At 39.3% G+C, this 144,179-nt stretch overlaps 6 protein-coding genes across 11 annotated transcripts; 5 read left to right on the top strand and 1 right to left on the bottom strand.

The window, feature by feature from the left end:
* Nucleotides 1-2,660: 2,660 nt before the first annotated feature.
* Nucleotides 2,661-17,436, bottom strand: mfsd14ba (major facilitator superfamily domain containing 14Ba). 2 transcript variants are annotated; one of them, XM_064307669.1, is made up of 12 exons: nucleotides 17,152-17,436; nucleotides 13,096-13,185; nucleotides 12,622-12,684; nucleotides 11,993-12,120; nucleotides 11,402-11,516; nucleotides 10,936-11,154; nucleotides 10,296-10,409; nucleotides 9,013-9,084; nucleotides 8,603-8,715; nucleotides 7,172-7,269; nucleotides 5,904-6,061; nucleotides 2,661-5,594 (listed from the first exon to the last, which is right to left on the bottom strand). In XM_064307669.1, exons 1-12 carry the CDS (start codon nucleotides 17,227-17,229, stop codon nucleotides 5,358-5,360), a joined length of 1,485 nt encoding a protein of 494 aa, XP_064163739.1. In that variant the 5' UTR covers nucleotides 17,230-17,436; the 3' UTR covers nucleotides 2,661-5,357. The 2 variants fall into 2 exon arrangements, with proteins under 2 accessions (XP_064163739.1, XP_064163738.1); XM_064307668.1 differs by having other exon boundaries at nucleotides 13,096-13,188; nucleotides 17,152-17,435.
* On the top strand, nucleotides 16,843-33,958 carry zmp:0000001301 (rab9 effector protein with kelch motifs). Of its 2 annotated transcripts, none has more exons than XM_064307666.1 (19): nucleotides 16,843-16,972; nucleotides 18,799-18,869; nucleotides 19,320-19,392; nucleotides 20,861-20,903; nucleotides 21,355-21,433; nucleotides 22,255-22,343; nucleotides 22,703-22,849; nucleotides 23,167-23,218; nucleotides 24,389-24,489; nucleotides 25,279-25,364; nucleotides 27,297-27,378; nucleotides 27,811-27,896; nucleotides 28,478-28,565; nucleotides 29,458-29,506; nucleotides 29,905-29,992; nucleotides 30,338-30,438; nucleotides 31,033-31,117; nucleotides 31,639-31,743; nucleotides 33,571-33,958. In XM_064307666.1, exons 2-19 carry the CDS (start codon nucleotides 18,808-18,810, stop codon nucleotides 33,673-33,675), a joined length of 1,521 nt encoding a protein of 506 aa, XP_064163736.1. In that variant the 5' UTR covers nucleotides 16,843-16,972; nucleotides 18,799-18,807; the 3' UTR covers nucleotides 33,676-33,958. The 2 variants fall into 2 exon arrangements, with proteins under 2 accessions (XP_064163736.1, XP_064163737.1); XM_064307667.1 differs by lacking the exon at nucleotides 16,843-16,972 and adding an exon at nucleotides 17,587-18,316.
* A 2,931-nt stretch (nucleotides 33,959-36,889) lies between these two features.
* Nucleotides 36,890-59,080, top strand: LOC135238981 (spindlin-Z). Its single transcript, XM_064307244.1, has 7 exons — nucleotides 36,890-37,059; nucleotides 47,800-48,026; nucleotides 49,954-50,005; nucleotides 51,853-52,106; nucleotides 54,286-54,519; nucleotides 55,713-55,912; nucleotides 56,022-59,080. The coding sequence occupies exons 2-6, from the start codon at nucleotides 47,975-47,977 to the stop codon at nucleotides 55,910-55,912; spliced, it is 792 nt and encodes a 263-aa protein (XP_064163314.1). The 5' UTR covers nucleotides 36,890-37,059; nucleotides 47,800-47,974; the 3' UTR covers nucleotides 56,022-59,080.
* A 2,898-nt stretch (nucleotides 59,081-61,978) lies between these two features.
* Nucleotides 61,979-65,624, top strand: nxnl2 (nucleoredoxin like 2). The gene is made up of 2 exons (XM_064308226.1): nucleotides 61,979-62,599; nucleotides 64,135-65,624. Exons 1-2 carry the CDS (start codon nucleotides 62,298-62,300, stop codon nucleotides 64,301-64,303), a joined length of 471 nt encoding a protein of 156 aa, XP_064164296.1. The 5' UTR covers nucleotides 61,979-62,297; the 3' UTR covers nucleotides 64,304-65,624.
* Nucleotides 65,625-73,399: 7,775 nt separating this feature from the next.
* Nucleotides 73,400-116,462, top strand: csgalnact1a (chondroitin sulfate N-acetylgalactosaminyltransferase 1a). Of its 2 annotated transcripts, none has more exons than XM_064307321.1 (8): nucleotides 73,400-73,734; nucleotides 85,520-87,504; nucleotides 91,524-91,740; nucleotides 97,140-97,241; nucleotides 110,530-110,708; nucleotides 111,239-111,333; nucleotides 111,461-111,542; nucleotides 113,070-116,462. In XM_064307321.1, the coding sequence occupies exons 2-8, from the start codon at nucleotides 86,862-86,864 to the stop codon at nucleotides 113,357-113,359; spliced, it is 1,608 nt and encodes a 535-aa protein (XP_064163391.1). In that variant the 5' UTR covers nucleotides 73,400-73,734; nucleotides 85,520-86,861; the 3' UTR covers nucleotides 113,360-116,462. The 2 variants fall into 2 exon arrangements, with proteins under 2 accessions (XP_064163391.1, XP_064163392.1); XM_064307322.1 differs by lacking the exon at nucleotides 73,400-73,734 and adding an exon at nucleotides 73,745-73,940.
* A 3,637-nt stretch (nucleotides 116,463-120,099) lies between these two features.
* Nucleotides 120,100-141,875, top strand: LOC135239820 (phospholipid phosphatase 1-like). 3 transcript variants are annotated; one of them, XM_064308794.1, is made up of 6 exons: nucleotides 120,100-120,577; nucleotides 131,895-132,046; nucleotides 134,088-134,371; nucleotides 136,707-136,764; nucleotides 140,806-140,982; nucleotides 141,370-141,875. In XM_064308794.1, the coding sequence occupies exons 1-6, from the start codon at nucleotides 120,520-120,522 to the stop codon at nucleotides 141,487-141,489; spliced, it is 849 nt and encodes a 282-aa protein (XP_064164864.1). In that variant the 5' UTR covers nucleotides 120,100-120,519; the 3' UTR covers nucleotides 141,490-141,875. The 3 variants fall into 3 exon arrangements, with proteins under 3 accessions (XP_064164864.1, XP_064164863.1, XP_064164865.1); XM_064308793.1 differs by lacking the exon at nucleotides 131,895-132,046 and adding an exon at nucleotides 125,715-125,869 and having other exon boundaries at nucleotides 120,113-120,577; XM_064308795.1 differs by lacking the exon at nucleotides 120,100-120,577 and adding an exon at nucleotides 125,730-125,869.
* Nucleotides 141,876-144,179: the final 2,304 nt, after the last annotated feature.

Genomic DNA, 144,179 nt, shown 5'->3' with positions numbered 1-144,179 from the left:
GAACATAACTGCGTATGATCATTTCAATTCTGGAAGCACCTCCAAGTCAGCATTTGGCAGCCAGATTTGAGAGGTGGGCTTGTACACTAGTTTTGTTACATGAATAAATTCTTATTTCCTTTAGCAAATCATGTTCACTGTGCCCACCGCATTCACCTCCTATAATTATTCGACAAATTTTCCCCTCAGTTCTCAAATAGACTGTGTAATAATTTAGCAAAAAATGTATCCAATTAGCTTTTGACAGGGGATTACAGCTGGTATGTGATGGTTTCCCATTTCACACTGCTCATTGAGCCAGTAATTGGAGGTTAAAGAAACTTCTTGACTAGTTGTGGCTACCTGCTTTTTGTATAACATCTAGCGGCTCAAACAAACATTATAGTCCAATTTCTAAAGGAAGGAATGAAACACACATCTACGTGTACACATGCACACACATGCACAAGTGCATAATGCAACTGTTTCAACCAAGAAAAACGAATCAGCTATTTAAAAATCCATCAGTATTATGGTAGGTAATCATTACCATCCCCAAATGCATTGCAAGGGTTTTAAAAACATCAGCTTCTCATTTTCTAATAGGATAACAGAAAGCAGTGCTTGTAAAAATGCCAGTGCCTGTAAAGATGTTTGTAATGCTTATGATAATGTGTTTTTGTGTGTGATGGTGCACACAAAAAAACATAAATACTCCAGTTGTTGTGAGAATAATAATGTACTGCTGATTAAATAAGCATAGCCACATAATACTTTTTTTGGTGTGATCATGTTCTTCGGTGTTTGCATAGTAGCAGTGTATTTGCTCATGTTGTTCTGAGCCAATGTTTGAAAAAAAAAAATCTAATTCTGGCAAAGGCATCAGAAACAATATCCTTTATAAGGCATTCAAGGTATTAAAACACTTTTGTGTTCACAGTCACAGGGAAACATTTATAATTAACTTGGGTCTATGCCCCATATGCAGATTAATTCATGTTTGATTAATGCCTGCAGCTCAATCCATTGTCTGCAGAAAGGTTAGCAAAAAGCCAAGGGATCTCTCTGAATACTTTGCTTCTTTCCCTGAATTACAGAAGGAAGTGCGCAGAGCTTTTGACACATGGCATTAATGCTGCCCACTCACAAATGTTAATCCGGCATCATTAATGTTAAGTGGTTCATATTTTAAAAATCCGAAACTTCCATTGACTTAACATCAGTCTCTAACTGGCATCAATACGTTAATGAGATGCTTTGGTCCAAAACATGAAAAAACATACTGAAGGGCATAGGAATACTTTGGCTGCCTTCTCCTGGCTGTCAAATGAAAGGATGCTTCCGCTTTACAATGGCAATATTTTTCCGTTTTCACTTAACAAATCTAGTACATGACTAGAAAACCTTGGCCGGATGTTCAAGAGTTAAGAGTAAACAATCTAATGTACGCTCCAAAGAAAACCAAATCTATTAATTGAAATAAATGCCTCTCTCACTCCCCACTTGAGCTCATACACAGTGAGCTTCCTGGTGCAAAATGGATCCTACGCATCACCCAGGTAGGTGCCGTACATTAGGGTAGGGAGAGGTGAGGCCGAGGTGAATGTCCCCCTTCATTGTAAAGCTCTCACGATCAGGAGATGAAAGGCTTCGTATAAATACAACCCATCCATCAAACAACCCCATTTTGAAGAAATACTCTCTTCAACTGCACCTAGTCTCTTCAAAATTTCTCACTGTTATAAATGACCGGTTTGCAATCTTGGCATCATAGGAGAAAATTGAATGTGCCATTTCCAAGTCAAGCTTGTCATTAACCAAGTGTCAGACATCACATCCGTCTTCACAGATCACATCACAAATGCGTAGCAGACTTGCGATTCCCAGTCATGAGAATCATAAGCACAAATCATAAGTGAGAGGAAACGCCTGATCAGATGCAGTTGCAAATCATTTATAACAACTTATCTAAAATTACACCAGGCCAGTGACATATGGTTTGTTATGAATTTTACCATGGGCCTGTAGAGTCAGTTAATTTTGGAACGCACTCTGGAGCACTGAAGATCAGTTGTGGCTTGGCGACAATTCAGCACAATTAAATGCCACTTGAAGCGTGAAGTGATTTCAAAGAATAGCCTCAAGCGGTCAAGGGGGATACTGAGTGAAATATACTCCAAGCCTTTTGCAGTAAACCTTCCCTGTATACCTAAAAATATTCAGTAATCTCCAACAAATTTATTGTTTCAGTGTTTCAAGAAGACAATCAGATAACCGTACAGGTTGAGAAGGCATAACAGATATTACTATTATTCTATTCTTTTTAGTCGTTTTCATGCCTATTTTATTCATATAAAAACTATCATTGGGAAAGCTATACAAATTGTAGAGGGTACAATGTGTGTTTACTGTCATGCACCACCACCTAGAGTGACAAAAAGGATTATGAAATGACCCTTTTCAGGACATTGTCCCTCTACATTTCTCTCCTCTACACTTTCCTGCTACATGATTAGAGAAAGTTTTCAGACATGTTATTTGTCAAAGAAAAAGTAAGAATCTAAGCTTTCCTGTTGTGTCTGTGACAATAAATAGGCAACGAAGTCATGTATTTAAAACAGTCTGGAAATTTTCAGAGCAATGTCATACTGCCACCCAGTGGACACAGGAACAAAACATCATTTTGAATTCTATTACATATATTTATTGTTATTGCAGCTATTTATGAGTAACCATCATAATTACAAATATTAAGGTCATGTACACATCATCTGCAGTGCTATATATGTATATTTAAAAAAATTATCACAACTGCTCAATGTACAATTCAAAATAATTTTTTTGCATTTAAAATGTTTACACTTTAGGCACATTTGAATTGAAATTCAAAAAGATGCAGTGTATATAGGAAGCAAATGCATCAAGTATCCTGCAAATGCAGAATAAACGATCAAATGCAAGACCCGATGCTCACAGGTCCTCAGAACAAATTTTTCACACTGATTTTATATCTGAAGATGAAGCTGAGCAAAGCATTAGCAGTCTTCAAATATGTAGTGTTTCATTAAAAGTTTCAAGACTTCATCTTACACAGGCAGGATTTTTTGTTCCAAAAATATAGCTTTCTGGAAACGAGTAACAAATTAAGTTTGCAATACTTCTTAAAAGATATACAGTACATTACAATCCAATACAGTCAGTGGAAAGAAAAAGCTTTTTTCTACCTATTTTTACAGGTTAGATACAATGTTATCATAAAAATATCAACTCTTACCTGGAACCAGCTTTATATCATCATCCTTGACATCAATTTTGGTGAATGCATAATCTTTGCATAAACTCTAAGCCACAAGAATGTAATAATACACAGCAGATTCTATGCTCACTGCAGTTATACGATGTGCTAATATCTACAGGCAAACAGTGCCCTTGGTGAACATGGAAATGGCTTGCTGAACAACAGGGTAAAGTACAGAATTTGAAACACAAGCACCAAACTTTACAATGCCTCAAGGCCAGTATTCAATATTCCTAACAGGTAGAGTTATTTAAAAAGCAGAACAGTACACCTGGACATACTGGTAGCCCTGTGACACTGGCACGCTACGCTTTAGAACTGGACACGCTTTTTTGGGATGCAAAAATACCACAACATCTGACATGTACCACAAATGGAAACTCAAGTATTTACCGAAAAGGGAGGGGATTCAAATGCCACACAGCTCCCAACGGTCAAGCTTTTTTTTTGCCATCCCGTGGCTACGGGATACACAGCATGAACGCATCACTTCTGACATTCCAGCCCATCCATTTTGGTAAGCAATCTGGGTCAAGCACATTATATCTGCACATAAAGGTGCAGGGGAGCAGCCTGCAATGAAAGCTAGCTGCAATAAAAACCATGTTTAATAAATTAAAAAGATTGTTACCAACAATCAAAATTATTTTTAAAAGTCCAACTGAAACGAGGAGACAGTGATACTTCTGCTTGTTTGCTTGTGTTTACACGTGCCTCTTACTTCCTGGGGTTGGCTGATTCCTGGAAGCAATCTCTTATATATGACTATATACTGTATGACATCTTGTGGGAAACCAATCTGTAGTATTTCTTGTCGGTGGAAAGTACAAAGCAAAACGCAGAACTGAAAACAAAAGCATTCAAAGCTGAGGTAGCTGGTAACATACTCGGTACGACTGGATCGCTACAAAACAGTAAAAAGTGAGGGCACCATTTAAATGGAGCCACTTCCACCTTAAAAATACTAACCATTAAAAGTAATTTAAATAAATCTCAAATAAATAAAAAAAATTAAATATAAGAAGCACATCACACAATATACACAAACATATACTGAGCCATGTACATATATATTACATACATATATATATTATATATATATATATATATATATATATATATATATATACATATATTTTTTGATAATATATATTTCCTATGATATATTATAAAATAATATAGAACAGAAAAAATAATAACACAGTAATTGCTGTGGGACACACGAGTACCAAAGATTGTGTTGAAAATATAGAATAATGCATAGAATTCAACATTTAGTAAACATCTATACCTTCAGCTCAAACTCTTAAATGCTACTCGCCTCCGGGTAACCATAGGTAAAAGCACACAAACCAGGAAATGAATGACTTTCTGTGATGTATGACAACACCAATAATGATGGAACTACATGCCACTAGCAGTAACTTGTAGTTATGTTTTAAGGTGTATTGCCCTTGAAGGTAAGCAATACTTCCAATATACCTTTAAAATAACTAAAAATATGTAAGATATCTGCTCACCGGAAATGCCTTGTTAGGCTTATTAATACAAACCATTAAAGGAGGACATCAATTTAACTCCTGAAAAAAGTTAAAAGCCATTAATTTTCAGCCTACTTATAATACAATCTACCTCTAAAAGTTTCATTAGATAAACAGGGTTAAACATCAGAGGTTCAAAGACAATAAAAAAATTGAAATCTCAAACATCTTATTTAGAACCTTCTCCTTTCCATATACACAGCTTGATTGTTACACAGTAGATGTTAACTGATTCACATTAACTTGCACAATGCTATTGAAAACAAACTAAACCCAAAACTCGCAACAACTGGGTCCCCTGCCTCTGGTCCATACAGGGAAAAGAATACCAATAATAGTCCACACTGATAATAATGCAATTAAAGCATTTCCACCCAGGCTGTGAAAATGAAGTAAAATACAGCTTTCACACACACTTGTTCCCAGAAAGGACTTGCTCATTCTCCGTGGAGACGGGAAGACTTGAAGACCGTGGGGGAATTCTCATGCCGTCTCATCTCTGTTGTGGGGGCGGGGCCGGGAGTCTCCGCCCCCCTCGTTCACAGGGTACTGTCCTGCAGCAGGGGCTCGATGTCCTCGTCGCTGCCCGGGAGGGGGGTGCTGCTCTGGCCCCCACCGCCGCTGCCGCCGCCACCGCCCACGCTGACGCTGTGCTTGCGGGCGTGGCACGTCTTCAGCGGCGCGCCGCGGTGTTCCGGGATGAATAAGGCCACGAGAAACGCGAGGAGCACGGCGCAGGCGCCGAACAGGAAGGGCGGGCCCGGGATTACCGGCTTCTGCAGGGGGAGGGAGGGAGAGACCTTACGGCTGTGGCACATCACTCAGAAAACATCAGCACTTCTGTTAAAAACCAGTAATGGATGGTATACGGAGTTCCATAAACCTGCCGTGACCACATCCTTAATATGGCCTGCTATTGTTCACCAGATTTCCTTTCTCATTAGATGCATTTAGATCTACTCTCGTGTAAACACTGGGCAGAGTGAAAGGCTCAAACTACCCAGCTTCTACATTACCACAGGGTTTGTTAGATTTTTGGAAGTGTACATTCAAGGACCTTTTCTAAAGCGGAGCTTTCAGCATACCTCCTCATTTGGGTCGAGCAAAGGGGCCGTCTTATCCCCCTGGACGGGGTCGATGGCCTTCAGCTCCACGTTGAAGAGGAAGAAGATGAACCCGTACAGAGCTGGGCCCAGTCCGTTGCACAAACCCCGTATTCCCGTTACCATTCCCTGAACGACTCCTGGATGGGGGACGAAACGCAGGAAAAAGAAAAACTGAAAAAGAATGATGCTAAACTGCTGCACATATTTCAAAATGAGGAACAAAGCGCTGGGCTGAAATTCAGGTTCCGCTTTTAATGGTAGCCACAAGATGGCAATACCGTCAAAGATGAGGTTCATTCTATTATTCTTTAAAGAAAGGGCAGGATAAAGTACACCTTTATCAACACAAGCAGACCTCCTGTGATAACAGTGTGAAAAATGTATCGCCATACACTAACTCTCCGAGGTTTCTGTACACGATAACCCTTAATGTAGGTCCACATAATAAAGGCTGTGGTTCATGCAGCAAATACAAAATGTCTGCCTAATAGGAGTCACACAGGTGTTGTGACCTCAGTAAGCAAAACACTCCAGCTGACCGAAGGTCGACTGGGACGATCACTGTATTTAAGTGAGTGCATTAGCTCAGATTACCACTCCACTGGCACCGTGACCTCACAGATAAATAAGGTTACAGCCCGAGATTTCAGCCCCAGGAGGAGCACTACAGTCACACCCTTAAGCAGGGTACTATATTTGATCTGCTTCATTAAGTATGCTGTGGCATCAATGGAATATCCGTTTAAAAACAATCATCGTCATGATGACAACAAGATGAACAGAAAGTAACAGCTTTGACAGGTATAGCAGAGCATTATCTTTACATTAACTCCGCTGGATAAAACTATTGCATAACTTGTAGAAATGCCTACAATATAAAGTCAGTAATGAAGGATTCTGACTTGTACAGCTGGGACCAACAGTACACAATCACTCATGATATTATCTTGAACAAGTGAGTTTCATTTTTCACAGCAGAAAGAGACTCATTTCTTTCTTGGGAAGAGAAATGACAGCAGGTCAAGACAGCCTCTGCCCAGCCAAAAAACGGGAACAAAACTTTGTCTCGGAGGAAAACAAGCTACCTGGGCGGCAGAAGTGACGGAGACGTAAGCTTCTTTCTAAGTGACCGCACTGGGCTCCAAACACCCCAGGCTTTTCCACTTAACCTTGCACGGGGGAATCCGGGATTAAGGCTAACTGGGGCCTGTGGCGTCGGCTGTTCCCCGGGAGGGGCGGAGTCTTACCCTGCTGGTCGGGCTCCGCGCTGCGGGACACCAGGGCGCTCACCGCCGGGAAGGTGATGCTGGACATGGCTGCCACCGCGCCCGCCGCCCACATCATCCTGAAAGACACAGCCACGCCCATTACCCCTGCCCTCCGCTGCTTAGGCTGCTCATAGGCTGCTGTACGCATGTCAGTCAGAACCTTTATTTAAATTCTCGGAGGTACAATTGAGGGCCAGGCCCTCAATTTCAATGTTTACATGTGACGCAAAGTCCACGGACAGGTTCAGCAGAAGGTGAAAACGGGTACGCTAGCCAGTATGCGTACCCACACTGAATATCACAACATTGCGCACTAAAAGAAATGGCAGATTTAAATGGTCATAAGACGTGCTTTACAGCGGGGTACTACAAGAGATATTCATGAGTATATACTGTAATCGTGGTTTTTACAGTCAAGATCATAGTCCCTCCATTTTGGTATTCAGTTCATAATTTACAGATGGGTTTCGAAGCATCGGATGTATGCTGAAAGCCTGACTTGGAGACATAAGTGCAAAGACCACACCGGAGATAGCCACTGGCATTTTGACAAACAACTGTGACCTTTACATTCGCAGAGCCTGTCAGTGCTGTCTAAGTAGCCCCTCCCTGATACAGCAGCCAGAACAGCATTGTGCTGCCAGGCACACAAGGACTCTCAATCTTTCCTATGTGTATTTCGGCTTAATGAAATCCCCCACCTCCCCTCAAACCTTAATGAACAACAGAAGAGAATAAATGACTCTGTAATATAGCACAATCCTATTTTCCATTAAGTTTTTTTTTCTATTAATCAAAAAAAGATTAATTAATCCAATTGGAGTGATAAAATGGCAAATCTACTAGCTCCTAACAGAATATTCATATTTTCTCCAACTAATAATGTGATTAAATGAGAAAATAAGAGAAAACATGCTTTTTTTGTCCCTGACTGTAAGAGCAGTTCTCTAATGAGGGTTTTTTTTAATCATCCTTGTGCTGCCCGCAGCTTCCATTTGCACATATGTCATGTGACTCCTTTCCATTCCCTCCCAAAACAACTGAACTTAAGACCTCTGCATTTTGAGGTGTCACAAAAGACATGTGAACTAAGGTACCAAGACTGCCCCCCCTCCCTTAAAAAAGGGAAGAGAAATTAAAAGAAAACTAATGAATCGCCTTGAGGCATTATCTATAGTGCAAATATGTAAATGCATAAATATGCAGCTGCATATCATTACATTCAGGAACAAATTCCTCTTTGACAATACCACACAAGCATTAAGAACCATTCCACTGTCTTCTAACAAGCCAATAACTTTCCGCAATGCATTCTGGGTGCCCGGTTTTGGGTTTTCACTGCTGACTCAGCTGCTCAGGCCCTGGGCTGCAGACGTGCCGTGGAGAGGAGACTCCAAGGTGAGCACTTACCATGGTTCTGATCCAAAGCCATACCAGGCCAGCTGGAGCATCTGAAAGCCGAGCCCGAGCAGCACTGTGTTCTTATTCCCGATCGACCTCATTAAAACGCTGAGGAACACCGTCTGCCAGGAGAGGAAAGAGCAGCCCTCAGTGCCATCTCACGCAAAGCCGGAAAAGCTGCCCGTGCCAAGCAAAGCGCACGGTCTCCGGTCACCCTTCGCTTTCCATCTGACCAACAGGTGCATCACCAGAGCCACACATTAGACTAAAGCAAGGACACCAGTGAAAATCAGCAAAGTTTTACAAAACCGATGAATACAAGCAACAGAAAATTGCAGTGAACTGCAAAGGCCTGAGCTGCTCTGATTACAAAGTGAAGAGGACGACAACAAGGGCAGTGTGTTAATACGGATAAATACCTGTGCTAGAATAGAAAGGATCCCCACCACTGCTATATATGCAGCGATTGCCGTGGATGAGAAGTTAATGACCTGAAACAGAAAGACATCAGAGCGCATTACTTGCACTGGGTGGATTCTGCCACGCCTCGTATCTAAGCAGCCGGGCTGAGTGAAGGCCTGTGAGCAGGACGACTGAGGAGCTGAAGGCACAAAGCACACAGAGCGCTTCAGAACAGCACACTGTAAAGGTACTTTCAAACACCCACACCAGCTGGCTGCCACGCAAACAAATCTGCTCTTAACAATTCCGCACACTGTGACGTTATTCAACACACTTCTGAAGCAATGCACAGACATTACGACTGTGTTATGTATTAGATTGACTACTGAACACGGACATCACTTGGCTGAGATGGCCTTTGGCTGGATTGTGCCTAATTTGACTGAACCAGATGTAGGGCTGCTGAAACAGATGTGGGTTTATAAACTAAAACTGGTTGAACACTATGTATGAAGGTATCAGCTAATGCAATAAAAACATTTAAAACTGAAGTTGCAAAGGACACGTTAACTTCACTTTGAATCCAACAAAGGGCTCAATTGATCACTCTTCCCTGGAGGGACAGATAACCCAGAGAAGTCTTTGGATGCGCATGGAGCTTCCATGTAGCCACGTGTTTACAGACTGTACCATCTACCCAAATCAGAAAATAGCATGATACAAGCAACAGTACATATTTCAGTTGCACCCGTTTTATCATACTGGTCGATTATTGTAAGCTCTGCAGTGCTGGAAGTGTTTGGTCCCTGCCTCAAGATCAATAACATTAATGAAGGATGACAGAGCGCTTGGGACTACTGTACAGGAGCAGAAGGCAGAGCAGCGTAGCAACATGCTCACAGATAATTTCCCCTGGTTCATCACGTTAGACATACCATTTTTTTAACTGTGCATTTGACAATTTCAGTGCTGGACAATATCAGTTTTGTAAATGGCTGAGCTGACGAATTTTCACATTCTCTAAATTAAACTTTGGAACCTTCGCTTAAACTGAACATAGACCAGATAACATTAAATATAAAACCAAGTTTACATTGTTGCAGGTGAACGGTTGCACTTACATGCTAAACTTTACAGCATACTAGGAAAGTAGGAACCACACATACAGCATTGCAGCATTTCTATCACGGAAAGAACAGTGCTACATCTTTAACATGGAGGGTGATGGACTAGTCCCAAACATCAAAACTGTAATGAATGGGAGAAATGACTTCCGAGATCACTGATAAAGAAAGATTACCTGTCGCAGATAGAGGAAAAAGCTTGAGTATTGGCCAGCCTCCGGCAAATAGGAGAGGAACACGGTGATACAGATGAGAAGCACCGTGCTGTCCTTCCCCACTTTCCTCAAGGACTAATGGAGCAGAGAGTACAATTCAGGCATATTCTTACTGTAGAGAATTAACAACCAAATCTCCATTGACAGCTCCTACAATATTGTACAAAAATGCTACCTTAATAGAAATGTCTGTTGGCTTTCCTAGCATATCCCTGTATCTGGCAGCCTGTGAAGCAGGTTTTCATTCTTATTAACTGCTGGGAACATAGCCCAGAATTCCACCCAGAACCAATATTTAGCTTGAGCTTTAAAAATATATCAATCTCTGTGATATGAGAATTTGCTCTGTGCAGTGTGTGTGTCTGACCACATGTGTGAAGATGCCGTGTGAAGGTACAGCTGAAGTTTTCAAGGCAAAGGCTTCAACGGCTCAGTGGGTAAGGCCACTAGCCTTTAATGCAGGCTGAGCCAGAAAGCCTGGACTATGCCGTTAGCCAGGTTTGATTGGGACTCTGCAGTGGCGCGACATAAGTGGCTAATAAACAAACAAAACTCTCCTTTTCTCTATTTTAACAACCGTGACTGTATGAAAGGTACTCACGGTGAAGGGGTCGGCTTGCTCCCATGAAATGGGCACACCCCACGATGTTAGCCTCATCTTCTCAGGAAGCGATTCGGGCACAGCCAGCAGGATGAAGCAGATGTCTATCAGGGCGATGATGGTGGCCAGCAGCACCACCACGTTGTCTCCGTAGTTAGTAGAGAGGTAGGCGCCAATAGCCGGGCTTGTTACCAAGCTTGCGGCGAACGTTGCAGAAACCTGAAACCGACGTGCAAGAGTTTCATCTACTGCTGCAGACCAGCCAGCCAAGCACAGGGCAGGCTGTAAGCGTTAGTGTTTACACACCTAACATGCAGATTACTATATTACTGAATGTCTTTGAAATCTTGGCACACAAGCTTGCTTGCATTTCCATGTCCTGTAACTCACGAAGAACTGCAGGCTAAAATTTGCAAATTCATGAATACTTGGCCGGGAGAAAGGTTCCCAAAATGAAGGCACTTACCAACCCATATGCTGTGCTTCTCTCGTGTTCCTCGGTTACATCAGCTACATATGCAAATATTACTGAGAATGTAACAGAGAATATTCCAGATACGGATATCATAGCAAAATACCACCTAGAGAGATGAGTAAAAAAACTGTTTCAGAATACATTCAAAAAGCTAAAGTCACATTAGCACAATATGCCAGACATAATTTACTGAAGGGCCTTGACTAGCACAAATCCATTTGAAAAAAAATCAACTCATATAAAGTTCACTGAGCAGGAACATTATTACTTTATGAAGAGATTATGAAGAGATAAAATAAGCTTTAAAGGGCACAAATCTCCAAGCGGTTTCAAATCATATTTTCTCTAGCTATTGTGAATTAGTTGGCAGTATTATAATCAAGAAACTGCCAAGGCTTGATCAGTCCATAAAAAAATAAAAAAAATAAAAAAATTGAATGCCATCACATCTAAAATTAAATCACAAATAAAATGCCCACATCTATCTTTCTGTCACAGTGAGGTTAATAGCCCGAAGTGAAACCCTTCACGGATGCTACATGAAGGACAAAAAAACATTAGAGTGGTGCTAGCACCTCTTACCAGGGACTCAGCCTCATTAGGGGAATGGGAGCGCAGGTGAAGAACACGGTGACTAGCAGGAAGGACTTCCTGCCCCACACGTCTGACAGAGCTCCAATTAGAGGGGCACTCATGAAAGACAGCAGGCCCTGTCAGAGGACACACATAATTGACACCTCCAGTGATGATGTATCACTGCTATTTATAAACAAGAAGACTAACATAAGGGGCATAATGAAAGGCGGTTAATGCACTGAATTCTGAATGAGGGCTCAAGCAACACGACTTTTCTTCCCACACACATCTGGAAATAAAGCATGTATTTCAAGGTTACTTTACATTCATACTTGCATATATCGTATGCAAGCCTCATTGATTTCGCAGAAAAATATCAGATTTTTTAAGAGCTGGTTGACTTAAACTGACTTTCACCCACATTTTTATGTTTCCAGGCATCAAAGTTGTTCCTGAAAATGCAAAAAACCCTTTATACGATCAAATACATTAACTAAATCATTAACTGTGCAATTAATGAACAAAGGGAAGAAAAGCTCATGAAAGAGTTTATAAAACAGCACAGAAAGCCTGTCGATGAAAAAATGCCAATCATGCTGATTTAGTGGTTAGTTGCAGCCAGCAGAATCTCTTACCTTTACACCCTGAATGAGACCATTCATTAAAAACGTATGTTGTGGAAACGTTTCATGTAGAACCTAAACGGAAAGAAGCAAATATGGCATTTTATAAACCTGTGCAAGTATAGCAGTTTACAGAATTCTTTGCTTTATCTTCACAAATAACTATTTAAAAACTTTAATTTTCTGTCCTATACATTATCGGTTGATTGGAGAAATGACAGTGTTCTGCCTCAGCAATCCAAAACAACAGTCTCTCTGCTCTGAACTTTTATCACTGAGCTACATATTCACAGGTCTTTCCAACAAACCTCAAAGGGTTCTGGCAACAAATGCTAATCCACACACTACTGCTTATGTGCAATATTACCCATATGAGTCCTAAAAGATACACATGACACAATGGTATTAGATAAAAGCTTCAGCAGTTGCTTCACTGTAAATGGGATGTGCATAGCAGCCATAAAGGGTTTCACTGATGGGACTTACGGTCAGCATTGGAGTTGTCAGCAAACCCCAGGCGAAGAATTCCAAAAAAATGACCACCACAGCATGGATCACACGGGCACTGCCAATACCCTGCTGCAAGTAAAAAATGGAAAAGAAGGAGGCTAAATTACTGCTCGAGTTACTGAACCGACCATGTTACTACTTTGAAGTTTTGCAAACCCGGTGTTTCTTGTATGTTACTGTAGCTAGTTAAGTGCCAACCACTACTCAACACAATGTCATGACCACAAAGTTCTTGGAAATAAAATTATTTCACAGCGGTTTGTGACATTTCCAAGATGGAAAGACGCATTCTTAAAGTTAAAAACATGTTTATAAACTGTAGTAGTCTGTGCAAGGTGTTATCCATTACAGGCAATCAGAATATAGCTAATAGCCTACATAATGAAAGTACACACTAGACTTCAAACGTGTATGCTTTGAAGAACAGCTTCTCATTTTGGTGAAAGGCAGCAAAATCATTTCCATACTGCTGCATGACTGCAGCTCAATGGAAAAGCACAAACCACAAATGCTATGAGAAAAAATTAAGTCGAAAGGAAAAGAACGCTCCGACAGTTTACATTCTGTGTTTAAAGTCAATTAGTCAACATAATTCATTGTTGATAGTTTGACCTGTTCTCACAGATTTTGATTCTGAGAACTAGTCAAACAGACAATAATGTGTAGCCTACATGATGTGGGAAGGAAAATGTGCCCAAGTTAATTGGAATTTTAAAAACATCCATGGGCTTTGTATCACATGCCCTGTCCCAACATACCAGGTCCTGTCATTATTTGATTAGGCTAAATGTTTTCTGCCTTGTTGCTTGTTTGCCCTGTATACATAGGCCTGCATCTAACCTAATGTGCATTAGATATAGGCTATAAGTTACAGTTTTAGTTTTTTCATGCCAGTTTCTAAGATGTCAACTCAATTAGACCATCTGGAAATAGCTGGGATTATTGTCCTCTCACTGGTAATGTTTTTCAGGAGTAATAATGTGGTTTCTGGAGCAATCCAAAACCCACACTGTTGGGGGACAAAACCTCCAGCTTTTCCATTTTGTTTTGATGTACAGCCTAATACAGGGCCACACTGCAGGCCATCAAATTAGCAGACTTAAAAAAGGCAACAAAGGCAGCAGCAGCATGCGGCTATAAGCTAAGGAAAAAATATAAAAATAAAATGAAAATGCAGAAAACCCTTTATACGATGGATACTTTCAACTCTCTCTTTTAGTTGATAAGAATAACTTTCCATAAACAAAATGCAATTTATGATAGAGGGGGACAAAGAAAGCCATTTGTGGTCTATGAAACCTCTCACAGCATAGAATTCAGACGCCAAACGGAAGGATGATGTTTTTCCTAGGCGTGGACACAGACCAATACACATTTCATTTAACTACTTATAAAGATTTCACAGATTTTTAAAGTTATTTAGAAAAAAGGTTCAGTTTATTTATTTACCTCCTGTTTAGGGCTTCTGCTTTATTCTGACTTGGTTATGTTTACACAGGTCATTTAATGTGACCCAAATCCGTTTGGTTTACATATGAAAAACTGCATGGCCAACAGGTCAATAAATTGGATATAGGGACTACCGGATGGCTCATCCTGTCATAGCACTGTACTGTAGTGTATGAATGGGCTCCCCAAGCTGGTAAATCCAGATTGGTAACCGTGGTCAGGACACCCACAGGGTAACGCACAACTTGCTCTTACATCACCTAAGTACAAGAGGGATTCAGTCAACTGGGATGACAGCGCCTCATCGCCCACCAGCGACCCCAGCTATTTGATCAGGCACTTGCAAATCCACCTGTTAAGCTGCACATGAAGTCCTCCGACTCAGGTATATGCAAAGCCCAACTTGTGAACTGCGGTGTGACTGGAAGTGGCAGTTGACATAACATGTTTTGGAGGAGAGCACAGGCTTGTCCGTACTGTCAATATTCAATACTGGAGGTTTCAGCAATGAAAATTGATAAATATAACTGGACATTTGAAAGTGGGGAGGAAAAAGGGGGGGGGGGGGGGATATGTAAAAATTCAACAGATCAAAACTGAACCTTTAAGATATGGATTCCAACTTCAGAGTAAATGTACTGTAGCATGTGATGTCCTAGAGCAGACTGGCTCTACGAAGGCAGTAGTGTCAAACACTGCCACAGATTCAAAAGGGCCACTTAAGTCCTAAAAGAGAAGTTTGAGCTATGCCTGTAACTCAGAAGCCTAAACTTAAAACAGCCAGCTGAAGATGCACTACCCAAGTCCAGGGTGTGAAATTAACACCAGCCAATAGCCAAATTCTGGTAAATTTTATGTGTGGTTGGTAAGTTTGTTTACTCTACCAGCCACTTTAGCAGGTAACCGCCCACCACTCGAAGGTCCTGATCTATTCTAAATATCTATGTGCCTGGTAAAACAATGAAATTGGCTGGTGAATTTTAGGATGAACCAGCCACTGCGGCCTGTGGACAGTAAAGTTAGTTTTCTGCCCTGCCCAAGTCTATATACTACTGGAGGTCTAAAATATGAATAGATGCAGAATCCATCTGTTATGAACTGAACATTATGGGTAACCACGAGAAATAATGGACCCCTATAAGGACAGCTTGTTGTCACTGCAAATTTTGCATTGACTGTACATGCTATGCTGTGGCAAACATCAGAAAGAGCTAGAACAGCAAAATATTGATAACCCCACAAGATTTCCCTGAAAAAAACCTTTGTCATGTTGCCACCCTGGACACACTTTTTAAACTGGAGTGGTGCTTGGGTGAAGAGGTTAAAAGCATCAGGGAGCCCTAGGGCTCTCTGTCTCATAATGTATGTTGATGGAACAAATCATCCCCAGCAAAGAAACACATACTTTCCCCCATAAGTGCTAGTCCACACCCACCCCATAAAGCATTAACAGTTCTGATGGTGAGCCTTTTGGAAATTTCTGTCTGATCACATGAAGCAACACCAAGTTTTACTTTCTCTACCCATACTGCCAGCAAATTATGCATGTACAAACACAAGAAAGAATTGTTTAACAGCCATTAGTATTCTGTGCAAAAATACACTTTAATGGGATGTAAAATATGAGAATCCTGTAAGGTTCCGTATCCTGGAGCGTTAACCATGTACATGCAGTAATATTCCTTGTAGCTGCATATTCCCGTTAATTGAGGCCCCCTGTAAACAGACAGCAATGACTGATGCTTGACGAGTGCAAAATTCTTGCAAACAAGCAAGAAGACTCGGAATAAAACAACATTTTAATGGGCATTAACCAAACTGTTAACCCTAATCCAGGGTTTAAAATAACTGAACAAATTTAATTCAACAAGATGCTTATCTACATAGCTAATAACAAAGAAAATGAGCACAAAGTTACCAAAATAACTCTAACTAGCTCACTGGCTAATTGTTTTTACAAAAATGTTATGGGTTAGTCTAACTGGTGTTACTTATGAGTTAACCATAGGTAGCTAGCTCACCAGTGCTACCTCACTAATCAACTGGATTACGTTAGACTGTAGCTACCGTGTACAACGCCTGGCTAGCTAACGATGTACCCTAGACAGCAAAAAATACGTCAGCTTCACAAAAAATGGCTAACGTACTTAGTCTAGCTAAATCCTTCGACACCTGTCAGTATTTGTCGTTTCCTGTTGCTTTATTAGACTATTTATACTGAAGATGTTTGCACTTAAGAAACGTTAAAGTAGATCACGCATTTGCTTGGCATACAGAAAAGCAAAACGTAATGACGCACCAATCAGAAATGTGTATTCGCTAGCCATCTGGCTATTTACACCTGTGATGTCTACGTTACGGCAGCGCATACAGCAAACTAGCTATCACTTTCTCGGTTAGCCAGGTAAACGGACTACTCACGATAATCTGCCTAGCCACCATAGTAACGTTAGCTAACGTTGGCATTTGCTCAGCGATTTCTCTCTCGCCATCCCTCTGGCTATGCTGTATCGCCAACACAGCTACCAACCTTTCCAGATATCCCAGCATGTATATAGGAAAAACAGCTCAGTGTTCACTCACAGTGCTCCCATCTTTCATTATTATTTTTCTGACCAACATAATGCTGTTGGTCTCTTTATTTTTTTTCTCCTGGGTCATCTCCTCACATCTTGCCGGAATTATATAAAATCCATGCTGCGTGGATATCTTGGGTGCACCCGCTTCTTCCAGGTTGCCTTTTGGTTTTGTCTTTATTATACCTCGCTTATCTAGCAAGCTAGATATTTTATCTTGATTGAGTACGCTGACAATATTGCTAGCTACTTCCGTGCTGTATGGATTCCAGTCACTTCACGGATGAACGTAGGAGCGCTGGGGATGAAGAGAAGGTACCACAAGGATTGACTTAGGATCAGTTTCTGTTTTCGTATGAGAATGGCTGTGTGCACATATAGGTTGTCGTAACTGATCTTGAATCAGCATGTGTGAAAGCTTCATTCGCAGGCCCTCTTCCTGGGTCATGTCTCGAAGGGATCCGACTTTTTCTCTGCTCTCGCGCCTCGCGAGAATTTCGGCGTACCGTTCCCTCGCCTCTACAACCGTGTTACCGGTGTTCAATTTGGCTATACGTTTACACAGCCTGGTTGAGAGACCCAATTCCGATTTTTTGCTTACATGTGGCACAGATATGTATTATGAATGTCTAAACAGGAAAAAAGCACTTGGAATCGGATATTTATTGTATGTGGGGCGATGCGATATTGAACACATCCATCCATCCATCCATTATCTGTACCCACTTATCCTGGGCAGGGTTGTAGATGGTGCTGGAGCTGAACACATACAGGATTTTTAAAATCCGATTTGAGTGATACCAACAGTTGCCCCCACTCCTCCTCTCATACAATTTAGGACAATTAGAGCCCTTCACCTCCAAACCTGACCACTGAAGAGTCAGTCTGAGAGAGTATGCTCTTTATTACTCTCACTCAATACACTCATACTCACTCACACAGTGTGACATCCTTGATTATATGGCAGTGTGAAGCTTGCAAGGAAAACAAATAAACAATTAAATCAACGTGCCATTTAGGTGCACAACACTTGTGTCCATGGCTGAAAATATGTATTGCACTAAAACTGTTATTAAATCATGCAATAAGTTTTTTTTTTTTTTTTTTTCTACGTTGGTCAAAACGGGTCTAATGCATTGGACCTGAGTTTCAATTAATCAAGCCTATTTCAGGTACACAAATTTATACTATTTATTTCAAATAGTCTATTGTGATTTCCTGGTGTCCATATGTGAAGAGATGCATTTGATACTGGTAGTGTAACACTACCCAACCTTTTCTGGGGTTACTGTGGCTTTCTGTGGGAACTGCTCACCTTGTTTTATTGGCTGTTTCAAGGTGTCTGTTTATCATCGTAGCTAGGCAACGAGTAGCATGGTGCAGGTTGTCTCCAGCTTACAAGCTGCTGAGCGCTGATGTGTGAGGTTACATCTTCTTCTATGAGACTTTGTAATCTGCAAAATTCACGCTAGGTAGTTCATTTGCTACATTTTAAATGTTCCTGCTTTGTTCGTAGATGTAACAAAAATAATTTGTTAAAACTAATCGATCAGTGTTGTAAGATAGTGATGACACAGGTAAGGCACGTTGACACTTGATACACTGAAAAATTTGTGAAAAGTTTTTTGAATTTTTATTTGTACTTTCTCCATAGATATGTGAAATGGCTTTAGCCAGTGGCCATTGGATTGACAAGGAAATCAAAGGAGGACCACCAAACCCCAGGTAAATTTGTAAATGTTTTCAAAATTGTATTAGTTATCAATTTATTTTTTCCATAGCAATTCAGTTAGTTGCTTGAAGCATAGTACTAAAGGCAACAATTAACAACAATGCCTGAAGCATAGTAATGGTGTAGTCTACAGCTTAACACATTTAGAAAATCCTTTTATAATTTTTTTTATTATTATTTTTATTTGATTTTATTTTTATGCTTTATTTTTGTTGCAGTGCTGTGGTTCAAAACATTTTGGGAACTTCTAAAAGTTCAGTTACAATGATTAATCAATTAACTCACTTCATCAGTGGGATACCTAAATAAGTTAGGGGGGGATATGAGACTTGTGACATTTAACAAAGAAAAGCATGTTTAACCATACACAATTTACCAATAATATAATTAAATGAAACATATTTCAATAGTCACCCATTGTCTTTCTCAAAATATTTTCCTAGATATGGCCATGCTATTGCTGTAGCAAGGAATGTAGTATTCTTGTTTGGAGGTGTTTCAACAATGAACTCCCTGGTAAGATGATATATTTTTTTAGCAATATGATGTTATGATTCAATATTGGCCTATGTAATTGTGAGCTGAAGATTTAACTAACCAAGGTATTTTCAGTCACTCCAGAAAGACCCAAACGAAAAGGTATATTTCACATGAAAAAATATATGTAGTTACAGGTGCTACTGTAGTTAAACTCCAGGTGGACAATCCAATTACAGATGTCAGCTAGCAGGGGTTGACTGAAATAGATTAATAACCTGTTCTTATATTTTACAAAAATGTATTTTAACAGCATTGCTCACTAGTATAACACTGGCGTAGTCTTAGCTCTTTTGTCTGACAGCTATTGCTAACATTAGCTATTTCCCTTGTAGAAATGATACATGTGCTTGTACTTGCTGTATTTGCATACAGTAGTACATGATGATGATTTAAAGCAAATTATGGAGCCTCACAATGCTCTTTTTGATAAAATGGAAGACAGCTTAAAGTAAACAGAAAAAAAGCATTCTATGGCAGCAATAAATAAGTAAAAATGGTAACTGCTCTCCCTGAGCACACAGCATTACTGTGGCCTCACTCTGAAAGCTGGCTGTAATATTTATCTAAATTGATTCTCTATGGAAACCATAACTCCTTTACCCAAAAAACAATAATGTCACAGATATACTGGTATGGATTTTTGAGACAAAAAATCTGTCTCAGGCATCCATATTTTTTGCTTTGTACAACAGGCTTTCCCAACCTGTTGTACAAAAAGCATGGTTTTATTATATGTATGCATGCCAAAGCAAACAAAAACTGCTAAGAATGTTCCCCCGTGGATCCCGCTTGCAATTATACAACTATCCCCATATGGTAATTATAGGATGTATCAATATATCTAATTCTGAGCCTGCTGTAATAGAGTCAGAAAGGCAATACTATGTAATGACGCACTTATGTTATCCTTCACTTCAAATTTTACTATATCACAGATTAATATAAGAGTGAATCTTTACTCAGAGTTTAAACAAGTTTTCTTTTTGTTGTTTATTTTATTTTATTTTTTTGTTAGCTATTGGTAGGTAGTAGACTAAGGCTTTTTGTAAATATTTGCTTTTTCTGTTAAGGATTCTGATACACCCATAATATAATGATGGCTCTAGTTCCACATATGTGATAAACATTTCAAAGATCAACACGGTTTTGTTTATCTGCTGTTGTAATTTTGTCGTTTCAGAAATACAACAACTATGGAGCAGTATAGTCTGTAGTTTTTGTGTATGTGTTCTGGGGGGGGGGTGCAGTACATAAGTTTGCTTTGCAACTTCTAGATTGTGAAATGGTAATAAATTGTAACAGACTGTGTCAAGACGTGTTGGACATTTACAGATGTACTGTGAACAATGATGTATTACTGTAAATAGCATACACTGTGGTCTGGGAAATATGTTTATCACACGTGCATTACACAAAAGTTAATCTTCTTCTTCTTCTTCTTCAGGAAGATAAGCCAGTGTATTTGAATGATTTATACATGATCACCGGTAAGCAACATTTCACAGAAATGCTTAAAATAACTGGAAATAGTTTGGTTCATGTTAATAATTCTAGCAAAAGTGATAGTGGCCTTTTGCAGTATTAAGACTTTGGCATTCATTTTCAAAGTCAAGGTATCTAGATTTCTAACTTTTCAGACTAAGCTTATGTTATTCATAGTTAAAAACTAAATGCACAATTTCTAGGTAGACTAGAAAACATACTTGTAACAAAAACATTTGCTGCCCAGTATCTAAAGGATACTAGATCTGTATGTCTCCTGCTGAGAACATTGTAACAAGCATGCGAAGAATAACCTCTCCACTATTGTTTATTGATGTTTTTAAATTAGGGGCAATATTGTAGATAACGAAAGATCACATTCACCTGATTACTTCACTGCTTCTTTTCACCCATGACCATTTTTCATTCAGACACAATTCTTTTTCATATTTTTAGTTACACCAACTAGCATCGTCTGGGACGTGATGACTCAGAATGGACAAATACCAGCTGCTAGAGAAGGACACAGTCTTTGGTAAGTGAAGCAGGACTTGCTGCTGTATTCCGAAAAGAATAGTGTAGTATAGTATCATATGTGACTCACATATAATACCAACTTATTTTCACCTGAATTTTGAGATGATTGAGATTTAATATAATGGCTATTTAAGCAGTTATGCATAAACAATGCTGATCCTTAGAAGAGGGTCTGGGGCACCGCCAGGGATTTTGGGCCCCATGAGGAGATCTCACATTGGACCCCACCACCCCAGAAAATCCTGTTTTAAAATCTTTTTTCGAAGAGGATTATTGTGTAATGCTCTGGGAGACAAAGGCCACCTGTGTGTTGCTTGTTCAAGTTCTTCTGACTGACTGGCAGTCACACAGGGTGAAACAGAATTGGCCATGGCAGCACCCAAAGCAATGTTTCTTAAGGCAGAAAGGTGAATAATTGCAGGTAGGTTTGCAATCAAAGTAAGAACATTGACTAAATGGAGACTAAATGTCTGTGAATTCTGTATATTTTATGCTCAATAATGTAGCACAACTTTTTTTTGCAGATTTGGACTTACTGAATGTTTTACTTTACTGTGCCTCATAGCAATGCTTTCTTTAGATGTAATCAGCTGGCCACTTGTGGTCAGAGTGAAATTAATTAAGATAACTGCAGTTAACTGACTAACAGGCTATATAATGTCTGTTAGAACTACAACATAGGAGTTACTGTTAACAATTAAATGTAAATTGAAGGAACAAATACTTGCAGATTCAGATATTACAGCATATGCATGTAGATGAGTGGTGGTATATAACCAAGCCAATATTAACCAATGTACTCCCATGTTTGTGTTACAGTATGGTTAAAGGGAAGCTCTACCTATTTGGTGGCTCATCAGTTCCACAAGCCAGAGAATGTCTCCCAGGAGTCTATTGCTTTGACATTGGTAAGGCAATGCAAGGTTGTATGCAAATACCTGTCAAAGGAATCGAGAGGATTTTAAAGGCCTCAAGAGTGGATCTACTAGAAAATAAAACCTAGATAAATTTTATAACTCCTGGCTAACTGTATAACAAAGCCCATATGTCTTTTATAACAAATTATAGTAAAAGGGATGCTTAATAAAATGGGGTATGGGATAGGTCGGGCTTGCTAGCAGAGTGTTCTTACCTCACTAAGAGCCCAACCACTTAACAATACAACAATGTCACAGCACTGTGGACTGGGGGACCAGGAAACTTCTACCTCTGGAAAGTACATTCTCCTCAAATTCTCCTCACTAATTACAGTCCTGTATATGTCCAGAGCTTCTTACATGGGACGACTTGAAGGCAGGCGGAGTTCCTATGAGAACCTTGAAGCACAGCTCGGCCACTGTGGGTGACAACATATATGTCTTTGGAGGGATTCTGGATGGCGTTGCCAGAGATGATCTTCTGATGTTCAATACAGGTCAGGGAAGCAAAAGAGTATTATAAGAGTAAGCAATGGTGAATAAATAATGCAAAAGCTTTCGAAATAGGGCTAGACTTTAAATATTTAAAGGCCAATATATATATTTTCACAATCACGTACATTGAGTTTAGCTGAACTGAATTGACTTTTTTTTGTAAAACATTTGAACAAACAATACTATTAGTTAATGTTCTAGCCAAATTGGTCATAACCAAAATATGATTAGATCTCATATTATGAAAGTAAAGCACTAGTTTCCAGTGATGAGATGATATTAGCGTAAGTCCTAATGGCCGCTGTGTCCTCTTCTGAAGTGTCAAAGACCTGGACTCCAATCAAGACCACAGGGGATGTGCCACCTGCAAGGTATTTTTTTCCTCAAATGACTAAACAGTTATTTCCAAAGTACTTCACATTTGAAAAAAAAAAAGTTTTTTTTTTCTCTAGATAATACAACAGAGTTACATGCAGATAATTCCATCGTAATTATTATCCTACTGCAATGGTTTTGCAAGGGAACCCACAAGTATTGCAAGGGAATGCAAAAATCTCAAAATTTTTGCAAAAGTATTGCGAGGGAAGTATTTTTTTTTTCTCACCCATGTCCCCTTAGAGTCTTCATAGAATCCAGACCATAGATTTTTATTTGTCTTTTTTATTTTGTTTTGTTTTGTTTTTGTTTTTTTTGTTTTTTTTTCTTCCTAGAATGAATATTAACCTGTTTTTTAGTTTTACATTAAAGTGTAAATCACCTGAGTGGGTTTGAATTATGTATACTAGTTTAAAACAATTAAATGTTGAGCTTTAAGAGAAGTGCATTGTAATGATTTACACATGGGTAAAATCAGACCCTTAGCTTTTAATCTTATGTGCTATATCATCCTTAGGCACATTGTAATATGTATTGACAATGACAAACTGTATCGTGTGTGTACGTGTAAAGGCTATATACTATAAAAGCTGCAATATATCATCTGCATGGGCTTTTCTATGAGGGTTAGCTACTGTCATGGTATTTTTGTTGTACAACATAAGCAGTGTGTTGCCATGGTGCAGAAGCTCCAGCAAGCATTGGTGCGATGGTCCAGTGAAAATTAATCTGACGGCCATCTGTCTCTTATTGTGATGCTCACTCCACTTGGCATACTACTGTATAACAAACCTGGGAGGAAACCATAGAGATGTATCCATTTTAGTTTTTGTTTTATTTGGAAAAAGTGTACATTCACCCTGCATTCAAAAGGGACTGCCCAAACCCTTTTGTCTATACTGATAGAAATGCTAACTCTGACATTTGAATACATTATATTGCAATACATCTTAACTGACATTTGTAACCATTTCTATTAAAGACAAACAGCAAAACAATCAAATACTTCAAATTCAGTGGCTTACAGGTATGATACATTTACTGTGGACAGAATCCAGCATTCCCTAGCAGAACAACTTAACGGTTTCAGCACTATACATTACATGTGCCCAGGTTGTAATAACTCAGTTTGCTTCTAAGTTATTATCGTTAACCTTTCTCCTCAGATTTAATCACAATTTTGCAGTAGTCAATGAGCAGATCTACTTGGTTGGAGGTTGCTCAGTGGATGACCGCTTGTTCAAAGATGTTCACATTCTGAATACGGGTAAGTTTTGGAATGCTGTTATTTATGGGTCATAAATATCTCAGAAAATGTTAGTAAAAATATGTACAGTATTTAACAGGTACAGTAATTATACTTATTAAGTTATGTTTATGAGCAGGAACCTAGATGGCTTACCATACCTAGTACTTGTATTGGGAGTATTACAATGGAATATATTATTTGCATAATAAGTTAACTAGATATCCTGAAAGTAACAAAAACTGATTTGTTTAATTTAGCTACAAAGAGCTGAAACATAAAATGTGATTTCAAGTCAAGTATGTTTACCACCTACTGTCCAAACAAGTAGGTGGTAAACATGTTGTCCCCCATCAATGATGCAATGTCATCACCTCCAAGTTAATTTGGGTGGGGGACAATTACTTGATGCCTACCATTGGTGGTATGAATACAGTAAGGTCTGGCAATTATTATCTGAATTATTTGTGGATATGTTGTTTTTGTACTGAACTGGATGGGTCAATGAGATGAGCGCACAGCCTGCACCCAGTGCTCATGGGAGTTCTAGTATCATGTAGCATCACCTCAAATTGACTTAATTATTTCAGATGCCTTTTGTTAACTACAATTATTTTTATTTGATAGAAAATGCTACCGAGATGTCACCTGCCAAAGTAGCTGGTATGAGTGACGGGGCTACATGCCACTGCTGAAATTCAACCCACACTCGGCAGGTGGCACGTGTTAATGTCAAGACCTGGTTGGTGGGCATTAAAAACCAACAACTGTGTAATGACAAGTGAATGAAATAACTGATATCTGCTCTAGGTACCCTCGTGTGGCAGAAATGTGACGTGAAAGGAGAGTTCTCTCCTGCCTGCAGAGGTCAAACTCTCACAGCCCATCATGACAAGGTAGAGGCATTGTAAAATGCATGCTCTCCTGCTGTGGTCACAAAGATTCAATTTGCACGGCTGGATTCACTGCATATACCTCTCAAACAGGGCACTTAAAAAGCAAAGTGACTGATAAGTTGTCTTTGAGAATGTACTCTAATTCTTTTATTAGATATATTTCATGATAGCTAAAATTGATACCGCACGTCACAGCATTCATTTCCATTTGTAATGAAATGAGAACATTAACACCCATATGGCCCGAAAACAATGTAGTCATCTGTAGTGTAGTCATTCGTGGAGTCACTGAAATAGTCACCTATATTTGGATACCCAGAACCGGTTAAGTCTAATAATTACTTCAACTATAAAAATAAAAGATAATTAATCATTGCTGAAAGAGGTCCAATATGACCTTAAATTTATATTATATTACCAGCTAAAACAAGAAATTACAAAATATATTTATATATATATATATATACACACTCACTGGCCACTTCATTAGGTGACAGGAGTGGCACCCGGTGTGGTCTTCTGCTGCTGCTGTAGCCCATTTGCTTCAGGGTTCGACATGTTGTGCGTTCAGTGATGCTCTTCTGCATACCTCGGTTGTAATGAGTGGTTATTTGAGTTACTGTTGCCTTTCTATCAGCTCGAACCATCTGGCCATTCTTCTCTGACCTCTGCCATCAACAAGGCATTTCGCCCAGAGAACTGCTGCCCACTGGATATTTTCTATTTTTCGGCCCATTCTCCGTAAACCCTAGAGATGGTTGTGTATGAAAATCCCAGTAGATCAGCAGTTTCTGAAATACTCAAACCAGCCCATCTGGCACCAACAACCATGCCACGTTCAAAGTCACTGAAAGCACCTTTCTTCCCCATTCTGATGCTAGGTTTGAACTTCAGCAGATCGTCTTGACCATGCATTTAGTTGCTGCCACGTGATTGGCTGATTAGATATTTGTGTTAACGAGCAGTTGACCAGGTGTACCTAATGAAGTGGCCGGTGAGTGTATATTACAATAATTTAATTTAATATGTGACCCCAGAAAACAGCTGCCATAGTCTGATGTTCAGTGTGGATTCTGGTCTCAGCTGATAAATGTGCTGCTCAAGAATACGGCATGCAGTAGTAATTAATGTATTTGTAATGGAAGTTTGAATTTCTCCATAAGTTCTATATATTACTTCTCCAAATCTTCATCCCAGGGATTTATCCAGTATGCTAATGTAATTTTAAGGATTTTATGCCTCATTTTTTGCCCCTGCAAATAATGTTCCACATTCCACTATTCTGTGACTGACCATACTACATTCTCTTCTGTATTGCACTGGCATTAAGATGTAACACGATGGAATCATTTCTGGACTGACTGATTATGGTGGACTGAGATAACATTAAAAGTATAATTGTGCAATCCAGTAAATTGAAACGTTGCCATGGACACTGGGCTGTTGAATCACTAGAAAAAAATGGAAGTAAATCCAAACTTTCTTTGCTGAAACATTTTGGGAGTCTAAAACAAAAAGAAAAATCAGGAAATACAGTCGACTGCATAATAATTTATAAACATAGTTTATAAAGGTTTTGGCTTGTAGCAAACAGAATGTCATCTATGATCCAAATTAAATGTACAGAAAAAAAAATGCACGGTAGTAATCTTATCAGATAGTACATCATCATAATGTTCCAAAGTCTTAGTGATAATAGATGTATTGCCTTAATGAATTTGTAAACATAAAAATGTAATTGAATAGAACTCTTTGAGCTTAAGCAAGGAATCAATTGATATAGGACAGAAAAGATGCTAGACCTAACTACGTATTATAATTTTTATTTTATTTTAATTATTACACATAGACTATTTTCTGGTCTAACTGAGGTTCAAAGTTTGTGATTATTTTGTAATATTCTGTGTTTATTTTTGATCTCGCACAATGCAGGACATTTACTTGTTTGGGGGAATTTGCCTCAGTGAAAATGGAGTTGTAACTTCAACAAATGAAATACACAAGTTAAGCATTGGTAAGTCAAGTGAGATCACTGAGAAATAATTTTCAGGTTCCCTGAATTGAGGTAAATTTATGTGGAGGGCTCCACCTTATGGCAAGATATGTCTGTATTACGCAGTTGGGGGCTACGCCTTCCTGACGTCTTAATGTGTCAACCTGCTTTAAAAAGGTGCTTGTTTCTCACTTTATATAAGTTTTTTTTTATTTTTTTTTTATGGCATAATATATAAAATACAATGATGTAAGAAATTCTATGGTAGTGATGGTACTGAACCTGCATACTATAATTTTCATGCAGCTGTGGAATTCACGTTTCAATATATCCCAAAAAAAGGCTCATGTGTTGAAATGTTAATAATAAACAACCGACTAATGTGTAACTATATATATTAAGGTTTGTCTCTCTTTCCCTCTCTCTCTCTTTCTGTTTCTCTTTCTCTCTCAGCAAAAATGAAATGGAAGGTTCCGCTCTATGTAGGGATTCCTCCGGCCAGTCGCTACGGCCACACAGCGTTCATCATCCACAGCCATGTGTGTGTCAGAGGTGGAGGGGGGATGGGGGAATGGGATCATATTGGATGTATTCTTGCCCCTCTCAATGATTAGAGCTAATACTCTGATGTAAGGCCTCAGTAGCACTCAATGATGAAGGCAGTGTGCTTGAACTGAGATGCGCAGACCTAACATCCTGTAAGAAAATAGCCTTGTCTGCAATATTTTAGGCAATATGCATCCGCGTGCACTGACATGGATTCCATGTTTTGATTCTTAGAGCTTAAGTGTCTTATTGAAAAATACCGTTCTTAATCTGGTTCTTCCTGTCCTTTAGAGGACCCCCTGACATAAACTGTGCAGTATACATTACTCAATGGAAGCTTCTATCTGTCAAGAGTATATAGCTATAATGTTTTTTCTGTTTAATTTTTGTGCTGTACATACACTTTCATAATGTGTATTCTATTGTATTTATTAAGCACAAAAGAATACTAAAACATAGTGATAGTGAGGATTGCCTAAAACTACCCCAGGAGGCATGTTTATCCACAATATCTATAACGGTCCCTTTAAATATAATAATTGATATACGTATTGCTTTTTCTTTTGTTTTTCAGCTTTATGTGTTTGGAGGCAAAAATGAAGTTACAGAATTCAATGACATAAAGATTATGAAATTAATCAACCCCTCGGAAAGACAGCCAGGTAAATATGTATTTTGAATTCCTTAGGTCTGAGTTGTGACAGAAAGCATCCACTAGGTGCTCTCACAAATGCTCATTTGTAATGTTATTTTGCACTGCTTGTTGTTTCTGTGAATAGGTTGTGCATGACAACAGTGCAGTGTATTTGTCACATATATAGTTCTGAGGTAGAAAGGAGGAGTGATCCAAACCTTAAACTCCCACCAAGTTCACTTTAGACACTGTATTCTTGTCCCTTCTTGTCACTATTCTTGTGAATTGGGTGGAAGTAACTGTGTGTGTGTGTGTGTGTTGAGTGCTTGCATGTGTGTTGTAAGAATTATTTTCACAGTTTATATCAATAAAACATATTTGCATGTTTTACATGTCTCACTTTACCTTGTTTGCATGTTTTACACTATATAGTACCTCATTTACTGGATCTGTGAACTTCAAAAGATGCATTTGAAAAAAGGGCCTGCTTAATCCTCTAAACTATGCAGATGCAGTAAGTGCAATAATAAAGGAACCATGGGCTTCTTATTCAAGGACAGACATTCTGTCTTATCCATTTTATTGTAGTTTTTGAAGCGGACTTTTTGGACTCAAGGACAATGTTTCAGCATTGTCTTGTCTACTGTGCAGTGGGAGTAGAAGTACTGCTTTGGTACCAAAGATAATGAAACTGCTCGCTGTAAATCTTTTATTATATTTTTTTGTTTGTTTTCAGACCTGAGAACTGTTGCACAATTTCAACTGTGCTGCACATTTCTCAATCTCTTCTGACCAATATAAAGAACCAAGGAAAAACAATGACAAATAATGAATGCCTCAAAGTTCAGATCAAGCAATATGTACAAAATAATCTTAGATTTTCATTTATGTTGGTCTGTTTTTCCTCCCTATTCTCAAAGTAATGAAAGAGATCCTGTCTGAATTTGGAATCCAAGGTGTTAGTAACGGGTGAGTATCTTTATCTGTTTTACTTTTATACCCTTGCAAATAAGATCTAATTTGTTTTTGTTTCTTTTTTTAATATATAAAAAGCTGGTGGATTGGGTAGGTGATTTTGGAAGTTGACTCATAACTCACAATTGAGTGGAAGGGAATTAAGTGAAAGGGTTTTGGAAAAGTCAGCCTTTATATTAAATGTGTAATAGATTAAAATACTTATATTAAGGGTAATAAAAAGAAAACAATAATTTAATGACAATTTAATACCTATAGCATATACCCGTGTTAAATATTGCTTTGTTATTTTGTAAGCTGAATGTTTTGTTATTATTTTTGAACAGTCTTTTATGAATGGAAAAGTCTTGCTGCATGAAGAAATTAAGATTTTCTTTTGTAAATTTTCAAAGATTTGCACCTACAAGAATTCCCAATGTCAAGTACGAGCTGAGTGATTCTACTTTTCCTGCAAGAATGGAACCCTTGCCTCATGTTCAAGTAAGTTCAAAGGCCAGAACAGGCATACTTGCATTTCCTTTTTTGCCAACAGTGATACATTTCCGTAAACATCTCTAATTAGTACAGTAAGCCAAGTGGAAAACTTGATTCAAGCAAAAGTAGTCATTTTTTCAGAAGAGAACAGCAGGAAAACAGTATAACATTACATTACATCACAGGCATTTAGCAAACGCTCTTATCCAGAGCGACTTACAGAACTTTTTACATAGCATAGCACAGGCCTTATACCCTGCTATTGTCATTTTAAGCATCCATTTCTCTGGATGCCCTTGTTTGACTAGCTGAGTGTCATGTATGTAATACAAATGTCTTTTTCATTTCCAGACTACAGACCACAGAGATTTCAGCATTGCACGTAATGAGGCCTTGAACATGATCCGTAAGGCATTCTCCATGCTAGACGAGGAGTTTCAAAAGCTGGACTGGTACAGTACATCTGTTTTTAAACCAAAACCTTTTCTGGTCTCAAGTAGCTAAACGCATACTGACACATTTGAGAACAACCTAATCTTATGCCATAAGCAAAGGGTGAAAGCTCTAAAGGCTGTCTATATGCATTGAGGTTGTGCCTATTTATGTGCAAAATATGTGCGCTTGGTGAACCAAAGTAATGAGTTTATGTTTGAAGACACCTATGTATTTGAATTTCTGGTTACAAAAGCTGCATGTGTCAGAACTTCTCAAAACTCAGTAAGAACAATAATTCTTATGTTACAAGAATTGTCTATTTGTTCAACTTGGTAGTTCATTCTTGCCTATGTAAATAATTTGATCAATAACTGCTTTTTATTCTAAGCTTTTGAATGATAAGGGTATGCCTTAACCATTTTATTCTTGTTGACTCCTGAATGTGAAAGACAATCAATAAGCCATATCACCCATGAAAAACATAAGCAAGTTATGTTAGTTGACATCCATAGGGTTACTTGAAGATAATTTCCCATTACATATAACAATGTGTAAATGTCAGTCTAATTGATGTGATTGCGTGTTGAACTGTTTACTCCATCTGCATCTAGTGAAAAGTCAAAGCTTGGTCAAGCTGCAGTTGCTCTGCAGTATGAGAGAGAAGCTTTCAATGCTCATCATCAAAAACAGCAGCAGGCGAGTACTGTGTGGAACTCCTCCATATTCCTACGGTCCCAATGCGAGTGTATTATTATATCACCCATTATATATCTCTCTTGTCTTCCTTTTACTCTTAGACCAAACTGCGTTCCATCCAGAGCCACTGCAAACACACATATCACAAAGCCAACCTTGTAATAATACATGTAATGTATACTTATAATACATAATTATACATCAGCCCTAGGCAAGCACGTGTTACACAAACCAAATGGGAAATATGAATTAACAATAGTCATCCATTTTTCAATTATCATCAATTATCAAGATCTGTGGAGTTATTTTTTTAATTAAAAGACTTTTGGAAATTATGGATATGTTCCTGATAAACATCAACATTTTTGTGCTTCCCAAATTGTAATAATTTCATATTTTATTGCCCAGCACGCTTTTACCAGAATCAGTGCTGGCTTTACATCCTTGTGCCTATTGTGCTGTTTGCATCCTTCACAATGATGCAGAGGAAGCTGCTACAGTTGTGGGTTCTCTGTGTGCAGGAACTTCAGGAAATGCTGGAGAGACACAAGGCCCAGAATGAAGCCTGGCTACGAGCGCGGGCAGAAGAGAACGACAGGGAGAGAAGGGAACTGTGCAGACTGAGGGTGCGCACCAATATGCACGCTGCCAGCAGCACTGCTGTTATGCAGACCGAACGTGCTGTTGTGGCTGAATCTGAATGTCAAACTGTCAACTGCACGTTTCTGCAAATGTGGGGTATTTTCAGATTTTCGAAAATTCTATTTTAGGAATAGAAAACTGCTATCCCAAGTTTTAAACTGGTGTATACAGTGATCCCCCCCCCAGAGGGATAAACCTGTTATGTGCAGTAGACTGGCTTAATGTCTTATACTCTGAATAAATTAAATAAACAAATAATTTCATTTAAAAACTGGATGCAAGATTTCCAAGGCAGAACCCATTTGTACATTTGCAGGCAGTCAGCTGACTGCCTCTTTCCACTCTGCAGTCACAGCTGAGCTGCTTCAGCTTTCATGCTGGGGGGCTGCATAGCTGCCAGACCAGGCACAGGAACCTGATAAACCAGAGCAGTCTGTAGCAATGAATGGTTACCCTGCCAAATAACTCTCCTTGGGCAAAATGATGTGTTTCCCTACAGGGTTCCTGGGCATAGCCAATGGATTGTCCATATCAAATATGATCCATTAAAAGAAAAAAAAAAGGAGTTGCACTAGTTGTACCTATGCAGCTTTTTCTCACAAGGTACACCTGACATCCAACATCTCATCCAGTTTTGGCCATTAATATGGAGTTGGTCCACCTTTTGCTGTTATAACAACCTCCACTCTTTTGGGAAGGCTGTATACTAGAGGCTGGAGCATTGCTGCAGTGATTTGCTCCTTTCAGCCACAAGAGCATTAGTGAAGTTTGGCACTGATGTTGAACGTAAGGCCTGGCTCGCAGTCGGCATTCCAATTCATCTCAAAGGTGTTTGATGGGATAGAGGTCAGGAGTCTGCGCAGGCCAGTCAAGTTTTTCCCCACCAAACTCAGCAAACCATTTCTTTATGGACCTTGCTTTGTGCATGGGGGTACTGTCATGCTGAAAAAGGAAAGGGCCTTCCCCAAACTGATGCCACAAAGTTGGAAGTGGACAATACTCTAGAATTGCTTTGTATGCTGTAGCATTAAGATTTTCCTTCACTGAAACTAAGGGACCAAACTATGAAAAACAGCCCCAGACCATTATTCCTCCGCTACCAAACCTTACAGTTGGCACTATTCAGGCCAGCAAAGTTGGCACTATGCATTCCACCCAACCCAGATTAATTCTTCAGACTGCCAGATAGTGAAGTGTGATGCATCACTCCAGAGAACACGTTTTCACTGCTCCAGAGTCCAATGGCGGTGTGCTTTACATTACTCCAGCCGACGTTTGGCAACTTAGGCTTGTGTACAGCTTCTCCGGCATGGAAACCCATTTCATGAAGCTCTTGACTAACAGTTCTTGTGCTGACATTGTTTCCAGAGATAGTTTAGAACTCTGTAGTGAGTGTTGCAACCAAGGAGTGATGCTTGCATGCTTCAGCACTCAGCGGACTCAGTACAAGCTCACTCGTTCTATAAGCTTGTGTGGCCTTCCGCTTCACGGCTAAGCTGTTGTTGCTCCTATACGTTTCCACTTCACAATCACAGTACTTGTAGTTGACAAACTGACTTGTTGGTCAGGTGGCATCTTATGACAGTGTCACGTTGAAATTCACCAGGCTCTTCAGCATGACCAATGTTTGTCAATGGAGGGTGCATGGCTGTATGCTTGATTTTATGCACCTGTTAACAATTGGTGTGGGTGAAATAGCCAAAACTACTCATTAGAAGGGATGTCTACATACTTCTGGAAATGTAGTGTACATGCATACATATATACCACAAAGAAATTGTTTTACAACTGATATTATGTTTTGTCCATAGGAGGATGTGCTGCTGGAGCAGGATAAACTGAAAGAAGAGCAGAAGAACATTCAGAAACGAAGTGAACAGCTTCTCTCTATCATGCAACAGTTCAAAGGCATGTAAAGGCAATGTCTTAGCCACATCGTCACTGTTAGCACCCAGATTTGCTTAAATGGTTTGCTTGATCACTGCAGGGTTGATAATGCACATCTTTTATAAAACAGACTTGTGTTTTTGTCTGTTTGTATTTAAATTTTTGAAATAGCTGTGATTAACTGTCTGTGTCCATTCAGAGTACTTTTTAAAAACGGTCATCGTATTCTTGAAGCAACACGATCACAAGTTGACACAGACAAACAAATTAATAAAAAAAATAGTTGAGATTTGTTTTTGGAAAACTGACTTGATTGATTTCAATATGGATTCAATATCCAAAAAATATCATAACTATACAATAAATGCTAATGATACAGGAAGATACCTAAAATAAATACTTTTTTTTTTTTTTTTTAATCTGCTTCATCTGTTCTCGGCTGATTTTCAATATGACAGGCTTCAGAAGGTGGCATTACTACTTGTTAACACATAATGTCTAAACAAGTTTAACCAGCTGTGTAAATGGACAACAAAAGTTACTCATGGATGCAAAGCACTGTCTATAGGTTATTAATTAAAACTTGGAAAATATTGGCCTGCCACTAACCCCTTCTGTATCCCACACTTTTTTAAACACAAGCCTGAAAATGACATACCAAAAATAATATGCTTACTATTCTGGAATCCTTTTGACTACAGGCATAATCCTGGTCTCATCTGAAAGGCCCTTGGGTGTTTGTTTTCCAAGAGTCCAGAATTACTCTAAATGTTTCTGAAAGGAAGTAACAGAAGCTCAAACACAGAGAAAGTGGGAGTTTTTTCTCACATAAAATAGTTTTTTTTTTAATAAAAGGACAAATTAATACAGAGGCTTGTGAGTGTGCCTGGTAGGCATAGAAACACAATGGAGCCACAGCACTGGACAAATCCTGGTTCAGATTTGGTGACAATACCACCAAAAATGAGCATTCTACATAGTTTTTTTCTAAGCTATGTCTATGTGGGTTTGCAAAAAGGTCATTTGGAGACTCCAAAAGAACACTTGGTGACCAAATAATATTACAGACGTTTGGAGTTGTAAAATACTATATATGGTATATCACATGCTAGTTGATGAGATTTGCGGAAATCATCTCTCTTTCCCCCTGCCTGTTACCCTCCCCCGCCATAATGCTGTCAACGATCTGTGTTGATACCCCTTGATGGAGAACAGGTTGATGTTAGTGTTGGGGCTGATCAATTCTGTTTTCTCTCTTTTGAGGCAGATTGTATCTATTAATGTATTTATGTGTACATTCATTTATTTGTATATTTTTCTTGCATTTATATTTATTTATTTTATTTTATTTTGTCATTTTAGTCCTCCATAGCCAGCTGTATGAATGAAACAAAGTGGTTATGTACCTAGTAGTCATGTAGCTATCATGAAATGATATTAAGTGGGGTTTGCATGTTAAATGATTGAGAATGCATTTAAATTAAATATAAATTAGCTTCCCATAAAGATTATTCAGCTGTAAAAGCAACATTTTTATTATTTGTTGGCAATTATTAGTTAGCAATCAGACGAGCACAAAGTTTTGCTTGTTTATCCAAGTGTTCTGCAATTGACTACTTTGATCAGATGTTGTTATTGGCAGATGCAGATAAATGTCAAATGGGGAGAAGTAATGCCTGTGGGACTTTAATGATTTAATCAGTAGGACAAAGAAGAAGAAGGAGAAAATGCAAAATAACCCAAGTTTGGGGTTTTGTTGTGTGTATGTGTTAAGTTGCTTGTGAATCATGTCTGTTTGCATGAGCTCAGAAGGTACAGAATTAATGTTCTTGAGGGCTGAGAGTCTGTGGTCATTGTGGTTATTTCTATATGAAACCCTGAAAAGTGCCCATCTCTGTGCTGCATAGGTATGTGGCATGGCGGCATGGCAGGGTGGCATACCCGCCCTTCCAATGTAAAATGTGCTTCCCTGGAACAGGGTCTATGCGAAGAATGTCATGGATTTCATGTACGTACGTGACAGGCACAACAACGTTATCTTATATACTCAACAATGGACATGCTTCATTAGCGTCCACCTTCATGTCTTTAATTCCATAATCTAAACTTCTGCCACAGATCATGTCGTTTTATGAATGGTTGTGCAAAACTGTGTGTGTATGTGTGTGTGTGTGTGTTTGCGAATGCATGCATGTGAGATTGTGTTCATTATCACAACACCATTCATGCCTTTTAGTTCACAACCTTGGTGATAATCAAATGCATTTTATGTATAAAGGTACTACATGTTATACATGCAATTCTGTCACATCACTTTTGTGGACAAATATCACACCTGTTTGACAACACGAGTGTGCTCTTTGCTAATTATAATGAAAATGGATAACAGCAAATTCAGTAGGCTAATGTAAAGCCTCTTTTTCAAATATTTGAAATTTAAGCCAACATATTTAAACTATTCTGACCTCCTCCAATTCCAAAGCTATCAAACCAATTGACATGTTTTATTTTCCAGATCTTTATTTGATCCCCTGGCAATCCCCTCTCCTTATGTTTTATAATCTTTTTCACAAATAAAGACCTTTTCAAAGTGTGTTCTTTGCATATACTGTTTGTGGCAAGGGCACAAGTTTAGTTAAAATGTTGGTGGGTCGAAGTCCATAGACCCCAAGAACTGCAACCCACTAGCAGGGTCCAGGGGCATAATCTGTGAAAAGATCACTTCTGGTGAATTCTAAGGGGAAAATACACAACTACTGGTCAGTATATCCCAATCACAACATGTAATCCCCATCATTATCATATTATATTATGTTTCTCATCATCGTGCTATATTATTGAGGGGTTTACTTGGGTACTTTTTTTTAAATATATATTAGGGGGATAAATTATGCCCTTGGTTAGTGGGGTAAGACCACAGTCTACGGTGACTGCGTTAAGTTAAACAGTGTTTTCTTACTTGTTCATACATTATGAGTAATAGATTTGCCATATATTTTACAACACGAAAGTCAGAATAGATATGCATATTAAATCGCAATAACATTAAAAGTTTGCACTGTGTGTGCGAACAGTAACATTCCAGCAGCCTCTATCTATTTCATAGCAGCAGCGCCCCTAGCGCATTCAAGACGCCCCTATCCCTGTCGCAGTCAAGTGTACGCATGTGCACAATGGTCGGTTCCCGTCTGTGTTGGAGGGAGGGGGGTGGCTCACTATTAAGCAGGAAGGTAGAATTCGCTTCATCTTATTCAAGTGCCCAGATCATTATTTGGCAAAAAAAAGAAGGGGAGGAGAAGGCTCGGCAGTAGAATTTGGGTTGCCTGCGCCCTGTAAACGGAGGCTGGCTGAGAGAGGGGAGAGCGGGAGATGAAATTAGCAACATTGGTTGCAAAAACTTAATAATACAGCGGGTAAGCTACTCAAAACACTGTAAACATGACAGACGTTCTACCATAGGTAGACACAGAGACGTGAATTTAGATGTGAGTATGGATGGTCTACAAAGGAGGCAGACGAGTTTGTTTTGTTCATTTTGTTTTCATTTGAAAGTGTGTTTCTTGTCAGACAGAGTACAGTCCTTCCTTTGTTCGATTGCGCCGTTTTGCTAGTCTCTCTGCCAGGTTTGTAAATAATAGTGGAGCAACATGGCTGACATTGACACTGCTGACTATGTAGCTAGCCAGACAGATTGCTAGCTTGTACTGTATTGGTTTCCGTTGCAGGCGGGAGTAGCATTAGCCAGTCTGCTAGCGCTACCATTCTAGCATTGGACCAAATCCCGACAGTATTTTTCTGCACCATTTTGTAGCAGCATAAGAACATGTTTTTCTTGCTCATTAGGTAGTCATCTATTTAACATCATAGGTTAACTTTCGGGAGCGTCTATTTGCCGATGCAATAACTAGCTAACCGTCAGCTAAGTTGGCAAGCTCGCAAGATACAAAAAGAAAACAGCCAGCTCCTAGGTAGCAACTGTATTTTTCACCCGATATAGCTAGGTAGGCAGCACCCCTGTAATGTATTAATGCAGCAAAACATCGGTGCACAGATGAAAGTTTTGCATGGACAAAGTGCTCTACCTAACTAATCAGCTACAAAGGTTTTCTATATTCTGTGAAATTGTTCTAATGATGCGGGATTTTTCCCTCCATCATTTTAAGGTTAGCTGGAATGCTAGACAGAAAGAAAATCTTGCAAACGACTTGTGGTGCATTGTTGAATGTCCTTGCCAAATTTAATTATAGGGGAGAGGTTTCATTCGTTGGATTGGTACACTGTGACACATTTCAGAAGTAAAGTGAAATAACTACACTAGCTGCTTGTTCTTAAGAGAAACACTGATTTAAGATTCTGGCCATAACGTGAGACGGGGAATGTAGAGGGGGCGGGGATGCCGCTTATTTATTTATTTATTTTCATTCATGGCAGTCTTTAAGAAGCACCTCTGCAGTGTACATGGTCAAATTACAGTGCAGTATGTTGGAGACATTAGCTTTTGTAGTTGTGTCGTCTAGTTACCTTCGCGTTTGTGCTGCAGCGTCAACGATTTCACAGTTTACTATTCCAAACTAATTGGTACCTAATACTGTAGCTACTCGAGTAAAGGCTTTTCTTGAGGTTTTAATTGGACAGCAAGCTAGTTTAATCGCTGTAGGCTGCAAACTATTTGCCAACACGTTCACCAGTTTTAAGATTGTACTACAATCGTGGCATGACGAAGATCATTTTCTCTCAATAAAATGTTTAGCCGCATGTAAGCACATTTGATTACATTAAGCATACCTCTTCACGATGTCGTGGCGTGAACCACTCACCTCCTCACAACCTTCTTTAATTACTGTTCTTACAAATGGCTGTGACACATTTCCATATTAATGACAGCGTCAAGGTTAGGAGTCACAAGACCACGTTCGCTCACAAGGAGGCAAATGGTTTTATAATGGATTGCGTGAGGTGTCTTGTCAGTTCTGTCCTCCCTAATTATGTGTAATTAACTTGAGTAACAGTCGTAGGATCTCAGTTTGTCTTCGTACTAAATTATGTAAAAGCTTTTCCATTTACATGGAGGAAGATGCATTTGTGATATCATCCACCATCCTCATCTGGGTGTTGCATGATTGTTTCTTTTCATGTTACTGTATTTGTGCATGAACACATACTGTGTAGTACATCGAGAGAAAATGAATATCTGTGGGGGGAAACCCAGGGGGCCAACAATCTAGCACTCTCATTTTAAATAAACCCATGCTACTTCAGCAACAAATGTTGTGATCACATACAGAACCTGACAGGAATGTGAATTAAATGGGACTGTGTATTAAACTTGAGATTCCTCTCCCAAATGCTGTGGCATGTGCGAACGTCTAAATAATTTGTTGAAGAAGGGACCTGATAGTGTGCTCATGGGCCACCTTGCCTAACATGGACATACCTCAGCAACTTCTGTTTTCAACCAAATAGATTTAGGCCTAAGCTGCGGTGCAGTTTCTTTATAAAGCTGTTTTCAGGCCCCAGTTCTACTATTTAGACTATTTTCTTTGTTGAGAATAAGTTTTTTTTGTCCCTCCTTCCACATTATTTAGATCATTGTTCTGGCTAATTTCCTCCCTTGCCCTTTGTGGTTACTTTTAAATGGCTGTGTTGTAATCCAAGGACAATTCCTCTGTACAGTAATCAGCCATCAATAATTAAAATGATTCAAGTGAGAATTTATGTAGATTAGTCTTGATGGGTTGTTTTTTTGATATGGATTCTTTGCACAAGATATTAAGATTATATTATTTCTGCACCAGATGGGTTCAAATTTGGGGGGAAATGGCCTGATAAAATGAATTCAAGTTCTGACACGTGTGGTTTAAAACTAGCACTTATTGTTTTAAGGAGGTGTGAGCAGTCTGAATTCCAGTTGTCACATGTACTGGAACTTTGGTACGTATGTTTATGCATAGCTATTTACCAGATTGTAAACTGATTATATGTTTGTAATGTTGGAGACCACCCCTTGTGGAAAAAATTACAGTTTCTCAGTGCTGTTGGTGGGATAGACGGCTATTACACCTGGCATCAGAAGTGATGAAAAGCAGTGGCCTACAAAGTAGCTGTATTGACCCATAAACTATTCAGTGGTGGAAAGTGAATGTAGTTTAGCTGGCAAGTCTAGTAATTATCTAGCTAATGTTCTTCATAATGCTTAAGCTGTGTTCCTTTCAGTCTTTTTGCAGTGCTGTTGGATGCCTTGTTTTCATGTTATGACACAGGAGAGAGGGACAGTGTCAGGACTCCACATTTTTGTTCAGGAGCTCATGTGCCCCTAAGTTTAAAATAATAATAATAATAATAATAATAATAATACATTAGGGAAACAGTCAAAGTATTAGTTTAATACTGAACACAAACACACACACACACAAATTGCGCTGTCACACATATTCAAACAACAGATATCAGCTAGTCAATGCTGACCATTTCAGTGCCCCAACCTGGTCGCTGGTCTTGAACGTTTGAAAAATAGCGATGTTGAAATGAACAATAAGCAAACCTGGTAAGTACACAGTCACAAAGATTGACGATTGATAAAGTGGGGGTTTTTTTTATTACTTTGTAGTCGTGACAGAAGGGGTCTTTTGTGACCAAAGTTGCTGCAGAACCTGTTATTGGAAGGTGTGTCTTACAGGGGCCTTGAGTCTCAGCCAGTCCTCTTGAACCTCTCCTATCTGACATCCAGATCTGTAAGGGTGCACAGCTAACATTTCCTTTTCTGACAAAGAAACTGCTAGAAATAGTAGCACAATGTAATGTTAGTCAGTCACCTTCTGAGAACCCAAAAGACCTCAGGTGGACATCCATTTTCTCAGTGCTGTTGTCCAGTAACTCATCTTCAGCTTCTGGGCATGCCTTGTGATTAAATATCTTGAAGCACTCAAGTGCAATGCAGACTGGATCATGGCTCTCGCTCCCTTCACCCAGCTGGCTACCAAAGTGGGCCTGAAAGGCATTGGCAGCAATGGTGATGGCAGCACTGATGTTCTGCTTCAAGTTGTAATGATCAAGGCCAAGTTCACTCGATCAAGGCCAAGTTCACTCAGTCAAGATGTATCTATAGTCATTAAAATTCCCTCAGAAGGAAAGATACAGGGCAATCCTAAATATAATGTGGATTGTTGTCCCAGTCTCTTGTCTGAGATAGAACATGGCTAAAAATGCACTCGCATCTAAGTAAATAATTTAGCTTAGCGCTGTCACCATAGGGGAATACAATAGCAGCTCTATAGTATTTCTCTGCTTAAGTTGGGAAAGTTGTTTTGCCGCTAACTTTAAAAAAAAAAAAAAAACCTGAAATGTGACCTCATTATGTTGAAGACAGGTTAGGAAGTTGGATAGCATGCTACCTCTCTTAGGCCTAGCTTGTATGGCCTCGAATGCTGCCACAGTCTTCCTTGTGGGAGGATTAGGTTGTTCCTCTGTAGGTTGCAGCTCAGGGAGGTCTGCTCATGAAATGTGTCAGCTGGAAGGTGGCTGAATTCACAGAACCTCAGAGGTTCCATCCCTTTTTATCTAATGCGGGGCAAGAATATTTTACATTTTAAAAATCTTGACTTAATCTGTTTAATAGAGTATCCACCTTCAAATATTTTTTCACATTCCTAGAATGTTATTTTTCTTGGTTCTATGTGAATAGTTAGTATTATTATTTATATTTATGTTATTACTCTTCTGAAAGAACACCGGAACGCAAAACTATTTTGTTTGTAAGGGCCAAAATATTTAGACTTGAATGCCTTGAGCTTTCTATTGAACTTGTCAATTGAATATATTAATTCTCACATAAGAAATGGTTATTGAGGCTTGCAAGTGTTGAATAAACATTTTTTCAGGTTGCAGCAAATTAAAGAGGTTAGTTTCTCACAAACCTTGCCAGAGAGCAGTGGTATTATTTGCCTTAGATAGGAGATTTCAGTACCAGATATTTTTAGCAATATTTCAGTGCCAGGTGGACAGATACTTTCCAACATCACCTCTATTGTCGAAGGCAGGAATAGGCTACATATCACATTTTTTGTCAGAGGTATTCAATAGCTGAGAGGAATTTCCTCATAACATATTTGTGTTTGGTGTCCTTTTGAAATGGAGGATTAAACAGACCATTTTGATAATAATATTATGGTGCTTAGCTCTGTTTTTAGATAATATAGAGCTACATTTATTTATTTATTTTAAAAACTAATTTAATCAAATCTTAGATTAGCCGATCCGATTTCATCCCCTATCTCAGCATCACTCAATCTGGGTTTCATCTTCAATCACTGCTGGGTGAAGTATTTCTATGACTGGTCAAAGGCAGGTTAGAGTTCAGTTTGGTTGCAGATATTAAATGTGATATGTCACTTAATGTGTGAATTATTTAAAAATGTAAATAAGGGAAATAAATATTTTTGCAGATAATATCCAGTCAGTTTAGAAATTATAAAAAAGGTTTTATCCGCTCAGCGCTACAGCGTTTGTCTGCATGTTTTCAGCGATGGCAGTGGAATAAATAAAATGTTGAAATGGTGGAATTGAAGACCTCAGCGTACATGTTAAAAATAGAAGAAAGTTTTAGCTGTGTCCAGGGAAGCAGAGGTATTTTTTTGTGTCTGAAAATTCTGGAGTACACACCTGTGGCCATAGCTGATCACATAGGACCATTGGACAATTGAAGGACAATTTTCTGGACTGTAAAATTAGCTTCCGCATGCAGAAAAGGTTTTTGTGGAAATGTTGCCACCACATTGTAGTTACATCTCTTGCTTTTTAAAGTGAATGATAAAACTATGTATTAGTGGGGTTTTATTTAGGCATTTCATCCTTTCCCTGCCTTCCACCTTTGTACCTCTGGCAACCTTGAGCAACCAGACTCTAACCTGGCAAAGTATGTTAAAAGCCTTTCAGACTCTCTCATCACAGTCTCTCTAATATATTGCAGAAGTTATACTTGAAGCAATTACAGGACTGATTTGTACTTGGCTGTCTGCTCAGTGCCTGACACTGTGAAATCTTTCCTTTTTTCACCCAAGTGAAAGCTATATTCCATTCATGGGGCATTTGTTTCTGACTCTGTCCATTTTCCTGACTAAAGTCTATCTATATTGCTAGCTAGCTATATCAAAAGCTATCTATAATCTATATCTAGCTAGCTATTTCAATATCTGTCCATAAAACCGCCTGCTGTAGTAAATATCAACATAGCTAGCTATTTACCATCTTTGGCAGCTCAGTTGGTGTAAATTGCAGTACAGTATAGTGTTTCCATGGAATCATTATAACAAGACCAGTGGACTGGTCACCCTAGGTGTCAATGGAATGAACTTGCTTTAAAACATTTCTTTTTCTCAGACTGAGAAGGATGATAAAACTAGGAAGTGACACAGAGAATTCAGTCACCTTCCTTTGCCTTAACCAAAGTCAGCAGATTACCTAATTTAAATTTTTGGGTTTGCCTCAACAAAGTGGTGTAAAGCCCTGTACTGCCACACTCAAGCTGTCAAATTTTGGGCTCTAGCCTTGTCTCATTACTCTGTCTAAGCGAGCCAGTGGTGTCACTTCACTTGTAAGATATTGGTAGTAATTCGACCCAACATTGTTTGCACTGTATCTGTTAAAATGGGATGTTCGTAAACAGTAGCACAATACACCAATACAGGTTAAATCAAGAGCAGCCGAGATGCAGAGCTAACATGTCCAGAGGTGTGGCCTCAGGAGATGACAACAGGCACAGAAATAAGCGACTGCTTTTGGTAGTTCCAGGTAGTAGTGACCTACGGGAGCAGAAGAACAGAACCTGCTCACATAAGCACAAACAGATAATAGAGTTTGGAGACTGTGATCTCCCGGGATGAGACTGGGGAAGTAATGGGTTGTGGAGGACGAAGAGCCTAATGGCTAGCACAGGAAGAGCGAGCGAGTGCTTTCAAGGCAGAGTGACTTCAATGACTGAGTAGTGTATCTGCGACAAGTGGAAGAAAGATGAGCAGAAATATGTTCTATATAGGGGAAGGCAAGCAAAGAGAGCACTGCAGGTAATCAAGATGAGAACTGACCGAGGTCTGGACAATGAGGAAGACAGCGTCTTCTTTCAGTGTTGAATAAGACGAAAAGGAGAAAGCGAACTAAATAAGAAATATATTGAGAACAGAATGGTTCAGATTAAGCCCCAGGATTTTAGCTGGTGGCAAAGACCAGGCTGAAAAGGGAGGAGTCACTCAGGACGCTCAGGAGGAGGAGATTAAAGAGTTGCATAGATTTATTTATTTATTTATTTTTATTTGCTAACATTACATTTGAGATGATGGATAGGCATCCAGAAGATAAATCCAAGAGGAAACAGGATGCAGCATGAAATTAGTGGAATTATGTCACCTGCCCAATTGGGAAGGATTAAAATTTAAAATTAGTCTGGAGTGAAAACTCAATCAGACCAGAAACAGTGTTGTGGAATTTTCCCTGAAAATAATCCAGGGTTGTATCAACACATTCGCTAGTTATCCATCCTTCAAATCCTATGTCAATCATGCCAGAAACGCACTGATTAATAAAACTGATTATTGAGGGACTGTTAAAATAATTCTTAGTAGTTTAAATTTTAAGCATTATATTTGGGTTTCTACTTTTTTTTCTCTACACTTTCTACACTCACATCGACATGATTGGTTTTTTTTTATGTTCTTGGGATTATGGCACCAGTGGATGTGTTGGCAAGCCGTCTCCTACCTGTCTTCTATCAATGTACATGATGCATGATGCATATTTCCCTGTTTTTTCCTGTTGCTGTTGACCATTCAGAATGTTTTCTTTGTTACTGGAATGTGTACACATTCATCTCTCAACTTCGGATTCTTTTCATGCGGTATGGTTAGTTATGTAGAACTTCACAATGGTTTCTCTGACGGTAGGCTACATTACACATTTATGCTGTGCAGTGGATATATTTAAACCCAGATGCAGCAAATGTGGAATTTTGCAGAGGGAACCTGAATGTTACCAGAAGGTTGCAAACTGTAATCCCACTGTTGTTGTAACCTCAAGCCTAACCTGAATTGCCTCAGGAAACATCCAACTGTTTAAGCATATATGATACCTCAAATGTGAGCTGTGTAAGCCATCATAAGAATGGGAATCTGCCACACAAATAAATAATATAATGAATGCACGAATCAGTTTTTTTTTTTTTTTAGATGAGAATTTGTTCCCTCTCTTCGCAGTGAAGGCCAGGCCTCCACTTCTATTGTTCTCAGGCTGAATAGTGGTGTTATGTGTCTGGGCTGTTACGTAACCGCCTTTACTTAGCTGACTAAATAATGTAAGGCTCATAGCCGGGCCTGTGACCTAATTCCTCCGAGTTCCCAGCGATGCTCAGGCTGCAGAGGGCCCTCTCGGGGGCAGCCCAATTCACTCCTTTTTTGTGTCCTTTAAGACGTGGAAAAGGCTCGTTGACGTGCATTGGCAGTTGTAGTGGAGAAGCTTTGCCATGCATAACCCACGCTTGTTAGGTGCGAACCTGTCTTGAGACTCAAACCTTCAATAAAAGTCAATTATGTACATACTGTGAACTGTGAGGGCACAACTTAAATAGCGTTTAGTCTGTGGCGTTTTGTGCTGATTATCTGGAAATGCTGCCTGCCGTCAACAGAATGGATCGTTTGTCACCTCTCACACAATGTAGTCTTGCTGTATCAAATAAATATTTAACACTGTCACTGAGTCCGTGTAGCTTTCACTGTCTGAGGTCGACGTGCTGCATGATAATCATAAACTAGACTTTAAAATGGCCGGGTACAGTCTGCTACTGCGATAATACTCCTGGCTCGAGACTCCTGAGATGTTAAATGAAGCTTCTCTGATGTAAATATTCATAACACGGTGGTGTTTCGGGATATCTGAAGGAGCAGTGTGTGTTATTTCAGCTTTTAAAGTATAGAAATGGATCTGATGAAATTGTTTGCATTAGCGGTTATAGGGAATGAAGAAATATCAGAGATGCAATGTCCAACTCACAAATGATTTTACAAAAGCTTTTTGCAGTTAAATAGAGCTTGCAGAAAGAATGGCAAAAATGCCTTTTTCTCATTGTACTCTTGAGTATTCAAGAAAAGTAGAGGTCTCTGGCTTGGAGATAGTCAAAGAAACCCAGGATTAGGTATAGATCTCTTCCTGCTTTGCAAAGTTGCAGTTCAAAAGATCCATTTTCAGACATATGCACTTTGTTCTGAAGCAGGGCACTCTTTCAATGTTCCATTTACCTGCATGGCTCAAAAGATCTTGGTTACTAGACCATCCTTGATTGGTACCACTGCTGGTGCTAGGCTGGATTGTTTTCCATAAGGAAGAAGGAATTAAAGACAATACAAAATATATATGTGAATTCTATAGAGAATATACAGTACAGTCTGTAACTATTTGGACAGTAACACAATTTGTATTGCTTTGGCTCTGCTCCAGCACATTGGAGTTGAAATGAAACGATAAATATTAGGTAGAAATGCAGACTGTCAGCTTTAATTTGAGCTTAAATAAAGTTGTTTAATTTAGTGCTTGCTTGCTAGTCATTTGCATTAAGTTACTGTCTGGACTCTGCGACCCAAAGACATCACCAGATGCTGGGTGTCTTTCTTGGTGATGCACTGCCAGGCCTGTACTGCAGTACATCTTCTGTTCAGTGTCAAGTCCAAATTACATCCACTTGTATGGGCTGGTTGATCCTGCTACCATAGTTCTTGGTTTTGCACATTTAGATATTTAAAATGTACCTCTGAGCATCATTCTCTGTTTTCATCTATTTTTTCATCTATCTATTTTTATTCCTGTATTAGTATAACAGATAACATAAGATCAGATAATAAAACTAGGAAAGGTATCAAAAGATGCTTTGTATAACATTTTAATCATTTTAGAATGTTAAGGTAATGACTGACGCTTTCCCAGCATTGTGAGAATGTAAAGAACACTTTAGTGGCATCAGGTGACGGTGCAGATTATTGAGGCAGTCATCCTGTTTGTGTGCTGCTGTGCGGTCTAACGATGGATGGAGGCGCATGGCGCTGCGTGTTTCACCAAAGCCGCAATTTCCTGATGTCACCATCGCCTTGCCCTGTCTCCAGTCAGCAGCACTTTTTTTAAACTTATCGGTTGGCGTGAGATTGAGCAAAGAGTGTCCTTTTGTGGCGAAATTGACCCTTGTCAAACCCCACTCTTGTTTAATCACCGTTGTAACTAAAGCCTCTTTTCCACTGTAGGGCCGAACGGTTCTGAGCACGGAGAGGAGCGGTTCCAATGGTGTTTCTTCCTGGAAACGGTTTTGGCGCGGAACGCTTACAAACTGTGCCCAGCACGATCTTCTCGGCACGGCTAGACAACCGTGCTCAGTGCAGCAGAACCATTTGGGTGGGTGGGTGGGCGGGCTTAATGACGTAGGTATTCACTGATTGGATTCACACTTACGTCAGTTTTGTGACTGGGCACTGATCCACCGCTAGTTTTTCTTAGATACTTCCTAGTCCTGGTTTTAGCAGCCCGGCAGATGGAAACAGAAACGGTAGCCGTTTCCACGAGTCCTGAGCAGCGCGGAACGGCACGGAGCGGCCCTGGTAACCGTTCGGCCCTATGGTGGAAAAGAGGCTTAATTCTCAGCTCACACAAATTATACAAGCTGTGTTCCAAAGCAATGCTACCCAATGGTTCCTAAATTGTCTCAAGTAACTTGGCCCTGTGTTTTTTAATCTTGCCATCTGAAGACATTGTCGTCATTCAAACTTCGTGTCACCTCAAAGTGTCTGATTACAAAAATTGCCTCATGCAAGACATTTAAATGAATGTATGAAACTGCTGGTCAATACCTAAAGAAAGGATATTCCTCCAGAAAGGATATATTTATACTTTGTTGGCAAGTTCATTTTACAAAATGTACAACGCTTGCAACTTAAAATAAATACTGTTTGTATTCTGGTTTTATGAAAATGAACATTGATAAGTTCCTGATTTATTAATGTATTTAAAATAAAAACCAGAAACAATGAGCCTTACTCATAATGCCCGATTCCACTCTAGGTCTCTTCGTACGACACATTTGTGTCTCGGTGAGCAGAGTAAATGACTGCGCTACATTTGCATTTTTCCAGGACTGTGGCGTACCACCTACACGCAGTGGTGTGAACGGCCCTGCATGTGCGGCAGCCTGCACGGTGGAGTGAGGAGGCCAGTCTTTCTCCGGCTGTTGTCTGCTCACTGGATTGGGTAACATAGATTTTTTTCACCCTAGTCAGGCAGCTTGGCTGCTCACCTAAATACAGATGAATGAAGACCCCATTCGGGAAGACAGCGGGCCAGAGATCCAGAGCTGATGCAGGTGAGGTTGTACCTGTGTGTGTGTCTGTGTCTGTCTGTGCGTGCGTGCATGTACATACATGGATTTATTGATAGAATTGGTACTACAGCATTGTAGTTGGAGCCTTGCCTAGCTCTTGCCATAAACAGGTTAGCATACTGATACCATCAAGCAGCAGCTTCCTTGAGCACATATCTGCATCTTATAAAATTATATTGGTTTGTGCGTTTGTTGCGACTGCATATTTTCGCCTGTTTTCATAATTTTATATATCTGACGGCTTTTACGTGCTCCAAGTTCTGCTTTAGAAATGAAATTTAAAGGTGGCCACGGGCTATCAATCGGCACAGCTGCATTGTCAGAACTAAATCCGTTAAAGAAATTGACCCTCACTCCTTTCAAGGAAGGAAAGGCCTCTGTATCATGCCTGCTGTGGCTGTGGATTCAGTCTATTATGCTCTAAATAGGACACAGCTATATGATTGTGAGCACAGCCCTAATAAAAGTAGATCTAGCTAATCGATTAAGAAATTCGTTGCCAGCAAATTATTATTGTCGATTTTGTCAACATCATCGATTAGTTGTTTCAGCCCTAATACAGTGAAGGATTTTTCGGAAAATATAAGTTCATTTCTAATGGTCTAAGAATATGAAATTCCTCTAACACAATAATGAAACACCTGCCAACACTGAGGTATCTTTCAGCTATCTGAAAGAAATTTTGACTGGTTAACAGTAGAAGGTGAGTTCTGAGTAGATAATGCAATGTAATGCTATGCTTTGTTATGCTAATGGTACTGGAAAGATGGCTCTGTAAAAATAGAGAATTAAATACCATATAATATCCACACCAGGTTTTTAGTACTTGACACATCCACTTACTTTGAGCAGCCCTACTTAGGATTCATCTAGAATTTCCTCTTTTGAAAAATAACCTTTTCTTATCAGAGTAGTTACTCATACAAAAAGACACGAATGGAGGTTTGTCAAGGACAGTTTTTTCAGCCTGTGTTTCGACAGACCTTTTGGCACAAGCAATTATACACTGAATTCTGTGGGAAAATGAGTGGTAGCGGAACATGAGGAACTGTAGCTTCTCTTAGAACTCACTTTGTCCTCCAAAGAGTCTTCTTATAAAATATACCGCACATAAGAGTGTTGAATTAAGCTTGTTCCTTTATTCCTTTCCTTAATTTTAAATAAAACTACTAGTAAATCCTATTTAGCTTCAATTATTAATTTGCTTTAGGTTTGCATGTGAATGGATACCTTTACTTTTATCTTTTTGTCAGTACAGGCACCCTTTCAGCTACACATCCTTCATAAAGCACTACCAGCTAATACCCATTAAGTGATGACAGCCTTAGAGCGCAATATGAAACAACCCTGATCGATCCAAAAACTCTGCTTAAATGAAAGCTAGAAGAAAGTCATTATGAAGGTCAAGATAATGGAATAATGATTGATTACAATGCCAGAAAGTGTTATTTATTCAATAAAATGTTTTTGTATGGATTTACCTTGGATATACATTTGTATAAATAATTTATTTGAAATCCGTCTTTCAAGAAATGCAGCATTGACACTGTGCATTTCTATTTTCTGTTTTAGTATAGCAGCTTGACTCAGAAATTGTTTAGAATGAATGTTTATTGTAACTTTTGGTCATTCTAAGAGGTTATTTTCAATTGACCCTGTTAAAATTGTTTTAGGTTTGATTAAGGTCCTAAACAATGCTTTTGAAAACAAATATGTACTTCAAAGAGTTTAAATTCTCACCATCTGATTTTTATTTAATTCACAAATTGCCTCTTCAGTGACAGTGAATTCACATGATTAAAAAAAGGAGGCAGGAGGAGAAGGAATATTTACTTAACATTTAACTTTCCTGGGTGCATGAATCAATTCCAGATATGATGCGAGTTATGCTTCTTTTATTTAATTCTAGGGCACGCAGGTGTTTCTGCAGGTATGATGAAGAAGACAAAAAATTCCCACAAGTAAGTTTGGATTCTTTTGTTTATTTCCCTTTGTGGGACTTCCCGCTTAAGGATGAGTAACTATGTTTTTTCTGTTTTATAAAAACATTTTGTCTATGTTTGAAACTTTATTTGGCCTACCGCTTCACGCCTGAGCTTCATAGAAATGTGAACGTGTTACTGCACTGAGTTGTAATGAGACACCATGCCATGTGTAATGTTGCAAAGTCTGCTTCACTAAATGAGGTTTGTTTTAATCAATTTACTTTTGAATTCATGTGAAGCAGAAATGGTGTGAAATACCAGCTTAGCATACATAGTTGCCTGTTCTTGTTTTATATGTATTGCTGCATGCAACATCCAAATTATATATGAAGCAAGTCATTATGTAAAATAGCTACAGATCCAGTTGCTTGCTGGGTCTGGCAGGCTGTCCTAATGTGTATGCAGTGGGCCTTTGCTAACAAACAAATGGCAGATTGCAGATGGAGGAGAAAAGGGAAATCTAGGTAACTCAATGGGGAAGTGTAAATTTAAAAGTTTATTTTAAAAATTCACAGCTTCTGTGTAAACAGCCTTCAACTCAAACACAACCTTGCGTAATGAATATGCATCTCATATTATCGCTTGTGTGAACCAATTAAAAAGACAGAATGGTAAAATACCATCTGGGACCTATTGCCAGTGCATAGCAAAATGAACACTGGCCTCCTTTGTGACTATGATTTGCCTGTTGAGTGGAAGGAGGATTGCCATGGTTACTGTGAAATTCATTCCATTCTTAATGAATTTGATGATTCATTGACAATTAATGATTCATTCATATCCCTTCATGAATTGAAACTGTTCTGGCAGACTCCTTTGCACTTGTTTCAACACCTTACCAGTAGCTTTTCTGAGATGTTGGGTTGTGCGCTGGTCTGCATCAAAATAAGAATTAAGCCAAATTTCACGATGAACATGTTGAAGTCTTGTCAACATGTTCTTTTTCCACCCCTTTTGAATAGAAGTAAATGAGGTAAATTGGTCTATTAACACTTGAAGGATTCATGCTGTTCTACTCCTGGTCCTCCTGCAATGACACTTATTATTTTGTAAGAGTGTACATACGATGAGGGTGCTTAATAGCATGGTATTGATTAGAAATGGAAGGAATTGTAATTGCTTTCTCTAAACAACTGACTTTTTAATTATAGGCTGTTACCTATAGTATTTACATTGCGTATATAACATTTCCCATTGAAGGAGCTTGATCCTTGCATTGTAATTTAAGACCAGCACTGGGTGACAGGTAAGTGAATCCCTTCAGGTGAAACGCATGCTCAGCAACACACAGAAGGGAATGAGATCTACCCTGACAGAATGATACCTTAGAATATACAGTACACTGTGCAGAATTCTGTTACAATATAGCTGCCCCTTAGGGTTTCAGGCTTTCTTTCACTGCAGTAGGAAATGAACAGTGCTGGTGCTGTGTGAGTATCCACAGGAACTTTATGTGTCAAGGGGAGACTTCTGCAGGACAAATGCATTGATTACAGCAATCCCAACTGTTTTTTTCACAGTGCAGTTTTTACATCACTGATAATTTATTTTCTCAGTAGAGGCCCTTGCCTTATATTGCCTGCGTACAATAGCCCAAGTTTGACATTTATTTACACAGCTGGATATATTTACTGGGGCTGTTTGGGCTGAACGCCTAGCTCAAGGACCAGCAACAGTTCCTTGCCAGGGACCCAGAATGGCAGTTTTCTGATTTTAATTCAGGCTCTCCAGCCACTGTGTCAAAGTGCTGCCGGTGCCTCCCCGCTATTTGTCGAGGCTCTGTTTGGCACAGCCCCTCTCATTGGTCCTCCGTGCCCTTACAGGAAGCACAAGACCAACGTGGGGCCCAGCAAGCCTGTGTCGCAGCCCAGGCGGAACATCGTGGGCTGCAGGATACAGCACAACTGGAAGGAGGGCGGCGGCCCCGCCACGCAGTGGAAAGGCACGGTCCTGGACCAGGTCCCCGTCAACCCCTCGCTCTACCTGATCAAGTACGACGGCTTCGACTGCGTCTACGGCCTGGAGCTCCACAAGGACGACCGGGTGCAAGGCCTCGAGGTCTTACCGGACCGAATCGGTGAGTCCTCGTTCACCCGCAGAGGTCACCGGAGAGCGATTTCGGGTGGAGGAGCAGGCCGAGCTTCAGTAAGGAGAGATGACGTGTATGTGATGAGTGCAGCATGTCTTCTTTCTGACTCCGCTTGAGCTGTACAACCAATCCCAAGACCTAAATATCAAGGGAAGAATGTAATGGCCAACCTTCAGGATGGGCTTCTTAAAAGCAGTCAACCCAGTTTCATTGAATGTGGGTGCCATCCCACAAAGGAGAATAGCAGCCCGGAAGTCTATTGACTGGGCCTTCCCAGGTCATACACTCAGAGAGCATCTGCAATAAGCCTTATAATCAGATATTCAATGTAAAGCAACCATAAGGAATAAAATAAATGTAAAATGTCTGGTTGGCTGGTTGACAAAACAGCACCAGTAGGTATTTTTGTAAGTGGACGTGGTGTCATGGCAAACAAATAGGTTTATGCTTTAGGTTATGTATAAACCATGTATAAATTTAAAATGATGGAAACCAGATGAAGGGAAATATTTTTGGCTGCGGTGATGCTAACTACTCCTGTTCTGTGAAATAATACTATTTTTCACAGAATTAGATTAGTGTTCCTTTTGTGTAGCAGGAATGGGCTTCTTTGGCTGCTTTGTTTCCATCCATTTTGCCTTTTTCTGCATTTCAGTCTCTTTAAGGAAAGAGTAATTGGCAGATAGCACACCCGCTCAAAAACCCCATCCCCAGTGCGAGAATGATGGATTACCTGCCTACTCGTGTTCGATGGCAAAATAGGAACAGCCATAAAGGAATAGGAATATGAGCCCAAAGAGGAAATGTTAAAAGACAGAACATTACTTTCTCATTTAATAAATAAGTTTTATTTTGATATAAATTTCCCTCCATGAACCATATTAATACTACAGGACCTATCTGGCATATGTCTTTCCATAATATAAAACATAATGATTAGAATGGTATGTTTGGTTTCTTGAGTGAGGAGCCCTCCTGGTGACTTCTTCTAATACGGCACGCTATGGCAGTGTGTCTAATTGAGCACTGTGAGCATCAGTGTCTTGCTGATGAGTCCTGTTTCTTAACAGTAAAATACCCCACACTACTGTAGACACTACTGTCCCTCTGGCAAAATCCTTCACTTGGAGAACCCAGATTATTTGTTCACCATTAGGGCTATAGTTTTGCCCCTTTTTCCTTTGTGTTTCTGCCTTTTTTATAACCGGATTAAGGAAAATGGTGGAAGAGAGATTATGATTGAAAGTTTAGCACTGGTTTTTATTTTTAGATTTTCCAGCCTGGCCCTTAAATTTTATTCATTTGACATCTTTTGTTTTGGCAATGGTGACAACGCCAGGGCTGCATACAATATGTGGCTAGTTTGAACATTGTTTAGACAAATTCCGGATATTTATGCATCTTGTTCTAATGTGCGTCCTTTGTGGTCTGAATCGTTCTGTTGTCAGGGTTGTTTTTGCCCTGTGGTCAGACTCATTTCACCCATATTCATTTCTAGTGTTTCAGACAATATCAGCAAGCGTGGTGGCAGGAAAGGACACCAATTTGTTTCAAATTAAGGAAATGTTCCTTCACTAGGGGCATATGGGCCTTTGTGTTAACATGACAGTGGTATTGTGTTACATGTGTATGAAATACTGCAACAGTGATAATACTTACAGTGATACATTAGGCTAAGTCTTCCTGATGATCCCTGGCTTGTTCAAACCTCACTGTCACTGATTGTATTCACCATTGGCGAAATGTTATGTGGATTTAAAAGGGATTTTAAATATTCAGTATTAAGGATGGCCTCTATTTTATTCATTTGTTGTCTCTTGGGAAACCATTAGTTGCAATTAAGTGCTCTAGAAATTTGGATAATTAGTGGTAAATGGTCCAGCAGTCTTTTGAAATATGTTGTTTATCCTCTTTTCTTTTTTTTATGTTATTATTTGGTAATGATGTGGAATAAATGACTGCGTATAATCTGCTCTTGCAACAGCAAATGGCTCGAATATTGTAATAGTCAATTTGCTATTACATTAGCAGCCGTAATGTTCCCATATTAATCGGCATACACCGACCTATGTGACTGTCGCTCTTACGACAGTGTGTACGCGCGTGGATGGTGGTCCTCCGGCAGTAATTGAGTGATTTATAATGAAAACCCATCCCTGTGCCGCAGCCTCCTCTAGGATCAGCGACGCCCACCTGGCGGACACCATGATAGGCAAGGCCGTGGAGCACATGTTCGAGACGGAGGACGGGTCCAAGGACGAGTGGCGGGGCATGGTGCTGGCGCGGGCTCCCATTATGAACACGTGGTTTTATATCACCTACGAGAAGGACCCCGTTTTATACATGTACCAGCTCCTAGACGACTACAAAGAGGGCGACCTTCGAATAATGCCCGATTCGAGTGAGTGTTCCGTGCGATGACTATGGTCAGCGCCGCGTGCGTCTGTCCTGTTGCGCTGTCGTGTTTTATCAGGTCTTTGCGTTTATTTATTCAGGACTTGACCTTGTGAATCATTCAGTCATGCGTTGATTTCTGTTGCTTAGAATGTCTGGTTGGCAGAACAGCGCCAGTAGTTATTTTTGTAAGCGAACGTGGTGTCATGGCAAACAAATGGGTTTATGCTGTACGTTAGGTTTACTGTTGTATTGTTCGTAGTCAGCGATGCGGCAGCCACCCAAATGTGAACGCCTGTTAATGTCAGATGCATCACAATTCAGTACATATTCCAATCCATATGTGGATGTGACTGAAAATAATAGTAATAATAGTAATATAATAATAATTTTTAAATTGTATATCATTCAAAAAACGAAATTGTTTATTGTGAACCATAGAAGTAACCTAAAAAAATGTATAATGCCAGCCAAGAACTAAAAATACACAAATGCCTTTGCAGTTCAACGTGCTCTCACAAAATACGTAATGTACAACAGGAAATTCTTTAACCTTTTTCAGTTTAAACATTTTCACTTAAAAAAGCACCTCATTGATTATGCATATGCTCAAAGTTTATGGAAATGACTTCAGCAACTATAAATGTATCAGTGCAGCACTGGCTGTACCTGTGGATTGTCCACCCATGGAAGTTAGGACATGTTGCCATATCAGTGTTTTGACCCCTACCAAACAGTAGCAGTTATCCCCAGTAAGAGCTCGGTGCCAGCTCTCTTTGCAGTGTCGTGTGGCCTGAAGGGTGGTGAGTACATGAATGCAGATGGCACTGCAGTGTTCCCATGAGTTTATTTTGGGATTACAAACAACATTTTTATCACTGCATTTCCATGAATCCACAAGCATATTCCTGGAAATAATGAAATGTGGTTTGTCTTTCTTCCTTTGCTCGGCACCTCCCTCAGAGTTTACCATGAGCGCAGTTAATTATATTAAAGGTCTGACCTGGGCCTGTCATAGATAGTGATAAAGACACTGGGACACTATGACTTCAGGGCCCAGCTGGAACAAGGTAAACCTTCAGGGCTGAGCTCTACAACGGCCCATTAATTACAGTGCTGTGAGTGTCATCACCTTAGCCAGGGAAACAAATTCCCACAGCCAGCTTCTGTGTAGCAGTAACGGAAATCCTGTGCTTTCAGATGATTCGCCCCCTGCGGAACGCGAGCCAGGGGAGGTGGTGGACAGCCTGGTGGGCAAACAGGTGGAGTATGCCAAAGAAGATGGCTCCAAAAGAACTGGCATGGTCATCCATCAGGTCGAGGCCAAACCATCCGTGTATTTCATCAAGTTTGACGACGACTTCCATATCTACGTCTACGATTTGGTAAAAACATCCTAGGTGTGTTGAGAGAGGGGGGAAAAAAATCTACTATAGACTTATTAAAGCCAAATCTTCTGAACGTTGTTGCTCTGAACAACTTGAGACAAGATGGATATTTGCTTTGCAGGCTCTGAACTGAAGCCCATGGTTTCCTGGAGCCCTAGGACACCACTAGCACAGGGTGCGTGTTCATTATTTCCAGAAGAAGGGAGAGCTCTGCACAACTTAATAGTACACACATTTTGCAAGAAAATTGACCCAGAGGATGCAATTCTAAAGATTGTGACCCCCCAAGCAAAGTGAAACTTTAAGGATTTATCACATCTTCCACCGGAAAATGAAATTGATTTTTAAAGTATTTTAAGACAAAGGCTTATGCACATTGCAAAGTAGTCCCATGCATCATTTTGGGCATGCAAAGCCTTTGGAGAACACATATGTTTTTGGAAAATTGAAAATGCAAATAATTCACACTTGATTTGGAAAAACATTTTGAAAAACTTTAATGTGTTGTCTTTATTTTTGTAGAGGGAGAAGCAATTTTGTTGTCATGAAAAAAAATCTTCTTTGTTTACTTACATGCGGAAACGACTGACAAAATTCATTGTAGATGCTTCTTTAAGGCAGTGGGATCTTTAGCACTAATTTTCAGTTGAGGTCATGAGATTTTTTGTTTTTGTTTTCATTTGGAGATATTAATATTGTTTTAATGTATTTCAGTATGATATACAAAACAAAACTCCAGCACTGTCTAAAATGATACTTTGTTTTTTATATGATTGAATCCTGTGGCATTTGTTCAATAACTATCATAAAATCCATCTACCAATTTGAGCTGCTTATTATTATTATTATTATTATTATTATTCACATTTTTATCCGAAACATGAAAAGAATGAACTTTCAGTAAACACTTCTATATTAACGTCATAAGGCTTCTGTTTAATATCTGTATAACCTCCTAAGGTATTTACTCTTTAAATTTCTGTTGGTTCTCCGTGTTCTCAGCTGAGGTCAGCATCTTTAGCAAATTGTCACTGTATGCTCTTGGTTACTTGGCTGCATAACTGAAAGAGCATCTTCTTTTATTTAAGCAGCACTGTAAAGTGCAGACAGTCTTCAGAATGATAAACAACAGAAACTTGCCGTGTTTTTTTTTTTTTGTTCTTTGTCCCAGTGTGACCAGAGTATGCAGTGGGGCAAACTAGGCCCATTTGTTTTTAAGGAAATCTGACAAGCCTCTGGACAGTTCCTTGCCTTTTTTCAGTTCTGCCTTTTTGTCTTTGAATCTGAGCCTAAGAGCTTGTGCCTCATTACACTATTGGATGGTATTCAATATTAGATGACAGCAATACATTTTCTGTGCATTCCCCTTGCAACTAAATTCTCTTCAGCCAAAATGGGTGACCGGAGGCTTCTTTGGAATGTTACAGTTGCTTATGGTGTATCATAAAACAAATACAATTGTGTATTCGTGATTGTAACTGACAGTGTTCCTGTGAATTCAGCTTCCACACGCCTCTTTTTTTTTCTTTTCCTCAGTGATGCAAAAATAAAGTGTTTCTGTGCAAATCTGCATCCTGAGCCTCATAAGATGGTGGACACTACCCAACAGTTTCACAGTAGTCCGTATCAGTAACAGCTAGTGTCAAGTTTGAGAGTGTTATATATTATAGTACCTAGCATTTTATTTTCTGTCTGGAGCAGAAGGGGGTCCTTATATTCTCCAACTGAGCCCAACCCCCATTTTTGGCAGTGTGTATTAAAAAGGATGTTCCTGTTAAAATAATATTGCAAGCCACTCCTGTTCTTCAAAGGAGGGTTATTGCGCAATGCAGTTTTGACTCCGTGTAATTGGGTGTCTGGAATACTCTGTATTATTGGCAGTTTGAAGCTGGTCACATTTAAGTTCCATTGACTTCTGTCGTGCATACTCCTTCCTGTTTAGCAGATGCCACAATTATCCCAAGCACATGCAATTATCAAGTTTTGGTGGCAGAACTTGCGTATTTATTCCATGCACAGAAAGCTGGGACCTACCTATCTTTTTGAGGTTCATGATTCAGAACTATAATAAATGCACTCATCTCACCCTTGTAACTGAATGCAAGTGCCCCATTACACAGGGTCTTATGCTCAACCTTGGAGGCTTGCTGTCATGCATGACACCTCCAGAAAAGACATGTGTAAAAGTTATTGGCCTTTCACATTTACCTACTGTGGTGTTGTACTGTGTTTGATGTTGGTTCCATGTTGGACGTTTTATAAAACAGCAGACCGTTCCTTTTGCATGCATAGTAAAGGTAGAGCAGTTAATGTAAGTTAGTGTGAGCTGCATGTGAATCTGTCTTTTGTTTTATTTTGGGGGATTTTTTTTTCCTAAAAGAAGAAAAAACTGCTTCTTGTGTATGCTAATTGTCAAGTTACTTTTTTTTGTCTGCCTTTCTTAAAATAAAAAAAAAAACTTTTTTATTTTATTTTTATATTATGCTCGATAGGATCAAACACACTGGTTTTGCAAGTGGAGTGCCAACTAAAGGGCAGGTTACCAGTGTTAAACAGCATTTGAGGGATCATATCTTTTGCAAAGAATACTGCTGTTCTTTGAAAAGACGTAATATTTTCTACATATATATCTTTTGAGTGCCACAGCTGACAGTATATACATACACCTATGGATAACGGCCTTATGTGACTGGGGGGAAATATATCTGTGTATTGGAGGTATGTATTTGTGTGTGCGTGCGTGCTTGTGCGCGCGCTTGTGTGTTGTAGTTACTAGTTCCATATCAGAATAGATAATGTACATTTAAGTAGGAAAAAAAAGATATTCTTTTTTTATTCCTCAAATTTACATAATGAATTGAAGAGAATTTTAAAATGGAAAATATGGTCCCTTTAAGATGCTGTTGCTCTTTTTTATTTTGTATAATGCCGTGCAATTTGATGGTTACAGATTCATGTATAGTTAAAACGTCTTCATGTTCTCTTTTGCGTCTAGGTAAATTGCTTCAATTGGACCGCTTGTTCATTGTTTTGGAACAATGTAGATAGTTCATGTTATTTGCATTTAGAAGTATAAACACACTTTAAACCTGTTACTTAATTCTGTAAGTAATTTTTATAATTATTATGTAAGCCTATCCTTATAACATTTAAAAAATAAAAAAACTTAATGTGAACTTATTTACTGTTGTACCGGTGAGATTGTCTCCTTTTATTTATTCAAGCTGGTCATAATATAGTCCTTTTTTATTTAATATTAATGGTTTCACTCTAGAGGTCTGTTATCAGTGTTAAGTCATGTCAAACTGTGGCAATTAGAATTTTCAGTTATTAGTGGTATGTTTTGATTGCCATGACTTACTTTACTATAAAGATCAGATGCTTTAGGAAGATTGCATTACTAGTCATTTATGTTTTTTTTTTAAGATGACAATGATACTGGTGCTTCTAAAAGCACTTTAACCTACAAATTGTATTAGGAATCCCATTTCAATGGTATGTTTCTGTAAAATAGCTCACATCTGAGTTTTCAATCATTTTTTTATTTTTATTCCATGTATGTGTACATGACATTGATTACCCTATATCTGCATCGTCTGACCTTGTGATCATGAAACTTTCAAAAAGTACTGTATATTTAGAATCTGCTCAGTCTCATACAAACTCATTAAGTGCCTTCCATTTTACAAAGAATCAGACCATGAAAGACTGTTTGTTATGGCAAGCCTAAACCAGTTCTGGTCTCTAGAATTATTGTTATGGTTTCTGCTTGTGTGTGTTATCATAGTGGTTTAACTTGACTATCGTGTGAACACAACTGTCTGTCTTTAAGCCACCTCACTTAAATCTTGAATTTGAACTAACAACTCGCTATCACATAACAAACTAACCAAAGATCAAGTAGCTTGTGACAGAAGGGGGTAGGGAAGTACAAAGACCGTTCAGGAGAAAATACAACATTTCCAGTCTCCCTTGGAGTGCAGTACGACATTGCTGCTTATCTATGCATTATGCTGATCGGGCTGGTAAATCTAGCAGGTGTGGCTGATGGAGAAAATTCCTGCTTAAAAACTATCATGGAATTTGTGACCGCGCATGCAAATATAACTGCAGTCATGGGGCCATGAGGGCTTTGTGGCCAGTGCAACATATACTTTTTGGAAGAACTCCGAACCATGACAGGCACACCTAACACACCACATCTCCAGATCGATCGCAGCCCAGCTGATGCTGGAGATGGAAGCTTGTGTTACGGTAATGCTTCTCATGGACGGGGCTTGAGGAGCATGTCTGTAATGAGGAGAAAAGGTGAGGAAGAGTCAAATCAATTTCAAAAATATAAAATAGATACATAATTAACCAGTTAATGAGTTAACTGCTTTATTTTGAGGGTATCTTATAAATAACGCTAACCGTCTACACTTCAACCTCATATTCATTGTTTTATTTCAAATCCAATGTGCTAAGAGTACAGAGTCAAAAAATTGTGTCACTGCCCCAATGTATTTAACGATATATATATATACACACAAATGATACAATTAACGATATATATACACAAACACACACACACATGCATAACATTGCACGTTTATCCACTATTACAATGGTATGGATTAGCATCATCTAGTGGTATTTTCTGGAATCATACTGCATTCTGTGCTGCATACTGTGCTTACATTGTAAATTCTACAGCAATGATTCTCTGAAACACATGATTGATGCTCTGGGTTTAATTGCTTTTCATTCTGTCAAGTCGGGTAATAAAATAAATACTCAATGACATTTTCATTTAAAATATATGCTTTAAAATAATGCTTTATGAGGATTGTGTGCCTGCATGTGGGCACGTGAATCTGGTGCATCGAGCGCATGTACCCTCTGATGTAAGTGGAGTCAGTCTGTGGATATAACTTGCCGGGATCCGAACAACATTCTTTTTTTTTTTCGATCTGACCTCTACCCTGACATTGCTTGAATCAGTTATTGGAGGGAGTGGTGCAATGTCTGACCAGCAGCAGAATCTCACTGCAACTGCAATCAATTAGAACAGCTACTTCTACACTACAAGTGTGAAATGAGGTCAAGACTTATTGATTGATTGTAGTCAGAATTATACTTGTTAAAATAGCCTTCAAAGCATCCAGAGAAATCATCCAGGAAGTATTTTACAAGCAGCTTTGAATACAAGAAGCTACTGACTGGAACATGTCAAAGGTTGAAGTTAAAATAACAAGGCTCATTAGAACAAAATACTTATGCAACAAAGGCAAGCGTTTAACGTTTTTAAATTTTAGTCAGATTTTCTCTTGAAGGATATTACAGTTAATTAATCCCAGCCAGCTAATCCTCACATTTTAATTATGTAGTAATTCTAGTGTCAGAATAGAAATTTGATGTTACCCATTTTCATTTTATAGTACAGTACAAAGATTTAACGGCTTGCTAAAGTGTTTGTTGAGTAGTTCTTGTCATTTGAGCTCTAAGAATAATAGTTTAAATTGTTTATTTTATTTAGGGTTTATTTTATATTAGTTTATTTTTAATTACCATGACCATATTTGGTTATTATATATTACCATTTCCAAGCAGAATTAAATGTTGGAGTTGTACCAGGGTTTAAAGTGTTAAGATAATTAGAACACATTTATAAGATTTTTTTTTTAAGTTTTCAAAAATCAGAAACGAACCTAGAAAAATCATATTATATCAATTTATCAGATGCTGTTATACAAATTAAAGAGTAAGTGATCAAAAGCATCAACCTGCAAGATTATCCAGAACAGGAGCAAACGTGCATTGGTTATAATAATTAACGAAATTGCATTAGCCTGGATTCTATAAATATCAGAAATATATAAATACTTATGTCCCCCCAAGAGTCAGAACTTGCAGGACAATTGAAATCAACAATGCAGTAGATGCTTCGAATTGGTTTTCGAACAATTCTTTAGGGAAGTATGCACCCGAAGCAGCTAACCATTTTGGCCCAATCCCAAGAGAAAATTCAGCTTCAACCTGTTTTAAATAAAAGAAACTGGATTGGTCTAGTCCATGGCCAATCAAACACTTTGGACATGCTGTAGTTAGGCGTTGCTAACTAGCAACTTGGGAGTTGATTAGGTTGGTGCTATAGTCACGCAACATCTGGTGATAGATAATCAGCTAACAGTAATAGCAAAGACAACAAAGGGAGTACACTAAGATCAAATGAAGTGCTAGATAGATAGCTTGCTTTCCTACTTCCGGAATTACTTATTTGATGTTAGCAACAACCTAGCCAGCCGAACAGCTTGAGTCGGCGCCCCATACTCCGGTCTCCAGATACTGATTCTTAAACAGTTTCGGCGTTATATTTCCTGCACTAAACGACAGAAGTTGTAGCCCACGCTCGAAAATGGTGGAAGTGTTTTCTGGACGAACTCTTTTGAATAAAGAAAGCGTAGTCGTTGACCCAGAGGAGGCTCTCAGAAACAAAGTAGTTGGTTTGTATTTCTCTGCGGGTTGGTGCCCACCTTGCCGCGATTTCACTCCCATCCTGTGTGAGTTTTACACGGATCTGGTAGAGGAGAACGACCCGCCTGCTCAATTCGAAATAGTCTTCATTTCGTCCGACAAGTCTTCTGAGGATATGATCGAGTATTATCACGACATGCACGGAGATTGGTTGGTCTTACCCTGGCATGATCAATATAAACAGTGAGTAACAGTACAGCTAATAAATAGATTCGCATGTTTTAGTCAGTTTATTGATACTTTGTTGCTGGCTAGTGTGTTTTGTTCAATTAAAGCTAAATCACATTTAGAAATAGATTTGAAGGAACCCGCTTTGACAAAACGTAGCACACTGAACGACAGGCTAATGTTTCTTTCGGATAATCTTAGGTAGGCTAGTAATCCGGCAACAACATCTTGCCTGGACAGTGCACCCTCTTTATTCTAGTTCACGTTAGTGCTTATCGTCGTCGTTTTAAGGCAGTCCCTCGTGCCCTAAGCACGTGAATTGAAGTGTTTCACTTTAGATTTTTATTTTAAAAATGCACATAACCACCATGGCACATAGCGTGCAATAATGACCTGACACTGATTGTAAACTTCTACATATGGGTCAGTAGTCGGTGTAGTGTCACAGGCGCTAAGAGGTTTAAGGGTCACCCCTCGGAGATTATGTTCAAGAATAGCAGTCTTCCTGAAACTATTGTACAGTCAGCTGAGTAGCGTGTATGGTTTTCTCGTACAAAATACATGCATTTTGCTTTGGTTTTTTTTTTTTCAATTTTATTTTAGTTTCTTTTTTTAAGTTGCCTCTGCAGGTGTTGATTCTATTTTTTATTAGTTTGTAGTTAGGTGCACCTGATTATTACGTCAATAGAATCGCCTTTGTCAGGTTGCATGCATGTTCTTGCAAGGGTCTTGGTCAAAAGAGTGACTGAGATATCTTTACATTTTATGAAACAGTTGTGTTTATGTGCAGTTTCATCAGACAGTAGAAGTCATTAAATCAAGTGACTATATGTGTGTGACGCTAAAAGTGACAGTAAATGATATCTGTTCTGTCTGAGATGGGAGTCAGCATCTATGCATCAGTGACATGTTTATCTCTACACAAAGCCAGTCTGTATGGGTTAGAGGAACCTCAAATCTGTTGTCAAGTTTGGTGACAACATGAGAAAGTCATACTGCTCATGTGACGCAAGTCTTTCTCTTCAGAAGAAGTAAAAATTTAAAATGTGGGGTCTAAATGCATAGCTGAAGTATCTGTTGGAAAATATAGGCACCTATTCTGGGAAACTTGCAGTAGTAGTGTAATTGTTGTCAAATATGCTTCCATCAGTTGCTGATTTCAGTGGCTGAAAAATCACATTTTGATTTAAACCTTTGCAGTTTTTCTGCCATTCAACCTAACTTTCATTCTAATCACAAAATGAAATCTATGTGAATTTGAAGAAATCTAATGAATTTGAATTTTGAACACTGCAAACACTTTCAAAAGCATTCTTTCATTAGCCTTATTTGTTTCAGGACCTAAAAGATACATTTAAAATGAACATACAGGACATTATGATGAATGTAATGTAAATAACTTTACAACTAACTTTTTTTGTAATGAGAATAACTTGAAACCAGGCACCTTTCTTAGGTGTGACTGTAGCTTTCCACTTAACCAGATAGCATGTTGTATATTTGCAGTTAGTACACTGCAGTAATTGTGTGTGTGTTATTTTTTCTCACAGCGACTTGAAAAAGAAGTACAATATCACGGCTGTACCAAAGCTAGTGATTGTGAAGGAAAGCGGAGAGGTTATCACAGACAAAGGAAGAAAACAAATCCGAGACCGAGGGCTTGCATGCTTCAGGAACTGGTTGGAGGCGGCAGAAATCTTCCAAAACTTTAGGGGCTAGGAACAGTTAGGATTTCAGTAGAGTTGCAGGGTTTTCTATGCACAGTAGTTTGCCGTTGAAGTGTGTTGAATATATAATATAGATATATTTTGAAACATTTTACTAATTTTCTAATTTGTTTTATTTAATATGTACGGAAGATATACTTTATTTAGTGGGCTTATTTTATACGCTAAGACCAATAAAAAAAAATATGACATGAAACCTAATGCAAATGACATTATGACATAAAACGTAAGGCAAATTAGTTTTTAACACTTTTAGGAAGGATGTAAGCCACTTAACAATAGAGGAAGGGGTGAAAATAGGATTCCTTTGTAGAAACAGGCTCAAAAAAACACAGGACTTTGTGCCTGGCTAGTTCTCACGTTCTTCATGTATCCATATTGTAGAATCATGTGAGCTTTGTTAATGCACACATTTGCATTGGTTAACACCCACTGCAGAAACCCATTTAGATGCTGCCTTCCCCAGCTAGGGTGTTTTAAATTGCTTCCGATCAGATTTAATTGTAATAATAAGAACTGTGAAAACCCAGTAAAATGATGCATTTGTGCAGACAATGTCAAGACAGCACACCTCTTCATGGAGCAAAGAAATGGAGAGATTAAAAGATGCAACATTAGGGTCCAGGTCCACCCCTCAGTCAATGAGTCAAATGCAACTCACCTGTGAAGGTGATACATCAGATGGGCAAATAGCACTGCATAGGGTGAGTGTTTAAAAATGTGCAAATGTATTTACTTACTTCAGTGGATTGAATCACCTTTGTACTGTCTGCCTGTATATGGAATGTTGCAAATACTTCTGAGGAATTCAGGTCTGCAGTTATCAAATTCATTAAGTTGGTTCCTTCTACACTTTTAAGACATTGCTCATTGACATTGTTTCATTTATTCCTGCTCTTATGTAATGTATCAAATCCATGCATTTCAGCTGTTTTGTCTGTTTTGACTTACCCTAGGCTGTTCCAAAGAAATATTACCTGACTGCACAGAACAGATTATATTTTATAAATGTTTGTATATATGGTTTATTAACTGTTTTGTATTGTATTGACTTTATCCGGAAAACTGCGGGAATGCATTTGGAGAAAGGGAAATAATCTACAAAAAAATGTAAATCCAAAACGAACAAAGAATGTCCACTGAGATAGATTAAATGTATGGCAATGGACATTCATTATTAATAAATGTAATATTTATTTATATATTTTTATTTTCAGTACAGTTTTAGTCTGTAGAATTCTATGCAAATCTGCCTCTTGAGCAATAGTGTGAGAAAATTAAATTCAACAAATAAACACTGAATTTGCACAGCAGGAATGTGTGGTTTCTTCAAAATATGTAGGTATTTATATATGGGAATTCTGTGATGTATTATAGGTTTTCCTCTTGATGTTCTGCTCTTTTAATCTGAGAAAATTATCTTCATATCAATTAACAGCCAGTGATTTAACTTCTTTGCGTAGATGCCAAATCTGGGCAATCCTTACCCATTTAGGGGTTGTTCTGTTTAAGGCTTTTTAACTCCAGATGTGAGCATCACAGAGACTTGGAAAATGGCTTTAATGAAGCAGGACATTTGTACCATTTACAATACTAATTAGACTAACATTAGATTAGATTCATAATTTAGGTAAAAATGAAGTGTCACAAATACAATTAAGTTTTTCTCCTTTGAAATTAAATACTAAGAGATCATGTGTATATAACAGGTAAAACTATGCATGTCCTAGATCATAAACTCCTTGACCTCAAGTGTGCAAAATCTGTGTGCTATGCGGAACTGTTTTGACTCATGAAACTCACTTTTGCATAATCAAGTGGAAATTATCTTTTCATCAGTATAGGATTCTCAGATCCAACAAAAACCTATCCAAAATGAATATCTCCTATCTCCAAATATGAATAAAATGCTTTTTGTCCATTATAAAGCATATAAATTTGCTCTTTATGATGGTTTAAGATGAAACATTGATATCACATAAATAATGTGAAAATATTGTGACACATGATGGTATACATGCCTAAATATGTAAATCACTTTTTCGGTACTCTACAGTATGTAATCTTTTGTTGCATGGGTATGGGACGACGTTTTACTAATGGTATTATTTATGATCCCTCTAAGAGAAATTTTACATTTTTTACAATTTTACATCTAGCACATAACAGCACACAGTAAATTTGAATGAGTATTTCTCATGCCGAAAGTGACAAACATTGAGATACTAATACCCCCTCATTATGTGTAATAAGATTACAATAAAATAATATTCCACCATCAGAAAAATATTGCCGATGTTCTAGTTTCGTGGTAAATTGGTGAATTGTTGGGTCTATCTTAATTCGGAGTACAAATTTTTGGTGGTAAAAGAATATTTTTATGAACTCCCAGATAGACTGTTGTCCAGTGTGTCATGCTTTGGGGGTGTAGTTGCACATGAGACTGCAGGGGAGGGGTACTTGTTAAATGTAAGACCAACATAACAATTATGGCACAAACTCTGTATTTTGCATAGTTGTCGTGTATCATCTACTAATGAAGCTAGAACACTGAAGTTTGTTGTTTTCACTCTTAGTCAGGTTGCAGGAGCACTGAATGTCTGAGTTGAGCAATCTCAGGATGCTGGCATCCAGAGGGCTTGCGCTAAGGGTTTATTAAGACTCTCTTCTTTCATTTGTGAGGTGCTAAATGCACCATTTCAAAAGGAATTGTAGAATGAAGTATAGGTGTAGCTCCCCAAAAAGATACATCTCAAAATAAAGTCTGAAATAACTGTAAAGCAAATTTTCAATATTAACGGTGTGATATCACATCTGAAACTAGGGGAACAGGGCAGTCTGTGTGTAGTTTTGTTTTGGAACAACATTCATTTCAGTTCTCCAGTGTACAGTTAACACATGACATGGAGTCCCAAATGAATCGATGTCCTTCCTGAAATTGCATTGGCTTTTCAGAGTTCCATAGACATGTTATGTGAAGAGTGGAGAAACTACCCTAAAAGGTTATTCTGCATTGACCTACTACTTCATGTAAGTACCGCATAAAGTGTCAGACGTATGGTAGGAATGAAAATGGCTAATGGCCAGATAATTGCAATAACCCAGCTCAACATTAGCCTCACATGTAGACAACATCTTAAAACATCATCTTCCATTCTAGCAAATGCTTGCTGGTAAATTAAGTGTTTTTGCTGACAATTATTTCATACTTCTTACTGTAAACACACCGAAGACTCAAGAGAGTAGACTGCTTGGGAGAGCTCCTCATAGCTTAATTATTCCAATTGAGACTTGGCATATTACACAATGAGAGCACAAACCATGAGAAGGATCTCCTCTGAGGCCGACACCACAGTTGAGTTTCTTGGCCTGCAAGCTTGCAGTATGGTGGGGTAATCAGTGGATAAGCTTTGTACATTGTGTCTGCTAATTACTTTTCCTGTGGGGTACTGAAGCTAAAACGTCAGTATATTCCTGCTGCTTTTATTTATCATTATTGGGACTAGTCAGTGATTGTCCAAACATCCAATTGAAATGGCGCAGCCCAATTGCAAATCCTTTCCACTCCCACCCCCCAAAATCCCAGAAGCGGCATAAACATTTTTTTTTTGTACTGTCCTTCAGGGAGCATCACAGATTTCTGCCAACAGCATGGTTGAGTTAAACATGAACTTGCCATTGAATTAACTAAACATAATAGTGCAATGATATAATAAATATAATATTTTAAATGTACAATAACCCTAAATATGTTAGGCAGACAGTGTTGTGTATGACTTATTATTTCTAAAAAGAAATGGCATGAGCTATGACAGCAGGTACTATCAAAATATTTAGTAAGTACATGACACCGGAAACTGAATTTCTAATATTTTAGTATAATAAATTTGTTTAGCTGACCCTTCTGGAAGATGTTATTTTTATTTTTTTAACAGACTTGATAAGCCTATGGTAAAGTCATTTAATTATGATACACAATGCAAGAGATGGTGGACTACATTTAACCACATCCAATACCTCATTCATGTTTATGCATAGTCCTCCCATTTCAGGGCACCATAATGTTTGGAACAAATGGCTCCACGTGTTTCTGAGAAGGCAGGTCTGTTCAATTGCTTCCTTAGTGCAGGTATAAGAGTTTTCAGTATCTAGTCATGTTTCTAGGCTTTTGAGTCTGTTATTAGCATATGTCAACATGAAGACCTGAGTTGTGCTATGGACGTAAAGGAAGTCATAATAAGGCTGTGAAATAAGAACAGTCAAGAGACATAGGCCATAAGCTTAGGCTTACCAAAATCAACTGTCTGAAACATAATTAGAGGTCCAGGCAACTGGATTCAAATTGTGGTTATATGCCCAGAAGTGACAATTGATTGTCGTCTTAATATTTCTTTCAAGTTTTTGACCCAATTATAACCATTAAATTGCAATAAACACTATTTGATTATTGTGACCTGTTCTACACAGTGTGGGTGTGTATCCTGCGCTCATTAACATTCATATCCATAAGACACGTCATATGTAAACCATTCCTCATTGCTAGCTAGGTTAGAGCCAGTTTGAGCAGTAACCTTACACTATTAGACAAAACAAAAGAAAACAACATAAACTAGGCTTTACCATTGTGTAGTTAAACCTGACGATCATTCAATGTGTAATAATGTTGCAACAGGTCAGCTGCATGTGTACACAAAAATAACAATAAAATGTACAATTAGTAAAATGCATGCACACCTCCTTGACAATATGGTTTAGTGGAGTGGCAATGTGAAAGGCGTATTTATATGTTGTGTTAAAACATTTAAATATATACTTATGGGGTTGTTAATATGAATTTTCGATTCTGACGTATGAAGGATATTTAATCAAAATAGGTGCCTTTCATCAGTTTCCATTCCAATTTTTTCTTTTCCAAAAAAGTTCTACAATTCATTCCTAATCATGAATGTGGCTCTTCAGTCTGAATAAAGTAGTTTCCCTTGCACCTGCATTTTAGTTTATTCTTAAATGCTCTTGCATCTCTGCTGGTGCTGTAGGCTCTCAGCTCTTTTCTCGTTTCCTTTCTTGTAAATCTCTTAAAACCTTCCCCAGCCAGAGTCTGGAACCTTCCCACAGTATCCCAGCAACAGGCAGACTTTTACCATGTGTATAATTCTTCTGAATTAGAAGACCAAAGAGATAGCTTGCTTGAGGGCTAGAAGGGAAGATTTTGTTTGTTGTCGGAATTCGAGGCTTGCTCTGGCTGTCACGTTCATTCTGCTACTTTAACACTTAGAGGTAGAGGTGAAAAAACTCAGTTCCGTAAGTGTCATTATGTAAGCTGGTTTTGTTTATCTTAGTGGTTGTGATGGTAGTAATATAGGGTTCAATATGCACTCTTCAGTTTTAATTTATTGTTTAATATAAATGTCGAACTGGAAAAAGGATTACGCTAATTGAGAAATTCAGCAAACAAGTTGGATCCAGAACTGCCACACAAATGATCGAATGACACATCCTGTTAAAGCTTTGGTTTGCCATGTAGTGACATGCTCTGCTCTCTGGTATAGAATCCTGACCACACCAGTGTTGCCATTCCAGGAATGGAGGGTTTCAAATCACAGATTTTCCCTCTCACCAGACATTAGTTACTTATCTTGTTGATCCTGAGCCTGCAAGCTAAATATAAATGACAGCATGATCCAGAGGGTGGCAGCACTTCAGAGGAAAACACATGCTTGCTGGGCTCCCTCTAGTTCACAGAGGATATTACAATGATGAGATGCGTCTACAATTATGAGTAGGTATTCTGAATTAGGAATAAAGGATGTGATAACTAAAATAACAAATTTAAAGTTAAAGTTAAAAATAACAAATATGCTAAATATTTTGCTTCAAGCAATATGACTTAGTGCGGTGTTAACGTCCCTTTGTGTGTACCACATTACCCTGGTTGGAACTCCGCAGGCTAACAATTACACTGAGCACACAAGGGATTCTTCTACGCTAGCACTACAGAGTAGAGGTCTGTCAGAATAGAAATTGTGGAAATTTAAATGCATTTTTTGCTGCGGTGTTGTGTGAAGCCTATGATCAATTTATTCCATTAGCTCGGGAGGACAAATCCAGCCCCCGTGCACATCTTCTGAGCCGGCAAAACAGCACCATAGTACACTCACTCTCAATCTCAACTCTGTCATGTCTACTTTCTGTCTATCTGAAGAATGGCCCTATCTCGGTGCCAAAGCTTAGAGCAGCCAACTGAAGAGCAGCTTTGAGGGGTCCTGGGCCTCCCGCTTTCCCCTCCCATCAATCACAAAACCTTGAACATGAACAGCTCTGCCTTACTCTTTTCATATTTCCTGCACAGGTCTGAATACTCAGCCACAGTGAATTCACCTAGATATGGCTGTCTGTCTGGGTTTGAGAATGTGTCCCAAGTGTGTTATGCTGACTTGGAACACTAGGGGTTCCTTAAGTCGCCGTCTGGCATGTAATTGTCCCGTTGAATCTCACAGTGAAGTATTCATTCCCTATAATGTCATTTATTGAGTGAATGGAATAATGGCTTTTTGTATGTGTAGGGAGCACAGTAGCTAGCTTGCTTCTTCCACAATTCTCCACAAAGCAGTTTTGATGTGAAAGACTGATGTAAAATTATTTGGTTGCAGTTGTTGGTGCAAGCACTTATCAAGGGGGCAATTACTTTTCCACATGGGTGTTTGATAACTTTCTTCATTAAATAAATGAAATTATAAAAAATGTGTTTTGTGTTTACTTCAGGTTTGTTTGTTTAATATTATATTTTGTTCAAAGATTCTAAACTATTCAGTGTGACAAATGCACAATAACAGAGGAAATACTTTTTCACAGCGCTGTACCTCTAGAGGTACACTTTTGGTCAGTATCAGACTGAGGTAAAGTGGGAACACCTGTGCTTGTTATGCAGGCTGAGAAGCAGTTGCAAATATACTAAGGGGAGATGACACTTTCCTACCTGAACAGTTTATAACTTAAATTTCTATGATGAAAAGGTTTCCATGTAAGAGATCCATATTTCTCCACTGGGGAGGAATTTGGTTCGGTGATCATGGTCATGGTTGCAGGGTCAATCGTTTACAGTTGTTTAGAGAATTACAGGGAACCTGGATGCTCAGACAGAACTGGGTCATTTGTAAAAATCTGGATTCAATTTTGTCCTGACTCACAGTGAGAATAAAGTGTTCATTTCTTATTCATAAACTCCTTGTTAATTTTGGTGTTTTTTTAACTCAACACGCACTGTATCAAATTCTGCGGTTTTTAATTTTGAATCAAGCTGTGAGTTGATTGTATCCAAACCTGTATCTCTGTAAATTCAGTTTAAACCTTCTGATAGCGTAGATGAAAGCTCAGAATAAACATCATCAGCTTGGTGTTGGAAAACTGAAAGCCTGTACGCCATTTGGCATGTTGGTTCTGCAGCATCGAGTCTGGGTCTCAGTTTACATTCAAATCTGAGGAGGGGTAACATGGATGGAACCTTTTGCTTTTCAAAAATGGGAAGGTGTAGCACGGATTAGCCGCTCAACCTCCCTTCCTCTAGTGACCCTGCTTCTGATAGCCAGCACTGAGGATGTTTGTCCAGCAGAGGGACCCTCACAGCACGGACCACTGAGGGGAAACAGCTACTCTGAGAGAGAGGAAAAAATAATGGTAAGCCTATTTACATCTTCAAAATAAATAAACCAATATTGTGCAATGGTTCCAAAATGTAAAAACAAGACAAAACAGGTCATATTTGCTTAATTTCTCCAGTCATGCTGTGTTTGAGTGTGCACATCTATATAAAATATTCATTTGTAAAAATTACACCAAATTATATTTTAACCTAGCTGGTTTCATATCTAGTTTGGCTAACCACATGTAACCAATTTCCTTACTTATTGAAAGATTCAAATAAATCTTCTGGACAGTCCATTGAGACGAGAAGCTAACACCCGAGTTGTAGCCTCTCTAAGAATGTCTCAGTTTCTGTGAGAATTGTTCACTTGGATGTCCAGAGTTGGATAGCTGATAAGAAGTCTTGGCAAGCCTCCTCTCTTGTAATTCTGCTTAAGAAATGACAGCAGGGGTGAACTAGTGGAGCGCAGGGACAGAATGGGCCACTGTGGAGAACTGTGGCTCACATTCCTTCCTTCAAAATGGGCAACCAGCAGAACAAGCGTTCTTCAGTTCCGCAATGATTTCCACTGCCTGTAAAATACTGCCAGCAGAATTGAGGCTTTCACATGGTGCAGGTGGCAGCAGAGCGCCTGCGTGAGAAATTCTCCTCTGTGGACTGGCCTTGAAGCTCCAGTTTCAGTTTGAAACCTTATTCACAAGACAGCACAGAAACAAACAAACAGCCCAAGCAGCTCTTAGCATCCTCGGAGGATGTACATACGGCTGTGAAAAAAAGCCCAGTCAAACAAACTCTTCTAAAAGTAATACTATGGTTTTTGGGTCAGATGTTGTAGCTACAGTACTACTGGTTGTTCAGTAGATTATTAAACTAACTGAATGAGTTGTGTTAAGATTGAGGCTTGTATACAATATAACTAAAATGAGCTGAGTTAAGGCTGAGGATGTTAAATTGACTGAAATTGAATTTGTCTGATTGCTCTATTCTGACCCCAGATGTAATTACAGAGAGCACAGTGCAGCCTGACCTGCAATGCAGGGGCATTTGTACATCAGTGTTTCTCCCTGAAGACTGCAACCATGTTCATTCCTCATGTACCTGATGTTTACATCAGTCAGGTGGGGCTGTTTCCCATTCTGGTGACAGATTTTTTAACTAAATCTGTAAAAAAAAAAAAAAAGGGATTTTTATCCCTAAATTACACATAATTCAATCTATTCTAAACCAGATGGTACCAATCTCTGGGATGTTTCACCTTGAATAATTTTTTTTTTTTTTTTAAATCAAGAGCCAATATGAGGAATAAATGCTGGGAACTAGGTAAAAGCTTCCCAGTATGTCTTGTGTAAACAGAGAGGCTAACAGAAGGTTGCTTCAGGTAACAACTTGGCCTTTATAGTAGCAGAGGGGGAGGAGCCTTGCGCTTGCAAGCTGGAACAGAAGATACAGTTACACTGTGCAGTGCGCTGAAGGAGCCTGAGCCACTCTCTCGTGTTCTCTCTCTCCCCTTCCCTCTCTCTCTCTCTCTCTCTCTCTTCTCTCTGTCACACTTTCCCCCACTCGCTCACTCCGGAAAACTCATGACAGCCCCCGATGACGAGGAAAAAGTGTAGAGCCTGCTCTGCTGTGGGCATGGGAACACTCCGCTGGGCTCCGCTGCAGAGGACTTAGTGCTGGGAGGGAGGAAGAGGACAGCGGCCGCAGAGAGGAAGCCAGACCATGTCAGAGCTCACCCCCCCCCCCATCTTATCAGAGGAGCGCGCGGGAGCAGATAGCTGCAGGTAGGCAGAGAGTGTGAAGTAGCATGTGCTCGGGTGAGAAGTGGAGTGGGACTGTGGGGTTGCTCTGCCTGAGTCCCTCATGCATGGAAGCAGTGTTCTCATGCCAGTGGCTTGGTATAAATGCACTGTTTGTTCGGTGTCTGGAACTTTTCTCCTGAAAAGGCAGTATAGTGTTTTCTGGGTTTCCCAAGTTTAATTTCCAGGAGGTAAGTTTTTCTTTTAAAAATGATTATTGTAAAATTGTGGATATGGGCTTACACGCAGGAAGAACAGCCATTGTTTAGAATATTATAACATAAATGCTTTTTGGTAAGGATAAAATAATGGTTTAAGGACAACTTGACCAACTACATGATGACATAGCAGGCTTTTGTTTCATTATAAATAAAGTGTCAGGCATATGCCTCAGGATTATGTTTTGACTGTTTTGAATTACATGTGCTACTTTCTGAACATTATTGGTGGATGTGGGAAAAAAATATTATATATTTCATGTGAGGAACCAGGAAACAAAGCTATTTAGAATTGCTTCTGGGTGTGACAAAATGCCTTGGACACCTGTAATTGTGCTGCAATTTTTGTCTGTTTGTTTTTGGATCTTTGAGTGGGCAGTTGGCTGAATTCCAAAAGCCTCAAAATGTTGTTTTCAGTATTATTTTCAATTTCTTTAGTGAAACCAGTCTACACAATATTTTCACAATGTTCAAATAGTTCATAGTTCAGACATTTCAAACAATTATGCGATATGTGATTTGCTGTTTTGGTAAAACTCATGATGTGAATACAAAACCCATGATATGTCAGTTGGTGCTATAATAATTCAAATGATCAGATTCCAGTTCCTGTTCAAAGCACATGGTGTAGCAATGAGAATTGTAAGCAGAAAGGTGCGCTGAGGTCTGAATCCTATAAATGTAATTGCTCTAACGGTGCTGGAGAAAGGCGTCTAATAGTTGTCTTGAGGAGAAACAGGGATCACACTCCACCCAGAGGAACTGTAATTGCTTGGCAATGAGGGTAGATCTGGTAGACAGACTGGAGTTGCTTGGAGAACAAGCTTACTCATAGAGCCTGTTAGAGGTACACTTAAACACTCTGCAACACTGTGCAACAAACCCTCCCTTTCTGAGTTTCACATACTTAACACATTTACAGTCACGCACCCCTCCCCTTTCTCCCAGCCAGTCACACACACACACTTTCCCTCTCACATAAACACACAGGGAGGCATATGCAGACTGTTTGCTAAGTGCAAATGAGAATTGAAGAGATTAATCGTCAATGCGGAAAGGAGCGAATGTGTACAAATATTCTTGAAGGGCCCTTGGCATTTTTCAGAGGTTGCAATAACTCAGATTTGCTTTACAGTCACAGCTCAGCTCTTAGGATAAGCAAATATAGTAATGATTCAACTTGCACTTTGAATTGGCTACTTTCATCAGAATACAGCCGTAAACTGTTCTCATAATACGCACTCCCCAATTTCTCCACAGGGTGAGTGCAGTGTGGCCTGTTACTTTCCCGTACTCGGGGGTCATGTAGCCTAATTAGCCATGGCCCTGAGCCGTGGGCGGCTGGACGGCTGTCATAGCCGCGGTCAGTCTGCTCCGTGAGCTCTCCTGTGTAAAAATATTCCACATCCTCCTGCAGTGGCTCTGACAGGCAGGGCTCAGCACTCAGGTTACAGGCTCCCTCCCGTGCCGCGCAGCCAGACAAGCCCACAGCGGCATCATTAGCCGCGCTCTTCTCTCTGCACGCTCACCGCCAGCACGCTCGAAACCTGACCCCGCACGCGGACCGCCTCTAGCCCTCTTACCTGGGCTCCAGGAGTTTCTGGGTCACCGCATGCAGACGCAGGGCGCGATCTCCTGCAGCCTCGTGTGTCTGTGGCCTGCCCAGACTCCCTGAAACCCAGGTGTTCTCTGGTCTGACGAGTGAAGCAGGTCATTATCACCTGGATTCTTCCTGTGAACAGGGTGCCTACATCTGCTGGGCCTAAATAATTATTGTTTTCAGACATATTTTCCTCTGTTTTTCTTAATCACTGGAGTATTTTATTCTTGAGGGGAAATAGGTCACATATTTTTGTTCTACATCTGAGCTGCTTATATAGTCAACAGATATACTTGCTTATGACCCTGATTGAGCTAGTTTGTTTTTAGAGCACATTTGGCTGTGTTTATTAACATAGATAAAGATAGTATCATCTCATATCTGGAAAATGTCAGAACTATTCTTTCCTTTTGTTAAATTTGTGGAATGGAACAGCAAAGCACCAGCTCTAATATCGTTAAACATGATACATCTGTGTTGTGAAAGGTGGGGTTTAGTGAAACAGGGCACCACTTTTTAATTAATTTAACCAAAGTTATTTTCATCGTGGAGAAAACAGGAAAAAAGTATTCTTTTGAACAGGACATTGAATTAGGTTCATGGCTGCCCTGAAGCCTCATAAATGCCTGTAAAAATACATCTTCACATTCACCGTGATGAAGGGCACATTAGTAATATTTGAAGAGCAAGCGGTGGTGGAACATAAACCGCAGGCCCACTGGAACAGAACATCACAGCACGTCAGAAAATAATCTACTTTCTCTGTGGTAACACGATTACGACAAGAACAGAGCAGAGAAAATGGGAAAAACCTGAAACCGTGGTGTACAATAAAGCACACAGTGAACCACCTCTTATCGATATCTATTTTTGCTCAACTTGTACGATGGCATGTTCTATAAAGGTTGGGGTGCGCATCAAACATTGAGTCAGCTGTTTTAAGCAAGGGTGGAGAGGGTTATACAGTGGGTTCAAACAAATGTTCTGGTTGTCCCCATGGGACTGGTACTTTAGCTGTCTTTACTGAGAACAGTTATGAAAAACCACGTTCAAGTGAAGATGGATAGTCTACTCCTATTCGTGTTATAGTTTATTATTTGCCTGCGGCTATTATTGCCAGGCTCGTGAAAGGCAGTTCTGATGCAACTGAGGCAGATTCACAGCCCCTTTCAAACAAGAGAAATGGAACCTTTTTTGTATTCACAAACCAATGAAGCAAAATTCACAAGTGCAGCATTGATTCTTGCGTCGCTTTTTCTGTTACTGTTTCTTCTTGCTGTTGCCTCTCAAGGGAAGTATTTGCTCCCTCATACCATATGCCCATTAAACCTTGAAACATTGTGTATGTCTAGTGAATCAGCAGACATCTGTAATGCACGTTCAGGCCTCCAGTGATGCGAGCTCCTCAACTTCGTCACCTGCAGCCAATGTGGTAGGACCGTTTTCCATAGACACATGGTTCCCCTTTGCCAAGGTATGAGTCAGGAACTGGACCCAGACATAAGGGCAGCCTGCCTGCTGGATCTTGCTGTGTGCTGTGGAGCTGTCCAGATTCTTGCACCACTTCCTGGACAGGGCCTCTGCCTTTTTTTGCTGGTATTCTGTGCCAGAAGAACACAAGTTGCTGCAGGGTGCTCTGAGGATAGGGGGTAATCGCATAACAAAGAGAGGCGTGGACTCTGATAGCCCTCTGCGCAGATGTGACCTAACATGTGGTGGATGTGCGCTGGTGTGAGCTACAGTAAGGACGCTGTCTGTGAACTGGCTTCAGCACCTATGTGTTTTCATGATAATTTCCACAGGCATAATATAGCACTAAGCACCCCTTAGGGATGCAAGAGGTAGTAATGGCGGTGGCTATTAAAAATTAAAAGAAAGCATTGATTGTTTTGATTGTTATTTTCTAACATCAAATGTATCTGCAATAATTATATGAACATGTTCTAATTGTAAAAAGAAACAATGGAATAATCGAGGATCCAATCTAAGAGATTTTACTGACTTAGAGTTTGTGTTGTTGCCTTGTTGGGAGAAATTAGGTCTTTGACAGACTCAGCTTGGCTAGGTCCCATTGTCCCTTCACACAAAGATGTTGTTTATATAAGGCTTTTAATTATATACTGAATGAGATGCAGTGCATAATACATTGTTGTTTTTTGTGAGTGTTGTAACTCACATTAATTACTTCGCCACCCCTTCTAAAACAGGATGAAGAATACAAGTACCCTTTGGGAATTGTATTACATTCTCAGTACAAACACAATTTGTATGACCAAGAAGGAATAGTTGTGGTGTGTCTCTGTATGTTTTGTTTGTAAAACACAGACGCTTTTTTTGGGTGCTACATGAGTAAACAAATAAACACACAGCGGGTAAACGGAAATGTAAGGAAATAAGAGTAGTCAGTAGCTGTTTTTTTATTATAATGCAACACAGATGCTGGCTTCTACAGGCTCCGATATACAGCATGGAGTCCTGACCTAATTAGTGTTTAAGTGAAAATTAGCCCAGGGTCAATGGAACATCAAAGCGGGCTCTCTCGCTCTCTCCTCTCTCCTTCCACAATCAGGCCGTGGAAACACCTGGGATTGGTTTGATGTCGTCCACTCGCTCAGACAAAGGGCCCGTCCGTGCTCGGCCGGACGCCCTTCCCCTGCTCGGGTGTCAGCATGGACAGCTCTTTCAAAAGCCCCTTTCCTCCTCCTCCTCCTCCTCCTTCACGGAGGAGCCACCGGTCTCACCACAGGAGATGTTTTCTCACTTTGTTGACCTTCAGAAAAACATCAGAAGCAGAAGACACTCAACACAAGTAAAAAAAAAAAACAAAACAAAAAAACCCACAAACCTAGAGACATCAGTAGAGGGTCATGGAACATATCTGTGGGATTAATGTTGTGTTTTTAATTTGGGTCGGCAGACCCTAGCTTATTTGGTGAGCTAACAGTATGTTCAATTTGTTAAAGCCAGAAGCGAGGTTAAAAGGTGACTGCCTCTCCTCTCACCCCCCTCTTTTTTTTGGCCTTGAGCAGTCTGGTCTCTTGATAATAGGACCTGCTTCTCTCTATGAATCCATATTACTGAATCCCCAGAGAACTAACTCTTTCTACAAGACCCAGGATTTTTCGACATACAAAGCAATTCTTGTAGGTCTTATTTGCTTCCTACCGAAGTCAGTTCATAAAAAATACATGAGTTTCTACACACATTTGCGTCACAATCTGTGAACCGAATGCTTATGAGCCCAATTTCGCGAGGATTAAAAAAGGAGTAATTTTAAAATCGAAATAGTCATGCTTTTTGCTTCATGGTAAAGCCCTCTCCCTCAGAAGTGGAAACTACTGCTTTTTTGCTCAGTATACCACGATGCCATGATCCTCCACTTCACGCACCATTGCCTGAAACATGCTTAAAGAAAAGCTGTAGAGATGAGGCTAAAGCTTGGTTCACAGCACATGTCTGCTGACGAATGAGACTGGTGTCTTCTCCCAAAGAGGTCCTTATGGCAAGAAACTGCAAGTAGGATCTAACTCGCATGTAATCAAAGACTGTGGAAAAATACTGGATGTCAGCAGTTTGCACAGTCTCCCTCGTCATTGAGATTGCTTTAGATGCATGAGGATGAGCTGAATTAGGTTCCCGTCTCTTCAGGTTTCTTAAGTATATTCTTTTTCTTCTGAATAACACATTTCAACTGAATATGGTCAATAAACAGGCTGTATTAAGATACCGCCTCACAGATGGAACACAAAACCAAAGCCTTGAACAGTCAAGGGAAGTAATGCCCTAATTAAGCAAGGCTAAATAACTTGACTGGAGTCACTGTTTTCTTAATGCCTCCCTCCCACCACACCTATTGCAAAGAGCTTCAGAATTTCAGCAGAACATCCCACATGAATGGACTTGTGAGCCGCAGCCATGCTGTGCAATGGACAGGGGAATGTGCATGCTGCATCACTTTCTGTGTCCATGTTTTTGTATTCAAATTTCTACCAAAATTATTCTTAGTGCTGTTAAAAAGTTCTTGCCATTTCAAATTCATGTTATTCTTCAAATGGTTACATCTAATACCTTGGGGGCATTTCCTGTCTGATTCAATAGAGAAAGATATTCTACATCACACTCAATGGTTTGTCTAGAAGTGCTACCTGTGTATCCAGTCAGACATGAGTCAGCTTTGGTCTTTCTCATGATTATGCGAACACCAGTGTGGGAATGGAACCACTGTGAAATTTGAGGCTGCCATTATACACTTTGCCATTAAGACCAAGACTAAGCTGGAGCCTGAGAAAGCCAGAAGAACACTGATTGCTGTACTTGTTTTTTCATTTAAGTGAACACTTAAATGCAAAAACAAGTACAGCAATAATTAAATACAGTCATCTGGGAGACAGTTAGGACACTGTTTTGGTGTTATATATATATATATATATATATATATATATATATATATATATATATATATATATATATAGATGGGTGACAAATCAGAGGAAAAACCAACATAAAGTGTCTTAGTAAGGCGTTCGGTGGGCCACCACAAACAGCTTCAATACGCCTTGGTATTGATTTTACAAGTCTCTGGAGCTCTACTGAAAGGATGGAACACCATTCTTCTAAAACATATTCCCTCATTTGGTGTTTTGATGATGTTTGTGGAGAGCTGTCTGACACGTCTGTCCGTAACCTCCGATAGGTGTTGAACTGGAATGAGGTCTGGCACCTGCGAAGGCCATAGCATGTATACTGTGTAGGGCATTTTCCTGGCATGCTTTGGTCCATTTGTCCCCTTAGAGGGAAATGGAAATCAATAGAAAGTTATTCTGAGTGATCACCTCTATCCTACGATGAAACATTTTGATCCTGATGGGAGTGGTCTCTTCCAGGATGACAATTCCCCGCACCACCGATGTGAATCATATGCCAATGGCCTTGTGTGAATTTATATAGTATATAGACATAAAAATATGCTTATTGCTTATTGTAACTTTCGTACACTTAGTTTTCCTACTAAAATGTATGACTGTGCCTCATTTATGATAATGCTTCAGTTCTACATATTTTAGTCTATTGGAATGTTTTGTGCTTCTTTGAGTTCACCTGTCTCTAATAGGGAATGGCTGAGTATCCTAGCAATTAAGCAAGGAGGGAATGGAACGTCTGTGAATTTAACCTTGTTTCTGATGTTTCCCAAAGCAGTCTCTAAAATTCTACCAGAAAGAAAAATTACAGGAAATTGAAGAGCTGACTAATTTCCGAATAGCAGTTTAATCTCTCACTGTTTAAATCAGGGTTATTTTGTGAAGAATGAGCAGTCCAGTGCATATAGTCTTGTTCAAACATCTTGCGAGTTTGAATTCATAAAAATTTAAAGGACAAAAGTAATTGGCATGGCGTGTGTTCACCATACGCTGTCAAATTCTGACATGTAAATCAGCAGTGGTGAAGATTACCAATGAAGCTTGCTGGATTATGGTGTGACGAAAGAATGGTATGTTAGTATTAATGGTCATATCCTCTGCTGTCAAAGATAGGAACTGGAGTCTCTGCCTTTTATGATATTATATTTTATATGAAAATATTTATGTTCAAAAACTGAGATTAAATGTTACATTATTAACAATGGACAGCGCATACAGCTGTTCATCATCAATATCATACCAGCTGTATTTATTTTATTTACTATTTATTTTGCAAATACAGCGAACAGCACACAGACGACTTCTTGCACAGAAGTCAAATCATGAGATTTTGAGTATCCCTCCTCTCCATGTATAAAATTCATACAGTATGTTTTAATATGGAGTGCAATTGCGACTCCCTGTATTAGTTCCATTTTTTTTTTTTCATTTTAAGTTAAATATGGATACATATGAAAGGCCGTGTCATTCAGATTCACTTGATTATTTTAAAATAGCCTTGCTATTCAGTATCATGCCACGTCTTTATTTTGGATTCATCCTTGTCGACATTTTTACATCTAACACAAGGGCACTGTAAGCAGACCTTTAAACAAACACCTATTTGTTCTGTATGTTTTACAAGCAACTCAAACCACTGAAATGAGAACTTTTGTTTTTCTGAACACACTGCTGAACCTTAGCCATAGCAACATGTCAATCACAATAATTAGGCAGCAACAGGACCCCCATATACCCATATATATAGGATCAATAAAGAGCCTGTCATGCTCAGCCATTTTGTTTTCAGAGACTCTTTTGTAACACAGTCAGATACAGACGGCTGTCTCTTGCAGCCATTCCATTTAGCTCGGTCTTCCCCTGGGACCAGACATTCATTACCCTTGTTTCTGTCACTGGATCGACAGTATGAGATCAGCGACCAGTCCTGAAAAACAGAATATGCCAAAAATGAGAAAAGGAGAAAACCTCATTCCTTAGCTGCAGTCCAGGACTATAAACTTGTGTTGCTGCTGTTCTTTCTTTCTTTATTTATTTATTTGTTTATTTATGCAGTTGAAATAAAAATGTAGGATGAGCAACCTCCAGGTCCCTATTGAACAGGAAAGTTCTTGATGCTCGAAATGGAACAACATGTACACTACTGATCTATCAGCTTGCAGGAGGACTTGTGTAATGCTTTATCAATATCACAGAAAAGCAGATATATTTGTAAGACACAGTCCTTTCACTTTTATTCCTACTTGAGTAGGTTGAGAGCTACCGAAAAACCACTGAATGTTATCTATGTGTGTTCAAAGCACTCCAAACAGACAAATACAAATAAATACAAATTAGGCCTGTAGAAAAATCTTAGATAGGTTGTTCCCAGTTGTACTGAGCAAATCTAGTTACAACAAGTGGTTTGGAATTTGTCTGAGCCTCAAAACACATTATGACATATTTCCCCTGATTTCTGCCAGACATTGAAACACAGTGCTCTTGCCACTCAAAATAAACACAGTCTGTGGTTTGAACAATGCACTGAGTAAGAGCACATAAAAGTATATGCTGCCCCTTCAGAAGAGTCCTTTGCCATAAAGGCAAAGGACTGGGTGATAGTGCAATATAATGGTTAGTGATCTGAGCTTATAACTCAGTGGTTGTTGTTTCAGTTCCTAGCTGCAGCCCTGCCATAGTACCCTTGAGCAAGGTAATTCACCCAAATTGCTTCAATAAATACTCAGCTGAACTAATGGTATGTAAAACTGTAATCTGTGCATGGGATGGGGGGGGGGGGGGGACAGGCCGAGTAACCGCCGCCCCTCCCCCCCTGCCCCCCCCCCCCCCCCAATAACATAGCATGATGATCAGAAAAAGAATGTCATATAATAAATATGGGGATTTTATGATATGATATACTGGTAAGGCTGGGGGCTCATCACTTATTTTATCCGTCCTTGTCTCTTCGGTCCTCGACTGACAAGGGGCTCATTCCAATCGCTTACATTATCAATGTTCATCTTCTCGGTCTTCACCTGACCCAGAAATTGATCAACGTCTGCCATCTTAAAGGACATTGCAACCCCTTAAATGTGCCTTGGAGCTAGGAGTGCGGAGCTTGGAGGCCCCCAAAGGATGCTTAAGCAAGGAAATACAAGTGCATCCTATTTGGAATTTTGTATTCCAATTTGTATTTATCTCTCCCCATCTGCCATGTATGTTCATTGACGTGGCTTTAAACTGATGGCTGACTGAACAAAGATCCATGTGCCCAATACACATTTCCTCAATTCCTCCATCCTCACGTCATTTCCTCATGTCCTTTCTTTGTGATTCAGCGTGCTCTATTTCTAACGTTCTGTAAAAGGCAAAAAAAGGATGGTGTCCATTGATTTTTTTTAAACTTAAAGCACTTTTGCTATAGTTCACTGTTGCTACAGTTGTGCATTTCAATTGTTTCCCACAACTGTGCATGAGATCTATTTATTAATTTAATAACTGACCATCTTAAAAAAACTTTTTTCAGTTTTCCGTGATTCCGTGAGCTTTGACGCGACTGCTCCAATTTTTTATCAAAATAATGACACTTACATGATTTTCAGATTTTCAAAATGGTAAATAGTTGTTGAATCCCGATTGAATAGGCAGCCTTTTTAGTGTTCAGTTTTACCCTGCCATTAAGATATAGAGTTCAGCATTGACTGCGAACATAAGTAATCCTTTCATTAAAACCAGCCTCCAGGCCAATAAAAGGGCTAATTGTGCTGTAAGTCAACAGGGGCACACACACTGTCTCTCTGACTCTCTAAGCTGCAGTGGAGGCCTTGCTTCTTGACTGTGTATTTGGCCAGACAGCTGGCAGGCAATTCCTCCTCACTGAGAGATGCTGGCGTCTCTCCACAAGGCCAAATTTAGCGTGTTCTCGCTACTTTCACACAACTGCTACAACATTGTTCCTTACTCATGTTAGAAAAGGACTTCAACATACAGCTATCAGAGCCAGCTATCAAGCTATCTGAGCCTATCCTTTGCTTTGTTCACTTTATACTGTGTGTAAAAAACTAAAAGTAAATAAATGTGTGTGAGTGTGTATATATATATATATATATATATATATATATATTTTTTTTTTTAATATATATATATACATACACATACCCCACACACACTGTATGTATGTACAGGTATTTGGCTTTTCACCAAAATACTGACACCATTGTCAGCTTCTGATTACTTGGAGTTTTGAATACATTGGTAGATCAGTTACAAATGTTGCCTAGTAACAGTGGGACCCTAGAGAGAAAAGTACTGTTTTGCCTGAAAAAATTGCACCACACAGTATTTATCAAAAGGAAGAATAGAAATACTGCCACTCCTTTTCAGTTCCTTTTTTCTAGTCCTGAAAGAAGTTCCAGTCATTATTTAAGTGTGTTCTGTCTGTTAATTAATCATCTGAACATTGAATGAAACAGAAATCTACATTCAACATTGAAACAGAAGTGTATCTCTTATGTTTTTAGGTAGCATTTCTGTACTGTCTATAAATGTTAACTTGTTTGCTTTGCAGCATTTGTGGCAATTGTTTATTTATCTGCAAAGTTCTGAACTGGGGCTATGGGAATTCTTCGGGCTATAAGCAGATGAGGTCATGCAAGAGCAAAGGAAGTGTGCACATGTTCTGGAATAAAAGGCAAGGTCTGACTGTCAGGCAGGACATCTGGACAGCCTACAGTCATCAGTTAATAGACTGTAGCTGGGGAACATTACAGCAGCCAGTTCTCCTGCCTTTTCTAGGAAAAAGAAGGACAGCATTCTTATAGATCTGACTAACACTGAAAAATGCATTGGCATTATACTGTATGTAGGGTGTCCTATAATGTCAAAAGTGCTACTGCATGGTGTATGCTAATATGTAAGCATATTAGCTACATATAGTTGCACTACAAAAAGCAATGGCCAACGTACTGAACTGAATCACATTATATATTGTTTTTGCTTTGCAGCTATTACTCAAAAGCTAGCCAAGCTTATTTAACAGTGGCTGTGAATTCATCCATTACAATGTGTCGCAGTCTGTTATGCTGAGTTACCTTGATTCATCCCACATCCACCTCTACGAGAGAGGTCTGGCAGTCAGCATGTAGCAGTGATATATTTCAGCTGTGTGTAATGTTCTTTTTTTATGGAAAACTTGTCTGTTGTATTTCAAAGTCACTCAAATTACATTCATCAATTCTGTTAACAAATATGTAATTTGCTTTCATCCAGACTGTATTGAATAACTTTTCATATATAAAAAAATTAATCGTTAGCTGCCTTTTTTCTTGTGCGCATCATTGCACCCCAATGATTGTGCAATGATGAATTTCTATTGGCTATATTGCATATGCAGCAGATTCAAGCAGAAGCTCATGACCTTATGACACTTACCAATTAATCTGTTAAACCAGTCCTTTGTTGCGCTCAAACAACCCAAGACAAATTTGTGTCCCCTGAAAGCATTCCTTTGAGGACTCCCTTGCATACTAATTTAAGTATTTCTCTCATTCCAGATCTCCCAAGACTCACAAGAGGATGCCATAATTGAGGAGCTATTTTTTTCCCATCGCCATGGAGAGACTTCATAATACATTGAAAGAAAAGCCACACAATGCTCTATTTGCTGTAGCTTGCCTTAGCATTGTCTTTATGGAATTTACCGTAAAATTATTCTTATGAACCATTGAAAACCTTTTACTTGATGAAGCACATTCTGCCCCAGAACGCATAGCTGGTGTTATCTAAATAGTTGCAAACTACATATGGGAAATTGAACAACATAATTAATAGCTTTGGGATATTCTGCACATTGCGTTGACATAAGATGGTTGACAGAACTTGTTAATTAAAACTATTCAGTGCGCACAAACACTTTGTTCCAGATTTGGGCAGACAATGGGGAGCAAACGGCAAATTTAGGTCACAATGTGCAAAGTGTACCATTAAGGATGCCTCTCCTTTGTCACATGACATGGGCAGACAGTAATTTCTTTGTGTGGGCCAGTAAGCTAGTGAGGTTGTGATGGGATGCGGGCAGCAGAAAAGACTGTGCTAGACATTTCTTGGCGCGTCACACAACATTGACCTGGAATGAAAATATTGACCAGATAAACAGATTAGAGCCACGTTCGATAGACACAGCTTGTCAGCATTCTTGAACGTCAGAGCAGCTTTTTTTTGCATGGGAAAAGGCACAGATGAGTGATGGCTGATAGTGTTTGCTGAACTGAAAGAAGATGGGTTCAGCAGTATATATTGAGTAGATTGGCCCTGGGGAAGGAGATGTATGCCTGGCTTCATAAAGGACAATTGAGTTGGCACGACACGTTGTAGCAGACTCATTAAGGACATCGCAAACTGTTATATTATCCCCTACCCATCCCCTACTTCTGTACAGCATGGGGACATTAAACTGGCACACAGTGATTCAAGCGGTCTGATAGCACACGCAAATTCATCTCACAAGATCCACAGGAGACAGCCAGTCATCTGGGCAAACAAATTGCTTGGGCCTTTTTATATGAAGGTGGCATAACTCACAGGATGCAGCACAGCAGCTTTTTTTGGTCTACTGAAATTTGACTGTGGGTAATGGTGAGCACAATATTACAAAACCCATCATATTTAATACCTGAGCCAAGTTTGCATTTAGGATACAGTTAGAGCTTGTTTTTCTGTCATCAGACACCTCCTTGGAGATCCACGTCAGTGGCTTGATTTCTGAAAGCCTCGTTCATGGTGGGCTGCCGGGCTTGAGTTTGAGGAGGTCTAGCTTTTGGGACCGTACCGCTCCACCTGCAATGAGCAGCCCTGGCTGCACAGGGCAGGACCCCTGATGTAGCTGTGGGTGGTGCTATGTTGCGCAGGGGACTTGTGGCCTGGGCGTCCCGAGTTGGGGTGGTGCTGGTGGTGGCCTGCTGCTGCCTCTCCCTCCTGTACGTGCTGGCCTGCAGCCCGCACTCGGACGAGAGCCGGGCCCCCCTGCCCCGGGCCAACTCCCCCACGGGGAAGGAGGGCTACCAGGCCCTCCTGCAGGAGCGCGAGGAGCAGCACCGCCACTACATCAGCAGCCTGAAGAAGCAGATCTCCCAGCTGAAGGAGGCCCTGCAGGAGCGCAGCGAGCAGCTCAAGAGCGTCCAGGACTCGCTCGAGAGGGCTGCCGGGGCGCCCCCCGTGGGCCTGCTGGACGGGGCGGCTGAGAGGAACCACGCCGACCTGCAGGAGTTCCTACGGTCCCAGCTGGGCCGGGCCGAGGTCCACTCCGGCGTCAAGCTGCCCAGCGAGTACGCCGTGGTGCCCTTCGAGAGCTTCACCCTGCAGAAGGTCTACCAGCTGGAGATGGGCCTCACCCGGCACCCCGAGGAGAAGCCCGTCCGCAAGGACCGCCGAGACGAGTTGAGCGAGACGCTGGAGACCGCAGTGCAGGCCCTCAACACACCCCGGGACGGGGACAACCCCCAGCAGCAGAAAGCGTACTCACACGCCGACTTCATCGAAGGTGAGTCATTCATAAATCCACAGGCTTCTCTGTGTTCATCGATACTGTCTGAATTACTGAGAAATCGATTGAAGAATGAACACACATACAGATACACTGGAGTCATGCGGCTGTGAGTGATGAATATGTCATTACACAAAAGTAAATGGACTGAATTACAAAAGTGAATAATTTGTCAATGTTATCATTTCTTTTTGCACTAGTGTCAAAAAAGGCTGCCTCTTGTGAAAGGCTGCCTCTATGAAATCATTGTCTGATACTAAAATATATCATTTTAAGTTATTACATTACATTATTTTATTATGTCACATTATTTATATGAAATTATTTGAATGTTGTAAATAACATTTGAAATATTTGATATTAAGTATTCTTGGAACACATTATACAGAAATTCTCAAGGAATCCATCTACAGAAAATACTTGCTGCGTATACTCAATGTATATATTTAACTAATAAACTGATAAATTGGATTCAGTGGAATAAAGACTCAGATAATTTGTTTTGAAGGGGAACTTCCTACAGAAGTTTGAGACATTTGTCCTTTACTCTAAACATAACCAAATCTAATTGAATTCAACATGTTCCTTTAAAAACATTTTTGTGTTATGTCTGTGTTGTCAGATTAGAATTCCACTCCAAACAGATCAGTGGAAGTTTTCTGATAGACCATTGCAAGCTGCCATGACCTTGTCCAAAGACATGTTTAGATTCAGTTCCAACCTTGTTGTGTGAAGTACAATTGTTTCAGTTATGTCTTGGAGTATCTGACATTTTGTAAACTATCTGGCATTGACAGCCAGTGAAGTACTGTAGACTGTAAAAGCCTCAAAATCTCATGGTCAGCAAAAATGCCAAACATTTTTTTTTTCATCATATACAAGCAGACCTGATTTGTTTTGTTGTTTGTGTATGCTTTTACACAAGAGTGCAGTAGTATCAACTGCCGCAGAATGAGAGAATGGTGGCAAAAATACAGCTTCTCGTGACTCATGCCAGGATATCCTGTTAGTCTGTGTGTGATGATCCAGGGTAGGAAATGAACACAGCTGTGTTTGGTTCTGGCCTGATCCATATCCATGTTTCTTCAGCCTGATGGAGACTGTAAGCTTCCTCTTAAAGGTCAGGCCTTGTACAGAGGCTGAGTTATTACTGAATCAGCTCTCCGCCAATAAGAGGACACGCCACAGGACACAATAGATCATGTACTAACAAGTCCAGTAGCCTGATATGCACAATAAACAGATTTTATATCGGGCCTGGAATTGCAATTGAAGGAAAAGTTCTCTAAGATGGCTGTCGTATGATCATCCACCCAGGAAGCCAAACCCAAACCCACACCTTACGTATTACATATCTATATTCAGTACAAAGATATTGGTCCTCATTATGCTTTACATTATGCATTTTGACATAATAAAGTATTTAATTGCATTAATTTAAACATGAAAGCACATCTTTTAAACATTGCCAAGTATACAGCTTTGGAGTATAAACTCCTTTTTATATGTTATAAACATATTTTATCTGAAACATTTCACCAGATTTTTTACAGATTATCCACAGGTAGCTGAAGAAATGGCCACATCTGTGTTTTTAATGGTTTCAATCAAATACAGACACTGGCTTTTCAACACTCACCTATAATATTTAGTGTTTCCAAGGCACATTATACCCATGCCTCAGATAACTTTACAATGCCTGCAAATGATGTCTGTATTACACATCCTCTGACAAACATGTTTGTGCTTGAAACACACTCAATCATTTCTTTGATGAGTGTGCCAACATCACAGGAAATGAGCCTGAGAATTAAAATAATTGTATGAAACAGCTGTACAGTATATGTGTGTCTGTGCGTGTACATATGCTGTGTTGTGACATCATTAGAGATAGCTCATCGAGTTTAATTTGGATGAGGGTTATGTTATTTTTTTTTCTTGGTGGAGTAAACCACACAGCAAATCACACCCAGATAATTTATCCAACATTTTATGAAATTTATTTTATGAATTGCCTCATATGAACCGCAGCATGATGATGTATCAACATTCTCGGCGTTCCAGGAGTTCTAAAGATTTTATTGTCTCGAGTGTCTTTTTGTCGACACACTCACCGCCTATATATAATGGGCTTCCTTTCAACATCAACGTCTTTATTTTACATATTTGCCATTAATGTCTCCTCAGTAGCCTTGACTTATTTTTAGCTTTGCAATGAGGGAATAAACTGCACGCCTGGTGCAAGTTTTAAAATGCTCATATGACGTACGGGTTTGCATTTCCTCACATTTCTTCATAACAGTATATCTGAATGTTAATATGGTCATTTTGTAAACTTAGTATTTATGAATTCAACCTTTATTTTTGTCCTTGGTCTCTTAATTAGCGTCCCACCTTTTGGTTTACTGCTGTAGCTTTGTATTGCCTGAAGGGAAGACATACAGGTACAAGGAACTGGGTCTCTCTGGTGGCTTTTGTCCAGCTAACCCACTAGTCCTTAGAGCAGTGATGCACCTGAGATCCAGAATGAAAAACTGACCATATCAGTGCTGTATGTGGCTTGGGGAGACATGGGGAAATGCATGCTGGGAAATGCATGCCATGCTGTAGCATCGAGAAGAAGGGCTTCATTCCGCAGGGTTTCCACTGCCTCATCCTCTAGATCATAATTAGTGCAACAACTGGCGGCTCAGCTTGTGATCTGCAGAGTGAAAAGAGTCGGCAGCTGGCAACATGACCCTAGAAGACCCTCATCCTGGTCTGCAGTCTCCTTTATGGACTTTATGGAGAACACTGCAGCAATGGGACAGGACTGCAAATATAATTAATTGTTCTAAATTACAGTAAAATAAAAATGTGGGTAATACAATTGGCTAAAAACCAAAAATGAACATTTGAAGGTAATCATATGTAATAATTGATACATTAAAGTGTGCTTTCTCACACTTTTTGTGTCTAGCCAAGTTGGGCTGCTGCGGTTTAATGTTCAGAGAGCAACGGGAATGGTTTGAGGCTGTAAATTTTCAAATGTTGGCATTGCAGACGTCTGTTCCTTTTTATTCTTCTCCATCTGACATCCAAAATCATGAAAACCAGTCAAAAGAAAATACCTTCCTGGTCCTCAAAAGAAAAATCTCCTTTATTGATTAATGGAGCTTTCAGGATTTTTTACGATGGTCGTATATTGACTGAAATTTCACTGAAATGTATTTTAAGTAGAGTATGAAAATGCCTCACCTGCATATGCACTGATTGTATTGTACCAAGCTCTGCTCTGGATTTCCAAAATAAGAGTTTTGATTAATGTCCTGAAGCTGGCAGGGCTTTAAAATTGTGAAAGGGAAAGTTGATTGCCGTTAGTTTTTCCAAATCTCCAATGCCGTGAAATGGTTCAATAAGTAAAGCTAGTTTTAAGGCAACCTGGGGTGTACAGCCAGCCACACTTGGCATTATTGCTTGGCGCCCTGAAGCAGCTGTATCTTGTCTGGGAATACAGCCGATGCTACAGTCTCTGCCAGGTCCTTAAATGCTCTTGTTCCCACCGAATTGTCGTGGGAATGTGATTGAGTCATTACAGTGAATTACATTGGCCCTCCCTCCCCAAGAACCAAGACCAAGTCATTTCCCAGCCAGACTTTCATGTGGTGTGAAATCTCCATTTGATTATTAACAGTTTACACAATGCTTGGTCTTCCCAGAATGTAATTCCGTATTACTCTGTGAGTTATTTCATTGAGTTTCTGTCCTGCCAGGAGAAGATTGCCGTTTCAGTTTTCAGCCAAAGAATGCTAATAAACAAATTAATTAAAACAAAATCCTTTTCTCTTGGCATTGTAGGTTTAGACTGGGGAAATCACATCGATGCTGAATATGCAGTTTGTCCAAAGACGATTATTTAGATATCTATAAGTGCTTCTTCTACTCTTTGCATGTTTAAATATTTTAGGTGGAACCATTTTGAACCAAATGTGTTTCACTGTGTCCACTGTGCCTTACTGCGTATTTATCATTGGCAGGGATTTCTCGTACAGAGAAGGACAAGGGTACTTTATATGAGCTGACCTTCAGGGGCGACCGCAGCCACGAGTTCAGGAAGCTGGTGTTCTTCCGCCCGTTCGGCCCGCTGATGAAGGTGAAGAACGAGAGGGTGGACACGGCCAGCATGCTCATCAACATCGTCGTGCCGCTGGCCAGGCGGGCGGACAAATTCAGGAACTTCATGCACAACTTCAGGTTAGGATTCAAACTCTCTGACTCTCGGCAGCGTTTCAAAATGTTGGATAGCAAAAAAGCACGACATGCCAAATGATCTTCGGATTAGTTATTATATCACGGTGCTGACTCACTGCACATCCCACAAATATCCCACGGAACTTGTCATTGGCGGCACAGCGTTTACCGCAGAGCAGCCGGCTTACACTGCAGTTTGCCTTTCTCTCTTTAATCTCTCTCTCTCTTTTTCTCTCATTTACCTGCTTTCATAGTTGGCCTTAAGATCACCTCGGTTTAATCCACCAACCCACCACTGCTTCGCTCAACAACATCCCTCGTTCTCATTCATGCAGCCGCCGATGTGACACCACATTTACCTGCTGTTACTTGTCCAGAGCCGTTGGAACGTCGACTGTGATGTGCCTCTTTGTGAGACCGCAGGAATAAAGAGCGGAAGCTACAGTGAAAGGACTGGCACTCAAACTGCTGCTGAATTCTATTGCAGTTCTTCCTGGCAACATGCTGCAGATAGTGGCTCCCTGACAGATATATGCAGGGCCGAACACTGTCATTACTTGATACACCTCTCCTTTACTTCAGTCTCTAATGATGTCACAATATGTCACATTGCACATATAGTCCACCTGGTGTGCTTTGTCCCAGTGGCCTTCAAATAAAGCACAAAGCACAAGGATAAAGTGAGGCTCCATATCATAAGATTGTGTTTTTGAGTTTTTTGACGTGCTATGATGAGTAACCTATAAATATCCAGCCATGTTAGCCAACCACTCTTATCGCAGGTAGGTTTAGGCAGGCGGGAGGAAGGCTATCGCAGAGAGTTAGGTGCACATTTCTCTTCTTTAATGCAGCATCTTACATTTCCTTTTAATTACATAACATGCTGCACGGAACAGGATCAATTCATTGATTAAGCATTGAGGCATAAATATCTGAGGCAGAATGGTTGCATTTCTGCATTAGTTGATTAGCCACTCAGCAATGCTATTTGTTTGCTGTTTGTTAAACATGGGTGGCCGCGGTTTGCTATTTTGCTGCTGTAAAATGCTTATTCTACATTTTCCCTTCAAAGTGCTTCACAGTAACAGCTGAGCTTTTAAACCTCGCATTTAACAACACGGTAGTTAATGTAAGAACTAAACTGCACATGCAGCATAAAGACATAAAAACACAGGTCTGCTGTGGCTGAGCAAACTGTTTTCCAATGCAAATATTCTCAGTGCTTCCTCATGGAAAACAGCACTGCTGGTTAAGGGCAAAATGTGCAGAAATTCATGAAAATTAAGATATACAGTATTTAAAAATAAAACTTGCCTTAAGGTGGTGGGGCTCCTTGATTATCTTATGCCAATATGACTGAAGGTCCACGAAGAAATTCAGATAAAAGCTTTTTTGTGTTCATATAAGTTAAAAGACATGTAAGGGATTAAAATTCCCGATTAAATGGCTGAGAAATTAAAATTAGTGAAATGAAAATTAGGAAATAAAATTTGCTTTGATTCTTGGTAGGATGGCTGTTCAGATTTACTATAGTATTGGCATCCTATTATATCACACTTTCAAAATGTATGACAACAGACTGACAAGTTCTGATCTAAGAGGCTTCTTTGAGAACACTTCTTGGGGTGGACTGATACATAAGGGATTTTTTTTTAATGTTAGCCATGTGAATGATATTGGAATCTTCACTTTCCTTTCACCAAAGAAAGCAGAACATCCTCGACCTCAGCTTATGCTCCTGTGGAACTGACAAAAGAGTTTTTAAAAAATGAATAAAATGAACAAAAGGGACATAAAAGTGGCTGGTTTTGGGAAGGTGCCACTCACTGTTTTTAAATTTAAAAAAAAAAAAAAAAACTAAAACATATTTGTCATCTATGTAGCGAATTTGTCATCTCCATTAGAATGTGTCTTTCAAAGGGCAGGAATTTCACATGGGGGCTGTGGAGCTGCCTCTTGTCTCTCTGCCCCAGGCAGTGTTTGTATGTGGGTCCCGTACTGCATAGTGCACCCTGTGCTCCCACTCAGTCTAGCCATAGCTGTCTCTAGCACTTCCTTCCTGCCTCCTCCAGTTAGCTGAATTCCCTTCCTAACACTGGCCTAAGTAATGGTCAGACCAGTGCCTGAGAAGAGTACGACTAGATTTCAAATATAAAGTGGGGTTGTATTTTTCTTAATTACACTTAAATGTGTACATCAGGACTCCTAAATTATATTTCTATATTAAATTATAAATTAAATATATTTAATTTATAATTTAATTAGGTACAGTTGGTGGGTTTGCTAAATAAATAAATAAATAAAGAATGATAATGGCTAAGTCCATTCAGGGCTAGAAAAAAATAATTTACACCAGTCTTCAGTTCCCCAGTACCTTCGACATAAATAATTAAATAATTTATTCACATATGGCTAGATCCTGCACCAGTTAGCAATTTATGTATCTGGTAAGCCCTGCAATAACAGACACTTTCATTGGACCATATAAATAAACCATTGGAAATCTACAATTTAAATCATTTGGATATGAAACAAAAGTACTCTCCATTGATGGGAATTTTCATGACTTCACTTCTTTTGCAAAGCTCTTTCAGCTCATTTGAAATTATCTCCTTTCAGTCTTCTGATTTCTACAGAAAAGACTGAATACCCTTGAAAGGCATCGTCCTTACAGTGAAAGGCTTGAATACTGTTGTAGAGCACCATGTGAATATTCATTTAGCACTGAACATGCTTACAGTCATTGAAAGCAACTTGCCTTTTGTATACACACGTACACACATGCAATCGAAAACCTGCTTGCGTGCTTGTTTATATTGAAAAAGATGCCCATGCTAATGGGTTTATGTTTTTCCAAATGATTAAGCTCTCTTGTAGGGAAACCTCCTTAGATGGTAAAGGGCTACTTTTTCTGACCCAGGATACTTTTGCTGCTTTTCCTAAAAAGTGTAAGCGCCTGGGAATTCAGGAGTGGTCATGTGCCAAAAGGGCTCGGCCACGATTTTTTTGTTGTTGTATGTTATTATTATTATTATTATTATTATTATTATTATTATTATTATTATTGCTATCTTATTAATGGCAATATAAATAGCTGACATTTCTATTTGTCATGAACATTTGTTATGTTTCTATTTGTACAGCTAGAAATTGTCTGAAGCTATACATATTTTGCTCAAAGGTAAAACAGCAATGCCTATCCAAGCAATCAAGCCTGCATCTTTGTGTCATCTGGGGCTCAACCTTGTAGCCTTGTGGTTATGAACCCAGTTCTTTAACCGCAGCACCACACAGCTACCTATATTTTTTACAAAGATTGTACCCATTTGTCCACCCCTCTCTATAATAAAAAGGAAGAGAGCGCACACTCCATGTAGAAATACATTTCCCGCTCCCAGTTCCTGGACAAGAGGACCATGTCACCGAGGAGTGTGCTTTAGGCAACAGGCTGCTTGTCTTTACAGTAGATCATTAGACAGGAGCAGTGGTGCACAAGGCGGTGTACACTGCAGACACAAATAAACAGATGGGTTCTGAGATGCGGTGTGACACATGACAGGAGCGCGCTGTATTGCGGGGTGATTGCAACGTCTGAGCCAGGGTGGCCGGGCCAGACTGCGGCATCTCTCAAACATTTCCACCCCTTCTCCCTCTGACAGCTAATCAATAACCAGCAGCCTCCTCTGGTTCCCTGGTGATGGCTCTCTTCCAGCTGGCCGGCTATTCCGAATGAGGAATTAGCCTCCACCGGTTTCTCGCCGCTCTCGGTGCTGGTCCGGGCTTTGCATATCTCAGAGGAAGCGGGGGGAAGAAGCCGCTCCCTTCCCCGCCTTGTTGTGTGTGTCGCATTGTGAAATCTGTTGACCGCAGTGCGCACTGTGACTGGATCTCTCATCAATTTTCCTGTCATATTCTGTAAGGAGGCTTGAAATCAAAGAGACTGACAGTGCAATTTAAGTGTCAGCGGCTGTTCTTTCTCATGCAAATATCTGGGAGAAATGATCATAGGGCGCTTAAGGAGGAAAACATCATAGTAATGGGATTATGTGATTAATCTCTTTGAACCGAACTGTGGGTTGAACTGTATGGAAGTAAAATATGATTATGTTGCAATGTATCAAAATCCAGTAGTGCTTTGAAATTATATTCAATGACATGATTTACCCTAGAATGTAGGAAATGGTTTCCATTGATGGCATAGCCCTAGAAGATGTATTACATTTCTTTAAAAAATAGAGATCATTATATTAATTGCAATTATTTGCATTTCATCTTTATGGCAACCGTGAAACAAATAATGATCTATTTGAAGTCCAAAATTACACACAACTATTGTAAGATACTAATGAAATAAAATTAGTGCATACTCTCTGTGAAGTTTGAAAGGTATTTATTTTGTAGTTTTTTGTTATTAAGATTTTAAAAGGAGCAAATTTACCAGGCAAGACAAAGAAGATACCAATAGGATCTCTGACAGCACTCCACGCCATAGACGCTAGGCAGACGGGGTTAAATTCAAATCACAGGCCCAGACAAAACACTAACAGCCTCAGACTGAGCCACGGTTACTCAGGAGGCACATAGAAAAGAGTGAATTATCAGCCGTTATAATCTCATAATTAATGTACCGTTTTCCCTGGGCGTGGGAGCGGGAGCTTCAGAGGAACCACGCCGCAGCCGGAAGACTTACTGCTCCCTCCTTCGGTAGCTAGGAAGCCTGCGCCCGCGGCTGGAATTTACAACGCGCCTCCCGCGGAACGGAAACGGCGCCGTAGCTCTCGCCACCGAGCTGAGAACTTCCTCAAGTGTTTCCCAGCGCCCCTTTACGGCGCCGTAAATCCGCCTGTCTCACCGAGACGTGTCACATGCGGCTGAGGGCAGGGCCAGGTAAAAATCATCCATTCTTAGATTTAACTGGCGGGCACCGAGGCGGCTTTCTGCACCAAAATGGAAAAAAATATATATACATACGCTGCAAAATGTCCCGGTACTAAATAAAACAAACAAGATGGACTCCCCTCTACTGCGTCTGGTTCCTGTCAAGGTTTCTTTCTACATGCCTTCTGGGGAGTCTTTCCTCGCCACTGTCTCCCCTGACTTGCTTTGTGGGGGTTTTAGGCCAGGGTCTATAGTTGGGTTGGTATAGTTGTCTTACTTCCTGCTTTAGTTATGTTTATATATCTGATGGTCTGGAAATGTTCATAGTCAGGTCCATCACCATTGTTCATTTATCGGTGTCTCTTATGTTATAAGTCACTCTGGATATTTGGACGCAATGTCATACGTTGTTTAAATTATGCAATTGTACTGTGGTACATGTCTTCAGCACGAGTAAACATTCAATGGGATTTTGCTGCTGTTTCAGACATTGACTTCTGAATCCTGATCCTTTTTTTCCCCAGAGAAGTCTGCGTTCGTCAGGACGGGAGAATCCACCTCACAGTGGTGTATTTCGGGAAGGATCAGATGAGCGAAGTGAAAGGAATCTTGGAAAACACTTCCAGGTGAGTCAGACCATCTCCCCTGATAATGCCGCCAGCTCAGGAACCTGTGAGTGTGTGAGCGTTTCCCAAAGCTCACAGGCCTGGATTCAATTAACATTAGCGTGAGTTGACTCACGCTTGACTTCAATGTGACTGTTATGTTTTCTTGTGCAGTTTGTCAAGTCAATTCTGGTTATCCTTGAACTAGCCAAAGAAAGAAAACAGTGACCACATGCATTAAGGATAATAATAAGGATTATAAGGAGCATTTTAAGAAGCAGTCAAAGTTAAATGAAAATATTCATTGAATTCAGGCAAGAAAGTGAGATTTATGATTGTTTTTCCCCTCACCTTTTTTCTACAATATTTGAAAGCATTAGTGTCGCACGTATGTATGCTGGGAGCTCAGCAGCTAAAACACATACAGCCCTCTGTACATGACTAACTGTACTACAGTAGAGCTAGCACCAAATGGCAGAGAGACGCATCCTTCGCTGATGGCAGATCGTAGTCAGTGGGTGCCTGCAACACTACCAGAAGGAGCTAATGCCAGCTCTACCAGACCATGCATAACTTGACAGAAACAATTGATTTCCACTGTTGCAGACTCCTGTCCACAGTCAAAAAAGGGAACAAGTATGACTTAAACCACTAATGTCTTGACTCTTGAACCCCATTTCATACTGAACATCTTTCATACTGAATATGTTTGTTTGTTTCATGCACATCATTGTGTTACCTCCAATATGGCAAATATGATGCAGCAGAAATCTGCAGTTTGCTTGTTTCTTCTTGATGGAAGCAGTACTTCAAAAAGCTATAAAATTGCAAGCACAATCCTAATTTGAGGAACGTATTGATTTTACACACTCCCAGCTACATGTCACTTATATGCACCTGAGATAATAGGTATCCTCGCTCCAGATAAATAGTCTCTTAAATAGGTGGTTTATTCAAGTGTAACTAAATATAATTCAATTAGACCCACACCCATAGATTGAAAATCCACATTAAACTCATCCACAGTTCCCATTCAACTGCAATTTCCTTTTAAAAAAAAAAAAAAACAAAAAAAAAAACTTCAGTTTTACAAGGCATGAATAGCTTCAGAAAACAGGCATCATGTCATACATTTAAATGGGGCTCCTTTGTGTATCTTAATTATCCAAATCCGCAAATAAAAGCACAGCATGTAAGAAATAACAGATCCGGTATACACTTAAATACACCTCTTACAACTGTATTTTCATTCGGGCATTTAGACAATAGAAACTAAACTAAAACAAAACTAAAATAAATAGTAGGCCTATTCCCTTGAGTTTCCAGTTCAAGTTTGTGTGGTTAATCTTCTGATTTACAAGCAAAGTCAAAAAGTGCCTGTCTTTGTAATGATACAGTTGAAAATTGTTTACATTTGTAGAAAGAGAATGGTACTGCATGAGAATAAAAGTATTACCTCCCAGAGGTCATCAATAATTTTGAAAGGTGTCTCATTTGTTAATCAAGAAAATGAAATGTAAACATTTTGAGTACCATGAGTCTTTATTATGTTCACAGATTAATTCTGGGTTTAACTGTGTACGTGTTAGATGTTGCCAGAATTAAGCAATAAATGCCTCCTTTAGTTACGTATATGCTATATATCCATATAAAAAGGAGAAGCTCGGTTAATTTTGTTGTCAGCCAATAATGGTGACAAAGAGGGGGACATTGCAAAAGCTACAGAACAGCCAACAGTGTTGCTGCTAACAGTCAGCTAACATAAGGGCGGCATGAAAAAACAAACAATAATCTGGGAAAGTTCTGATTTAATTCCATTTTAATTAGAGAGGCATATTTATGTAAACTGCCATAAAATTACATTAATTTTATAATCCATTTTTGTCCGTATTCTTTGTAAAAGTGTGATTATCTCAAATCCATTGAGCCGTAATTTCATGTGCTGGCCAATAGGTTTGTCATATTAATTACACCTTTATTTACTCAAGTAATGGCTACATACATAAAATTTAATTAGCCATAATTCATGTGACTTGGAATTCAATGGGCCACAGCTACCTTTCAGTGAGAACCATTCCAAGTATGCATCTATTACATCCCCACTCAAGTCACTCAAACCAGGATTTAAGCAGGGGAAAAAAGCACTTAACTTTTTTCGAGTTAAGTGTGCTTATCTCAAGCCAGGATAAGGCCCTTATTGCATACTAGCCTGTAATTGATTGTTTGTGAAGGCATCATTAGAATGATATAATCTCACAGGAATGCAATTTTCAATAAATAAGATTTAGGCAAATCTATTTCCGCCAACTGGAATTTTATTTATGGAAAGGTTTGTTTTTTTCAAAGACTCCACCAGAATGTACCCACATGCCAAAATCAATTCTGTTTATAATGAAGGCGGCCCATGTTCAATGCTAAATTTATATTTTTTCATGAGCACAATTTTGCAAATGGCAATAAATAAATCCGCCCACAATGTGCTTCGTTCCTGGTTGAAATTGAAGTGGTAATATATTTTAATAAAAATTTACTGAGGATTTGTTTTCCGTTCAACATAAGAAATACGCCCTTGCACACAGGGAGCCGAGTAAATAGTGCATACTTGCACTGTGTTAATAAAGCATTTCAAAACAACTCTCATCGCTTGATGAATAATGCAACAGTGGGCAACTGGCAACATGGACTGACCCCTTGCCTGTGTAGGAAATTACAGGTCTTTGTGGTCGGGATAGATCGGGTCCAGGATAGCATTAGATCACCAGGTTTTTTTGACAGGTTGCTGATGTCTGGCAGGCTGCCATTATCCCCGCACCCTTGCCAGATGGATTCTTGCTTTTTGCCGTACTTGATTGAATCTCTGATGTCAAACCCTGCCCGGAGAAATTAGACAGACAGGCTCCCAAGGGAAGCTCATCACACCACATCTGAAATCACTGTTAATAGATCTGTCTAAATGCTGTTTTTTTTTTTTTTCTTCTTCCTGCTGCAGTGTTTTCTCCCAAGAGATTTTCTGAGCCTCTCTCCATTTTATGAGGATTTGAAGAAGAGAAAAACATTTTTAAAAGGTGTTCAAAGTAACCATCAGGGAATGACTGGTCCTGTTTTTCTTGTTAAGCAAGTAAAACAAGTCCTCCAAGGCCAGCTTTTTGCACATCCGACAAGTGTGTAGTCAAGAGACTGTAACCTTGCCCTTTGATTTCAATCTAAATACAAAACAGTTTCAATTAATTCATGATTAAATAAACAAATAAATAATAGGTGAAAAGGAGAGCTGGAGGCTTTTTGACCAAAGTAAAGAGAAGCACAGGTGTGTAGCCCTTCAGTTGATGGTTTCAAGCAAGAGTTTATTCAGAATGCTTTTGTGCAACCACAAAAAATTTTTATTGAAACTGGGACATTAAGTTACAGTTGATATTGGGGCTGCAGACGATCACTATAAGAAGAGGAAAATATATCATTATTTAATATTTTGCTAAATAATTTTGTACTTCCCAAAGAGGGAAATTTACACAGATGTCAGTTTCTCCCCTATAAATTGTAAGTATTTACTCAAATAACTCAAATAAAACAATACTTGCTTGTTATTCTACATGACAAGCCTACCCTAGTGTACAATATTTGTGGTCAAAGGGAGCAGAGCTTTGTTATTGTGAGGATGCATTGCATTATTGTAATGTCCTATGAATGTTGAGAAATGCCAAAATGCAAAAACTCCATGGACTGTTTGTCCTAAGTCCTTCAATGTCCTATAATTGTGCTTGTCTAAGTCAATTAATGAATTAGTGGGTTTCTACCCAGTCTGTTATTCAGAAATCTCTGCTCTGGAATTATATGACATAGTTTATACAATCAAGCAGCAGTTGGGATGAACTTGGTACAGATTTCCCAGTACCAAATTGTCTGTACCATCTGTACACCAGACTCCACCTCTAACAGAACAATGGTCACAGCATATCCATTGCTGGCCAGTTTCCAAGCATTTTAATTGGTAGGTGTAGTAACCACCCTAATATATATTAAAATCTTAAGGAACAGATGGGTCCATGTCTGAATGCCATATTTAACAAAATGTCAATCATAAAAAGAAGTCTTGCCTCTGTAGCAAAAATAAGTATGCCCCGATGAGTATGACTCAGTATAAGGGATTGCATATTAGCCAAAATGGATGTCAGGCATGCATAAGATGAGGATAAAGCATAGTGACAACTGTTTAAATAGTTCTTTCCCAACAGATGTCTAAACATCAAAGTCAAATCCATTCATATTATTATCATTCTGTAAGAAAAATATTTTCACATCTTGAGGATGTATTGATTTGTAATAAAGCTCCAGTAAAAATTCTACTTCAGCAAGCTGCCACCACTGAGAAATTCTTGTAAGAATATACTGTAGCCCACAGGTATGTTTAAATGCCCAGGGAAATACCACAGAAAAGTGTAGAATGTGGTATTCCGACAAGACTTCTGTGTTTCAGGCCATCATGGTTTTTGTGACCCTATGTAAGATGAACAGACTTCCTTCCTTTTCCTAAAGTCAGCATAGACATGACATAAAGACACATGTGCATACATAGGGGGAAGGGCTGTTTTTCTCCAAAACCGCAGATAAAATAGCATGTCACCAGAGATATCTCCAAAGCACCAGTTTATGTTTTAGAAACCCCACCTCCCAAGAGAGGAAGCCCATCCCGTTGGTAAAGTCAACAGCAGATGGGTTGAGTTGAATGGCACTTTCCTGCTTGTTGAGCACTGGGCCTCGCCCGCTAACAGTCGAGACAATGTAAACACGCTTCTTCCGCTGAGCACCTGCATTTCCACTGAGTGTCTGTTTCTGTGGCCAAGCCGTCTCTCAGTCTGGAGGCCCAAAGACAAACTCATCTGTTTGAGTCCTACTTCCTGTTCCCAAGCTGCACTGTGGCAGTGGGGTGGCCCTGGTATGCAGAGATGAGTCACACAGTGGTGCACCCAAGGAAACCTGGGATCTTCCTGAGAAGCAACAGTAGCTACTGTAGCTCGCATTATAATTATATTTTGAAGTGTATAGCAAACTGGAGATTAAAACTGTTCTTATATCTTCTGGAAACAATAAATAAATAAATACAAAAATGCATAAATAAATAACTAAAGTATTATGAAATGAAACTGCAAAGGCATTAGGTTGGATATACCAAAGCGCATAGCAGTTCAGTGATTCTTGGATTCAATAAACTGTTGTCGTAATGTCACAGCCAAATACAAGCCTTTTTCTTCACAACAGTAATTTGATGAGTTGTGTTATCACCAAATCTCACCAAACTGCTTACGAATAAAAGGAACACTTGCCTTAAATTGCAGAAGTAGATTTAATCCAGTTACCCAATGAAAAGGACTTTGCTTTTTTTTACATCTTGCAGAAGCACTGTAGGTGCTTTTTATAGTATCAGTGCTGGTATCCCTAACAATGGGTTTCAGCGGAGGAGAGTGTCAAATTGGATAAGGCACAAAAATATCCATGTACACCTACACCATGGCAGTGCAACATCCAACTGGAAAACGTTTTGAGGCTCCAGAACCTCTCTCCAGTTGAGAAATGCCTGCCAGGTTCAAGAGAACCTCTTCCACTAGATCTCCTTCTATAGCTGCAGAGAAAACAGTTATCCCTTTACCCCAACCAGAACAACTGCCAATCTGTCAGTTAGGAAAGTTAGGAAAAGCAGAAAAGCAGCCCACCAAAAGGGCAACACCAAAAGACAGGCTATAAGGCATACCCCCATAGACCCAAGAGCACTATCCAAATATACAAGACTGAAATATAATGCACTCATGCAAATGTTTCGAAAAAGACCTGTACAAACACATAGTGGGTAGCAAATCCCGTTCGTATCCTGGCCTGTGCCTTCCTGCGTGGAGTTTCCTCCACGTACTCAGGTTTCCTCCCACAGTCCAAACACATGCAGGATTGGCTAATTAGAGACTCTAACGTGCCCATAGGTATGAGAGTGTGAGTGAATGGTGTGTGTGCCCTGCCATAGATTGGTGGCCTGTCCAGGGTGTATTCCTCTCACCCAATGCATGCTGGGATAGGCTCCAGTGCCCCCCGCAACCCTGCCCAAGATCAGCGGGTATAGGTAATGGATGGATGGTTGGATGGAACTGAACTGAATGAAACTTGGCCTCACATATTTCAACAAAGTATGCACACGCTCCAAAATAGATGGTAATGTTAAGCCTGTAGTGAGAGTATTCTGGTCTTTTCCCTGGTAATCATTCAGCGATGTTACATGTTTTGTGCACTCTGAGCTTGGAGTATATTGTGACAATAGCACCCCTAAGTACTGGATTTACTTCTAATACATCTAGAAAAGGGACTGTGAAGGGATAGGGAGAAGTGAGGATATTTTGAGTCCACAAAATCATGTTATTTCCAAAAACAAAATAGTTGTTTTTTAGTGGATTAAAATTTAAGCTCATTTGGCAAAAACAAAGCTAAATTCTCTGTCAGTTCAAGAAGGAAGGAAATAATGGTTTTGCAATATTGACAGGGACACTCTGAGTTAAGGATAAGGAATATTTTATTATCACCAGGAGTCTTTTAAGTAGTATTTGCATGCACAGTTTAAAATGAAAATTCTTCATCTGGCTGACATTATCCAGAAATCGCCCTGTGCCTTATTTTTGTTAATCTGTTTCATACTTAATTCTAAATCTTCAAGCAGCAGTTTTAGGATGCAGAGAGACCTAATTCAGGACATAATTCAAAATTACTGCACTGTAGAAACTGCCCCAGAAATTAATAGGAAATGGAAGAGATTGTCCCTTCGATTAAACGTAAGCTTCAGAAAGCATGTATTTCGAAATAAAATGAGCTGTTCTTATCTTCACCCCAGATAAGAGGTCTGTGGGTTCAGACCGAAGCAGGTGGTGGATGTCACGTTAAATCGTATGGACCTCTGCTTTTGAAGTTGTTCTCTAAAAGAGAGCAAAAATACTTTCATCTTAACATTCAAATATCCTTGCAGATTCCAAAACAAAATTTTTTTAGCCTTTCCAGTACACAGTATATGAATAGCAGATGCCTCACAGAGACAGAGACAGACTGACACACTACTTCCTGGAGCAGTATTAGATAGTGTGCTGGGGTGGTTGTGGTTTTAAAACCAGTAAGGCCGTACTGTACTTTGTTTCTGCATCTTATAACATGCTCTGCAATAGTATGGATGTTCTTATATTTTATAAAATAAAATACAAATATTTTATTGCAATATTATTTACACATGCAGCAACACTGAGCAATTATTTATTTATTATTTATTTATTTAGTTTATTTAAACAGGGACAGTGTACAAAGAACATTAACCTTATATAAAACAAGGAAAGATGTAATGTACCGGGTTATAGCAATTTGCTAATTTCCACCCGTAGTCCCTGGGCAGGTAAGTAAGCAATGTCATTATTATGGTTGTATTATGTTGTATTATGGTCTGGTTATGCTGATTGAAATAATAAAGTGCTAACGTATTTGCTAATTCATTAATACACTATATGACCAAAAGTATCTGGACACCCCTTGCTCTAGGGCTGTTTTTCATGGCTTGAGCTAAGCCCCTTATCCCGGACTCACACTACATGATTTTTGGGCCGATTTTTCAGTCGCCGACGAGTTCTGAGATCTGCGGCAGAAAACCCCAGGTTGGAGCCGAATCGGGGCTCGCGCCTGTCACTGACGGTCATTAAGTATGAGCGTGAGCGGTTCTGAGACTCTTCCGACCGTGATTTTGAGTAGTCCCAGACACCCTCACATTTTCAAGCATGTTTGAAATCGTCGGCATACAATCTTGTAGTGTGAGCATTGTACGACCAGTTGAACACGCCAACAAGCAATAGCCAATGAGTGGGGGGAAACCAAGCGGAGGATAACTACAAAACAACATGGCTTTGAAGGCTACTTTATTCTTTTTATCTAAGAATTTAATAATACAACGAAAAGCACAAATATGTCATTCCCGGCGATGCAGTTTGAACATGCAAGGGCTAGCTAGCTACATTGTCATTCCACTGGCTTATTCACATCCAACTCTCTCTGAACAGACAATCCTTGCTGCCTGAATCTCCCCAATATATTGCATTATGTCCTATTTGTTTTCTTTTCAGTACAAATGAGCGCAAGAAAATATAGTCACCTCCAGCATGTTTTTCTGAGACAACAGAGGTTTGGAATCCTCAATGTGAAAAATCCTGTAATTTGTGAATCTCATCTGCATTCGATCATGTAGTTTGTGCACCACTACATCGACAAGACCACAGATTATAAAAAGGCTGTGGTGTAATGTGAGCAGCACAGCGATTTTGTGATGTGATAACTTCAGTGAAAGCAAAACTTAATGATACCGCATATAATGACATTCTCGATGATTCTAGTTTGGGAAAGGCCATTTCCTTTTTCAGCATGGCAATGCCCCAGGGCACACAGCAAGGTCAGTATATAAATGGTTTTGTTGAGAGCGGTGTGGAAGAGCTTGACTGGTCCGAACAGAGCCCTGACCTCAAGCCCATCCAACACCTTTGGGATCAATTGGAAAGCCAACTGCAAGCCAGGCCTAATCGCCCAATCAGTGCTTGACCTCACTAATGGTCTTCTGGCTGAATTGAAGCAAATCCTGGCAGCAATGCTCCAAAATCTAGAATATAGCCGTCCCATAAGATTGGTGGTTGTTATAGCAGCAAAGGGTGGACCAACTCCATATTAATGCCCAAAATTTATTTGAGATGTTGGATATCAGGTGTCCACATACTTTTTTTGCCATATAGTGTATATTATTATTATTATTTTAAAATTAACTTTGTTTTTGTTAAATTTGTTTTAAATTTTAAAATGAACTGTTGTTCATGTTACTGACATCATTTGTTATAAAGAAATGTTATTGCTCAAGGCAATTTACATATTTTTATGTTTATTGTATAATGCTGGGTATTTCATACACAGTACAATGTGTAGTGTTAAATCAACTGTTACTGAGTAAATAGGGTTCTGCTCTGGTCCCTGTTGGACGAAGTGCACAGTGGGTAAGGAACTGGACTTGTAACCGAAAGGTCGCAGGTTCGATTCCCGGGTAGGACACTGCCGTTGTACCCTTGAGCAAGGTACTTAACCGAAATTGCTTCAGTATATATCCAGCTGTATAAATGGATACAATGTAAAATGCTATTTAAAAAGTAGTGTAAGTCGCTCTGGATAAGAGGTCTGCTAAATGCCTGTAATGTAATGTAAATGTGTACTCTGTTAGTGTTGAATTAACACTGAAAATGTTACTGTGTAGAACATTTACACTGAAGCACCCTGTTCAGATGACATTTTGCACTTAGGCCTGCAATGCTTTGTCCAGTCTCCTAACCACTGCAGTGCATTCCTGCCCAGTAAACCTATGCATAATAAGCACACTAAGAGCCACACTGAGGGCTTGTAATTTGCACCACGTAGGGCACTGTGCAGTTACGTTCATTAAGATGAATTACTTTAACAGACTGGAGTGTAGAGAGGATAATTAATCCAAATTATCCCAGTAAACTGACCCTTACTGCTCTGCTGTCCATTTGTCAGTTTGCTCATTCACTCATTCCCTGTAATAACTTAATTTAATTATGAATTATATGGCCCAGAGTGGAGGACTTGTTTGGCAGTTTGAAATAACAACACATACTCTTTGGATGCTAGTGGTGAATATGGAAATATCTGCCCCTCACCCCACCCCTCTGCAATCTATTCCCCAGGCACGTGAGCAGTTCTAGCTTTTTTTTTTTTTTTTCCAAGAATATGATGACTCCCTGCAGACAAATCTGAATTTGCTAACACATACAGGAAGAAAAATAATAAATCCTGGCTATTTTTAGCTGGCTTTCCCTACTGTAGAGGAATTTTGATGAGCTGGAATAAACCGTTCTCTCCATCTTTAGAATTGTAAACCAGTATAAATTCCTCAACTGGTGTTCCCGTGCCCAAAATATTAGTAAGCAAGCATTTATCCTGTTTTGGCCCCCAAACTTTTACTGGTGGCTGAACTACAACAAGACTGCAGTGTCCCTTATTAGAAAGCAGATGCCTTGTTGACCCTAAGAAGTACTCTTAAGAAGTACTCTTAAAAAGTGGGCTCTTGTTGGATTACCCCTGAACTTACTCCAGGGTCAAATTAATTTTTCATCTGAAAGTTCTATGCATCACATCAATATGTTCCTGTGCTATAACCCAGAGGTTGATTTGGGTTAAACTGTATGGAGAAGTACTACACAAAGAAATATTCAAACTGGAGATATTACTTCAAGTTGGTGTTGGTGATCTAGAGCAGAGGTAGGCGAAAAGGGCCATATCTGTTTATGATTTTCATGACAACTTCTGGCCTTAATTATTTAATTATCTATATTTACACCATCTGACATTTTTGCAACATTTCTTGATCAACACATGAATGGCAGACTGTTCTTGTGTCCCGATATGAAGCGTTTTACCGTGATCTAATCCATGAGTGAACCAGTGTTGGTGTATACAGTTAATTAGCTCATTTAGCCAGGGTAATTGGTGAAAAAAAAACTCATATTTAAAATCGCCTATCCCTGGTCTAGAGAATAACCAAGCAGACCATCTACTGCATAAAGGTGCTATCATACTAAAGCTGCTGTGATCTTATTGTATGATGTAAGGTGTCACTCTGGATAAGAGTGTCTGCCAAATATGTACATGTAAGTATATGACAAATTACACATTGCTTTCGTCCTGCCAGTTCGTTTAACTGGAAGGATTTTTAATTTTGAGTGAGGACCCCATAATGGAATCAAATTCTTAATTCTCCTCATTTGTCAGCATGACTCAGACAGACCTAGTGGCACTGTTAGACCTGCAGCTGTGTCAGAGCATGTCAACGTCAACTCCATCTGATGTGTTCCAAACACTTCTCAAGGATTGGCGACACTTTGGTGTCACTGAGTCAGAGTGTTGAAGGTATAAATGATTTTGCATGACAAACAAGACAAAGGGAAACTCAAGGCATTCAAAAATAACTGACGTCTCTCAATCCTGGCTCTAATGAATAAGGATGGGCAGCAAAAACAATGTTTTTACTGTAGGCGGGGTACAGGAATAAAAGAAACTTGTGTGCACTGTGAATATTTGATGATTATTGAAAGTTAATCTTTTTGATTAATCTACACACCTGTGCCAGTCCCCTTTTTGGGGTGTGCTCTGTTTATAAGGTATGTGATGCACTAAAAAGGAATACTTAGATACTTTAAAATATCAGACTGTGATTCAGGCACATACTGTAAATATGCTATCATATTGAGATGGTGACTGTCTCTGATGAGCAGGACCCTTCAGTTAAGAGGAAAGGGGTTGAAATGTAAATAAAAAATGAATAAGCAGTCTCTACTCTTGATAGACCATCTTTAGTACTCTCTTCTATAGGAATCAAACTTTTTTTTTTTAAATCTGGTGAGGTAATGACACATTTTCTAAAACTTCCTTCTCAAGGTGAAGCCTGAAAGTAAATTATTCATCATATTTGCATTGTGTACTTTGTTCTCCCATAGCATTAGCTATTTAAAGCATTTCCTGATGGCTGTGTCATGGGGCATAAACAAACCTGGCACTCTGAGTAACAGGTACATCACCAGAGGCAAAATGGCTGACATTGACAACACTGAGGACTAGTGTACCTCAAGGTGCTTCAAAGAAAACTGCACATAACTGCCTTTCACCTTCACAAGTGTGCCTAAGGATAACTGTGGGCCTGGCCAGCATGTTGTTCTCATTACTGTGCATCTTTTGCTCAGTTATGCTCAGTTATCCATCCGGGCAATGATATAAAATCACACCACTTGTCTTCTGTCTGTCTTCTCTTCTACTCATCCCTTGGTACTGTGGGTGAATGAAGCACAGAGAACGTTGCAATGGGAGATAATGTTTGTGAAATGTGGCACAGCTCCAGTCAGGTGTTTGAGGTATTATCTTTTTAATGTACCATGTGCCCACTTAATATCAGTTTGCCAATTATTAGGTTAACTCATTTCATTTGAAAAATTCATTTTGCCCAGAGGCAAGTCCTAGATAAGAGATTAATCAGGACCTTTTTTTTTGTTTCTGAAATTCAGGATACAGACGGTCTTTCTGTGCTGCACTGTGGAAATTAACGATGACTAATAGGGATGGGGCTATTGTGTGCTGTACCTAATCAACAGGTTTTGTGAATCATTTGGACAGTGCTTACCTTTCTCTGACAATCTGAGTCTTGCTTTAATGGAAGCAGCTCCTTAGTGTCCTATACTGTTCCTGCACATCCTGGCTATGGCAATGGGCAATGCATGCTACATTTCTTGTGGGACTGTCCTAGGAATTAAAGACAAAAATAGGGTGCTTGACCGAGAACTCACATTCTTAATTCTTAATCGCCTGGTCAATGAAAAATAAAACTTGACTAAGCTTTTTCTTTGATTCCTTTTTTTAGTCTACATTGTAAGACATTACAGTAATGAACTATCCATCCATCCATTTATCCATCCAAAGAACTTACTCCAGGGTCAGAATCGTGGGGTCGGAGGTGGGGGTTTAGCTGTTGGCTGGGTGGTGTTCTGTGGCCTATCCCAGTATTGGGTGAATGGCTGAAATACCCTGGATAGGTCACTAATCCATTGCATGGCCCACACACTATTCACTCACAAATTAATTCCCCAAGGACAATTCAGACTCTCCAATTAACCTAACCTGCATGCCTTTGGGCTGGGGGAGGATACGAGAGTACCCAGAGGGAACCCACGCAGACGCAGGAGAACATGCCAAGTCCACACAGAAAGGCCCTCAGCCAAGATTCAAACTCAGTGCCTTCTTGTTGAGAGGCAAAAGTGCTATTCACTACACCACTGTTCTGCCTAATAATAAACTATCTCATTCCAATTATTATTTTGTCCTTCCTCACACAACCTTTACAGCTTATTTTAAATTGAATTGTAATGTGAATTATGCAAAACCATGTCATCTAAGATTTAATCGCCCCCTGAGTTAAAGTAAGCAACTTTATAATTTCATTACCAGATCCACTTCAAGACAAAATAATTTTATGGTCCTTGCCCATCATAAATAAACAGGAAATGTACTTGATATTACATGCATAAAAGTTCCTGATATTTCTCTGTAGGCATCATTCAACCTTGTGGGTGAGAAGTTTTTGGGCTCTTGGTCATTCTATCATTTTTTAAGTGATGGCTCAGCAAGCGGAAAGTTCAGTTCATGCAAGTCACTTTTAAACACCTACCACAAGAGACTGAAAGCCTTCTGTTCTTCTGTGCAGAGAGATAAACTTCAAGAACTTCACCTTGATCCAGCTGAATGAGGAGTTCTCCCGGGGGCGGGGCCTGGACGTGGGCGCAAGGGCGTGGAAGGGTGGCAACGTCCTCCTCTTCTTCTGTGACGTGGACATCTACTTCACAGCCGAGTTTCTGGACTCCTGCCGACTCAATGCACAGCCCGGTGAGGACCGCTTTCATTCAGAGAAATCTGTGAGCATCAGTGATTCACAGTCACCTTCATGTAACAAATGTGAAAATTCAGCATGAAACAGTCATTGATACGCATTATATTATATTATATATATTATATTATAATATTTTTTTATTATTATTATAATAATAATAATAATAATATATATTATACTATGTCCTGTACTATGCATTCGCAGTGTACAGGCACATATAATTTGGACCAAGGTACCATGGACCACATGGCACAAACTTGGCTTGAACAATGATTGGAAGTCCCGGTGAGAAATTTTGTAATTGATGGAGTGGTCATTTTTCATCCATTGAAGCCCAAGAACGAAGCCAACTGGGTGAACATCACCTGTGAGCTTCATGAGAACTGTTAGTTACCATTAAGAAGTATGGGTGTCTTCTACTAAATTGAAGTGTTTTTTTTCAGGGGTTTTTTTTAGGCTTAACCATCTTGTTTGTATCAAATGACAGTCCATTTCTGAGATAATGTCGTTTTTCCCAATCTCTTAGGTAAAAAAGTATTCTATCCAGTTCTATTCAGTCAGTATAACCCAAGCCTGATTTATGGTCACCATGACAACATTCCACCAATAGAACAGCAGCTGGTAAAGTATCCTCTCTAAATGTTTCAATTTTTGTAAAAACACATTATACAAAACCTCGAACCATTTTAAGACAGTCAAGTTGACCTGTTTAAAAAAAAAAACAAATTGGTGTGTTTATCTTTTTCAGGTAATCAAAAAAGATACAGGATTCTGGAGGGATTTTGGCTTCGGCATGACCTGTCAGTATAGGTCAGATTTCATCAATATAGGTAAATATATAAATTATGTCTAACAGTGGGCATATTACTAAACATACTAATCATGTCACTTGATGTGTTGGCATACACATATCTTAAAGACTATATGCTTTAAAATAAAAATAATGTCTGTATCCGCAATACTATATGAAAGATGTACCCTCATTCATGTAAGTTCATTGCATTTGTGCATGTTGCATCGGTTGCATGTCATTTACATGTAAATGTTTCATGGTATCATAAGTGTTTATATACAAACAGCACAACTTGGAATTGGTTGCTTTCTTGAAAATTGACTTGTTAAATTTTAATAGAAGAAAACATGAAAGACAGCCTGGTCCATTTGCAAAGTGCCATGGCCAAATCCACACCATTTGCAATATGGCAAGCCCTTGGGATATCACCTCCTTTAGCAAGTTTGCTTCAATTGATTTTTCCACTCAAGGTAAAGCCAGGCCATGACATCAGAAGTTGTAAAATATTTTATTACCACCAATTTCTGGAAAGTGGACAATATGTCTAGGAATGGCAGTTCAGACCGTTTATCGTCTGACAGCTTGTTTTTCCTGTTATTGGAAAACATGAGTAATGAAGGAGAAATGGTGATTTGTAACCTATTTATTTATAACCTATTCAATTTCTTGTACTTGCTATTTTTTATTTTTACATGTGGGATAAAAATATCAATTTCTGTAGTCAAAGATAAAATATCTTATTTCCTATTACTTCCCCTATTCAGAATACATTGACTTCCAGGGGCAAGATTGTAAATGCCTCCCACTAAGACAATAAAGATTGGATATCTTTAAAATTGGTACTGTAAGTGTATGTGTGCGTGCGTGTGTGTGTCTGTGCGCCTGTGTATGTGTGTGTGCATTTGTCTGGTTAGGGCTTTATATAGGCTAATTTATATTTTAAAATGTGATAAGGTGATTGAGGAGGATCACACAGCACCTCTAGTGCTCTCGCTGCCTCCATTCATTCTCTGCAGTGGAACTCGAGGACAAGTGGGGTCTATTTGGGTCACAGGCGCAGAACAACGACACAGCTGCAGAGCTCTAGCGGCATTTGTGTCATTGGGTGTTTAGGTGATAAAATTTTGGAAATAGAACGTGTTTCAGGCTCTGATTTGTAAATAGATGGCAAATGAAAATGGCTTCTTATCTTCATGCTTCAGTTCTTTGTTCTGACTCTGAGCTCTGCATTACCAGTTTGATGGAGAGATAAAAAAAAAAAAAAACTTCCTCCCTCTCTTCCATTTTTCATCTCTCTCGGCACCCTTCCTCGCAAACTTACATGATATTTCACTCTCTTATACAAACACACACACACACACACACACACACACACAGCACCTCAACATAAAGTCGTACTGAAACATGAATCATGAAAATAATTTCTATTGTGGGAACTTGGTAACTTGTGTCACTTCAATAATAGTCCTAATAGAACAGGACAACAGTATCTATGTCAACACTGCTGTGGGTCCAGTATAGTCTTAGCGAACTGTAAATGCTGATTCTCCTTGTGTCTTTGCAGGTGGCTTTGATGTGGACATCAAGGGCTGGGGCGGGGAGGACGTTCACCTCTACAGGAAGTACCTGCACAGCAACCTGCTGGTGGTGCGCTCGCCCTCGCGCGGGCTCTTCCACCTGTGGCACGAGAAGCGCTGCGCAGACGAGCTCCCGCCCGAGCAGTACAAGATGTGCATGCAGTCTAAAGCCATGAACGAGGCCTCCCACGGACAGCTGGGAATGCTCTTCTTCAGACACGAGATCGAGGCCCACCTGCGCAGACAGAAACACAACGGAGCAGGCAAAAAGACATGAGAGAGTGCTGGTGGAAGACTTGAAATGGCGCGGGTAGGTGTTTTCAGAAACTGCAAGGAGAAGACCTGAAGTGGTTTAGGTTAAAACATAATAATAACAACTGTGTGGGGAAGGGGTTTTGAGAGGGTGGAAGTAGAGGATTTGTAACTGTAACAGTGGAGATATACATTTTTATAGGGTGGAAGTAGAGGACTTGAAAAGGTATGGTAAAGCAATGACAGAGGCAGGAATGAGGTTAGGGGTTAGAAATGTAGGATGAATAGAAATGACAGGATAAAAGAGAGTTATATGTACTAGCCACATCTTCAACTTCCACCCTCCCCACTGAGGCCTGTATCAAATCCCCAAAGTTTCTGGCAGATTATATTTGTAAAGATGTGAATAGATGGCAGCTGTATTTGTCTCTAGATAAGAAGCATAATGTGTTGAGCCATCATTATGAGAAGTTTAGAAAAGGATCACTTAATCACATTGTCTCTATCTTTCAGTCAAGTTTGGCCTGACTTTCATATTGTACAGTGCAAGCAATTTGGCTACGGGAGTGGGGAATTTTCAGTAGGCATAAGAATATATTAAGGCTACCAACAACAAATACCACATAGTAAACACTTCAAGACTTGCATGCTTCAGTGCTGGACATTACACAGTAAAGTGTTCTGAGATATTGCAACATTCTTCAACTATGAGTTCAACTCCAAAAGGGATCATAATTTCCTATATTAGAGTAACATCTACTTGATCAGAGTTGATTTAACACTTAACATTTTACTGTTTGTGAATGGAAATATGCCCATTTGTGATAGTTGTTAGCTGACAACAGTACTGCAGCTGCAGAATGAGTCATGCAATCAAAAACATTTCTTGGACATAATTTGGCACAAATTCATTGGAGGTGCTGCCATTTACATTGAGTAAAAGTATGTGTTTAGTGCTCACAGTCAAAAGTCATATTGATCACAAACACAGTCCCCTGCAGTCAATGAGATTTATCCATTCATTTATGATCTGAATATTCACAAGATCAGCCTCAATGCCTGCTGAAAATCTTAAAACACTTAAAATCCTGGTTACAAAATGTTTCCCCTGTCTTATATAGTTTTATTTTGTGTCTTATATATTTTAATGTGCACATGTATGCATTTTTTACAGTAGTACATTTACAGTCCAAAAATCTATCCATCCATCCATCCATCCATCCATTATCTAACCCGGTCATGGGGGTGCTGGTGCCTATCCCAGCATGCATTGGGTACATTAATAAATCATAATCTGTGACTATAAGCATTCTTTAAGTATTGTACTATTAGCATAACAAGAGGCTTTAGGCAGACTTCAGTTTGAATTATGGTAACCCCAAAGTGAAAAAGATGGGGTGGCTATGATTGTTGGTGTTATTGAAAGTAAATTGTCTGTTGCCAAGGAAAAGTCTACAGGATTGCTGAATTAACTGAATTTACTCTATATATGGGCCTCTTTCATTATGTTGAATTACACATGGATTCAAAAGTGGCACATTCAGCCAGAGATTCAATATCAAAGCAGAAAATACATTCAATACATATATAATACATACTATTCACTCATAAAGGTTCATAACTAACACATAGCTGTAGACCTGTAATAGTGTGTTTTACTTTGTCGTTGAAATCCGCTAGTAAGAACCAGGTTTATAGAGTGTGACTGGGCCTTGGTTTGCTGTTCATATGTACATCTTCTCTGTCTTATTAACCATCTAGTTTATGTTTTTTCCTACCAATTTGTCTTATTTAATGAATCAAACAATATTTATTTGACATGCTGTACTGCTTGTATGTTCCACCTTTTTGGAGTTTGGAAGCCATTTGGGCTGGGAATAAGGGATAGGTTTTTTGACACTGGGCATCTTGGGTGCTTTTATGTGACTCCAGTACAATAAAAATATGGGGTGGGGAGGCTGAGATTGCAAGCGAGGACCAGGATGGGAGTAGGGGGAATTAATTGAGATCATGGACCTCCAGTTGAAATCCCAGGCTTTAAATGTTCAAACGGAGAAATCTTGTCAAAATGCATAACCATTACGCAGAATTAATAGCACATATTTTTTCATATTTCATACACTGTATGTAACCCCAAAAGTTACATTTTACTCTATATTTATTTTTGTGTACACAATACATGTGAGCTTTTTAATGATGTAAAAACAAAGAGTTTGGTATTTTTGTTATTTGAAACTGCACTCAATGCAAAGAAAGGTATTACAAAGGTCCAAAAACCTAAAATGTTGAATGTGACAACTCATGCACAACGTGGTTGCAGGTGTTGATATGCAAAAATAAATGTCAGCGAAGTGGTATTTTTTCAGCATTTTGTGTCATTCTCAACCATAAGACAGTATTGATAAATTCTCTCCAGCTATGTTTTACAATAGCTAAACTTCTGACAGTTCATAATAATGCACATCTTTTACTTAACGGGCAGTTCAAAGAACTGCGACATTGTAAATTTAAAGACCTTTCAAACGAGCAGCTGTTTCTTGGCAGAGGTTCTTGTTCCATCTAGTGTCCAAACATTGTATGTGCACTCTCAGGCATGTTGTTTCCTTCCATTGTGTCTCATTACCCAACCAGAAAATCTGAATGTCTTTATAACTTGTAGTCTTGATAAACAATTGCAGTGTAATACACGGAACAATACAAGGCCACATTATGGAAAAGCAGCTGTCGTAAATTGTACTTTGCCATGAGTAAATTCACACACAAAATGTAGGGTTGTTGATGTAGTGTTGTTAATAAAGAGAAGTTTGGTTTTCTACAAATTGTACTTAAAAATCCTCTATGACATGTTTTTACTCAGGACTCAAAGGTCCTATTTTTGTATTTGGTTTACCAAAGCCTGTACAGAGAACAATCTAATATATTTAGGAATGCACTTTGCATTGGAAGCTGTGATGTTTGCATATAAATAGAAAGGTTGTTATAACTGTTACAGAAGAGAAGACTTTTTGAATGACATTCAGTTTCTTTTTTGCAGGATATTGTAGTGAAGCTGCATTGTAAAAAAATATTTCTTTCTTCTATACATTTTCTTTTGAAGGGAATGGAAAAAATAAAAACTGCATTCTGAACTACGTGTGTTTCTTCACCGGTACATAAATTCTCCTTTATTGCACGCTAAAAGCTGTATGAGTGATTGTATGCATTTTTCTGCCTGACTGCACAGTATGTCATCAAACATATTTACAAGATTAAACTATGAAATTAGTGAATATATATAGAATTTTTTTCTACTAATAGCAATCGTAATCAAAATCATTAGAATAACACAAGAATAAATAGATCATTAAAGTTGGCTTTTTGTTTTGGTTAGGGTTATTTGTTTGTAGAATTTACAGAATTTGCCAAATAAAATGTAATATAATATTCTGATGGCACTGTAGTCTTCTCAGATGTTGATACTTCTAAGTGTGCCACAGAAAATTTTCAATCTGCTTTTAATATTATTCAGAATATTATTAAGATAAAATTGTTTAATCTGATAGTTGTTGCTCTAGATTGCATGATAGCTACCAGAGATAACACTGCATTTCAGCATGTTTCATGCTAAAAGTACCTTGGTTTTTGGAACGATAAATATCTACATTCCAAAGTTCATATTGACAAAGTGGACAAATGTTGAAGCTGATTTTTTATTATTACTATTATTTTGCATAAGTCATGTTTTTCCTTCATTGCAAGAAAAATACTTGAGTCTGCAACTTTTCTTCCTGTTTTTGATTTTGGTAACATAATTTATATGCACAATGCATTGTCATCCATGCACACCTTGGATCCTTTGTATCGTGGGGTCGTAGATAGATGTCCTGCGGACATCCATGATATAATGGCATCACAATTTAAATAAAACTTTTATGTTCTACTCTGATAAATAGTCGCTTTAGTCACTGGTGGGTGTTGGGTGAAAGTATCAAAACTAAGTTGATTTTTTTTTCATTAAATTGGGGCTCTCAGGCACATGGAGAACTTTTTAGAGGGCCTTGGGGTGTATACATTTTGGGAACCCCTGCCTTAGATCATGTATTTCAGCACCAGTACCACCTTCACAGTTTGCCCCCTTTTCATTTCTCGATTGAATTCAGCAAGCCTAACCTCTCACAAGCAGTTTTCCCCCCCTTTTTTCATTTTTGAATGGCAATCACAAAAATCTCAGAATAAGAATCAGCATGGGCCATGAACCAGGTAAAAATGATTGTACCATTTGACTGCAATAAGAGTGAGGTTGTGGTTGTAGTAAGAGTCAGGTTTGCTGATTTGGGATCATCTCTTGGAGACACTTAGTTTCAGAAAGCTTATTTAACACTATGAGTGCATACCATGCTTATAGTACTGAAAGAGTTCAATATTGCACGTCATAAGCATCTGCTTAGTACCGATATCCATTAGATGGCAGTGTTTCATTGATACGATCTTAGCATCGGATGGAGCTGAATAATGTAGAAGAGTCCAGACACGGCAGAATTTGAATGTAAATATTTGAGAGTAAAATGAGGGGAGGTAGTGCTCATTGCGAAACATCAGTTCTTGTCCAGTTCAATTAAAGTGTAAACCAAGAAGACATGTTTAAAAAAATGTTCAAGAATATAACATTCAAGGTGTTGAATGTTTATGTTTCTGTTGATATGCAAGCAGCTTTCAAAGTATTGATGCACGTTTATTTATTTATTTACTTATTTATATAACCTGTGTGATTAAACATATGGAAATGACGCTCTGGTAGATTACGAAATATTCTGAGAGCAGATTAAATATTAAATAGAAAGGAAAATACGTTCTGAATTATCGATTCCATTATGCAATGATGGGGAAATTACTCGAGTATCTGTACACACACTTCTAATGACTTGTGCATGGTGTTTTAAATGTTGCACCGCTAAAAAAAAAAAAAACTAAAAAAAATACTTGTTTTTAATTTTTTTTTTTTTTTGGTAACACATTCATTGATAAAAAAAATGTGTTATAACAGTTATTGCAGATTACTGACATGATGGTATGATTATGCTTGTAAAATAAGATTATAATTGAATTGAACACAGAACCTGAAACATCCAGTATCCATTACTGGCATGAACATTGATTGTAACAAGATTTAGATACACAGAAGCCCACAATTATGAAATTCCTATTCTTGATCCCACATGGCTGCAGTCCATGTTGAAGTAGAAGTTAATTGTGACATTGCCTCATATTCGTGGAAGAATATTCCATCCATCCCAGTGGTATACTGCAAGTTCATTCACTTAATACAGGGCCAATCCTATAAAGTGACTTTACTGCCAAGGCAGGGATTAGTCATGTGATAGTATTAGGATCGCAACGAGGACAGACCTGAAATTAAATGCTTGACTTAAAAGCCATGTCGTGTTGTTGTACAACAGCCAACAGTTACGTATGAAGGAGAAAAGCAGGTCACATGGTACGATTTACGACACCTTGCAGCAACAACCAGGGCAATGTCTAAAGGTGACAGACTGTTTGCTAAAGCAACACATGCATTGAAAAGTAGCAGTCGGTTTAGTTTCATTTCATTTAAATTAGTCAAAGTAGTCATGACATTTAAATGTTCAGATACACTTATGTTAAACATAAAATTTACAGTAGAATGCACAGTTGTCAAAATAGTTTTGCATTTATTATGACCATGTAGTCACATTGGAAACTGTAGCTAGTATGTATGACACATAATCCAGTTCTGCCATGCTCATCCATATTCTCAGGTTTTTTTTTTTTTCCTTCTCTTTTTGTTGTCAGAGAATGAATAACAGATGGAATATGTCTCAACACCCTATAAATATGGTACTATTTTTAGTCAGTATTTGATCATATACAGTATAATACAATAGCAGGGGGATTGATAATAGTCATATTTATTGTTTGCAGTTATTTGTATTTTACATAGACTTGGTAGAACAAAGACTCTGTACATTTCAGGAGAATGAGGCACTCTTTACCTAAACGACAGCTTTATGTTTCTGAGTATGCATAAAACAGTAAGTAAAATATTTTTCTACTAATTACTACTTTCATATAATTTTCCAGGAAAATTATGATGCTGGCGGCAAGGCTAAGTGAAAATTTTGATTATGTCATTTCTACTGTGACCTACAATAATGTTGTGTATGACTATGACTGTCATATAGTATTTCGTATATTTAGAGTAGCTCCAAGAAACAACGCTGTTTAAAAAAAAACTGGGTTTTGAGTGAAACTGTGGGTTCAAGTGTGGCACTAGGTGCCTGACACTGGCACTGAATACTGCAGTACCTCCCAAATAAAATGATCAGAAACCAGGGGTAATAAAAGATTGTCATCTGATGCCAGTATCTCAGCATGTTAGTTGTGTGCATTACAAGTCCTTCTATTTAAGCACACTGCTTTAAAGTTACGACATGAAAATACCACCATGGAATCTGTGGTTTGTCAGAATTGTTATATTCATGTTGAGTCAGGCTGATGCTCCCCATGACTGCTTCTTCCTCCTTTGGCATAAAACTGAAGCTTTTACTGATGCTATTGCATGTGTTTCAATGAAAGACACACCTTTGCTGTCAGAAGTACCATAAGGGTTGTGACAGGAATTCTTGCAAATGAATAAATAAATAATGACGTAGCTAGGGGTGTGACCAAACAAGGAAGTAGTCTTAATTTTCCACCGCAGTACCGCAGTGAAAAGAAGGTGGAGCGATATGGACGTGGCGATGCTGGCAGGCACGCGATAGGCTCCTCGCCTTATCCCCGTAAACTACTAACATGACATCTCAATGCTTGTCTCTCCGTGAACAGTTCTGGTCGGTATTGTGCTGGACTGCCAGCATTTGAGAATAGCCCTGGTAAATGAGACGGTGGTGGGTCAAGTTCAGTGGGAGAGGGTCCGCGCCCTTTGCTTTTATTTTTACGTTCTTGTGTTGTACTTAGCAGAAACAAAAGGAATAAGCAAACCATAACAAACGTAGTCCTCCGTATGTCGATAGTCTACATTTTATTTGCATTTTATCAGTGAATAGTTATATTGCAGTTTTACCTTTAAATGCAAAAAACGATCGGTGGACGTCAGGCACTTTTCAAAGAAATCAATCGAACACTCAACCATCCGAGGAGCGATTTATTATTACCAACGGAAGATCGAACATGTTCGAAACAAGAGGAATCCCATTCATTCTCTTAGACATAGCGTGTCTTATACTTGGTATGTACAAAGGGGGTTATGTGTTTACAAACGAGCTACATGTGATTTTGTGTTTTATTTGAACGCTTTAAGCATGCTCCTTGACAGGTTCATTCTTGTTACGTGTTACGTCAAGACAAAGGGAGTGGTCATGCTTTGGTCGCTGGTTGCTTTAAACTCTTCTTTTTTCCGCATACAAATTGTGACGGCTAAGCACTATAAAATATTATCAACCTTATATTGGGGCATGCACGTAGTTTTGAGAATAAATCAAATATATTATTTAGACAACCAAGAAAAGCCTAATCTAATGATCAGTGTCTTTAGTGTTATTGCTATGCTATCGTAGGGAGAGTGTTATACAATTAGCTAGTTTGCGTGAAAACTAAATAGCGTGCTTTTTTGAAACAGACGATCAGGTGGAATGTGTCGTGCCTAAACCGTGACTGAGACTGCGTGCATGTTTAACCTCAAAGGGAAGCTACATGTGCTGCCCGGTGATGTATAGCGGTTGCGTACCACGAACTCGCATATTATTTGATATTAATCTTCAAGTAACCTAGGCTATGCTATATTCTGAAATCGTGTTGCAGTTTCGGAAGAATTTGCTTTGGGCAATGATCGTGTAACTTGCTCTGACTATTCTGAGTGGCTGCATCCTGTCAGACCTACTCCGGTTTAGAGTAGTTTAGAGTATTTCTAAACAGCTGCGAATGGTTATGTAGGTTATTTCTATGTTGCCAATTCGTCTCTGTCATGGAATCCAGTGCAAGCAGACATTTGATAGGTCTACAATGTTTAAAATAGCCTTAGACAAACTCAACGCTCTAACTATGAATAAAACGATGATAATGACTACCCCTTGGATGCTTCAAATCGTCACGCTAGATTGTTAGATGAACGTGCGCATGCTTGGTTTTACTGTGGCAACAACCAGTAACTGGAGATATTCTTTACTTCGCTTTGTATATTCATTAGTTATTTTAGCTAATTAATACAACGTGTACATTACACGATTTTCTGAAATTTCATGGACATGCTTAGGAATGTTTAGCGCTTCAAAAATGCACCCTTCGTCTTTATAAAGATCGAGATTGCTTCCGTGGTAATAACAGATGGGGCAGTGGAGCACAGTAGGCTAAGGCTACATGATATCGCTGCAAATGAATCCACTGTGTGGCTGTCCGTTAAATTATTCAGATATGTCTTAACGTCAAGTGATTGTCTGCAGCATCAAAAGTACTGGTGCATGCCTGCAGACAACGAATGTTTTTTTTTGTTTTGTTTTGTTTGTTTTTTCCATTAATATTCAAACTCTGATACCAATGACCACACCACGGTAACAACCATCGCACCACAGTAGGCTATTCAAGTATGGTTGCACGCAGATAATTTATAATTAATGCTGGTGACATGGAACAGCTTTAGTTTATTAATGCAATCCAAAATGTTTTAGTTTATGAAATTGACGCAATATGTGGAAGATCCTTCCAAGCGTTTCAAAACTCATGACTACATTAGAACTACACCCCCTTACCCGTACCCCCCACTATCCTTCCCAACAGTTTGTATCCATGTAGATCGATTATCATGGTTGTTTATGAGAGGTCATAATGAGATAATTTATCTGCTGTGATTCAATAACAGGAGTCCATAGACTGGGTCTGTTATGAACAGAAAGTGAAGTTGGATAAATCTTATAGGCTATATATTCCCCAGGGTAAACTTCCCTAACCAAACCCATATGGGCAGTTTTACGTTACTGCATATAGGCATATTGCCAAGGGCCATTTATCTGAATTGCTTTACTTCCCATGCATCGTATGAGCAAAATCAATACGGTGTGTGTGCGTACACACATGTGCTTGCTTTGCCTACATGCGCAAGTCGGTGTTCATAGGATTTTTCCAGATTTCCTGTGCAGTTGACCTTACAGTATATGGTAACAGGTATTTTAAACAATTAAAGCCCTTTGAATCGTGTGCATATTAAGCATAAGATATCATTTTGTCTTTAATTAGTACAGTCAAAATTATGTTTATGGGGCGTGAAATTGAAATGCCTGTACATCAGTGTGGCCAGGTTGAAAGATAAATTGATGAGTTAAGTCTAATGGTAAATCGGTAGGTAAAATGACAGACCACATTATTAGCTGTCCAAAGGTAAGAAAAGAAGTTCAGTATTGGTAGTTAATTGTACATGTTGAAGAGCCTGGGAATTTGCTGAAAAGCCTATCATGTCCACCAAAAGGGTTAGTTGAGCTACAGTTGATGCTATGCATCTTTCCAGGGCCAATGTCGGGCCAGTGGGATTTTATATGAGCACAATTCTCTGTGGAAACTCTTCCACTGTTTCCAAGTTACTTGATTTGGAAAAAAGCATGTGATCTGCTAATGAAATGCACCATGCTCTAAAAGCAGACAGAATGAACCTATTTCAAAAATAAATTCCTGTGTCTGTCCCAGTCTAAGTGAATGTGGCGATGGGGTCAAAGTTGAATTGTATTGAACTTTGACCCCATCGCCAGCTCAGTTGTCATGACAATATTATTAGAGAATGTTCTAATTTCCTGTAATTATTTTTAGCTATGTGTAAAGTCATCAACTAGCCTAACCTTAACAAAAATAAAATGGAAGACCATGCATTTGTTGAGAGTTTGATAAACAAAACTGTGTTTCCATGCCTGTATGCTGGCGACTGGCGGACTACAAAGATGCCATTAATGGCTCCACTTCGGCGGTGTGTTTTTGTGGGTTACGTGTTTATACATTATATATTAGCAAAAGCATTCAATATCAAAGTTCAGCAATAATGGAATGTTGGTGATAATATAGCAATGTCCTTCAGCCAATCATACATTGCCTGAACATAAAAAACTGGATATGTGTCAGTTTTGTCAAGCGGGACGTAGTCTTTCTTGAATTTCACCTGTATCACATTTGGCCTTGAGCAGTAATTCTTATCCAGAGCAACTTACATTGTTGACACAGTTACACATGTCAGGGATTGATAGAGAGCCAAAATGCAGTCCCAGGAGAGACACCTATAGTGGATACAAGGTTAAACAAGGTCTTTGTGGCTAGGAATGCTCATTACAGCTGTGAGGGCCACCTGACACCTTATGTTATGCGTCAAGTTTGTATCAGCAATCACCATGCTCTCCCTTGCACTCAAAAATGATATTTTAAAGTGCACATTACAAACTTTTGCAGGAGCCTGCACACTGAAGAAACCAGCCAAAACAGTTGTGCAAGATGTCTCTTCTGCATTTGTAAACAATAAAAAAACAGTATAAAATGCACTCTATAATTTTGAAAAATTCATTTTGGAATGTTAATAAGTTCACCTTGTGTCAAGAAAAGGACAACTATCTAAACCCCATGTAAATTTTAGATTACTATTAAAAGATGCATGAAGTTAAGACATTCCTCCCTCTTTTCCAAGCCAAATATTCATTCATACTATCTTTTTGCAATGACATTATAGATTTTAATAATTTCTCCATGGGACAAATATAGAGTTTATTATCTTTCAATATACTTAAGCATATTTATATGTCAATGCTTAAAATTCACTTATTCTGTCATCGTAATCTGTTATCTTTTATCTGTCTGGCTGCTATAAAACATTGCTCATAAAAGACTACATAGTATTGCAATCCACAATTTATTGCTTCATCATGTCTCCCTACAGTTGCTTGAAATATCACATAGAATTGCAGGATAGCATTTTAGTGCGTGCTTAAAAAAGGTGTAAAATTGGACAATGCTGACTCTGGGTATTATTTTCAGTATATGAGCTAGCTATAGCTTTTTGAACTTTGCCCAATGTACCATTTGCCATGTGTAGGTAGAATGTGCAGACTGTTCCCGATGTTTCATCTCTGGCCAGTGACAGCTAACTGGTTTGTGGTACAACCCTCCTCTTTAAGTGTATTATAGCACATTGGACAGAACACCAAATGGAATTCTTTCACACACGTGATGTGGCACACTGAGTGTCATTTATTTATTCTAACAAGCCAAAGAAAAAGCCTTCAGTCCTTCCGCTGTGATTCTGTACAAATTCAATTAGTTCAGTCGTTGGAAAAGGAACTGGGGAATGTATGGGATGTGACAAGCATTCTTTTGCTAACTTTCATTCAAATTAATTGGCTATCAGCTGACAAGGAACACACTGTATGTGCTGAAGTGCTAGATTAAAAATGAAAGCACAGAGGAATCCTCTGTCCTGACTGAGTGAAACATGGAGTGTGAATTTGCGAACCAAAGAAAAGTACCATCTTATTTTTTCACAGCTAGACAGTAGTCCCCTTGTAATGCCATGTATTAGCTAGGTGGATCCAAGGATCCCAGCGCTACTGTACATTCAAATTACCAGCACAAAAAAAAAAATAATAATAAGATTTGCGACCATAAGATATAGCTAAGACTAGTTTGGCTTAGAAATTTTAGTGCTGAAACGCTGAAAGCACATGATGATTCATTGTTCTATTTGAGTCCTGCTCATCAGTCTTGCTCATCAGACATCAGAGGAAGTGATCTCATGCATAATCTTGTGTGTAATTTATGAAAATATAATTCATTCATTAATCTTGTTTAAGGTCCCGTGGTACTATTTTTGGTTGCAGCATTTTACTTCAATTGGGCTAAATGTGGTAGAAATAGTGAAGCTTTTATAAGCCGCTATTATTAATTTTAAGGCAACTGTGCATTTTGTTTATCATCTAATATGTAGCTATACGATGTGTAGAATATCACACTAATATCCATTCTGATCTGTTATATTTAATTTTACAACCCATATCTGCAAAGTGGGGGGAGCTAAATTACTATCAGTCACTGACTGGTCTTTCCTTGATCTGAAAAGTTATTTTTCATACCAACTCCTGTAGCTTATCCAAGCCATCATTTCAGTCTCCAGTTCTCTGTGTTATATACATGTGTGTTATATATGTGGTAAAACTACCTATACAGATGCATCAGATACCAGAAAAAGTAACAGGAGGATTTTTTTTTCATGGATCCACTGCCCACTGTCCTCTGAGTAGCTATTTGAGAATGCCTATTCTAACTGCTATGTGGCTCTACAGTGACCACCCCTTGTGAGGAACTTTTCAGCAGAATTGTTAATGTGTGTAACCTGTTTCCATCCACAGCTGGGTTGCCCCTGGCAGCATTTAACCTGGGCAAAATAAAGCCCTATCAGAGGGGATTTTTCTGTAACGATGACAGCATCAAGTACCCGTTCCATCCCAGTACAGTCACCTCCACTGTGCTGTACACGGTGGGCTTCTCCCTGCCTATATGCTCTGTAAGTAATCTCCACCGGTCTCTGGTGTGGGAGAGGCAGAACGAAGCATGCTTACACGTGCGAGGCTCCAGTGAGTGAGCGCCATGGCCTCCCTCCGTGCCCGAGCCACCGTGGAAAGCCATGGCTGTCACTCATGGGCTGTCTCATGGGGATCTGTCTGCCTCTGTGTCTTTTGTTGCAATGTCTCTGTCTAATGAATCATGCGCGATCTGGCCTATCTATATCTGTAACGTGAGACTGACTAATAGAATGTGGTGAGGTACACAATGACTAAGCTGCGGTGATGGGGGTCAAAAGAACAGAGTGCTTCTGCAGTACAACTCTATTGTTGCTCTACCTATAAAATTTGGCAGTTAAGATGACTTAAACTCTGTACTTTGCTAATGATTCAGGGAACGTTATAAGCTTGTTGTGTGCATTCATCTATTATGCAGTTTACACGTTATTTGCCCTCATCATCTAACAGTTTTTTTGTTTTTTGTTTTCTGATAGAAACTTTACATCTAAATGCAGGCTGGGTGTCCTCTGTCAACCACTGGAGAGATTAGATGGCTAATACTTCTGAAACTGCAATGGGAGCTCAGTCAGTCAGTAGGGTCATTTGTGGTTTTCATCAGCAGTTGGTGCAGTTATTATTCATTTAACACTGGGTTGTCATTGCAAATGAAGATTCTACAGCTGTAGTATGAAAAGCTCTTCCTCAGATTGTCATTCAAAAAAGAACTGTTTCAACTGGGCATTTTGCCAACACACAGGTACTATTAGAACCATATACTAATCAGTCTGAGCTAAAAAATAATGCCATATTTTTATATAAAATGTTCAATTGTGTTTTGTAAAACCTATATAAAATCTGGAAACAAAAAATAAAACGATTAGTAATAAATTAGGTTGACAATTGTAATTTTCATTCAATTCATACGTTTTTGATGTAACACAACACTTAAAATTTAGCACTGATTATCAAGGGCCAGGGGAAGACTCCCTCTAGGCAAATAAGTTACTGTGCGCCCTCTAGTCCGATATCGCATGAAGTATGATTGAGATAAAGAATCGCTTTACCCTCTTACAGGAATTTCACAAGGTGGGATATTGTCTCTCACACTGGGGAAAAAGACACGGTGGCCAGACAGATTATTGTACCCAGTGCCAATTTCTCAGTTGGATCAAAATTGTGAAGGGGTGTATATTGTATTTATATCAAAATTGTCCTCGGATATAAGCTTCTGCACATTACAGTACAGGACATTTTTGTTATTTTAATGCATAGCTTTACTGTCCACAGCAGAATTAAACATTGGAACACATAAACCCTCTGTTCTGCTGTGGCCACATGAAACTATGCAAAAGGGGAAAAAAATGATAGTCAGGATGAAATCGTCATACAAGCAGTATAGGCACAAGTAGTATTTCATATGTTAACCATATAAACGTGTGTTATGCGCTTATGTTCTACATGTTGACACACTTCATCGTGAAGCTTGCAATACACGTTCCAATGAAACGATATGCCTGAACACAAGAGGAAATATTACTTTGGGCCTAGACAGAGCATGCACTTATTTGTTCAAGCACTTAGCGTGTTTAAGCACATATGACAACTCACCATGGTGAGTGCAGCAATTGAATTAAATGATAGCTGATTGACCCTGATGAGCCATATGCCAGTAAATGGGTGCTCCCTTGGGCCTGCCTCTACCACTGATTTAAATACAAATTATTATCGTAGATCTGGAAAACAGAGTTAGTATCTCTTTTGCATAAAAAACATCTGATATTATAAACATCTGATAATGTTTTTCTAGAACACATAGTTACTGACTTGATTTGAAGTGGTCGATAGAAATTCAGTATCATTTTTCCAATGTCAGAAGCAGAAGTCGTTACTGTGCAACTTTATCCCCCGTGGTTGCGTGGCCAGAATCTTCTCTCATTACCTCTGTCAGTCGGGCTTTTGGACAGAAGTTCAGTTGATTTGCATGCAGACCTGCTGACAGTTTCTGCTACTTCTGTGAACCCCAAAAGGCCCTTGTCTGCAAGGTTCTCCTCCTGCACTCACGTTAATGAAAACCTAAAATAGCCTTACAAGAGCTGGGTTACAAAATGTCTTTTTTCCCCACAAAAACATTTTAAAAATGCAGAAATCACTCGTAGCTTGTGGCAGTTTATGTCTGTTGAGGACCCCAGGATTGTAATATTAAAACTGGTATGCCGTTTTGCAGCCGTGTTGGAGACAAGTCAAGTCAGTGGTACTTTTAATGCAGCTGTTGTGGGTAAAGACTGAAATTTTCACTGGGAGATCTCTTTACATAACTGTGAAAGGTCTGTATTGACAAAATAGATCTGCTTTTGTTTGCCAGGGATTTCTTGAAAACTATAATGTGGACTGTCCCCTTTTTTCAGGGGCTGTCTGTTGACATTTCTGTAAATGACGGGTTTTAGTTTGTGTGGTTTTCAGCTGCTAGGATTTTCACTATGCTGTTATTATGGCTGTAGACACATAGTCTAACTTTCATGGAGGCATTAGATTTGTAAGATTAAAGAAATTTAAACATTTTATTTAATTATGAATATACACTTCTCATGTGTAATGATATAATTGATTGTACATTGAGCTGTATTACTTTAAATTTGAGTTCAGTGCTTCAAGCATGTTATCTTATAGTGAATTGATTTTGTTGAAGAAACTGTAAATGTGGACAGTAAACGTTTTTTAGTGTTTGTTTGTAACGAAATAACAAATCTTGCGTAAAATCATGTTTAATGCATTTTCTGAATAGCTTCAGCTAATTCTATTAAACACTTGGTGTTTCCACTGTCTGCAAAACTTTTAATCAATTGTAAATATTTATAGCATTCGTCAATGTGTTTATAATGTGATCGCTAGTTAAAGAATGACACTTAAGCGGTTAACTTTGCATGCGAGGGCTGGGTCTTCTGTGCTTAATGCTTACAGAATGTGGTTTTACTGAAATCTCACAAACAGTGCTACAGAGCATACATCACTGGGTGTTTTCTCTTTTCTTTATTTCTGCTGTCTGTTACATGAGAGAGAAGCAAGCAGCCTGTGGTCTGCCTCTCTCACTATGAGTGAACACTGTGCTTTTCATATTATTTTAATAAAATGTCACGTCCTATTGTTTGTTTTCTGTGGTTTTTGGCTTTCCACAGAAAGAAAAGCTCAGCTAGGGGATTTCACAGAGCCGCCTTAACCTGATGATTTGAGCGGTTCCTTTTGTCTGTTTTCAGTAACAAGCACCTATGGCTACAAGTTATTTACTCGTATGATTTTTAGGTGTCACTATAACTACAAGCTGGTGAATTTGAAGAGTTCCGTTACCGATAGGGCAGTTGCCAGAATCACATAGGCAAATATTTCCTTGGTTTTTGACTAAGCTGTTTTTCCTTTTAATTCTCCCAATTTTCCAGTTTTTTATTTAAATCATTGCAACTTCATTAAGACAAAAGCAGTAACAGTAAGCCTTCTAACATGACTGGTGATACATGCCTAACATTTTCATTTTCCCACATTTCAGTTATATTTGTCACTGTTATAAAGTTAATTTCAGAAAACAGACCTGTGATTTTTAAAATGTGCATGCAATAAGGCCAGGCGAAGAGTAGTACACGTTATCAGTGTCATGAGTGAAGTTCTTACAAAAGCCTACAGCATAATCAAGTTCTTTAGCAGATATGAGAGAGACATTGAGTATATCATGTTTTAAGTAGCAAAGGAACCTTTATTAGCAAAGGAGCCTGTTGGGTAGTATAAAAAGAAGAAGCAGACGTATTAAACCCAGAATAAATATATTTGTGTATTCATAGTTAAGTTGGGCCTCCGGTTGACTCCCGCGGTAAGCGCTCATTCCAAAGCAGAAGTGTGAGCCCCGCAACTAAGTGTTCAATGGTCAGCATTGGCGAGGCAATTGGCCTCACAGAGGAATGAGAGGTGGTAAGCTGGTGTAAGTGCAAAGACTGTTGCGGGTACAAAACCTGTTGCCTTCCCCTTCCGGTCGATCCCTTATGGGATAAAACACTATCACATAATTTAACCTTTGGTACTTTGTTCTGCTCATTTGTACGTACAAGTTACTGGTACTTTTGTTCACTTAGCCTGTATGTAGCTGTATTAACTATGAAGGATGAGTGCACAGTGGACTGACCCTTGCCTCTGGTGTTAATTGGAACAAATGTTCCTATTAACTATCTATTCCTATCATAGCTATTCAAACTTAGCTGTAGCTAAATGCATTTAAATACATTAGCTAACTGCTAGGCCTACCATACAGGCTTTCCTACAGTTCACTTGCTTTAGATAACTACTTTGCTTACAGTGCTTCAGCCAGTAGGTGAATAATGGTAAGAATGTCTAACCCAGATCCTACATGTTTGCAGTGCGTTAGCCAGCAAACTAATAACGGTAAGACAAACCCTTTAAAACCCAGATCCTACGTGAATAGTTACGCGTGCTTAGCGTTGTTTCCAATTATGGGTCGATATGTACAAATTACACTTGTTCCGGAAACTGGACCAGAGGTGGAAGGCAACAGGTTTTGTACCCGCAACAGTCTTTGTTCTGACACCAGCGAGTTCTGTGGTCTCATCGCTCTCTAATGGCCGCCTTAGTTCGGACACACGAACAGAATATGCTGACCTCGTCATCCTCCGATGACATGGTCAGTATGATTAGTGGTGGGTTTAACGTGAAGAATAGCGAGAATAGTCACGAGTCGAAGAAGCCGTCTCCTCCTCACATCGGGAGCACAGAACTCTAAACTAAACTAAACTAAAAAGGAAGCTGCCTTCTCAAAACGACACTTTTTCCATGGCCCAGTTTTTTCCCCCTCTGATTAGCCGAAGTGACGTGTCACAAGGGCTTGGTCATTTTGTCCCTTTTGTACAGTGTTGACTGCCACTGTAATTTTTACACAGGGACAACTGCTAAATTACACAAAATTTGCTATCATTAGCAACCAGAGGTATAGGAGATAGCACACCCGTTGATAATACTAGAAGTAGCTTGATGCATATTTTAAATAAAATTAGCCTGACACATGTATACTTCACAGCACTAAGAATCCTACAGTAAATAAAAATAAAATAATCAAATAAAATTGCGAGCAATGTAGCCAAATGGCAAAGCATGTTATTAATAATGTATATTAGCTCATAACCTTGTAGTCTCCAAACTCATGATGGCTTGCTTAGGAATTAGTAATTTACATTGACATTCTGGAGGAGATGTTGATTCTCTCTGTTTCTTGGCATATGAGTCCAGCCACTGCTATTTCCTATTTCAAACCAAACACACCACAGTGGATGCAAAGAAAAACTATCTGTGGGTAAATCCCACACATTTGTTGACTAGTTTGAAATTTGAGGTCAAGCCTGGAGAGTTTGTCCCTTGAGAGTTTACAACTAAGCCATGATCTTGCATGGCCTTGCAGTGCTATGGGAAAATTTAATTCCCACAGCCTACATTCTTCATCCACTTTGGTTTTTATATACAGTATGATGAAGAAAACAGAGGCGTCATTCAATTATAATAATGCACATAAATCACAACTTCAACAATAGTTTTGCTGCAGACCTCAAGGAAATAAAATATTATAGTACCATTTATACAGTATAGTGAAATGCTGTATGCTTTGCTGATATGTCCTGTTTTCTCTAGTTACGCCTACTTGTTCAGGACAAAGTCATACAGAGACAAATTCAGGACTGAAAAAAGTTGAATTAGGTTAACCACAGACAATTATTAATGTTCAGGCTTCATCAGTATTTAATCTATTTTTTGTTGTCTGGGCTGCTACAGTGTGTGCACATCTACAGTTAACACAATTTTTTCATCAGGCAAGCTGGGCGGAAGTACATGCCTAAAATACTTTCTTTAACCTACAGTGGTCATTTCTCATTGTTCTTCTCTGTTTGAATACTAATTGCCCTCAAATGAGGAGTCTAGTAACAACATGTGGGTGTGGAGCCTCCTGTTAACTGTTCTCTATTCTCTTATTGCTTTTGCTAGCTGGACTCCCATTCACAATACTCACACTGCTACACAATCCATTCAAACGAGGATTTTTCTGTAACGATGATTCAGTCAAGTACCCCTTTAAAGAAGACACCATATCCTATCAGTTGTTAGGTGGGATAATGATTCCCTTCACAGTGCTTGCTGTAAGTCATTTTGCTTTGCCTCCTAAATGTGCCCTTTCTGCTCTGTCTGCTCATCTGCTGTTGTATGAACACCATCGCTGCTGGTGGCGTATACCTCAGCATTAAATGCGATGTACCTTACTATGTAGTGCTTACTATACCCATATCATTCCTCTGCTGTCTTTGCACAACAACAGGTTCATCCACATTAAAAACAAATGCATAACAAAATAATGGTGTCAATGAGACACAAATAAAAGGCTTATAATTAGGAATGATCTGGAAAATGGCCATATTTGCAAGGTATGAATCCATACAGCAGTGCACTCTGGGCCCATCTGATAACATTTCCGTATGCATTTATTTCTCATGTGGAGAATTCTGTTCTACTCTACACACCTAACATTGTACTTCTCTGGTACCAGTTGACACACTGCAAATCGACCTGATAATGGTGGTTGTGATCTTTAAAGTTACAAAAAGTTTGTCACCGCTAGAATTTAAACGAATCTCTTCACTATTCATATGCTTGAATTGACTGAGAACAAGAAAACAAATATAAAACCATTTACAAATAAGCACCTCACACTAGAAAACAACTACCGTGAGGTCCATAATGTTACCGTAAAACAGTTTTTACAGGTACACTGCTATCCTTGCAACGTGGCCTCTCTTTCCTCTTTGGGGAGTTGCTCTGTTCTTGTCTGTGGTGAGAAAAATGTAAAGAGAAGGATGGGTAATATGAGATCTACAACCGAGTTTCTGCACATTTGCAGTGTGAATACTTGCACCAAGATGAAGTAATAAAGAAAGCGAAAACAATGGCAGATTACAGATGATTTATAAAATTATGTATGCACTCATATACATAGGTCTAATGTTAAATTCTTGTTTTTCCTTTTCTAGCACAACATTCCTTGTGCAAAAATAGTGCAACAAATATAAAAACAACTCTCACTTCTCAACCATTTTCCTAGACAAAGATTAAATGGACCTGAACTGAAGCTAATCCAATCATTTAATCTCTGCATACTGTTAACATTTAGAATATTTTGCATTTCAGATGTGTTATGGAATCTGCCAGTGTTATTGCACCATATGCTTTATTCGGTGTCTGGAATGGTAACGATGTTAGGCTGTCCCTACGTTATTTTCCTCCCCACTTTTGAAGGGTTGTGATGAATAATTTGGTATCATGTCTTAAACTCAGTATAACTAACTTACGCCTTAGCTGATATCGAATATTGAAAAGCAAGAAATAGTTTCTGAGTCAGGGGATTTTAATTATCTTCCATTTTGTCATGCTTTGACATCAGTGCCTCTATAATTAATGAGAGCTATGATGTCATGGATTAAATATATAAACTAGTAATATTTACTTTGAGTCCCTGTAACCCATTTTAATGCCCTCTTTTTTATTAATTATTATTATTTATTAGCAAGAGGCTAATGCAGAGCAGATATTTACATAAATCAGACTCCACACAGTGTGAAATTTCATACCTATGGGAGCTGGAACACAAGTGATTGTGGGTTCACTTTATTTGTGTCACAAGAAATGTTTGATGCACATCCATCTCCAGCTGTGTCTTTTTTTAGTAAATCAGTGACGGCTGCATTGTGAAGTACCACTTGAATTTTCTCTGTCTCCATACGGTTTGCTTTCCTGTCATTGCTGCATTGCAGATGTATGATGTAGTCAAATTCAGTGGACACTCAGTCACGGCCTAATATTTCACTTTTTTTTGCTAATTGTTCCTACTGTCTCTTAACTGGAATTTGTAACTGAAGTGTTGGCAACATTTTGCATCGGGATTCCTTGATGTTGGCATAATGTCATTTTTATTGGGTGATACCAAACATTATTTGTTCAAAATAAATTTTGATAAAATTGGAGAACTCTTCTGGTAGGGTATATTTGTGTAAAATGTTGCCAACAAAAGCATTACTCAATAAGTGATAACTGTGTTGGCAAGTTCTGTGCTTCATATATGAATGAAACTGAATGATGGTGGCTGGAATTTGTGGCATTAATCCATGTTCAACCATCTCATTCTTACAGATGATCTTTGGGGAGTGCCTTTCAGTGTATTGTAAGCGTGTCAATTCAAAGTCATCTTTTGGCAATAGCTATGTGGCCTGTGTTTATAAGGCAGTGGGCACTTTTTTATTTGGTGCTGCTATGAGCCAGTCCCTGACTGACATTGCCAAGTACGCGATCGGTCGGCTGAGGCCACATTTCTTGGATGTGTGCAAGCCAGACCAGTGGGACCAGATCTGCAAAGTCGATGTCTACGTCGAAAATTTCAACTGCACCGGCGACAAGACCATGGTCAATGAGGGCCGGTAAGTGATGCTGAGATTGGAAATATTTTCCGTAAATCTGATGAAATTGTCTGAATATTTTCTTCAACTTAACTGTAGAAAGAAAAGCTTCCTTATACACTATATGGCCAAAAGTATAGTGTGTAAGGACACCTACATCTCATCCAAAATTATGGGCATTAATATGGTGTTGGTTCACCCTTTTCTGCTATAACAACCACCACTCTTCTGGGAAGGCTATATACTAGATGTTGGAGCATTGCTGTAGGGATTTGCATCCATTCAGCCATAAGAGCATTAGTGAAGTCTGGCACTGATTGGGCGATTAGGCCTGGCTCGCATTTGGCTTTCCAATTGATCCCAAAGCTGTTGTATGCGGTTCAGGTAAGGGCTCTGTGCAGGCTAGTCAAATTCTGTTGCTGTAACATTAAGATTCGCCTTCACTGGAACTAAGGGGTCAAGCCCAAACCATGAAAAACAGCCCCAGATCAAGGGGTGTCCGGATACTTTTGGTTGTAGAGTATGTGTAAAGGTACAGGTACTGTATGTTTAGATTGCATTTTATAAGCCATATCTGCACACAAAACAGGATAGTTATAAAATCACTATTAACTAATTTTATAGTGACTCCTGAAAAGCAGTGTACCTGGTTTCTACCAGTGTCCCTGTGTTGCCATAGTTACGGAGTGTCGGGGGGCTGGGTTTATCATGATCCTTTAGAACAAGAACATTTATGTGGCCGCAGGTCTAACTCACGAACTAAACAGACATGCATTTTGAATTTTATATTGATCTGCTCTTTGACCAGTGTGATCACTCTCACATAATTCTTTAACCAATGAGCAGAATTCCAATCTTAAACAAAGCTGTTCACTTCATCTCCATGCACACAATGCTAAGTGTCCTTTCGCCTTTTTGAACTGTGAAAGATGCCAGGCTGCCCCCCACAATTATTTTACATTTGCACAAAGACAGAATAACAATTGAAAGGAAAGTTAAACAACTGAAATTCAATTTTTAACTTTTCTCCCTTCAGTAAATAATTGCATGACAACATTCAGTAATTTTGCCCATGTTGGGATGAGATAGCTTTTTAAGAAAAGAAGTAGTAGAACTAATGTGACTGGAAGTGACAAAACATGAAACTAATTGCGTGCCTCAGAGCCACAATGGTTTTTCATGAGAGAAGCAAGACTAAGGCCTCGTCCACATCCTGTTCCATCTACTTTCAGTGTTCTTCTGTTAAAATCTTGAGCAACACTTTTTAGCTAGCAAGATTTAGTTTTTTTTTTCTCTCTGTTTCTTTTTTCCTTGTCATGATACCTATTTCCAGTATGCCAGTTAGAAACAAATGCACAAGCACATTAGTCAGGGTGGAGTGCTTAATGAACGCACTCAGATTGTTCTGTGAACTTGAATCACACAGTTTGGAATTCAAGTCTGTACAGGGTCATACTTATAGAAGGTGTGGTTCCTATAGCTACTGTAATATAGGAAGATAAATCTGACTCATGTTCTCAACTGTTTCAATGAGTGTGGGAGTCATTCGTGGAACGAGTAAATCAAGCATGGCTCAAAAGCTGCGGTTCTGAATAAACCAGGATGATCTTGCAGCCATCCAAGAATTGAGCATTGGAAACCGAAGCTCAAGGATGGTGCCATGTTGTTGTCTAAAATTACCGGTTTCCTGGAACTGAAAATGTATACCCAACCAGTGTTACATTCCAACCCTTGTAATGAAACGGGCTTGAATCTTTTACACATGGTGTCATGCTGCTTTTATACATGTTTCTTTTCTTTGGACCTAAAGTACAGTACATGCCATGTTAATGGACATTTGGCATTGCCCATGTGACTTGTGAGGCGTGACTGAGGCATGCATGCTGCTCTGCTGCTGGTTTTATGATTTATCTGCCCTGTGCCTGGGAAAGTTGACCAGTGGATAATATAATCCCGGCCTAATACTACAGCTGACATGTAGCTGACAGCAGCCCCCCCTCATTCACTACACGTATACTCCAGGGTTTAATTCAGCAGTTCCTTATCACAGCCATCTATGGGCGGATCCTCTACTTCCCTGCTTAAGTAAACAGGAAGGCCCTAAATCCGACAAATAATTCAGCCTCATTTTCTGGTACTGCTTCAACATCCCCTGTCGTGTTGGATTACAGACGCCAATGGATGTGACATTTTGCTAGGTTCAGTCGCCAGGAAAAAGGTGTGTGTGTGTGTTATTCTAGTGAACAATGGGGGGAATATATCAATCAACGACAATGGTGTATGGGGGTTTGTTTCTCCGTGACCAGTCAATGCAACTGCACAAACTCCCATATTCATTTTGTCTTTTGTTTTGCAGGCTCTCCTTCTATTCTGGTCACTCTTCCTTCTCCATGTACTGCATGCTTTTCCTAGCAGTAAGTATGAACTCTGAGAAAAATGTTTAATTAATTTACAATTGTTGGTCTGCTATCTTATTTAATGGTCAGAAGGTCAGTTTCACTTTTGAAAATGTCTGAGGACAGTGGTCTTTTCAGCCCGGACAGAGAGATTTCCTTTCTGAGAACCGAGCAAAGACATGCACACTATACGCACTCACGGATATGTGAACGACATTGTCTGTACACAGATTCAAAGTGGTGTGTAGTCTCATTGTTCCTTTTATTGTGTGTCAGTTTCATTTATTCTAATTCATTGTGTTTCAAGGTCTTGTTTCTTGCCACAGGTTACTGACAGCAAAGCAATCCTATGGGCTTTTCACCTTTCTCCCTATAATGCCAGGAAGCACTGTGTTCATTTACTGATTGCAATGATGATAACAGAGCCACCAATGAGACTATTTTTAACTAGCTGCTGATAACCTTAAAAGCACAAGCTAATCAGGTTTTTTTTTTAGAAGTCCAAATAGCAATGCAAATAGTCTTCTGTTCCTAAGCAGTAGTGGCAATACATGGTATATGTTTGAAGGTGCTGTGTTACATTGCATTAAATTATAGTTGTTATATAATCAAGACACTATATGGAAAATTCTGCAGTTGTACATCACCTTGGAATTATGTATACAGTCACTTATTCATTCTGCTGCCATTATGCCACACAGGAAGCTGTATAATAGGATGAAACTATTACTGAACATTCCTTTCTATTTATAGAGGAAATGTCCATCATTTCTGGTGAACTGAATGAACCAACCAGTGAAGGGTAGTGTTCTCTGACCAGTACCGTAGGTTAAATTTACACAATGTTTATGTGGTACTGGGGAAGGGGTGAATGTACGTTATAGCGATTTTGTTTTTTATACATCTGTATAGCCTGTACTAAGGAAAATCATAAAATGACATTAGAAGAGACAAACCTCTGCAGGGATTTAACCTTTAGAATTCAAATTATAAGAATACATTTTAAAAATATATATCTGTAAGTTCTTTAGTCATGGCTACTCAACCATTGCCTTTATCAAACATTTTGTCTCTCTTCTATTAATGTGAGCCAACTAACGGTTTAAAGAAGTGTGTAAAACCAACTGGATTATATTTTTTGAAGACGGGACTATAGGTAGACCTGACTTAATGATCACAGTGTGCTACGCAACGCAAAGAAAACTTCGCATCTATAAAGATTGACCTGCATTTGTGTTACATCACAGGCCATAATATATCACATGGTAATCCCAGGATTTAGCATAATAATACTCTGGCATTAATATTTATTTCTGTAGCAGTTGACCATATCCAGCACTATTTATGTGGTTTACACCTGTTCACAGAATCTATTAATACAGCTGGCCTTTTATTGAAGCAACTCAACTTCAGGAATTTATTCACAGGTACAACTGCACGGGTCCTTCTGAATGGAAAGTATCTCCTTTGGATTAGTGTCTGTGTTTTAGGCACTGTGCCACATCGCACCACAGTAAATCCAACCTCGTCTGATAAGAACATGGAATTTCTCTGTTCATGCTGTGGAATTATAGTGTCAGTGTGATGTGGCAAGTGCAATAATTCAATGTAGCCGTTCTTTCTGCTACATCACCAGACAATACTTTCACTAGGATATGTACTTCACTGGCTCCATATGACAACTTTTCACACATTTATTGAACTTGCTCTGCGGGCTTGAGGTCATTGAAAAGCAAGCGTACAGTCTGCAGTGTGTTAGGTCTGGGCCAGTGGAAGAGGTTGTTTAGTTTAAATAAATGGTCTATTTTTAGATAAAGCATTTCCGATAACACAGCTGTAGGTTCTGTAACCAAGCAAAATGAACTTTTAAGATGTTTTCAGGGGTAACCAATCTTAGTTTTGGAAAGAGGATGTTTTTTTTTTCTCTAGAGCTTTTGGGTTAGCTTCCTATTGAAGCAGAGGAGATAACCATGCTCACATCACATCTAATCAGAGGCCATGAAAAGAAGCCTGATATTTGGCTTGGACCATTTGATTTTGCTTAGAAAAAAAGCTTGTGTCAGAGCATTTAAGTCAGCTGTATTGAATGAGACCATGGGCAGAGCGAAATGAACCCATCTCTCAAATCTTAAACATGAATAACTGCTCACACAACACCATGGAATGCAGCTGCAGTGTGTCTCTGCAACCTGATTAAAATTTGCTCAAGGCTCATTTTTCCTGCTGAATCCCTTGTAAGCTGTTGCACCAGTTGGCGCACATCCACTGATGAAGTCAGCTGGGGCTAAACCCAGATTCCACGTGCACACTAAACACTGCAAGCTTACTCCAGATCGCCCCCCACTGGGATGTGAAGTCATAGCACGAACAGAGTATCAGTTCAAGTCAGAAAATATGGCCTCATGCACAGCACTCGCCAAGTGTCATATTTCCTAGTAAAGAATTTTGCCTGTTGTTCTTCCCACCGCTCTAGTAGTACATAGAGGGACTGGATTAAAGTACACTGAATCTGGGATAATTTATGTTTGCATTTAGAGTAGGGTGTGGAATAAACACAATAGGGAGCCATTTAGTACTGTCCTTTTCACATATGTGTAATTGTGTGCATTAACGATTATGAAACGGTTAACAAAGAAACAATGGAGAGCACAGTTTTAAGGAAAAGCACAAGCAGTTTTTATGAAGGAAACACTTACAGACATATCGAGCCACGTGCTTTCAGCCACCCACATACAATCCTTCGGTGACAATGCCAAAAGTTACAATACCTCTCTGTGGCAGAACGACAGCCTCACTCTGTCTCCTGTGACGGAGAGGGAAGAGTGTGTCTAGCCTGGAGAGCAAGCTGTGGAAGGGCACTGGCTGGCTGCTGAAGAGGCTGTGGTCAGGCTGGGGTTTGCGGTAACCAGAAAGGCCCGGCTCAACGTGTTGTTTATTATGGGAGGGCTGGCTTGCGCGACGGCTCCCGCCACAGCGACGGGGTTGAGAGGGAACAGAGTAGCTCGGGGCACTGCTGCCCTGCATCTCTGGGGCCACAGAGAGACCTTATTGAAAACAGGCTGTGAGGACGCCCACAACACCCGGCATGCGGTGCCCACCCAAGACACAAACAATACCAGGCGCACAGACTGCGCCATCCGACCTTTTGGTCAGTTGACTCCCTGGCAAAATGTCAGTCGGGCAGAGGCGAGATCGTACACAGCCTGCTCTCGGCATTGACGTCTTTCAGAGCCAGTACACTTGGATTTCCCTCTTAGGCTTACGATGTGAGAGAGGAGGTCTGTCGTTTCTTTCAGCCAGACCCAAATGTAAAAATGGCGTGACTGAATTGTTTTTGAAGGCAGACCTGAGTCTCCCTTTGCTCTGTTGCTTTTGGATAACATCTAAAAGGCAAATGTTGCTATTTGCATCTGGGAAGGAGGAATGAGCTCAACGGTGGCTGGCTTTCAGCTGGGGTGACGGCAGGAAGAGCAGACAGGCAGCACATCCAATCAGACAAGCTGCAGACCGCTTAAACGTCGACTGTTGACTTTTCCAGCACGTGGCCCAGAAAACAAGGACTGTAAACCAGTATATGCATAAATGGTTCTCCTCTGTAAGGTGAAATCTAGAAGCAAACACTGATGTAGAACAAACTAGTACATGAACATGTAAAGTTTAATGCTACTGAGAAAGATCTAGATCTAAAAAGTGGTGAATACAGTATGTATTATGATGATGTATAAATACGTCAGCTAGCCATCTAAATACACTATGTATGCCTAACGGAACTGAACAGAAGATACCCTCCCAGACATTTTTTTTTGTTGTTGTTGTTTTTTGCTTATTTACTGTGGCTGAAGAAAATGGCTAAATATTATTACGCCGAATAAGATGTACAGTATATGGACTTGATTTGTGTCGTTCAGAAGTTGAAACTGCTCAATTCTAGCTGAAAACAATAAGGCTTATGATACTAAATTCATATTTACATAGCCAGCATTGACTAATCTGCCGAACACAATGTTATTAAAGTAAAGCATGGGATGTTCGTCTCAGCGATTGACTCCATTCCCCCCACTTTATATTCAGGCCAGGCTTCAGGCCGAGTGGGCCCGGCTGCTCCAGCCCACCCTCCAGTTCTTCCTGGTCGCTGCCTCTGTGTACGTGGGCCTCTCCCGCGTGTCGGACTACAAGCACCACTGGAGCGACGTCCTCACTGGCCTGATCCAGGGAGCCCTGATGGCCATACTTATTGTGAGTATGCACCAGGGCTGTCGCCCTGGAAACAACGACTCTGCATCAACTTATCTGCGGTGATCACACAGTGGATTATGTCAGTTGTGACAGTTTATTTTATTTTGTGATCCAACAGTCATGAGATTCGCCAATTTTATTCCATGCTAGCATTTGGGGGTTTAATTCTCCGCCATCGCAGTTTCTGTACTGTCGTTCCATTACTATCAGTAACCCTTTCTGTTTTCCCCCATCTGGATTCAAATGAAAAATGAATAGCATATTTCTTAATTAAAAATGTAAAACGTGCTACAGGAAAATTAAATGGGACAAATGGGTTTGTAGAATTATGAGATATAGGACAAATGTACAATTCCATTTGACACCTGTCCTCTGTCCACCTTGCAGGTTGTATTTGTGTCTGATTTCTTCAAAAAGCCAGTGGTGCCAGCAAAAGAGGAGGAAATACCACACACCAGTTTACAGGAAACCCCCACTAATGGAAACCATTTTGGCAGTAGCCACTAAGACAAGGAGGACTCAAGTGGACACCCTGTGAATGTAACCCTGCTTCTCGCTCCCCAGACGGCATATACAAGTCTGGAGGCTGAACTCATTATGGACTATGTGTGATAATGTCAAATATTGCCTTGGCTGGACTGCTATTACTGCAACCGAAGCACCCTGTGTATTCCTTTACAATAAGCACCCATATTATGTACATGTGCTTGCGATGAAAACACCTCCATTTTAACTTTTTTTTTTTACTGTTCCATATATATAAAAGCAATATGCAAAATTATTTTTTATATTAAAATAGTTTTAGAATTTTATGTACAAATTTGTGTTTCGCGATTTTTGAAAAATTAAAAACCCACTATGCTTAGTAACACAAATAAAAAAAAGTCAGCACATTTTTGTCCAGTCTTTTAATGAACACTTAAAAACTGTAGAGGGATGATGTCTGGTCACTGTATGTACTAAGGTATAGCCTGGCAGAAGTTATGATTTCAAATGGTCTTTAAAGACCGACAACAGCCATTTCTGTTGACATTTGACACCAACTGTAAAATGTCACACTTGTTCCTATTGTAAAGCAATTGTAGGTGCCACCTTAACAGAATGGACAGACCCAAAAAGGGCTTGTTGTCCTGAAATTTGAATAAATCCTTGGATTTACTTTGAATGTAACACTGATGTAATTAAATACATAACTATGGTTTGTGGCGCTATTAAAAGATCATATGGGCAGATTTTCAGATATGGGGGAAAGATACACAATAACAAGAAATGCACAAGAAATAATTGTTTCCAGTGGGGGCTATCTGGTAGTATGCAACACAAAGTGCTACAAGGGAGGAAAGCAAACAACCGTCTGCACGCTCATACAACCCCCTGAGGTAGGTGGGGCTTAGCTGTGGAATAAAAAAAATAATTTTGGGCTGTTGGGTAGCTCACACAGTAAAAGGACCCCTTTTGGTACGTGCGTGAGCACCATAGTCTTGAATAAAATCTGACCAGTGCCAGCTGTGGCCGGCAGCCCGGCAGGGGTGCCACACAATTGGCTTTACATTGCCCAAGGGATATATGGGAGGGACTCTGATAGTGGGGATAGCGTTGTTCATTGTTCAAGTGACCCCTGTTAGCCATCCGGGCGCCTATGGCTTGCTTCCCACGCACACGTATAATTGGGTCTCCTCTGCTCGTGCGCAGCTTGTGGCTGCAGTATGAAAAGAAGCAGCTGGCTGACACCGTGTGTTTTTAAGGAGAACTGCGAGTTGTCTTCACTTTTCCAAGCTGTCAGCAGGGGTGCATATGATCATGCTTGTACATACAGTAGTTTGCGAATTGCACATTCCAAATTCAGCTGGGATTTGAGATCCCAAATATTTAATTGAGAAACAAAAAGAAAATAATTCCAGATAACTAGCTGTTCCTACCTCTGTACCACTCGCCATTCACAGACGCTCAGATGGACACAGCTTGTGCTGGATCCTTCTCTCCTCTCTGCAGACACCCTTAGCTGCCGGACCCATCTCTCTTAGCAGCTCCGCCAGACACTTTGTGCAGTGAATGATGCTTCCTGCAGACGGAGCAGGGGGAGAGGATGAGTCACTGGGAACAGAATATAGCCAAAGAAGCCAGGTATTCGTACTGTGAAAGACAACCAGTGCACCCCTGAAAGCCTAATGATATATGAGTGTACAGTGGGCTTTGGACAGACTGATACAGGCCCTTCAAATCATCCTCCAGTAGCAAAACTCAGTCATTTACTTTGAATTCTGATTTTGTCTCCCTTTCTTAATCAGGGGTTTTCATTATTTCCCTGTTGTTTTTAACTTCAATATTTTAATGATTAACCTCTTCTGTAGCACCCCTCTTTTTAACACAAGCCTGAAAATGGCATACACCAAAAAAAGGTCACTATTTTTTTAAACTCTTTTGACTACAGGCATAATCCTGGTCTCTTCTGAAAGGTAACCATTGGATTACTCTAAATACTACTGAGACAAAGTAACAGATGCTCAAACAGTGGAAATGGAAGTTTTTTTTTCACCTGTTAGATTTATTTATTTTTAGTGGATGCAGATGCTTATGGCTGTGCCTGGTGGGCTTAGAAACACAAAGGAGCCACAGCCACAACACTGGACAAGTCCTGGTTCAATTTATGTTGACAATACCACCAAAAAGGGTCATGCTGTATTGTTTTTTTTTTCTGAGCTACATATGTTTAGGCAAGTTTCCAAAAAGGCCATTTGGAGACTCCAGAAATATTCAATCAGACGAGTGATTTTCACGTCTTCTGTTTAAACTTCGGCATTGCAAAATAAATTTTTGTTGTAAAACAACCTTTGTAGGGATAAAGCTTTAAGAACTTTTTTGCAGGTGCATAACATTTTCAACGTGCATACTGAAAAAGTTATGGATGGTTTATTCAGGAGAAACAATGTGTGTCCTTTCATGGAAGCCTAACAATCGATACACAGTTTGAAACATAATTACATTACCAAAAATCCCTCTCAGTCAGCACTAAAATAGCTTGCCACTGGCTGGCAGTGTACTGGGCAGAAGTTATTCAGTGCCTGTTAATTCGCTGTGGGTCCCATTTGCTATATGGAGCGATTGCTTGGTCAGTACTGGTCACTGAAGCTTATTGGTGGGCTCATCTGATAACATTCCTTTGTACGCCATACTTTTGCTGTCTATGCCACAATGAT

This window comes from Anguilla rostrata, chromosome 14 (genome assembly GCF_018555375.3).
Source record: "Anguilla rostrata isolate EN2019 chromosome 14, ASM1855537v3, whole genome shotgun sequence".
Taxonomy (NCBI): Eukaryota; Metazoa; Chordata; class Actinopteri; order Anguilliformes; family Anguillidae; genus Anguilla; species Anguilla rostrata.
The sequence above is the reverse complement of the archived record's forward strand: the minus strand, read 5'-3'. Positions and strand labels throughout refer to the sequence as shown.

What these genes read in the sequence shown, in the direction of transcription:
- LOC135238981 (XM_064307244.1), top strand. Translation starts at nt 47,975, where the DNA reads ATGAAGACCCCATTCGGGAAGACAGCGGGCCAGAGATCCAGAGCTGAT. An exon ending in GAGATCCAGAGCTGATGCAG is followed by an intron (nt 48,027 to 49,953) that starts GTGAGGTTGTAC and finishes ATTTAATTCTAG; the next exon opens with GGCACGCAGGTGTTTCTGCA. An exon ending in AAGACAAAAAATTCCCACAA is followed by an intron (nt 50,006 to 51,852) that starts GTAAGTTTGGAT and finishes GTGCCCTTACAG; the next exon opens with GAAGCACAAGACCAACGTGG.
- csgalnact1a (XM_064307321.1), top strand. Translation starts at nt 86,862, where the DNA reads ATGTTGCGCAGGGGACTTGTGGCCTGGGCGTCCCGAGTTGGGGTGGTG. An exon ending in ATCTTGGAAAACACTTCCAG is followed by an intron (nt 97,242 to 110,529) that starts GTGAGTCAGACC and finishes TCTTCTGTGCAG; the next exon opens with AGAGATAAACTTCAAGAACT. An exon ending in CACCAATAGAACAGCAGCTG is followed by an intron (nt 111,334 to 111,460) that starts GTAAAGTATCCT and finishes TATCTTTTTCAG; the next exon opens with GTAATCAAAAAAGATACAGG.
- zmp:0000001301 (XM_064307666.1), top strand. Translation starts at nt 18,808, where the DNA reads ATGGCTTTAGCCAGTGGCCATTGGATTGACAAGGAAATCAAAGGAGGA. An exon ending in TCACAGCCCATCATGACAAG is followed by an intron (nt 25,365 to 27,296) that starts GTAGAGGCATTG and finishes CGCACAATGCAG; the next exon opens with GACATTTACTTGTTTGGGGG. An exon ending in GGGAACTGTGCAGACTGAGG is followed by an intron (nt 31,744 to 33,570) that starts GTGCGCACCAAT and finishes TTTTGTCCATAG; the next exon opens with GAGGATGTGCTGCTGGAGCA.
- LOC135239820 (XM_064308793.1), top strand. Translation starts at nt 120,520, where the DNA reads ATGTTCGAAACAAGAGGAATCCCATTCATTCTCTTAGACATAGCGTGT. An exon ending in CATAGCGTGTCTTATACTTG is followed by an intron (nt 120,578 to 125,714) that starts GTATGTACAAAG and finishes TTCCATCCACAG; the next exon opens with CTGGGTTGCCCCTGGCAGCA. An exon ending in CCCTGATGGCCATACTTATT is followed by an intron (nt 140,983 to 141,369) that starts GTGAGTATGCAC and finishes TCCACCTTGCAG; the next exon opens with GTTGTATTTGTGTCTGATTT.
- nxnl2 (XM_064308226.1), top strand. Translation starts at nt 62,298, where the DNA reads ATGGTGGAAGTGTTTTCTGGACGAACTCTTTTGAATAAAGAAAGCGTA. An exon ending in TGGCATGATCAATATAAACA is followed by an intron (nt 62,600 to 64,134) that starts GTGAGTAACAGT and finishes TTTTTCTCACAG; the next exon opens with CGACTTGAAAAAGAAGTACA.
- mfsd14ba (XM_064307668.1), bottom strand. Translation starts at nt 17,229, where the DNA reads ATGACCCAGGAGAAAAAAAATAAAGAGACCAACAGCATTATGTTGGTC. An exon ending in TGACAACTCCAATGCTGACC is followed by an intron (nt 12,685 to 13,095) that starts GTAAGTCCCATC and finishes CTTTCCGTTTAG; the next exon opens with GTTCTACATGAAACGTTTCC. An exon ending in AGCAAGCCGACCCCTTCACC is followed by an intron (nt 10,410 to 10,935) that starts GTGAGTACCTTT and finishes CTGCTCCATTAG; the next exon opens with TCCTTGAGGAAAGTGGGGAA.